A 140868-nucleotide genomic window follows, 5' to 3' on the forward strand; every position below is an offset into this window, starting at 1 on the left:
TTACCCCTCTTCTCCACGTAACTCACTAGGAGCCTTTAAAGGTTGAGAGGAGACATATCCCACAGTTTCCAGCCTGGTAAAAAGATACACTCCTCCACCAGTGTCCTGAAGGGAAAGTTGGGTGAGAAGAGACAAGAAGAGCATGAAAATCATGCAGAGCTTTCTCCAGCTACTGAGTTCTGGGAATGTGTAGAAAGAAAAATAACCAGGATTCTCAAAAGAAAAGCTGACTAGGTGACCCAGGACTTGGAGGAGGTGAAAAAGGACAGTTAAGGAATGGGGAACTGAGAGAGGCCAAGTGATGTTAGCTTGGTTTTAGAAACTAAGGAAATTCCAGAGAAAAGAGTATGGTATAATGGGAGGAAACATTTTTCATCTATATACAGAAAACAGGAGAGATTCAAACAGGACACTTTACCATAGGAATGATACTCCAAGAAAGGGAAGGTGTGGGGGCAGCTAGGTGGCACAGTGAATAAAGCACTGATCCTGGATTCAGGAGGACCTGAGTTCAAATCCGGCCTCAAACACTTGACACTTAGTAGCTGTGTGACCCTGGGCAAGTCACTTAACCCTCATTGCCCTGCCAAAAAAACAAAAACAAAAATAAAACAAGAAAGGAAAGGTGTGCAGATTATAGCTTTGGGGATGGATGGAACTCCTGTGGCACCTTACTAACCCTGCAAATTGGTGTTCATTTGGGGAAAGTGACAGAGCCATGAAAGTAACAGATTTGCCAACCCACCTTCCACCCTGCCCACTTTGCCTGGGACACACCCCAAATGGCCTCTCCCCAACATTTTCCCAATGTAACTTGTACTTCCCTTTCTCCCCCTCCAGAAACTAGGATGCCAATTTAGGGTGAATAAGGAAGTGTTTAATGCTCAAGGGTCAACAGGGAGAGACCATAAGAAACAGGCCCTCTATTTCTCTTGTCTCTGACTTCTGGTGCTATATAACTAAACCCCCATAAATCTATTGACTATGGGAAGTAGAACTGGAATCCTGTTCCTTTTTTATTCCTCCCCTCCTTCTACCTACGCAGGCCAGGCCAGATAAAGTCATTTTTCAGTAGGCAGTTGATATTTTCATACCCCAAAGCTCAAGAGTTTTAAGAAGCATAAAGGAAAGGAATAGATAGGCAAGATGGGGGAGATGTAACTATTTGTGAGTCCATTTGGGATTTTCTTGGCAGAGATATTGGGGTGGTTTGACATTTCTCCAGCTCATTTTACAGATGAGAAACTGAGGCAAACAGGGTTAAGTGACTTGCCTGGAGTCACACTGCCAGTAAGTGTTTGAGGCTGCATTTGAACTCAGGTCTTTTGGACTCCAAATCTGATGCTCCATCCACTGTACCACCTAGCTGCGTGTGTGTGTGTGTGTGTGTGTGTGTGTAGACAAAGCCTCCAATGACTGTATTTGTTGGGACTGTGGGATATTACAGACAATCTAGGGGTGTGGGGTCAGGCTGTCAGTTGCCTTTATAAATATCTGGATAGATCATACCACCTCTCATGCTAGGTGGGGCAGAATAGAGTGGGACAGGGGTCTTGATCTCTTCCAAATAACTTTCATTATATTCTACTTATGAGTAACTGAGAATGACACAAAAAAAAATCCCACCTTCTCTCCTCCTGTCCTGTGCTTTGCTGAAATACAGATTTGGTTGAGGAACGAGGATAGCAGTTGAGGGGATAGAACTGTATATCTGGGTAGCAGATGATTTTGGGGGTTGTTCAGCAGGAATGGGAGGGGTAAGAAGAGGGAGGAGAAATCACTTAAGTTTGATTCCATCTACCTAGACATCATCACTTGGAGAGCAATCCAAAATAGATGATGGAGAGGGTGGAGGCTGTTTAAGAGTTATGTCATCTGCTACTGGGCACAGAGGGTAAAAATCATCATGACCAGGAACTGAAGAGATACCAATGGTTGAGGAAGTAAAGACAGGGATCACAGAAGAGTAGGCTCTGCCCTTGACTCAAACTCTGACATTAGAATATTTGAAATCCATAGCCTCCAGTTCTGTCTTCAATATTCTTTGTTTTTGAAATTAAGAATAAGGATTTCAACTTGTCCACCATTTCCTTGGACTACTGTAGTACCAACCTCTACTTTCACCAATCCTCCAATCTATTCTTCATACTACTGACATGCTAATAGATTGCATACAGATTTGATGTCACTCTTTTGCTCAAAAATTTTCAGTGGCTCCTTATTACTTCCTAAATAAAGTTTAAACTCTTTTTAAAACTTTCAAGGTCCTGCAAATCTACTGCCATCCCACCTTTCTGCCCTTAAACCATAGTACTCTGCATTCTACCAAACCAAACAAGTCTTTGCCCTCTCAACATGAACTGTCTTCTCATCCCTTTGTGCTACCTCCTCCAGGAAGCCAGTGATTGCCATATTGATGTGATATTGTTATGTACCTTTCCCATTGATGTGATATTGTACTGTTGTATTTTAGACAATCAAAAAGGAGCTGAGAAAAGAACCCAGGCTGTATTCTGGTCCTTTCTGTCTACCTCCTAGATAACCTAACTTGATCTAGGGACCTGATTTCTCTTTCCCTTTGAGGGCAGTGGTTCCAACTCAGTGCTCATCTACAACCCCGCCCCACTTCCCATTCTTTTGGTAAGAGGGGGTAGTAGTGGAACAGGAGACTCAAGGAGCTGGAGTTTTGATCTCCTGGAAGACAATCCCACCTAGGATGAGCTGGTCTTAGCCAGTCATCCATAAGCTGCAGGACAGGGGGGAGGGTTATGATGGTTCCCTGGGGAGAGAAGAGATGGGCTCCTTCTTTCTCCTCAGGGATAGGGGAGATAAGCAAGAGCCTGGGTGTAAGTTCATGAGGACTAATTTAGAAGAGGCTGAGGATGGCAAGGGGAAGAGAACAGAATCTGTAAACTGAGAGGCAAATATGTAGGGCTGGAAGGAGAGGGAGTTAAGTCCCCAAATCTCCCAGAGGCACATTCCACTGGCTCATGTCCAAACTATCCACGTGTGACAGGGACAAGGATCACCTGAACAGGGCCTTGTTGTTGGAGGAGGGGAAGAGAGATAGGAGGTAGTTCATGGAAAGGAGTTAGGGAATCCATCTAGAAGGGAGTAGGAGGGATAGGACTAAGGAATAAGACTGTGAACAGTTTGTTTTTTTTTGTTTTTTGGCAATGAGGGTTAAGTGACTTGTCCAGATTCACACAACTAGTAAGTGTCAAGTGTCTAAGGCTGGATTTGAATTCAGGTCCTCCTCAATTCACTGTGCCACTTAGCTGCCCCCCTGTGAATAGATTTTATAAGTGGATGGAACATCAATATGACGTCAGTTTCTATAGGAGGAACGGAACCAAAAATGTTCATGCTCCATAGATATAGCAAGGTAGAATCATAGAGAGAAGCTGGTATAGTAGAGAGAACTGGGAATGAGATCAGTATTGAAACCCTGGCACTATCAGAAACTTAGGATTTTGGTTTTTTGGTTTTTTTATCAACTTAAATGTAAGAGAGGAGGGATTTGATTCTTTTCCCCATCCACTCCAGTTCAGTTGATGTACTCCGAGAATGTGGTCACACATGATAAGGTTTTAATGTGTAAACAAGATGCATCTACTCCTAACCATAAGCACAAAAGGTCCAGGATATAATCAAAAAGTATAAAATAATTTTTCTATAACCCCACAAAAAAACCATGTGAATTAATTTCTTAATCAGCTTCAGAGAACTATAAGGCCTTAGCCCTATGAAGACAATTATACCATATAAGAAACATCTTGTAATTGGCTGAGCCTATATATAAAAGAAATGTCATTGATCAATTGAGGAGTGCTGGCTTAGGAGTGGCTGGAGAGGTGGGAACCTTCTTTCCTCTATCCACCATTGGCAACATAATAACTGCTTAAGCACTGGGAGTCATCCAGAAGGGAGCAGAGATGGGGAGAGTGAGACAGAGAGGAAGCTGCTTCAAGGAACATGAACTCTCACTGTATAAAAGACTCTGATGGACTCAAAAAAGGAACAGACCCTGGCAACCTAGCTGAGCAACTTTTGAAGCAGAGATGGTGAAAACCTAAGGGGAGCTAAGTAAGGATTCTACAAAGAGAGAAGAGGATTTTACAATTTTGCCACATGTGTATTGCATAAAAATGCCTCACTACAGGGGCAGCTAGGTGGCGTGGTGGATAAAGCACCAGCCCTCTATTCAGGAGGACGTGAGTTCAAATCCAGCCTTAGACACTTGACACTTACTAGCTGTATGACCTTGGGCAAGTCAGTTAAATGTCATTGCCCAGAAAAAAAAAAAAGCCTCACTTCCAACTGTCCTCTAAATTTGAACCCACTCATTCCTTGGACATGGTATGTATTTGTGAGAAAATAGGGCTCATATTTTGGGGGGAGAATACTTTGTATCTACTGTTCTTGATATGCTATTTAAATAAATGCCTTTGCTAAGAGCTAATTCAGTCTTCTGGATGATTATTAATCCAGAAGAATTTATGGGGGCTCATGAGCTATTGTGTTAGAAGTAAAGAACCACAGAGTTATATCCAGAACTTCAGGTAGCAGTGACCCTTTGGGGACCCAACCTGCCAATTAAATGTGGGAGATCTGTCCAGAGGGTATATTATATAAATGTAATGGGGCAACTGGTCAATGAGGGCATAATTATGTGCACAGAGCATGCATAATATCTGCCTACTATGAATCTAAAGAGACAAGGTATACCTACTTTTGGAAATTTGTGATGGAGACAGCTATCTTCCCTGATTCAGAGCATGTCTAGGTATCCAGTGACTTTGTCCTATCAGCTTTTTGTGTGGTGATGAAAAGAATTTCACTTGGTATTGTGGAAATTTATTTTGATTTGGGGACCCTACCTTAAGGCTGAGATTAGAAAGCCTTAGGCCCTCAAGGTCTCTTCTGTGTGGGAGGTGCTGGTTCCCCTCCCCCTCTGCTTCAGCTGAGCCAAAAAGCCCCGTGGACTGTACAAGACACCAGGTCAGACAGCTGTGGGGAAAAAGCCCCCAGGTCCCTCCGCCCTGATTGGAGGTATCTGAGAGATCCTGGGCTTGTCCAGACTGGGTTCTGGGGTAGCCTGTGAGGCTCAAGCGCACCCCCCTCCCCACTAGCCGCAGCCCTGGCTGGCGGATTAGCTTGGTCTGTGGGGGCGCAGGAACCCCAAGATTTGAGTGGAGAAAAGAAAGATATATATAGACCTGGGGGTTAGACTCAGGGGGTTTGGACAAGGAGACAGGGAGGCTGACAGGAGGACTGGAGGCTGCTGACGAGATTAGAAAGGTTGGAGAAGACAGAAAGACAGGGCTACAAGGATGCAGGAGAAGACGAAAAGGACTAGGAGCAAAGAAAAGAGAGGCTGAAGGGCAGACTGACGGAGCAGGCAGACAGAAGGTCAGTGAGAAACACAGGGGGTCAGCGGTGGCAGTAAGGAGAGGAAAGTTAGAAGCAGGGGGATTTACAAAGTGAAAGGGGCTCAGAGTTAGAATAAAGGACCTGAGTGTCCTAAGGCAAGAGGCAGCTAAGGCCCTTATTGCATTAAAGAAGGTCCAGGCGCAGCAGGTGGGAAAGAGATGCAGTGGAAAGAGCTGCACTGCAACGCAGTCAGGTTGTACATTTTATTTCCCTGTATTCTTAATTTTAAATAGTATCTCATACATAAACTTTGCTTTGATTATTTAGTTAAGAGACTTCTTAATATTTTGCTTATCAATTTGGGAGTGGGGCGGTGTGGTGGAACTTTATAAACGGCCCATTAAATTAATAGCAGTCAGTCAAATAGTCAAAAGTCCCCAAATTAGTCCTCCAGTCAGATTAGCCCCAAATTAGGCTAGTCATCAAAAATATTTTCACACTATGAGTTGGAACTGAGTATATATACAAAAGGCTCAAACAGATATATAATAGGAGGAATAGCCTTCCATGTAAATTAAACTAGTTTTTCTTTAAAAGGCATTGAGGGGGCAGCTAGGTGGCACAGTGGATAGAGCACTGGCCTGGAGTCAGAAGTACCTGAGTTCAAATTCGGCCTCAGACACTTAACACTTACTAGCTGTATGACCCTAGGCAAGTCACTTAACCCCAATTGCCTCACCGAAAATAAAAAAAAATTAAATTAAATTTTAAAAGGCATTGAGACCTTTCTCAAGCCTAAGTTGGCTAAGAAGACTAAAGGTTCAGATTTTTTTTTTTTTGCAGGGCTATGGAGGTTAAGTGACTTGCCTAGGGTCACACAGCTAGTAAGCGTCAAATGTCTGAGGCTGGATTTGAACTCAGGTCCTCCTAAATCCAGGGCCAGTGCTTTATCCAGGCTCAGATTTTTAATTCAGATTCTTCCATTCCCTGAATACAAAGTAGACACAAGGAGTTCTGGAGATGTGCAGCTAGTGGATCATTATGGGAATGGATAACAGCATGGATAATTCCCTCCATTTCAGTCAACTTAATCAACTTTAAGTGTCCTCGTTGCTCTTCCTTGTTGACTTGTCCATTGGCTATTCCCGGGCTTCTAAAACTTTTTCCATTCACAACCCTTTTTGGTCTGAGAAATTTTTACACGACCCCCAGTATACAGGCATATAAAATAGGTATGCAAATCAAACATTCACTACCAAATTTTATGCAACCCTCACATCCAGTTAGACAATCCTATATGGGATTGAGAACTACAGTTTAAGAAGCTTTGGGCTATGTGAACTTGATTTGAGGAATGTTGATAGTCACCATTTTAAGCTTTACTTTATTCAGAGGTTTTTGTACTTTTTTCTTCCTATATCTTATTAGCAAATATCCCTTTATTAAAGCTAATTGGGGGCAGCTAGGTGGCGCAGTGGATAAAGCACCGGCCCTGGATTCAGGAGTACCTGAGTTCAAATCCGGCCTCAGACACTTGACACTTACTAGCTGTGTGACCCTGGGCAAGTCACTTAACCTCCATAGCCCTGCAAAAAAAAAAAAAAAAAAGAAAGCTAATTGATGGTGAGAAATGACCAATACTGGTTATAAGCATGTTGGAGCATGAATCACTGATAATGGAGGGATCAAACAGAATGGGGTCTTGTTAACCCCTGTTAAAGCTAAAATTCTAGCTAGTCTGTCTAAAATATCTAATGAGTGGTCGCCAATAAATTATAAGCTTTAGCAAGAGTTAGACTTTTAAGCATTTATTAAGGAGAATAAGAATTTGGTAAAGAGAGAAAGGCCTAGATTCCTATCTATAAAGGGAGAGCACATTTCTAGCTCCCTTCTCCACCAGCATCCTCAGGAAAGAGAGTGAGTCAGAGCGCCCGGCTCCCCCTTCTTCCTCCCACCAGCAAACGTCACTTCCTGACGCCAAAGAAAAGACTCCTGGTCTTGCCCTCAAAGAACTTCACTTCATAGTGCAGCTATTTTTCTGGTAAGTCTCCAGCAGGTGGTGTCATTCCAATCATTACACCCCTCAAGGTTATTTCTAGAACCCTGAGGGGAGTTATAGTCAGCCACACTCTGGATACCTGCTAGTCAGAGTATGAATAGGGAGAATGAGCCTAGAATATGTGCCACATCAACACCAACAAACATTTTTTTTTAAATGGGGCAATGGGGGTTAATTGACTTGCCCAGGGTCACACAGCTAGTAAGTGTCAAGTGTCTGAGGCCAGATTTGAACTCAGGTACTCCTGAAGCCAGGGCCGGTGCTTTATCCACTGTGCCACCTAGCTGCCCCCAACCAACAAACATTTTTATCTTTAAACATATCAGGTACAGTGGATAGAATGCTGGGGCTGGAGACAGGAAAACTTATCTTCTTGAGTTCAAATCTGGTTTCCTTATCTGTAAAATGAGCTGGAGAAGGAAATGGCAAACCACTGCAGTATCTTCATCAAGAAAACCCTAAATGGAAAATTGGAACACTAATTTATTGTTGGTGGAATTGTGAACTGATCCAACCATTCTGGAGAGCAATTTGGAACTATGTCCAAAGTGCTATGGGGCTGCGCATACCTCCTGACCCAGTAATACCACTACTAGGTCTGTATCCCAAAGAGATCATAGAAAAGGGAAAAGGACCCACATGTACAGAAATATTTATAGCAGCTCTCTTTGTGGTGGCAAAGAATTGGAAATTGAGGGAATGCCCATCAATTGGGGAATGGCTGAACAAGTTGTGGTATATGAATGTAATGGAATACTATTGTGCTATAAAAAATTATAAGTAGGCAGATTTTTTAAAAATCTAGAAAGATTTAAGTGGACTGATGCTGAATGAAGTGAACAAAACCAGGAGAACATTGTACACAGTACCAGCAACGTTGTGTGATGATCAACTGTGATAGACTTAGCTCTTCTCAGCAATACAATAATCCAAGACAATTTCAAAGGACTCATCATGGAAAATGCTCTCCACATCCAGAAAAAAGAACCATGGAATCTGAATGCAGATTGAACCATACTGTTTCTACTTTCTTTCATTTCTTTGAGGTTTTTCCCTTTTGTTCTGATTCGTCTTTCACAACATGACTAATGCAGAAATATGTTTATTATGATTATACATATATAACCTCTATCAGATTGCTTTCTGTCTTGGGGAGAGAGGAGGAAAGGAGAAAAATTTGTAACTCAAAATCTTATAAAAACAAATGTTGAAAACTATCTTTACATGTAACTGGGAATAAAATACTTTGAAGATTGGGAAAAAAAAAAAGAAAACCCTAAATGGGGTCATGAAGAGTCAGACATGCCTGAAAAAGAACTGAACAACAATAACAAAAATATCAACAAATGCAAATACTTCAATATATAAAGAACAGAAAGAAGATTGTTTATGAAACAGAACTTCAATTATATAGTTTGTTTTAAATGTGTTATCAATTTAATACAATAGTACCTGAGCTGCCCTGCTTGTCTGAGTAAAAGAGGTTTCATTAATGCTCTTTTTTCTTCTCTTCTTTTTGTTTTGCCTCACCCCATTGCAACTATCCCAACAAAAATAAAAGCCTTCCCTTGTAACAAATAAGTGTAGTCAAGAAAAACAAATTCATGTCTGAAAATGTATGTCTCATTCCATGCCTTTTCTCTCAGCTGATGCGGGAACTGTGCTCTGTCCCTTTAAAAAAAAAAAAGTCTTATACTACAATGATATCTACCAGTAAATTTCTGTGTGACCTTAGGCAAGTTACTTAACATCTCTGGAATCCAGTTTGGACCAAAGGATTAGTCTAGAAGGATTAGATTCGAAGGCCCCTTTCAGCTCTAATAATTCTACAATTCAAAGCAGGGGATGTCTGTAGATTTTTATATTATATGAACAGCATCCAAATTATACAGAGAAGATAAGTATATGAACAACTCTGGTTTTCTCCCAGTTGCTGCTTTTCAGGTCTAACTTCAGTGGGGTGGGGTGGGAGGCGGGGGAAGGAAGGTAACTAGGTATATACAGGCACTCTCAATAGCAGCACAAAAGAGAGGGAAATAAAGGCAGTCCCACCTTAAGTGGGGTCTCAGGCAGCATCCCCACACAGATGCTCCATTCCAGTTTTGGTCGCTTTCCCTCAGGTTAGAGAATACTGGCTCTTCCATCTTTTCTGCACTTTTTTGTTGTTTGGCACTTTCTCTACATTCAAATCCCCTCCAACTCTTCCCCTTTCTCCTCAATCCCTAGCCTTCAGGGTTTATTGCTAGGATTGCCAACCTGATTTATGCTTTCATTCCTAGGTTCCTAAATCCTCTTGGGGCTCAGAACCCTGCTTTGGAGTTTAAATTCTGCCTAGATTCTTCCCACAAGGATGCAGGTATAAGGAAAACTCCCAGTTATGCCTGGCTTGTGGGAGATGCCATATAGAGATGCCTAATCAGTGAAGTGATTCAATCTGCCCCTAGGGACCTGGCCAGTCAGACTGGCACCAGACCTCCTATGGAGGAGACAAGAATAAGTTCATGCCAAGCCAGGGGAAAGGGGCCCCTGACATAGCAGCAGGGTATCCCCATTACTTGTGTGTTGCTCTATGAAGCTCTTGGTCCAGAGAAAGAGCTACAAAACTCAAAGACTTCCTAGAACTAGAGACAGATTTGTATTTCCTCACTTGGTAGAGGATATGGCCCAGACTTCAGTGAGAAAAAGGGGAAAATCCAAAGACTGAGAATCACAGAATCAAAACAACAAAGAGACAAAGAGGACCAGAGACAGAAATAAAGCTGAATCAGAGAGAGACCAATGTATAGAAAGCTAGGCTTTCTTCCTAGAAACATCTATCTTTTACCCCAAGGAAGCAGAGCCCAATAAGCCATCTCTCTTTTCCAGGCCAGTGTTCTGAAAGTTGGGAAGTTTTTCCTACTCCTAAATTCCAATTCTTCCCTCTGTAATCCCAGACTATTTCCAGTATGGATGAAGAGTGTCTGCCAGTGTCCATATAAACACACTATAGAGTCTAGAGGATGATGCTTGACTCCCTGATAGACTCTCTGCCTGACTCATTCATTTTTTCCTAGAAAGTCAGTTAGTTACAGGGGCAGCTAGGTGGCACAGTGGATAAAGCACCAGCCCTGGATTCAGGAGGACCCGAGTTCAAATCTGGTCTCAGACCCTTGACACACTAGCTGTGTGACCCTGAACAAGTCACTTAACCCTCATTGCTCCCCCCACCAAAAAAAAAAAAAAAAGTCAGTTACAGGACTCATTAAACTCTGAATGCCTGCCCTGTTCATTTTATAGTGTATGGCTTAAGGGACCCATCCATGGACTCAAAGTTGTCATTTATTTTTCAGGTAGACCAAGGAAGAAGTCCTTTATGGCTGTAGGTTAGACTTTCTGGAGCATAGGTCTTTCCTCTTCCTAGAGCCATGCCACCCAAATTCTGTCTTCCATGTTGCTGCTCCCCGCCAACTGCTTTTGCCCCAGGTAGAAGAACTTCTGCTTATGAGTCTTTTCAGGCCCTTGCCTGAATCTTTATCTCCCCCCACAGCCTGTCCCCCAACAATGAAATCATAGCTCTTCAAAATATGTGCATTACACTAGGCTGGATTCAGCTTAAGGAGAGAGGCTTTTCTAAAGGAATGTGGGAGATCATATTGACCCTAAAAAAATGGCTTCAGCTTGACCAGAGGGGTATGATGATTGAAGAAGACTGCCACCTGGAGGTTCAACCAGGAATTACACATAGATGAATAAACAGGAAACAAATGGAAAAATCTGAAATTAACTTCCCTTCACCCTTTTATGAGTGCAGAGATGAAGGAGACCTGATATTGTTCCATCACTTCCTCTAGGACAGCACAGATGGAAACTCATTTACACCATCTCCTTGTCTCCATGTCCTCACATAACTAATTTCTCCATAAAGATTTACCCAAGCTGCTGGCAACCCTTTCTCTTCCTTGTTTAACATTTCTTTAGTATAACACTTGGACTGTCCATCTGTTAGCCCTCATTCTTCTTATATGACCAGCTTACCTCTTTTTTCAGGTCCTATATTTTCTAGTCTATGTATTGTATAATCATGTTGATCTTAGATTTTGTACCACTCTAATGTTTACTGGTTTCTACTATTTAATTATTTAATTTAATCTCTATGTTTATTACAATATAATAGAAAGTTTAACATGTAAGTTATTATCATCTCTAGACATTAACCTAGGATCTATGAACTTGTGTTTTTTAATTTTTAAACAATGTTTTTCTCCAATTACATGTAAAAACAATTTTGATATTCATTTTTTAAAATTTTGAGCTCCAAATTCTCTCCCTCTGTCCCCTCTTCCCTCACTGAGAAGGAAAGCAATTTGATAGAGGTTATACATGGCACAGTCATGCAAAACACATTTCCATATTCATCATCTTATAAAAGAAAACAGGCCAAAACAAAAAACAAACCAGAAACCAAACCTAAACCCTAGAAAAATTAATTTTTTTTAAAGTATGCATTAATATACATTCAGACTCCATCAGTTCTTTCTCTGGAGGCAAATAAGTTTTTTGGAATTGTCTTGGAATTAGTTTCAGGCCTGTCAGTTACCCTCAATATGGTTTAGCCTGTCTGCTGAGACAGTTTTACCTGTGTGTGGCTGCTGCACATTCTACAGCTTCTTGAAGCCACAGGGATCCTTTAGCCATTTATCAATTGGGGAATGGCTCTTATTTTTATAAATTTGACTCACTTCTCTGTATTTAAGAAATGAGGCCCATTATCAGAGAAACTTGCTGTAAATTATTTTTCATAGTTATGACTGCGTATTTCTCTCCATTCTATTTTCCCCATTTATCCTCTCTCCTTTCATCCTGTTCATCTTCAAAAGTGTTTTGCTTCTGACTAGCCCCTCCCCCAATCCACCCTCCCTTCTATCAGCACCCCACCCCCTCCTTTTCTTATCTCTTCCTTTCTGACTTTCCTGTAGTTTAAGATAGATGTCTATATCCAACCGAACATGTATGTCATTAGCCAATTCTGATAAGAGTAAGGTTCAAGCACCCCTCCCATGTTTCCCATCTTCCCTTCCACTGTAAAAGCTCTTTCCGGGGGCGGCTAGGTGGTGCAGTGGATAAAGCACCAGCCCTGGATTCAGGAGTACCTGTGTTCAAATCCAGCCTCAGACACTTGACACTTACTAGCTGTGTGACCCTGAGCAAGTCACTTAACCCCCATTGTCCCTCAAAAACAAACAAACAAAAAGCTCTTTCATGCTTCTTTTATGAGAGAGAATTTACTTTATTCTATTCCTTTTCTTCCCCCTTTCCAGTGCATTCCTCTTCTTCACCCCTTAAATTTATTGTTTAAGATATCATCCCACCATATTCAACTCATGCTTATGTCTTCTGTCTATGTATATTCCTTCTAACTTCCCTAAGAATGATAAAGTTCTTAGGAGTTACAAGTATCATCTTCCCATATTAGAATGTAAATAGTTCAACTTTGTTGAATCCCTTATCATTTCTTCTTCCTGTTTACCTTTTTAAGCTTCTCTTGAGTTTTGTATTTAAATGTTAAATTTTCTATTCAACTCTGGTCATTTCATTAGGAAAGCTTGCAAGTCTTATATTTCACTAAATATCCATTTTCCCCTAAAGGATTACACTTAGTTTTCCTGGGTAGATTATTCTTGGTTATAATATTAGCCCCTTTGCCCTCTGGAATATCATATTCCAAGCTCTCTGATCATTTAATGTAGAAGCTGCTAAATCTTGTGCAATCCTATGACTTCACAGTATTTGAATTTTTTTTTTTCTGGCTGCTTGCAATATTTTATCCTTGACCTGGGAGCCCTGAAATTTGGTTATAATAATTCTGGGAGTTTTCACTTTGGGATCTTTTCAAGAGATGATCACTTTCTTTTAATTTCTATTTTACTTTCTGGTTAATTTATGATTTTTTGAACTATAGTTCTAGAAAAACAGGCCTTTAAAAAGCCCATTGTCTTTCAAATGAAACTACTTAAGTAGGTCTTTAAACTCAAATCACTCTGGCTTTCACTGAATATTCAATAATAGCCCCCTGTTCCCCTAAGACTCTGTGGCTCATTGTTTTTGTATGTGTGTGTGTGTGTTTTTAAGTCTTTTTTTTTTTTTTTGGTGAGGCAATTGGGGTTAAGTGACTTGCCCAGGGTCACACAGCTAGCAAGTGTTAAGTGTCTGAGGTCAGATTTGAACTCAGGTACTCCTGACTCTAGGGCTGGTGTTTTATCCACTGTGCCACCCAGCTGCCCCTGTGGTTCATTGTTTAAGTTTTGACAGCTTAGAAAGAGTACAAATAGCACTTATTTTCTGTTCTGGCCAGAAACTCTGAGGGTCTTCCCCTCCCAGACTGACATTTTTGTGATAGCATATGGGGCCATCTTTTGTCTCAATTTTTTCCTTGCCTTTAGTCATTGAATGACCATTGCCTCAGACAAACTGAGTCCTGGGAAAGACCTTATTTAGAAAGGCCAAGGTAACCCACTGCACCCTGAACCATCTCTAGTCATCTTGACTTGTCTTGTTACTGGACTTCTATGACTCTGGAGGTGAGAGTGAAGCTAATGACTTTTGTTTGTTTTTGGTTTTTTTCCCTCAGTAAATATTCCTTTATTTAAAGCTAATGACTTTGTGCAGCTCTGCTTCATTTAACTCCAGTTTATGAGCAAGTCAAGACATCACCCTCACGATGGTCCTTTTCAACAATGAAGGGATGAACAACAACAGTACCCTCTAGTTGTAGGATATCAGAGCAGAGTTTCTTGATGATTTCTTGAAAGGTGATATCTAGGCTTTCCCTTTGATCATGGCTTTGAGATAGTCCAATAATTCTTAAATTATCTCTCCTTGATCTATTTTCCAGGTCAATTGTTTTTCCAAAAAGACATTTCACATTTTCTTCTATTTTTTTTCATTCTTTTGATTTTGTTTTATTGTTTCTTGATGTCTCATGGAGTCCTTAGCTTCCACTTGCCCAATTCTAGTTTTTAAGGAATTATTTCTTTGGTGATTTTTTTGTACATCTTTTTCCATTTGGCCTATTTCGTGCCCCCTTGTTCTCCACTCTTGCTATGTGACAGACCTTTCCAGTTGACCTTCTAAGTTGTCTTAGACTGGAAAATTGTTTCACCTCATTCTTTTGTGGGTTCTCCTGGTCCAAAATTCATTTTGAGGCATTATTATTTTAAGTTGTTTCGAGGAGAATTTGGGAAAGCTCAGGTGAGTCCCTGCCTCTTCTCTGCCATCTTAGCTTCACCTCATCTATTTATATTCTTAAAAAACCACTTAAGGGGGCAGCTAGGTGGTGCAATGGATAGAGCACTGGCCCTGGAGTCAGGAGTACCTGAGTTCAAATCCGGCCTCAGACGTTTAACATTTACTAGCTGTGTGACCCTGGGCAAGTCACTTAACCCCAATTGCCTCACCAAAAAAAAAAAAGTATATAAGTATATTTTTAAAACTACTTAAACTCCTGAGCCATAGCTGCCATGTTTGGAACAGAATAAAAGGTGGTTGTGGGGGCAGCTAGGTGGTGCAGTGGATAAAGCACCAGCCCTGGATTCAGGAGTACCTTAGTTCAAATCCAGCCTCAGACACTTGACACTTACTAGCTGTGTGACCCTGGGAAAGTCACTTAACCCTCACTGCCCCATCAAAAAAAAAAAGGTTGCTTTGAGGATTAAATGAAATATTTGTAAAAGCACTTAGCGCAATGCCATGTAAATAGTATGTGCTTAATAAAATGCTTACTCTTGTCCTTTCCTCTCTTCCTGTCCCTAGCTGGGTTATCTGCCTGGTATATGTCTGAGCATGATTTTCCTTTTGCTAGTAATCTAAAGAAGAGAAAATATCAGAAAACAGTCCCTCCAGAAAAATGCCCTAGACAGAGTGGTAGAACCATTTCTACTACTGTGTAGCTTGACTAGAATCCATACTCTTGACTTTTATGACCAATCACCTTTAATACCTATAGTCATAACTCGACAACCAATAATGCTGGAGTCATGGGGATTCATAGCAAGGGCCAACAGCCCACATCCTGCTTCAGGAATGTCCCTTTGTTAGTTTGTCATTTGTTGTTTTGTATTATATCGTACCTAATTAATTGTCCATTACCTGTTTCTGTCTAAATTGCATATATTGATAGACTTAGCTCCAAGGGCTATGAATCTAACTGTATATCACAGACTCATCAAGACAATAGGCATTCTTTATCCGCTTGGCTTCTTTTCCTTTGTGGATAATTAAAATAAACTCTTTTGAGTGATTATGGATCTCATTTAGAAGGTTCTTCAATGTTCCAGGGATTAAAGCAGTTGCTTCAATGAACTAAGCCTAAACTGAAGAGGAGGAAGAGAGGAGGTTGGATTAGATTTGGGAAAAGCCTTTAATGTCCCTAAGCTTGTCCATGAAGCAAAGTTCCATATTTTAAATATCAATATTCTTCCAGTGATACTGTAAGGCTGTATGCCATTGAAGATCACTGTCTCTGAAAAGTTAAAGTTGCAGGTCCATAGTGAGTACCTACCATTGTAGGCTGCAGCACATTATCAGTCAAGAATTGAAGAAGACAAAGGATATCAGAGAGATGTGAATGACAGAAAGGAAATGAGCTAGTCATGTAGTAATGTAGGGGTGGGGGTTGACTGAGTAAATCCATCATCACCCCACACCATTTTAAGTAAATGGTACTTTAAGTGAAAACACTTCTAAATCAATCAATCATAGGTTTTAGACTAAGTGGGAAAAAGTGATAATACACAAAAAGGGTGTTCAGATTGACTGAGGAAACTCTGGAGACCCGACTCATCAGTGGGAGTGGGGGTTGGGATATATGTCTGTGTTTTGTTAATATCAAAGGATTGACAATGCTTCATTGCTACTCATGGATCAACAGTTCTAGAGGAAGGCAAGGAATAAGCTTTTACTTAAATTCATTTTTATGTTTGTTTTCAATTTTGTTAAACTCTCTTTTCAGGTTTTCTATTTTGGAGTTAAATTGAAGTTTTAAAATTTGTTAGTTTTCTGGTGAGGTTTTTTTTTTCAGTTGCATGCATAAATAATTGTTCATAACCTAGTCCCTTCCTACCTTTCCAGTCTTCTTACATGTACTCTTGGAACCAGTAACACTGGACCAGTGATTCTGACTTTTCCACAAATAAGACACTCCATCTCTTGACTCTGGCTGGGTACTCTCTGGCTGTCCCCCATATCTGGAATGCTCTCCCTTCTCCACTCCAACTGCTGACCTCTCTGATTTCTTTTACATCCAACTAAAACCCCACCTCCTACAGAAAGCCTTTCCAAATCTCTCTTAATTTCAGTGCCTTCCCTCTGTTGATCATTTCCTATTTATCCTATATAGAGCTTTCTTTGTATATATCTGTTTGCATGTTGTCGCCCCCATTAGAGTGTAAGTTTCTTGAAGACAGACTCTTGCCTCTTTTTGTATCTCCAGAGCTTAGCACAGTACCTTAATAAATGTTTATTGAACTAAAAATAGCTCTTAGTCTTATAAATTTGATTTAGTTTATCATATATCTTGCAGATTAGATCTTTATTATTTTTGTTTGTGTAAAAATGTTTCAACTCTGCAATCAAAATTGTCCATTTTATGGTCTCTCATCCTCTCTATCCCATTTGATCATCTTCCTTTATCCATGGAACTTGAAAGTATTTTCTTCCTTTATCCTCTACTCAGTTTATGATGTCAAAGATTGGTATATCATGTAAGGTGTTGGTCTATACTTAATTTCTGCCAGAATGATTTTCACTTTTCCCAACAATTTTTTATTAAATAATGAGTCTTTACCCCAGGAGCTTAGGTCTTTGGGTTTATTTAATACTAGGCTACTAGGTACATTTGTTTTCATATGTTGTATAACTTATTTCTTTGATTGACCTCTCTATTTTAAACAAGAACTAAACTGATTTGTAGTATATCTTGAGATGTAATATGCTAAACCCCCTTCCTTTACACTTTTTTCATTATTTCCTTAAATATCCTTGACCTTTTGTTCTTCCAGTTGTATTTTACTTTTATTTTTTCTAGTAATCTTTTGGTAGTTTGACCAATATGACATTGAATTAGCAAATTAATTTAGGTAGTATTGACATTTTTATTATATTGATTTGACCTACCCATGAGCAATTAATATTTTTTTTACTTATTTAGGTCTGATTTTATTTCTGAAAAGCATGTTTTGCAGTCATATTAAAGTAGTTCCTATGTGTGTCTCTGGATAGGTAGACTACCAAGTATTTTATACATTCTGTAGTTATTTTAAGTGCAATCTCACTTATTTATCTCTTCCTGCTGTTTTTTAATTTTTTTGTGTGGGGAGGGGATATAAAGAAATGCTGATGATTTATGTGTATTTATTGTATATCCTGAAACATTGCTTAAGTTATTGTTTCAATTAATTTTAGTTGACTCTAAGTACACTATCATATCATCCACAAAAAGTGATAATTTTGTTTCCACTTTGTCTATACTTATTCCTTCTATTTTTTTTTGTCTTTTCACTATGGCTAGCATTTTTCATATTATATCAAATTGTTGTCATCCCCCTATTTTGTCAGGGGAATTCTTCACATGCTTGGGGTAGACATTCTCCTAACTCACCATGAAGGTAGCTGAAGTAGGTGCTGTGGAGTGCTTAGAGTTTGAGCAGATGTCAAAGATACCTAGTAATCCATTGCATCAAAGGCCAGTCATCCTGATTTTTGTCTTGCCATTGGACTTCAAAGACTCTGGAAGACAGAGTGAGGCTAACAACTTTGCACAACTCTGCCTCACAACTCCAATTCACACACAAGTCAAGCTATCACTCAGAAATGAAGGACAAACAACAGCAACTATATTAAATAATAGTGATGATATTAGACATCCTTTCTTTATCACTGATCTTATTGAAAAGGCCTTTAGTTTACCCCCATTATATATAATATTGATTCTTATTTTATATAGATACTATTTAGCATATTAAAGAATTTAATCTTATGCTTTATAACATTTTTTTAAATGGGAAAGGGTGTCAAATTTTGTCAAAAGATTTTTGATCAGCATCTTTTGATATAATATAATTTTGTTGTTTTATCACTAATATAGTTCATTATAACTATAGTTTATATTCCTAACATAGTTTATATTCTTTTTATATTATTTTCAAATGTATTCATGACTTTTTTATTTTTATGTTTTTGGGTTTTTTTGTGGGGCAATGAGGATTAAGTGTCTTGCTCAGGGTCACACAGCTAGTAAGTGTCAAGTGTCTGAGGCCAAATTTGAACTCAGGTCCTCCTGAATCCAGGGCCAGTGCTTTATCCACTGTGCCACCTAGCTGCCCCTTATATTCTTTTTTTTTTTTTTTTTAGTGAGGCAATTGGGGTTAAGTAATTTGCCTAGGGTCACACAGCTAGTAAGTGTTAAGTGTCTGAGGCCAGATCTGAACCCAGGTCCTCCTGACTCCAGGGCTGGTGCTCCATCCACTGAGCCACCTAGCTGCCCCCCCTTATATTCTTAATAGTAAATAAATCTAGGTTTTCTGGTATAAATCCAACCTGATTGTAATGCACAATTTTTTTGATATATTATTGTAACCTCTTAACTATGACCTTGTATAGGTATTATTATATTACTTTGGAGTTTTTGTTTCACAGTATTTACTGTTCAGGGGTCAGAGCCATTCTTCCTATAATTTTTGGTTAACTAAAAGCTTTCTGCTTATATTAAGCTCATCTGTTCAAGACCTGACTTATGAAATAATAATGTTTACCATTTGAAATTCCTTAGGTAGAAGCCTAAGGGAAGTTGAAAGCTCCACCAAATGATTTAGTTATTACCCTATTTAACTCTATAAGAGAGGGTTTCGCTGATTCTAGTTTTCTTGGTTACTCTAATGATATATAAATCTCCCCTCTTAAAATCAGTCTATTGTCTGTAACCTGACTTAGTTTACCTATACAGTCTTTTAATGAGATTTATCTCCTTACGGGATGTAAAAGACCATAACTCTACTTAACTATATTCAACTTTTATGACATTGAAGGAAACATGGGATTATGATTTTTGTGATATACATGGCCACAGTACACTTGTAATTGATCCCTCTGACTATGAGCCATTGGGAAATTTTGTTATCAATCTGGCCCCTAATCCTCCTTAAATCAACTATACCAACATTCAACAAGATGGATAACATGGAGGATGCATAGATTGATTCAAGTTATTTTAATGCAATCCTTTTGATACCATAACCCAAGTTTTTTTTTGCTTCTATCATTATGGTTTTATTAATATGAAAATGTTGGGCTTTAAAAACCCCCAAAAGGAGGAAATTGTGGGGGAAATGACTTTATTATATTGCTCAAGTGAAATTATTATATTGTTTAGATGCAATTTTATATGATTAAAGTGCACATCCAGAATGTTGCTTGATTCCAGTAACTCTCAGAATGCTAGAGAAGACTACAAGGTGTTTTGGGTTTTCCCTCTTCAGGATCCACCAAAAGATCCTTGTTTTGAGTTACCACACCCAGAATTTGTGATAGATCCACCCAAGCTTGTGTTTTGGGTTTCCTTCTGTTTTGACTTAGTCCAGATTTTATCACATGTTTACAGTTTTCATAGCCATCTTAATTTGCCTTGCTTTCAAGTTGCCTTCTTGGCAACTCTGCTCAATTAATTGTGTTCTTGTGGTTCTTCTTCAGAAACCCTTGTCTAAATGCTACGTAATGTAAACCTTTCAGAGACTGTACAAGAGAGCCACATATCTTTTCTGTCTCTCCTCTAACAAATGATTTATTAAATTTCCTTCTAAAAACTATTTCAGATTTTGGAATTTGTTTTCATGAACAACACATATCATTTGGTGCATATGTTAAGTATTAATATTAATTGTCTATGTTTCCTTTTAGCATAATAGATTCGTTATCTCTAAATCAATCCTATTTTTGCTTTGTCTGAAATCATAATTGTACTCCAGACCGAGCGCCAGTCTCTTCCTTCCTCCTCCCACTAGCCTGCGTCACTTCCAGACGCCAAAGAAAAGACTCCTGGTCTTGCCCTCAAAGACCTTCGCTTCATGGGTGGAACTCTTCTACAGTAAGTCTCCAGCAGGTGGCGTCATTCCAATCGTTACAATACCTCATAAGGTGAATCTGGGGACAAATTTGGCCTTCTCTATGCATGTCTCTTTCTGTTCCCAATGACTAATTTCAAAACATAATCATTTTTCTTTTATTTCTGGTCTGAATTTCTTTAGGCTGTCAGTTCCTTTTTTTTGTCTTCAGGTCTCCATGGCCTAGGTCCTTCTGTTCCTGTTATAGGTACTGATTTATGTGGGCTCGAGAACCTAGCATTCTGGCTTGTAAGTTATCCATTAACTGAGGTCTGACTCCCTTTTTAAATCTAATATCAGAGTTAAAGCTTGGATCTTAGGTTTTTCTGTTAATCCTTTTTTCACCTCCTACATCAACAGGGCATAGAAAGTCTATTAATAAATGAAGATACTTTGAAAACAGGACATGGGAATCAAAAAGTGACATGCACAGAAAAGGCCAAATTTGTCCCCAGATTCACCTTATGACGTGTAAACCCCCAAAACACACCTCAATGGAAAAAGGTATCCTCCTCGGGGGTTGGTTTAGGACCCCAGGAACTCCAAATTAGGATAGGCCCTGCTCTGTACCTCCCTAAGGTGGAGATTATTATAATGAGACTGATAATCAATTAATCCATACTATAAATATAACTATCTTTTCTTTTCCTCATTTGAGAGATAACCTTTCCACTTTTCTGGTTCTCTCCCTGTGATCACTCACTGTATTGCAATAAAACTTGGGAAACTGAGTCATTGAGTCTTGTAATTCTTTTGGGACAACTCACAATCAATTTGACCTTAATTCCATCCCACATAAGAACTACTTTGACCCTCTTTTTGCAATCTTAGATTAATCACTGTGAGGGAAAAATCCATCCTCTTCTCAATAATTCTCAGGAACTCAGCATCGAGGTGACAAAGGCTTTATTTTCTTCTCATGAGAAGGAGGCACCCTAGTGTGCAGCTAGTGGGTGCCCCGAAAGGGGGCTCACAGACCCTGTTTTATACCCTAGTCCCTAACGCGAATGGACCTTCCCCTTTTTCATCACTGGTCGGGGTTACAATCTACGGGCAAAAACTAGCTAATCAGAACGCAGTATTCCCACCCCTCTTCCCTGTATGAGCATAACTCAGGAGTGGACCTTATACTTCCTTATATGGACAGAACTCTGGAGAGGACCTAATTGAGACCAGGGCTCCTTGAACCATGTGACCTTGCTAACCTGAGGGGGAGGAGGGGATCTGAGACCTTTGTCCTACAAACAGGTCAGGGGAGTATGACTGACTGTTATATCCACATTGAGAGGAGACAATTACCCATTTCTCACAATCACAAAGAGACACAAAAGATTAAAAAATACTTTAAAAAATTAATTGATCGCGGCAGCTAGGTGGCGCAGTGGATAGAGCACCAGCCCTGGATTCAGGAGGACCTGAGTTCAAATCTGTCCTCAGACACTTGACACTAACTAGCTGAACTTACAACAACAAGAAGAATTTAGGTAGAACATTTGCATAACAATATCCTCTAGTTAGTCTAGGTTATAGTGGTATCAAATGTAGGGTTGCTGGCCTCCTGTAGACTACAACACTCCCTAGAGAACTAGAACCAGATTACAATGTAATTGGGGAATATTTAACAAAATAAATAAAAATACAATAAAACATTGATAATGTTAATGTGTGATTTACTACATCAACATGAAGCCCACAGGAATCCTTTTGTATGGTGGATTTGTTTCTATTGGAGTTTGATACCAATTATCTTCTTCCAACTCCATGAGCTCCATTCCTTTCACCTGGTTCTGTTTGGCAATATTCTACTTGGCAATATAATCTTTATCATTAATCAATCTAATATTGTCCCCAGGAGCCCCTGAAGTTGAAAGGATTTCTCCAATTTTATGCAAATTTTTCTTATGTTGTTTAGTTGTTTTTCAGTTGTGTACGACACTTTGTGACTCTTTTGGGGGGTTTCTTAGCAAGGATGCTGGAGTGGTTTGCATTTCCATTTCCAGCTCATTTGACAGATGAGGAAACTGAGGCAAACAGGGTTAAATGATTTGCTCAGGGTAACACAGCTAGGAAGCATCTGAGGCCAGATATGAACTGAGGAAGAGGAATCTTCCTGACTCCAGGCCCAGTACTCTATCTACTATACCAGCTAGCTGCCCTGGAGTTAATGATATCTAGCACTTATTTAGTATGGGCCAGGTGTCCCTAGCTATGCTGGCATACTTTGGGGTCTTTGTTGCATTTAGCCTTTCTCCTGAGGGGATGATGTTGGAGAGGAAGAATAGAAGATGACTCTTAGGTTGTCAACCTGATATGGGGGGTGGGTTTAATTGATCAAATTGGTCTTGAGGCATCCCAAAAAATTACAAAACTCAGTGACTCAGTTTCCCAAGTTTTATTGAAAGACTGCTGACCACACGGAGAACACCATGGAGATAGGTGTCTCCAAAAGGGGGAAGAAGAATAGTTATACTTATAGTGAGAAAAAAGTAAATTATCTCTTCATTATCTTTTTTTCTTTTCTGGCAGGGCAATGACTTGCCCAGGGTCACACAGCTAGTGTCAAGTGTCTGAGGCTGGATTTGAACTCAGGTACTCCTGAGTCCAAGGCCAGTGCTTTATCCACGGAACCACCTAGCTGCCAAATCTCCTTATTATCTTAATCTCCACTTTAGGGAGGTTGGGGAGAGTTTATCCTAATTTGGAGTTCCTGGGGGCCTAAACGAATACCTGAGGCAGGTACCTTTTTCTTTGGAGGTGTGTTTTTAGGGTTTACATGTCATAAGGTGAACCTAAGGACATATTTGGCCTTTTCTGTGCATGTTCATAAAAACATGCTTAAACTTGTCAAAGCCAGAGGGTCTCTGTGTTTATGATATCTCTTTACTTAAGGTCTGGTTTCTAAGTGTCTTGTCATCTAGGAATATTAATGGCTATTGATGGTTAATGGTTCCTGGTTACTGTCTGCTGATGGTGAGGGTTGATAGGGACATTGGTTACTGTAAGAACACAAACCTAAGTTCTCTGTTAACCCTTTTAGCTACTATTAATAAGGACTCAAGTGTCAGTTTATCTGTTAACCTCTTTTAGCCTCCTCCATCAAACCTGGGTGACTGAAAGGACAATGACTCAAAATATGTAATTCTTTCCCTTAGAGGCAGGGCCAATGGTAATGCTTACCCTAGGGTGTGCCACCACACCTGGTCCAAAATCTATGCACATCTTTTGCTAAGTGTCTATAATCAATATTGGCCTTTTCTTCCTATGATCTCATAGCACTATCTATACCATTTATTTACCTTCTGTTCTCTTTATTGGTTTTTTGTTGTTGTTGTTGTTTTTTTTTTTTTGCGGGGCAATGGGGGTTAAGTGATTTGCCCAGAGTCACACAGCTAGTAAGTGTCAAGTGTCTGAGGCTGGATTTGAACTCAGGAATTCCTGAATCCAGGGCCGGTGCTTTATCCACTGCGCCACCTAGCTGCTCCCTTGTTCTCTTTATTATTAAATTTTTCTTATACTTGAAAGTGCTAGAAAAATCTATCTATACTTACTGGCTCTATTTCCTTTCCTCTTACTCAGCACCTTTCAATCTGACTTCTTACATTATTATTCAACTGAAACTGCTTTCTCTAAAGTTATCAATAACTTCTTTGTAACGGGTAACAACAGATTCTTCCTTTCCCCCAGCCCAGTTGATGAAATTACAAAATGTAAGGGGTTTTGGAGGGACTTGCCACCTGCATGGGGCGGGCGGGGGTGGGGTGGGGTGGGGTGGGGGACTAGTTCACCCAAAGAATTGGAAGCTCATCACAAATCTTATAAAATAAGAAATTTATTAGGAGAGAGGAAAATATAGCCAGGGTACAGATCACTATGGAAAGCTGTCTCACTGGAGTAAGAGAAGACCTGGTCTTTTGTATCTTTATAAAACAAAGGGGAGTGAAGGGCAAGATAACTGTGAGGGGATCTTTGAATAATAGGATATCAGTAGGCTATGCAGCATCCATCTATATCCTGCATATCATCTTGAAGACCTCGATATTGGTACCAGGGTCTTGCTCTGCCACACCTTATTCCTGAATTGCCAGACGGAGCTGTTTTTCCTTTGGCCTAGGGGGTTGGAATCTTTTGGATTTCTTGGGGTCCCACTACAGGGTCAGTATTACAAGATCCAAATCCACTAGGGTTCTTTTCTCTTCTCACCACCTCCAACATGACTTAGGTTGGTTTTTCCTTAAAAGGTGACAAAGTTAGGCTTGGTCTGGGACTACACCTCTATTCATACGTCTTCATGGTAGCCTCTAGCTCTATTGATAGGGTCAAAGGCCCTTCAGATTTGATAATTATCCTGAAGCTGAGCAAATCACACAACCTGTCCTGTTAACCTGAGGGCTTTCCCTAAAGCCCACAGTGGGGGAGGGGGGAAGGGGTGGGGGTGGAGAAGGAAGGTGAGAAGCTAATTGCTACTGTATCCTTGCTGAATATTCTTTCTATGGCTAAATAAGCCTCCCTACAGGTTGGTAACAGAGATAATGAGGTATTAAAGTCTTAAAATGAAGTTCAAAGAAGTGTCTACTCTCCATTATTCCTGTACAAGGAATGAAAAAACTCCTCAGTAAAGTTTGATGATTAATTGGAGGGCTGCTACCAATTGGTTTGCCAAAGACTCAGTCATACCTCTACTGCCTCTTTACAAAGTAACTCTAGGGAGTTAACCAAGAAAAGGGAACAGCTCTAGAAAAGGATGTGCTTTTTGAGTAAGCTATATAAACACAATTACAAAACATTCTTCATACAAATACAGATCTAAAACTGGAGAAATATTAATTGCTTATGGGTAGGCTGAGACAATATAATAATAATGATAGTACTACCTAAAATAATTTTCTTATTCAGTGCCATATCAATTAAATTACCTAAGAATTAGTTTATAGAGCTAGAAAAAAATAATAAAATTTATCTAGAGGAATAAAAGGTTACAAATATATATATATATATATATGTGTGTGTGTGTGTGTATATATATATATATATATATATCATATCAATCAATGGAATTGAATGATGCTAAGGCCTTAGCTTCTCTATCAAGAGAAGATAAAACACTTGGCCTTGCCAGAGACTTGCTCTCTTGGTTCCAGCTCTTCCTCTTAGGACAGTATAGGTTTGTAGATCATCTGAACTCTCCTTGAGACCATGTGCTATCTCTCTGAGAGACAGGATGGATGATCTTGGGCTTTTCTCTTGCTCCTCTTAACTGCCATGAGGTCAATCCTTTACTGGTAGATCTATAATATTAATGAATAAATGCTTAACTGCCCAAACTGGTATCAATAGCCATAGCAATTCATTATACAACACAGTTGTAGCTTAAAATTTAAAAAAACACTAGTGTCAGGGGGCAGCTAGGTGGCGCAGTGGATAGAACACTGGCCCTGGATTCAGGAGTACCTGAGTTCAAATCTGGCCTCAGACACTTGACACTTTACTGGCTGTGTGACTCTGGGCAAGTCACTTAACCCCCATTGCCCTGCAAAAAACAAAAACAAAAAACACTAGTGTCTGATAAATCCAAAGATAGCAGCTATAGCAACAAAAATTCATCCTTTGAGTTCTTTTGATATGTTGGGAAAACTGGAAAGTAGTCTCACAGAAACTAGGCACAGATTGACATTTCACACTAATATACCAAGATAAGCTTAAAATGGGTACATGATTTTGACATAGATGATATGATAAACATATTAATAGAGGGGACAGGGAAGAGTTTATGACCAAATGCGAAACTACACAAGAAAAAAAAAAGGATAATTCTGATTACTGGATAAATTCTGATAAAATTTAGAAGTTTGTGTACAAACAAAACCAATAAAGCTAAAATGATAAGAAAAGCAGAAAACTGGGAAATAACTTTTGCAGCAAATTTCTATGATAAAGGTCTCATTTCTAAAATATATAAAGAACAGAGTCAAATTTATAAGACCATTCTTCAATTAGTAAAGGGTCAAAGGATATGTATGAATAGGCAGTTTTCAGAAGAATAAATATAGGCTGTCAATAACCATATGAAAAAATGCTCTAAATAAGCTAATAATTAAAGAAACACAATTTAAAAAAAATAAAAGTATTTTGTTATTTTCCAGTTACATGTAAGGATAATTTTCAACATGTGTTTTCATCGGATTTTAAGTTCCAAATTTTTCTCCCACCCTCCCTTCCCTCTTTCCTCCCCAAGATGGAAAGCAATCTGATATAGGTTATATATGTACAATCACATTAAACATTTCTGTATTAGTCATGTTGTAAAAGTAGAATCAGAACAAAAGGGAAAAACCTCAAAAAAGAAGGAAAAAACCCCAGCCCCAAAGTAGAAACAGTATGATTCAATCTGCATTCATAATCCACAATTCTTTTTTTCTGGATGTTGTGAACATTTTCTATCATGAGTTCTTTGGAATTCTTTTGGATTGTTGCACTGCTGAGAAGAGCCAAGTCTATCACAATTGTTCATCACACAATGTTGCTGTTACTGTGTACAATGTTCTCCTGGTTCTGTTCCTTTCGGTCAGCATCAGTTCATGTAAGTTCTTCCAGGTTTCTCTGAAATCCTCCTGCTCACTGTTTCTTACAGCACAATTGTATTCCATTACATTCATATACCACAACTTGTTTAGCCATTCCCTAATTGATGGTCATTCCCTTGATTTCCAATTCTTTGCCACAACAAAGAGAGCTGCTATAAATATTTTTGTACATGTGGGTCCTTTTCCCTCTTCTATGATCTCTTTGGGATACAGACCTAGCAGTGGTACCACTGGGTCAAAGGGTATGAACAGCCCCATAGCCCTTTGGGCATAGTTCTAAATTGTTCTCCAGAATGGTTGGATCAGAAGAAACACAAATTTAGACAACTTTCAGGTACCACCTCATATTTATCAGATTGGAAAAAGAAAATGACAAATTCTGGAGAGGATAAACTGAATTATTCCAACCATTTTGGAAAGCAAACTATGGAACTATGACTCAAAAGCTATTAAACTGTACATAACCTTTGACCCAGTGACACTGTTACTCAGTTTATAACCCAAGGAGGTAAAAAAAAAGATGAAAAGGGCATTCAAAAATACTTGTAGTAGCTTTTTTTTCTTTTTTTTGGGTACTAAAGAATTGGAAACTGAGGGAATCAACTGGGGAAAGATTGAACAAGTTGTAGTAAATGAATGTGATGGAATATTATTGTGCTGTAAGAAATGATAAAGGGATGACATCAGAAAAACCAGAGAAGACTTGAATGGACTTATGCAAAGTAAGATGAACACAACCAGAACAATTTATACAGTAACATTAATATTGTAAAGATAATCAACTCTGGAAGACTGATTAACACATGACCAACCCCAGTTCCAAAAGACTCAAAATAAAACATGCAATCCACCTCCAGAAAGAGAACTGATGGACTCAGACTGCAGATTGAAGTATACTTTCTCTTTCTTTCTCTCTCTCTCTCTTTTTCAGAACATGAATAATGTAGATATTTGTTTGTCTATACATATTTGCAATGGCCCTCACTTATTTACCTGTTTATTTATTTATTCATTCATTTATTTGCTTATTTATCTATTTACTTACTTCATTTACTTATTGATTGATTGATTTGCCCATTTATTTATTTATTTATTTATTGCTTTCTCAGTGGTGCAGGTTTTATGAGAATTTACAACAGAAAGTAAAATTGAATTAAAAAAAAACCCTACAGGCTGTGCAGAATGAGACATGCATTTTTGAACATGGACAATTTAGGGAATTTGTTTTGCCTGACTGTGCATGTTTGTTACAAGGGTTTTGTTTTTCTTCTTCTTTTCAGTGTGGGAGAGGTGAGAGGGAGAGAAAATAAATTCCTGTTAGTTGAAAAACTAAATTAAATTAAAAACAAACAAAAAGAAAAACATATATATGGGCTTTAGCATGGCTAAATGTGAGAAAAATGGGACTGTTCCTGAAAGGTATGCTTAATATCTAATGTGATGACAATTTTGGACATGACCAATATGAGAATTTGTTTTGTCTATCTATCTATGTGTTACACATATATATGTCACAAAGGTTTTGTTTTCTTTTCAGTGTGGTAGAAGTAGGAGGGAGAAAAAATAAATGCTAGTTAGTTGAAAGGCCAACTCAATTAAATAAGTTTAATTAAAAACAAACAAAAAGAAAATCTATGGGTTAATAGCAAAGCTAAACTTGGGAAAGTGGATTGTCTCTCGAAGGTACACTTAATATGAAATGTGATAACGTTTTTTTTCACGTGGCCAATGTGGGAAATTGTTTTTTGCTTGATGATGCGTATTTCTTGCAAGGATTTTTTTCCCTTCCCCTGCTCCCCAGGAGGGGGGGAGAGAAAACAAATGCTTGTAAGTTGAAAAATTAAAAAAACGGAATGTTATATTGGGGTTTTTTGGGGTGTTTTTTTTGCGGGGCAACGGGGGTTAAGTGACTTGCCCAGGGTCACACAGCTAGTAAGTGTCAAGTGTCTGAGGCCGCATTTGAACTCAGGTACTCTTGAATCCAGGGCCGGTGCTTTATCCACTGCGCCCTTGATATATTGGTTCTTTATGAAGAACTGAAGAATATATGTCAGAATCTTAAGAGCTCAACGCCAGATTTTGCAAACAAGTGACTGTGGCAAAGAAAAACCCATGGCATATTAAAGTGTTTTTCTTTCCCCTTATGGACGTAAATGGCTTTAAGGTTTACTGTGTAGGTCAATAAAATCAGTTATTTTGCCGAGTTCCCATTACTTTACACAGTCCTGCAGCTCCAGAATACTCCGGCAGGAGACGTGTTTGATCTGAACCACCTGCCGCCCCTCGCAGCGGAGGAAGAAGCGGCGGTAGAGGCCAGGCCTGACGCGCGGCCTCCGACCAGCGAAGCCGCTGTTGCAGCGGGAGGCCGGGCCGACACGGCGGCTCCGCGAGTGTCTGGAGGTGGGGGCGGAGGCGGCCGCGCGGGAGGAGGAGGAGCTTCGAAGCCAGCGTGACCGGCGGGTGAAGCTCCCCGCCCAGCTCGGCACCTGAAGCGTCGCAGCTTGGCTGCCTATTTTCCGCGCCGCGGTGCCTCCTCCGGTTCTCCACAGCAGCCCCGATGGCCCCGTCCCGACTGCAGCTCGGTCTCCGCACCGCCTATTCGGCGGTCGGCTGTGTGATGGGTCTCTCCGCCTTCCTCGTCTGGACCTTCGTTTTCCCCCAACCCGGGACTGCCGCTATGGGGGGCCTCGCAGGTACCCAGCAGGGCGGGCGGACCGGGGTTGGGGACCCTTACTCGGCCTGAAGCTCTTCGCTCACCCCAGCCCCCGTGCCAAGGCAGGAACCCTCTCCCTCTAGCCCCCGAGAAAGGATGGGGGTCATCTTCCTCCGCTGCTCTGAGGCACCCACGACCCTTGAGGCATCATGGGAGGGCTCATTTGCATACATCTGCATAGCTGCCCTGGCTCGCGCGCTGACCCCGGGGATCTCGCTCTTGCCGGACCTTGTTCCTGCGCTTGCCGGAGCCCGACCCCGCCCTGTGCAGCAGGTCGCTGGCCTTCGCCGCCACACCATCCCACCCCCGCCTCGGTTTTAGGCTTAGTCTTGGGCGAACCCAAGGCCGAAGGGAAGTGGCGAGGTCTCGCACTTCTCACCTACCAAGCCTTTGGGTATCCTGTGCAGATTTTGTCCATCCACCCGTGGGATTGCCCTTCTTCCCTCGGGGCCTAGGGCCGGTGAAGAGGCAGTGACAGGAAACTGTCAAAGTGGGGCCTCTTCTGGGGGTGATGCCACGGGGAGGACGGAATTAAGCAAGTTCTTTCTGATTTAGAAATGCCCACCTGGAGCCCAGGCCCTGCGGGTTGTCAGTTCAGTATTGCTCAAGAGTCTGGTAGGGACCTTTCCAGGGACCAAGGGTAAACATGTTGTCTTCCCTCAGGAACTGGTCAGCTCTGTTGACCTTACTTATTGAGGAGCATCCCTGTGCAGAGAAAAGGGGCAGGGGGGTGGTGTCTTGGTGTGGTAAGGAAATTGGGAGGCCCAACATATCCCCAACCGAAGTTGTGATGTTGGGCTGCTGATTTTATATTGTGTCTGTTTCCTCCTTTGTAAAAGGATTATAGCACCACTCACTTTATCTTACTGGGGGATAAAATAAGATTATCTCTGGTAAGCCACTTTGAACAAAGAAAAAACAAAATGTAAAGGTGCTGTAATAACCTTGATTATGAATGTGAATACTCAGATATTCTGAGAGATCTGAAAGTCAGTCTAATGAAAAATGATCAAAGCTGCAGTTAATTAACCAACATCTATTGTATATCTTGGCTTCTCTCGTGGAATAGGGCCCTCATAAGAGCTTCCATTATCTCCAATGATTCTCATTTTATATGTAAAACCTTTGAGTTCATCTTCTCATTTTATAGATGAAGAAACATAGAGGTCCAATGACTTGAGCAGAGCTCGAACTTGAACCCAGGTCTTAACTTGCAGACTAGGGATCTTGTTGCTGTACCACATGCTTTGGCTGCAGTGAGTAAAGGGAGTGAGAGTGAACCCAGGAGAAGCGTGTGCTTTTTCAGGCAGATCTTTGTTCCTTGTTCATGTCATGACGTGCCATATGCCTTCACAAGAGCAGCCAGCCAGTTTTTAGTCTGCATTTTCCAGCCCCTGGCTCTTTCCTTCTGTCAGTTTACCCAGACTGCCTTTCTATTAATTGTTTTTCTACCATAGATTTGCTCTGAATTTTTCTCCTTTGTCCCTTCAGGGGACATGCAACTTGATGCAAAAGAGTTGCAAAGGAGAATCAACTGTAGGGTGATGAGATCTAAGGGAGGGAGACCAGTCTCTAGCAATAGAGCAAGATTTCTAAGTATATCCAGTCTCATTCCTTTAAAAGGACCTAATGGACAAGGAGCTAAAACCCATTTATGCTGAGAGACAGACCTTAAATTGCTTCTCTAGGCCTTAGATTTTTCATTGGTAAAATGAAGGCATTACACTGGATGATGTCTGAGGTCCATTCGTGTTATATAATTCTAATACCCACACTCTTAAACATCTGCAGAAAAGAGCCTCTGGTTAATACTTTGTGCCCAAGTCAGACGGCAGAAGTGGGGCCCTAGGAAGTGTGCTCTGACTCTCAGGAGATGTCTTGCCTTAATGTTATAGATGTTGACCAGTATATCTAGTGGCCACAACTGGCCATTGGGAGAAGAAGCTGCCTCTTAATAGTATTTGCAGTCCATTATTCCTCTTTGCCTCCTAGATGTTAGAGCCTTAGGGATGTGAGAGTAACCTTTGGGTCATCTTTTGCACAAAAAAAATTATATAGCTAGCTCCTTGACTTGAGATCACATGGCTTCTGACCACAAGATGTCCAGAAGATGCTGAGTCATAGGAGAGCAGCTCCAGCTTTTTTCTGCTCCCTGCCCAGGGTCATATGTCCAGTGGTGCTGGCATGTGAAGTTGTCTGGGCACGATACCAGAGAGCAGTGAGGGAGTCATGCCAGACAGGCATAGTAGCTGAGCTAGGTGGCACTGACCAAAATGGGGACAGCAGGGGTGAAGGTCCAGGGCCCATTTTGGGCAGGCCTACTTCAGATCTCTAGGCGGAAAACACACTGAAGTATGGCTTTGTTTAGAAAGAAAAAAACCCATCGAGTTCTCACTCCAACATAAAGGAAAAAAAAAAGAATAAAAATTTACAAACTGTCCCTTAGATCTAATATATTGAAGTGGGCTTGGCAGCACCACGTGACTCTGGGCCACATCTTTCCCACCACGGGCACTATAGGGGAGTGGTTCTGGAAAAATATGTGCCAAGGTTGTTGCTGGGGTCCTATTTTCATGCCCATGTATACATTTTTTCTTGATGGGTCAGATGAGTCATATGTGTGCTAACTATTGCTTCCCTTTGATCAAATTAATTTTTTTGGCTTGAGGATAATTTGACAGGATTGCCATGTTTTCCCTTGTGCACACAGCTTTTTTTGTATGTATGTATATGCCCATCTGGGCATTTTTACCTATGATGCAGTATGGGCTCCTGTGGAAGTTCCCTTACTTAGGTGAAATGGAGTAGTTTGGGAGGGGGAGATATTGATGGTTATAAGTGGTTTCCATTTCTTTTTTTGCGGGGCAATGGGGGTTAAGTGACTTGCCCAGGGTCACACAGCTAGTAAGTGTCAAGTGTCTGAGGCCAGATTTGAACTCAAGTACTCCTGAATCCAGGGCCATTGCTTTATCCACTGCACCACCTAGCTGCCCCTCCATTTCTTTTTATGTAGACTACTTGCCTCTTTTATACTTCCACACTGCCCTTTTAAGAAATGAGTGTTGGGAAGGCTACAGAGGAGGTGGGTGTACTTTTTTTCCCTCTTTCCTCCTTTTTCATGTGAGTTCATGTCCCACAAACTCCATGGTCAGCATCTCCATCAGTCCCTTACTTAGCAATTTCTAGTTAGAAAAAATGCTGAATCATGGTAGAGCTCTCATGTCCTCCCAGGCTCTCTAGCCTCTGCTGGAAAACTTGAAGTTGTCTATTAGATTCCTCCTTTGGAATCATGTCCTTTGTGAATCCCCTCTGACCACAAACTGGTTATGGGGCAAGAATATCCCTGAAAACAGTGGTCCATTGAAACCTGAATAATGCTGCATAACCATGTTGATGGCATGGTAGAGAAATGCCAGGTCTAAGTCTAGTCTGAGTTTCAGTTATAATAATCTTATAGTTCCTCTAACCTAGCCTCATCTGCATTTAGTATTTCTTGCTGGCAGTAGAGGGGTACTGTGTGGCCTGGGCTACTGACTGGCCTACTGAACTCTACCTCAGTTGTGAAGCTTCCTCTGCTGAAGATACTGAAACTTTGGGAATCTAGTATTTTAAATGGCCTTACTCTGTAGAGGGAATGGGATGACTGCTGAGAGCTTACAGTTGGCTTGCCCTCTTTTCCCATTTTAAAATGATTTCTTATTATAAGCAGACATCAGCAAACATGAACATTTCACTATACAAAGAAAACAAAAATGTGGATTGTATATGAAACTTCTGTTTTGTAAATTTATGTGTGTGTGGTTGTTAGGTATAGTTCCAGTTTAATATGGTAATTTCAACACCATCCTGCTTGTCTCCTCCTGAACTCCTGTTTTCTTTGTTTTTTTTAAATGATTCATTGACTTTTCTTTTTTACCTGTATCACTCCTTTTCCACTACCATCCAACACAAAGGAAAATAAAAGCCCTTTTTTTTTTAACAAATTCACCCATTTTTTCTCTGTGGAAATGCATATCTCATTCTGCACCTCTAGTCCATCCCATCTCTTTCACATTTTCTGGAGTCATAATTAATCTGTCATTGAATCGATCAGAATTCTTAACTTTTTCACAGCTGTTTTTCTTTACAATGTTGTAGTTAAATTGCATAAAATTTTCTTTTGCCATGTTTGATGGCTACAGAACCCTGGGGCCTTAATCACATTCAGAGGATTGTTGCTAAGCAACTGGCACTGACTGGCACAGAATGATCCTGTTGTGTTGGCCTGGTGGCTACTGTCATCTTAGGAGAAAATGCCTCGCCAGGCCCTGAAGGACAGGTTTAGAGAAGGGTGGTAGCAATGTGTATGGTCATGAGTCCATATTTCTTCCCCAAATTCTAATCCTCTAGGGGGTCTCTCTAAGAGTTCCTGTATCAAGTATTGAAGAGGAACCCTGTAAGATGTGTGGCTAAGCTATTCAGATCTGTCTCTTTTACTCTTTGAAAGAGGCAAGGCCGGTGTGGAAATTTAGTGTGAGCTTCCCATGAAATGACCTGTATCTAGTGTGATAGAGCTGAGGAGTGGGCTCTTAAGAGAGAGGGATCAGGGATTTTTGGTTTCTGTCCCACAAGTGTTGTAATGGCCCCTAGTTACTGTGTTAGTAGTTGTCTAAATCTTGGCTATTCTCTATTTGGGAAACAAAACATTGGAGGTACCTGAAGGGAAAGGAACTGGGAAGGACTTAGAAAAGAACTGAAGGAAGGTGTGAAATACCTAGGGGACTGGGGCAGAAAAGGGAGAAGCCTTAGTCACATAAGTTTAGGATCTTCTAATCAGATTAATCTTCAGGGCTTTCCTCTTCTAGAGATAGTGAAGCTAAAGGAACATGTTTCCTGCCACTTCAGGTGGTGGTAGTGGGGTTTGTCTTGGCTGCTGTCTCCCTTAGGGCTAAGTGCATCTGAGTTCTTCAGAGCCAGGCTGACACTGTGCCCCTTCTCCAGGTGTTTTGGCGCTCTGGACTCTGACGACACATGTGATGTACATACAGGATTATTGGCGTACCTGGCTTAAGGGCCTTCGATGCTTCCTCCTCGTGGGCATTTTCTTCTCTACTGTCTCCATCACCGCATTCTGCACCTTCCTTGTCCTGGCCATCACTAGACATCACGGTGAGGGGGTGGAGTCGGGAGGGTATGCAGCTGGAGTGAAATGGGTATAGGGGAGAGGTCAAACAGGAGGAACACTATAAGACCAGACTCAAGACAAGCCATGTGTCAGGCAGCAGGAGTATCTGTGGTACCCATTGACCAGGGTCAGAACTGAATTAACAGAGAATTGACAAGTCTTTCTGGAGCCTAGAGCACATTCCACTTTCCTGAGATGTGGTTGTCCTACTGTATAATAATGCACATTTATGTAGTGCCTTAAGGTCTAGAACACATGGGTTTGTTCCTTTGTTAATGCAATCCAGTGCTAGAAAACAAAGTTTGGGGTAAATATAAGGTAGGGTGACTTAAGAATAAAGAGCTGGCTAGTCTCAGTTCCATCTTTAGAAGCCCTGATCATGTTTACTACTCTGGCCTCTCTTACACTTTGTCCCTCCCTTCTTTGTCTGGACCAGAAAATATTCATCAGATTTGGATCTTCCTGTTAGGTTGGTTCTGAGACATGAAGGGCAGAATACAACGGGATTTGGGGAGGGCTTCTCTCGTATACAATAGCTCCCCTCTCTCTGAATGTTGGCAGACAAGGTAACATTATAGGACAGCCCCCGAAGTCATCGTTGGGTCTCTTATAACCATACTTTCCTTGTTTTCTGCAGGCTTCACAGATCCCACCAGCTACTACCTCTCCTGTGTGTGGAGCTTCATCTCCTTCAAATGGGCCTTTTTGCTCAGTTTATATGCCCACCGATACCGAGCCGACTTTGCTGACATCAGCATCCTTAGTGACTTCTGACCCTGACTACTTAGCCTCCCCAGTGGGGTGGTTCTTAGTGACTGGACTCAACCTCTGAGAAGCAGAGTAGTCCTGTGCTCCTTCTGTTGTGGGGCTCAGAAACTATGGAAGAGGACATGCTGCTGGCAATGGTTGGGAGTGGGGAGGGTCTCCCCGGATACTTTTCCTCATCCTGTGAGCCTTATTTCTTTTTTAAGGTTTCTGGTGGGGGAAGGGCCTTGCCACCCTGCTTCCTGGCCTGTCTAGGGAGGGGACGCTTTGTACTTTTTCATATGGATCTATTTTCTTATCATAAGGTAAGCCTTTTTTAAGTGGGTAATATAGCAACAGGGTTAGGAGAAGGCGGCAGTGGACTTAAACGGTGGCTTAGGAAAACATTGTTATTAGTAGGGCCAGGAGATGGGTGGAAGAAGAGGTATTTAAGGTTGCTTTTAATCTCCCAGCTTTGAAAGAGCTCTCTCCTGTTACTTTCTTTAAGGGCAGGATTGGGCCTGAAGATTTTGTCAAACTTTGGGAGTCCCCGAAAGGAGACTCTTCTCAGCTTTCCCCATTCCCTGTCCCAAAGAAGAGTCCACATTTGACTTTACTCTTTCCCTGTGTCTTGGAGTGGCGAAAAGGGCTGTCTCCCTCCTTTTAGCCTCCCATAGGATTGTCCCCTCTCTAGGGACCCTGGGGTTAGGCAATAATCCTGAAGCCCAGAGCAGTGCTCTCTTGGGAAACCCAAATTGGGTTCAGATGTATTGGCAAATGTTAGGGGCAGATGCCTGTAGAAGAGATTTGTGGAGATGGCAAAATAGTCCAGGCTGGGAGGGATGTTTCTCCTAGGTCAACTACCACGTACACATACCACCTTATATCCTCATCTGTTCCCCATCTGGTCCTACCCAGGCCACTTTCCTGGGGTTGAGGTTGGGGCTGGGGAGGATGCAGTGTTGCTGGAGAGAGAGGAGTCTTTAGACACTGCATTCAGGGGCTAGACCTCTTAGTTGGAGTTCTGCTCCTAGCCTACCACAGGTCCCCTGCTTTCTTTCCCTCCCCTAGAACTTTTATCTTTGTCTCTACTTCTGGACAAAAGATCTGCTTTCTAATGTGACGCCCTGACCCAGGGGCCCTTAACAAGCTCTAAGGGTCTGCTGTTATATTTTTACACTGTACTGGCGTTGTGCATGCTTCTGTTTTTAGCTCTTTCTTTCCCACTCCTCAGACTAGTTCTTGTGCCCACCCCAATCTCAGTCATATTTCCGTGTCACTGGCACTTTAACAGAAATACAACAAACAGCTGCTTTATCACTAAATGGCCTCTGGGTGTCGCTTGTGTGTTAGAAAGCTCCAAAGGGGACTTGAGGATAATACAGAATGAAGTGACTACCGATCTCTGCCATCAAAGGCCAGAGGAATGGGAGTCATGGAGACTGGGGGCTGCCTTACCCTCCTTATCTCCTCATAGGTCCTTTTATGCTGCTGATCTGAGGGATGAGCCAGCAAGGATATTCATGGCCTTGGGCATAAAGTAGCTGGGGAGTACAGTGAATAGAGCATTGGGTCTGGAGTCAGGAAGAACCAAGTTCAAATTCTGCTTCATACATGTCTTGGCCATGTGACCCTGAGCGTTTGTAAAATGAGGATAATAATACCACCTTCCGTCCAAGTCTGTTGTGAGACTGAAATGAGATCATATTTCTGAAGTACTTTGCAAACCTCAAAATGCTATATAAATGCTATTTATTAGTATGGGGATGGGAACAAGTATTTATTAAGCACCTATTATGTCTGTGTGTTAAGTACTTTGCAAATATTATCTTATTTGATCCTCACAACAATCCTGTGGTGTAGGTACTATTATTATACCCATTTCATAGATGAGGAAGCTGGGTCAGAGGTTAAATGACTTGACCAGGGTCACATAGCTAGTCAGTATCTGAGGCTAATTATTACTCAGGTCTTCCTGACTCCAGGCCTAGCACTCTGTTGCCTATATTATATGATAATAACATACATTGTATATATTGTCAACATACTTTATTATAGATTTATCTATTATTAAATTTTAATATATTATTCTTAGGACCAAGGTAGCCTATATTCTAGGCCCCATGGATGTTTGAGAACCTCTTCTCCACCTCTATTCCTCACATTACTGGTGATTGGGCCTGTCATAGTGGCCATTATTTGTTCTTCATTCCCCCAGGTCCAGAAAAGGAGGAAAGAACTAGGGCTTTTCAGCTCTTTGGGTGGAGGAAAGAACAATATGCACCAGAACTAACTTTGTAACTTAGGGCCTCCCCACCCCCTCCGCGCCCCCCCTGCAGTGCCCCACAGGGCCCATGGTGACTGGGAGCATTTTATTTCTCTGCTTAATGCACTGAGCTTCCAAGAGCTACTTACTACCTTATCGGTTTTTTCCTTTGTACTTCAGGCTTGAAAAGCATGTAAGTAATCAGCCCCTCCCTGTTACTGGGCACCCTGTATGTGGAATGTCTGGTCAAACGTGTACAAGACATAGGCGAAACATGAATGTCTCTAGATTATGGAGAATCCACCTTTCTCTGGCACAGCGGACCAAGCGCTGCTTTGGGACTAGAGGTTCTGGTTCAAATTCTGCTCTGCCACTCACTACCTGTATGGTGTTGGGTTTCAGTTTCCTCATCTGGGTGGAAATACCTCTCAGCTGTGGGTCCAGAAGAGCTGATAGGACTCCTTTCAGAAAGATGGGCTGGCACTGGCACCCCCAGACTGGGGGAGAGTGGGAGTGGGAGGGAGGTACTGGTTAAGCAGAGATTGGAACCAACCTGGGCATTTCCAGAAAGGCAAGGATGAATGAAGAACAGAGGCAAGAATTGCCACAACGCCTCCAGATTCTCCTCTTCTATTTCTGCCCTAGGTTTCTACCCCCATGTACATATTTCCACGTGTGAGAACATGCACACTGCCACATTTGCATATTGTGTGCACACGCTTAGACCATTTCACCACTAGGAGGCCCTTGTCTTATGCAGTTTTAAAGCAAATAAACATTTATTCAGATTTTTCTTCTTTCTTTTTTCTTAAACAAAAACATGCACATACACAGGAACTTTGTGTAGGAAACATACATGCGCACACACACAAATACTTCTGGCCCCAAGCTGGGGCTAGGAAGCCCCTGTGCTGATGTCCCCAGGAGCAGCCCTTCTCACTGGCCGCATCTTTACGTCCCCTCCTTTCCTTTAGCTAAGGCAGTTCCGTGTGGGGACAGAGAATGCAAGCCTGAATGGAAGCCTTAAGATGGGAAAGCCAAGGCTCCAAGTTGTGTTGTATCCCAGAGAAGATGAGGGAGTTGGCACCGTCTGCTTGGGGAAGAGGGGCAGCTCGCTCCTCCCCAGGGTACTGAGATGGTTGTCACGGTATACCCTGTCCAGGCACTGAAGATGGGGGGAGGGTGGAGAATTAATCTAACTAGTGACTCTTATCAGATTGTGCTGTATCCTAGTGCCTGGCAAGGGCATCCCTGAAAGCCCAGTACTTCTGGGGTGGGGAGATGACAGGGTATCTAATCATGCACAGGGAGGAGATCCCTGGAGGCCTCACAATGGGCCTGTCTTCTCTCTCAAGCTCAACTTCAAGAAGGATTGAGAGTTCACATTTCCATACAGACCTTGAGGCTGTATGACAAAGGGGCTGGGGCCCCTGGGGTGGAGATAGTGGTTTGGGGTGGGTTGAGACATGGGAGCCAAGGCTTTCCTCCCACTCCAGGGGAGAAGCTCTCCTGTGGGCCAGAGGTCCTAGTAGGCCATGCTCCAGAGGCCTAGAGGAATCTGCTCTTGGAGGAGAGGTCCAGGGCTGGAGCAGTGGCTGAGCACCACTCCCTTCTCTCTTCATTCCTTTCTAGAGACTTTTCCCTGTGCCCCGCCCTAGGGCTTGGGGATCCCCCCAAGTTCTCTGGGGTGACTGTCAAGGGAGGAGCAAGGCTAACAGGCATCAGACTAGGACCCTTCGGATCTGAAACCTCAAGGACTAGATACAGTGGCCATTGGTTAGAAGATGTAGATCTAAAGGGCAGGAGTGGATGGTGGATTGCTTTGCTTTGTCCTGAAGCCTTAGAGATTCATGGGTTCCTCTTCTTCTTCCGTCAGCTGCTCTGAGGGCCTGGTTTGGGAGGGAGAAGAGGCAGAAATTGACTACAGTTGGAGAACTTGAGAGGGAAGGCTGAGGTTGGTGGGAGACCCTGCCATCTCTGGGTTAGGCACTGAGAGAAGAAGGAGAAAAGCTAGCAAAGGTTAGGACTGATAGGGTCTAGGTATACTCAAGAGAGTGAAGAATGGAAGGCTGTGATGGATTCCAAAGTCCAGACCCAAGAGGTTGTTGGGCACAGAGTAGGGGAGTTACCTCTTTTCTGCCAGGATGCCCACTGAGAGTGAGGCCAATGCTGACACTGTCTCCACTTCTTCGGTGTCAGCCATTGCCACTGAGGGCACCCAAGAATCTGGACTGGAGGCCAACCATTGCATCGAACCCCAATACTTACCTGAAATAAGAGACTGAGTAAGATTTGGGATTGATTCAACACAACCCATGGGGCTGGGTGCCTGAGTTCAGCAGAATTGGTCTTTTGGTTCAGAACCTGACAAGTTAGCCCTCAGACCACTCTCCCTTCCCCTTCCACCCCACCTGTGTACCCAGAGAAGAGGTGCAAACCTAAGAAATTACAAAGAAAAGCATGGGCACAGGTCTTGGGGCTGACAGGGCAGCAAAATGCCAATGTGGAGAGGCATGAGGAAGACAAGTGACAATGTGACCTGGGCTGCTGTGCCCAAGGGATTCAGAGGGGCTCCCCCCAGCCCTTCCAGCTCTGTAAGATTAGTGTCCTTGCTCTGCTGCTGAGGCCAAGGAATCATTAAGTAAAACTGTTCAAGATATGTTTTCCTGAAGCCCCTTGTACTGAAACCCTGTCACCCCACCCTCACCCCTTTCTAGGACTCTTCTTAAAACTACAATGGATCAGACTTCAATACCTATAGTACACATTTTGGAAATATGATGGGGAAGCGGATTGGCCCTTAACTCTCCAAATCCATACATTCCATATACTTCTGAAGTCCCAAGAACATTCATATATCAATTTCCAAATCAGGCAAGATCTTGGACCCTTTTAGACAGTTATAGCTGTGGCTAATTGGCTAGGAGTACTTGCCACCAGAGGCATAGGAAAGCCTCTGTTTAGTCGCTATTTGGGGGAATAAGAGTGTGTGGGGGGGTAGTTTTAGGGGAACCCTGTACTGTCTTCCATTTTCTAGTACCTATGGCCCTAGCAATGCCCCCATGCAGTGGGTATGTCCCTGGGCAAGAAGGCTGATTTTATGCCCTCCTGGACCAGCTTAGACGACTGTCCTATCATCCCTTTACTCACTGTGCACCCGGATCACAGCTTCCAGGGATCGAATGGCATTTAGGTTGGGTTTCTGTTTCCAACTCTCTTCAGAGAGGGGATCCACCTATAGGAAATGCACATACCAATCACTTATGGGGCCCAGATACCTTCCCCTCCCCCATAGCTAGGGCCTGGACTGCTATGCTATAAGAACCCATCTTCTCTGCCTCAGTTGGGTGTGGAGAAGTGTCTCACCTTGTTACCCAGCAGGGCAGTCACACAGGCTTCAGAGGCATCGCAGATGGCTGTGAGATCATGGCCACCCTCCAATGCCAAGACCACTGCTCCTCCTGCCAAGCTCATCAGTTGCTGTGTCATGTACCCAAAACCTGGGATAGGAATAGATGGCATGGAAACAACAGAGGCTTCTTTTGCCTCTGTCTCTTCCCTCCACTGCACCTCTGTTCTCTAGGATGTCACCCCGTCTATCCCCAAGGGTCAAGCTGGCTCCCCCAATCTCCTACTGGAAGGGCTGCCAATTGAACCTGGGACACACATCTTTGGGAGAACTTTTTATTGCTGGCTTGTTTTAAGTGCTAGTTTGTGGCCTGAATCCCTAGGGATCTGGGTAGGGCCTAGTGCCTATAGTTCTACCGGATGGATTGATAAGAATAGTTCTGGCCTAAGTGGTCACTAAAATGCTAGGGGTACTTGGCCCTAAAATTTCCCCTAACCTTGATTAAGATAAACTCATCATGCACACAGACACAAGCTGACCAAGATCATATCCCTTTCCCCACTTCCCACTTTACATATTTCAGTCTCAGGATGAACAAAATCTCTTCCCAGTCTAGAAGTCAATCACCCCTTGGGAATTTTCTTACACTTGGCAGAGACATGGTAGCCTCCCAGAGGTGGGGGGTGGCCATCTGCAGCATCAAACCCAGCCGACACCAGGACCAGGTCAGGAGAGAATTCTCGGGCGATGGGCATCACAACTGTTCTGTGGGGGCACATCATATTCTCAGGGGCCATTTGGGGGAGAGTGATCTTGGGGTGCAAAAGAGGACATTACTGGGGCAACAGGCAACCTGGAGCCTCAGAACCTGGTTAAATTTGGCCCTAGTGACCGGGACCATGGGCCCTGAGGAAATCAGGACTAGCACCCATCATCTCTGGACTCAGTATGGAGAAGGCCATAGTTCACACAAATAGATTCTCCCAACTGAGAAAAGCCCAAAGCTTTCCAGGGTTTGTTTTTCCTCCCACTTCCAAATATGTCTCCCTACACTAAGCTCAGCCTATCCTATTCTTAAATATTTTTTTTTAAATTGAGGTGTTCCTGGGGTCTTTTACAATGTGCTAATTAAATCCTCTAATCTTAAATATCTTATACTTCCAATAATCAAGGGCTTATGCACATTTCCTTCACAAAGCCTTTTCTGACTAAGCTTACCCACCTTTAATAGATGGCTCTTAATTTCCATGTGAGGAAACCAAGGGCTGAGAGAGGTCAACAGATTTGCCCAAGATCACAGAACAACTAAGTGTCTGGGGCAGGATCTGAACTTTGGCCTTCCTGACTCCAGGTTCAGCACTCTATCTGCTGGGCCACTTAGCTGTCACTATACAGGGATTGTCCTATAGATGACCAATTGCCTGTTTAACTTGAAATTGCTTGAGGAAGAGGCAAGAGAGAGAGATTTATTTCAACTTATCTTATTTTATCTCCCAAACTCCCTCAGAACTCCTGACACTCTGAAGACTGACCTGAAGGCTGCCAGGTATTCAGGGTCCCCCATGGGTGGATCGAGGCCTCCAGCCCAGGCAACATTGATGTTGAAGCCTTCTCCATTGCCAGCCCCGACCTGCAACACAGGAGGAGAAAGATAAAGTAAATCAAAGTTGTATCAGAGACTCTCAGTGTTGGAAAGCACTTTTGAGAGACTCTCTAGTTTAATCCTCTTATTTTATAGAGAAGAAAACTAAGTTATTGGCAGAACTGAGACTAGAACTCAGGTCCCCTGGTTCTCAGTCTAAGCTTCTGCCAAGCAGTTCATGTTGTACTAGCGACCCTTTTATTTTAATTTTATTTTTTTTAATTTTGGTGGGGCGATGAGGGTTAAGTGACTTGCCCAGGGTCACAAAGCTAGTAAGTGTCAAGTATCTGAGGCCGGATTTGAACTCAGGTCCTCCTGACTCCAGGGCCGGTGCTTTATCCACTGTGCCACCTAGCTGCCCCCTAGAGGCCCTTTTAAGCAAAGGATCGACCACATCAAGAAGGGAACTGTAAACATTGGTGCCATCCTTGACTCCTTACTTTTATGCCTCCTATCCAGTCAGTTGCCAATTTCTATTTCCACCTTACTAACATCTGTTATTAATCTGCCCCCTTTTTTCCTGAAACTACCACTCTTACAGGCTTTCATCACCTCATGCCTGGACTACTGCAATAGCCTGCTGGCCTGTGTCCCTGCCTCAAGTCTCCACATTCCAGCCCATCCTCCAATCAATTATCCAAGTGATCTTCCTAAAATACCTCCCACCATCTGATCAATTGCACTGGCTCCCTGTTACCTTCAGGATCAAACATAAATTCCTCTTTGATCTTTTAAATCCTTTCATAATCTGGTCCCTTCCTATCTTTCCAGTCTTTTAAAATCCTACCCCTGTACTTTGCAGTCTAGTGAGACTGACCTCCCTCCTGTTCTTCATACAAGACACTCCCATCTCCTCACTTGCTGTCCCCGATGCCTGAGACTCTCTCCTTCCTCATCTCCACCTCCCAACTTCCTTGGTTCCCTTTAAGTTTATGTTGAAGTCTCATCTTCTGCGAGAAATGTTATCTAAGTGACTTCTCTCTGATATTTCCAGTGTATCTTGTCTGTATCTTGTTTGCATATTGTCTGGGCCAATAGTCTGAATTCCTTGGGAGCAGGGACTGTTTTTTTGTCTTGTAACCCCAGTGTTTTATCATGGTGCTTGGCACATAGTAGGCACTTAATAAGTGCTTTTTGACATTACCTACTTGGTAAAGACCCAGAAGAGTAAGTAGTAGTTGAGAATGGGGTGTATTTTGCTCTTCTGTTGGCATTACCTTCCTCTATGCCTAGATTTATGATGAATACCCCTGTTCCTGAAGAGTGGTAGATAAATTGAATATCTTTCGTATACTAGGGTAGCAGCTTGTGATTTAAAGAAATCCTGAAGGGATGAAGTGAAGTGTGGTGGCAAGAATATTGGACTTGACATCAAATGATCTGGATTTGAGTCCTGACTCTGCTACTGTGGGATTTGGGGCAAATCATTCCATATATTTGAACTACAGTTTCCTCAAATGTAAAATGAGAATATTGGACTAGAGGATCTCTAAGGTGCTAACATCCTATGGTTCTACATAATTTGTTTTGTGCAACCAACTAAAGTCTGATGATAGAAATAACCACATTTTCATTTGTCAGTTTTTTAATTCTGATTTTTACATATTGAGATTTCTTAAAGTGGAGCATTCCCATATTAAGTTGTGGTAGATGCTATAAGAAACATAGTTATGTTCCTTTCCCTCAAAAAGCTCTCCAAATTAGGGAGCTAACCCAATGACACTTGCTTTAGAGTGATGAAACTGGGGAGGGAGCGGCCCAAGCAGTACAATTAAACATTTGAGGAATTAGAATCAGACAGGAAAGAGGGAATGAAATCCCAGGCACGTTTGAAAAGAGAATGCCTTGGATCCAAAGTGTGGTGTTATATATTCAGTTTCCAATAGTTGCCAACTCATAACTTCCAAACTTTCTCCTACCCCTTTCCCTTCTCTCTCCCCCTTCCTCTCACCAGATGGCCACTCCTCATCCTTTAGTGAAAAAAATAAAGGAATCCACTGTGGCCTCCTACTTTCTTGCTCCAACCTTCATCCTTCCTTGTATCATTCCTCATTCTTTCCTCCTTTGCTCTAGTCTCCATATTACTGATATAGGGCTAGGGTCCTAAGACCCTAATTAGTTGGCAGAGCTGGGACTAGAACTCAAGTCCCCAGAGGAAGCTGACTGCCTACAGGAGGATGAATCATCCTGTATCCACTCCTGGTTGTTAATATTGACAAGCCAATCAATAGATGCAAGGAGGGGTAGGTGCTCCAAAAGTTACCTCATCAACAGCCCCACTGCCTGGAAAGAAGTTGCCATCATCATGTCGATGTAGAGAGATGTAGAGCACGCTGGGGTCCTCATAGAAGGTTTGCTGAGTTCCGTTGCCATGGTGAACATCCTGTTTTTGGTGAGATGAGCATGAATGAGGTGGGGAAGGGCTTAGGAGCCAAATAATGGAATGCAGTAGAGCCTGAGAGAGGGGGGGACTGTGCAACTGGGTCAGTGATTTACATGTGAACATGCCCCTCACTCAAGGACATGTGATTTAAACGGCTTCTAATATACCGATGTGGAGAAGGCACAAAGGCCCAGGTACAGAGACAGGGAAGAAAAGCGGCTGTGGTGATCAGTGGCAGAAGCCTTCTTCTACTTTAAATACTATTCTCACACACTGCACACTGAAAGCAGTTAGCCAATAAAAACCAGCAACATGGAGGCCCTGATGCTGATGACCTCTGCCTGCTTGAGCAAAGCAAGTTACTGTTATGTGAAATATTGTTCGGTGTCGTAGTTAGGATTCTCCCAGGTCATGACCTGGAGAGCTCCTTACCTGAAGCGCTGGAGTCCTACTCTCTCATATCCAAGTCTCTTAGTTGGTGTGTGTCATTAGCAACCTGCCTAGTTGGGTTTGGGGCCCAGCAAAGTAAGTAGCCCTAGGGCAGGTTTCATCAGTCAAAAGGTCTGTTCTGGTCAAAAGGATTAGACCTAGTCGGTTCCTATGGATGGCTGCTGCTAAACCCTTGCCACTGAACCTAGGGTTCAGTCAGTTCTTCTCTAGAAGTATCCTTCATCTCAACTATCCAGGGAGCACCTCTAGTGAAGAAGTCAATACCGAGTTCTGGCTCTGCTACCTAGCAACTAGGTGACCACCTATTCTCTTAGCCTTTTTGAGTCTCACTTTCCTCATCTGTAAAATGAAAAAAGTATTGGTGCTACATACTTCCTGGGGTGGTTATGAACAAAGCCCTTTGAAACCAAAAAACTCTATTCTTAATACCATACCTGCAGGAAGACAAAGGAAAAACATTAGGTGGGCTAAGAATATTACACTAAGAGTTGGGAAACTGGGGTTTTATCACCATGGATTGATCAGTCCTGGGTAATCCTTCGACATCAATCTGACTGTATGTATTGATGTCCCTTCTTTTTATTTTTTATTTATTTTTTATTATTATGTTTTTTTTGCAGGGTAACGGGGGGGGTAAGTGACTTGCCCAGGGTCACACAGCTAGTAAGTGTCAAGTGTCTGAGGCTGGATTTGAACTCAGATACTCCTGAATCCAGGGCCAGTGCTTTATCCACTGCACCACCTAGCTGTCCCCTTGATATCCCTTCTTTTTAAAAAAATCTTTTTCAGTGCTAGAATGAGATCCTAGAAAAGACAGAGTTTAAGTTCTGAGAAGAGAGGATAAAAGACCCATGAAATAGACTTTAGAGGAACAACCCTCTTCATAATGTTGGTGAAAATTCATTGCTACTACTTTTATATACTGTTATACCACCATGGTGGTAGGACTTGGGGTGGTGGTGGTATTCTCATCAGTAGTGGGGGAACTCAGTGAATCACAAGAAAATCTCAAGAAGTAGATAGATTCAGTAATCCAAGACAGGAAAAACAATCCCTCATTGGGCTAAGGTCATGTTAGTTATAAGGGCTTTGCAAATGAGCTGAGGGCTCATTCCTCAAAGAAGAAACAAGAACTCGGTAGAAAACATCAATTGGGGGTGGGAGTGGGGTCAGTTTTGAAATAGGAAGAGATGAAAGACTGTTTCTATCTCTGGGACTGGGGAGGATGGTGTTTCTAGTGAAGGCTGCATGACCACTGGAGAAATTAGACCCAAATGCCTAGTGAATGCAGTAAGAGGAGAAAAAACCAAGTTTCACCAAAGGGTAGAGATCTTCCACACAGGGTGGAGGACAAAAATAGGAAGAGTCCTGCCAGCCAAAGTCCAGGTAACGTGGGGTCCATGATTTAAAAGAAAAAGATCATTATATTTCAATATAATTGATTTTCTTTGCAATCTTAGGTATTTTATTTTATTAATTGAAAAATATTGTTCTGAAAGAGGATCCATGACACAAAAAAGCATAAGAACTCCTGGGTTAGACTTATTGTTATGTTCTGTAAATATGTTCATTTTGATACTTAAAAAGGAATTTTTTTCCCTGTAAGTTTATAAGAAAGGTTTTTACTTTAAAAATCTCCCTTTTTTCACCTAAAGGAAAGGGGCTGAAATAAAGAGATTGGATGCCAGTTGTAGGGGTGTAGTGACAGTGGTTATGGGAAGAATCAACAGGAGTCTGACTACCAAACTGCTTGTTTGCCTCCAGCTTGCTTTAGCCACAACATCTTTGGGGCACAAGCCCAGCTATAGGGAGATGAAGAGCTTTTGTTCTCTTGTGGTTTTTTGGTTTTTTGGGTTTTTTTTGGTGAGGCAATTGGGATTAAGTGACTTGCCCAGGGTCACACAGCTAGTATCAAGTGCCTGAGGCCGGATTTGAACTCAGGTCCTCCTGAATCCAGGGCCCTTGCTCTATCCACTGCACTACCTAGCTGCCCTAGCTTTTGTTCTCTTAAGGCTGGTAGCCAGTAGGCACAGCATAGGGCAGCTGCAGTCAGCTCAGGTTTGGGGCCTCCCCAGGTTCAGGAGCTATGTCCAGAGGGAGGCAGGAGACTTACCCAGTCCACAATGAGGATCTTGCTAACCTTCCCCTGCTGCTGTAGCTGCCGACTTGCGATGGCCACCGAGTTGAAGAAGCAAAACCCCCTGGAGGAGGAAAGTATTCCTACCAGTTTGAGCTCTCTCTGGGCCCCTCCCTCAATGTGGCACATGCATAGTTCACCCATATCTCTTTTCTAGGAAGACAGGGAGAGGGGAACTGGAGACAGGGGTGGCTGGCAAATCCTCCACATGGTAAATCCCATAAGGGGCTTATTTATCTGTAGAGATCGGCCTCTTGCTTCTCTGGGCACTTCCTTACCCTTCCCCCACCAGGCCTCCCAAACCCAGGCCTTACATGGCAGTTGAATGGTCTGCGTGGTGTCCCGGGGGCCGCACTACTGCAAAACCGTTCTGGGGACAAAAGAACATTAGTGTCAGCACTTACCCAACCAGACTTGTGGCTCATGCCTTTCCTAACATCTTTACCCCGGCCTACCTTTCTCTTGTATAGGCTGGGCCTAAAGCCCAGGCTCCTAGTTGCTCTCTGGTGAGAGGTGATGCTTTCTTTGGGCCTGCCCTAATTCGGTCAGGAATGGCCACAGTCTCCCCAGTTTTGCTTTTCTCCCTGTGCTCCACTTATACTTACATCCCCACCATAAACTGTGCTTACTGTGACTTGGCCTGTGTGTTAACACTTCACCATCTATCAATCAATAAGCATTTATTGAGCATTGACTATGTGCCAGGTACTGTAATAAAAAACCGAGACAGGCTTGGCCTTCGTGTGTATGTGTATGTGTGTGTGTGTGTGTGGGGGGGGATGTTACATATTTTGTATAATGATGAATGCTCAAGGTCTTTGGTGCACAGTAAGAAACGGGGTGCATTTTCCAAATTTTATATAGGTGAATTAGGGTTAATATTGTTAAGATTCCTTATATAACCTTCCTTTATTAGGAATTATGGGTTTTAAGAAAGAGAATATAACTTTCAAATTTAGGAATAATCAATCCCTAACTAGTCTGTAGGATGGTAGGCTTAATCATTTATTAACAACACATATGAACCCAGGCCCTTGTTTGGGTTCTGGTGCCCAGCAACATGTCACATACAGAAAAAGGGCATTTAAAGAATTTATAGGATCTTAGAGATGGATAAGACCTTAGAAAGATGACCTAGTCTAGTCCCCCTCATTTTTATAGATGCAAGAACTGAGGCCAAAATTGAAACCTCCCCAGAGAGGGCTGAGTTGTTTACTCAGCTGGTTAATGGCTATATTTTGTATGGTTGAGATAAGGACCCCCTTAGAGACGATGGACTTACCAGTCTACTGTTCTGAGCTCCCCTCTCTAACAAATAATAGGTGTCCTAGGGGTCAAACCTAATCTTGGACCTGCCTGTTCCCTCACCCCACATTTCTACCTGAGTCTTCCTCATAAGTCCATGATAGATTATAGGGCAGCTGCTGGATCTGAATTCCTAGGACACCCTAAGCCTGCTTTCTACCCTTCCCTTGCCCTCTCCTGCTTTCACCTCCTACCTTTAATTCTCGGGCAGCCACCTTGAAGGCAAGGTCAGTTACGCTTCCAGCAGCCCAGCGGGCTGCATTGGAGGAGTGCAGTTCATTCCAGATTGTATCTGTATCCACCTGTAGGAACCAAAGTCATAGCCAATATCACCTAGGGCTCTACAGTTAGTATAAGGGCACCCCACAATGCAGGGATCAAGGCAGGCACTAGTATGGGCAGTGCCCACTCCATGGCAAGAACGCCAGAGGTCAGGGATCTGGGTAGACAATTCTGCCCCTCAGAGCGAAGAAGGTCAGTGCTTTGCACTGCCCAGAGGTTGGACCTGTTGAGGCCCTCAAATCCCAATCTACTTTTTCTTTCCCATCTTTCAGTCACTGGAACTAGTTCCAGATTGGCTGGCATATCCTGCCATGGGCGTCATCCCTGCCTCCCCATTCAGGTAAAGGGACATGGCATTACCTGGGTGGAGCTCAGGGTTTTAGTCAAGTGGGGCGGTTTAAGCCCTAGCTGCTCAGGCCCTTTGGGATGGTCCAAGCTGGAGGGGCCGTCTGCACCACTGTCTTCCACTCAGGGCCCTAGCCTGGGCTGGGAGGCCTCCCTCAACCGAGCCCCAGGGCCATGGTTCCGCTCCCCTCAAAGGCTAGGGAGGGTCCGGAGGGAATGGCAGGGAGGTGGGGAGGGTGGGGTGAGGTGGACCAAGAGAGACAAGGCAGAGAGAGTCAGAAGAAGCTGGAGAGAGAGAGAAAGACAGAGGTAAAGGGAGAAGGGAAAACAGAAGTAACAACAGTTGGAAAAACCAGAAAGTGGCAGGAAATAGGAAGTTTTAAATAGGGTTCTAGCTGCTCCCAAGTGGTCCTACCACCATCTGTAGTGGATTTTATAATTTCATACTCCCAACTCAAGTTACAGCCAAGTCCACTAGGGCATTGAAGCCTCCCACTCCATCCACCCTTGACTGGTACCTCTTTTGCTCTGAGGCAAAGGAGGCTGAGTGGTGGGCCACAGTATGAGACATGGACATCTACCATGGGATAAACCCATAATGGGGGAACAAAGAAGGATCCCTGGGATAAAGGGAAGCCCTGCTCTTTGGAATATAGGACTACTAGCTGTTATCACTGCTTTCCAACCCAGGCCTGAAAGGTCCTACTTGTCTGGGCCTCACAAGTAGCCTGGTAAAGTAGGTCTGATAACCAGTTATACTTCATGGTAGGGACAAGGGGCACATAGAGCCCTTGCAAAAGTCTACTGTCCCAAATCCAGATCCTGGTCCTGCTTCTCAGGCCCACGGCTCGAAATTCACTCAACAACCATTAGTGTGCCTATTATGTGCCAGACAGTGTGCTCGGTGGGACGAAGGATACAAAAGATCCCTGGATCTAACAGGCCTTCTATCCAATGGCAGGGAAGGAGAAGGAGTGGTGAGAGCTGCCCCTCGGAATTTCTGTCTGGCATACAAACTAAGCAGGGAACTTGAGCCCTAGGGAATAGAGAAAGGAAACAGGAGGCTGGCAGAACCGGAACACTACCAGCAGGTACAATGCCCGCTCAGTGGGCTACAAGGCAGCACTTACCCCAACCCCACCACAGGGCAGCATCACAAACATCCTCTGGGCCAGAATCCCTGCAGGGAGAGTGAGTACATAGAGAATTTAATGGGATATGAGTCTTCTCACCCCAACGGCAAAGGGATAGAAGGGATGGGGCAAAGGTGGGGTAGGCATGGGCACAAGCATGGAAGACGACATCAAAGCTGGGGTTACAGGTTGAAGAAGGGTAGTAGAAAGCCAGGGCGAAGGCCAGATCACTGAATAACTGGGGATGTGAGGGTTCAGGGCAGGAGGCAGTACGGAGGGCTAGAGCAGGGAGTGATGAGGGAGTCTGGGCACGCTTTCCTACCTGCAAGCTTTCCATTGTCCAATTTGAGTCGGCTGAGTGGGTTGGTGCCATAAAGCAGCACATGCCGCTCATCATGCACTGACTGTAGCTCCTCCAATGAAGCCTTCCTGCCTCGGAGACACTGGGCAGAGAGAAGCCGTCACAGCCCAGCCGAGCTCCCGTCTGCTGCCACTCTCCCCTCTTCGGCTTACTCCTCATCCTCCATGCTCCTCTTCCTTCCCACCCACCCCCAGCCCCATCCTCATCCCCTCACCTCACACTGGCTCCGTAGCCCCCGTTCCTGTAGCCTTGACCAGATGCTCTGGATTCTGCCCGCATGCTCAGGATGGTTGCTGTTGTCCCCACAGGAGCATTGGTGTTTGAGCATCACTGAATCATATACCAACCCTGCCATGGTGCCAGGCAACAAGACAGTGTTTGTGTGGGAACATCTCCCCACAGAGCTAGAACCATGCTGAACACTCTGTCCACCAATAGACAGCCCAGCACAACCAACTTTGTCTGGTCAAAGCTCAACTTCCCTTTATAGGCCCTACTGTACCCCCACCCCAACATTCTTAAATATGGCCATGTTCATCCTGATATAGCCCTCACAACTAAACCCAGCTGCAACCACTGGTACCCTGATACCCTTCCAGGAAGGCCATATGACCATAGCCCGACACTTCTTTCCACACATGCCCACAACCACCCTTCCATATAACCCAGTGTACCTCAGTCCAAAGCATACACACACATAGTGGTCATACCCAAACACGTTAATTACAGACATACATCAGCCAGGCAAATGAGCATATGTCTATGTGACCAGGCCCTAAATGAAATTAAATGATAGCCTCACAGGATGATCCTCACACTGAATGTCATAATCCTAAGGGAGCTCAGAGATTAGAATCCGAGAATCCTAGAGGGCTATTTGGTGATGGCTCAGGGGATAGAGTACTGGCCCTGGAGTCAGAAAGACCTGAGTCTGGTCTCAGACACTTTTTGAGTGGCCCTGGGAAAGTCACTTAAGCTCTGGGGAAGGAAATGGCAAGCCACTCCAATATCTTTGCCAAGAAAGTCCCATGGACAGCACTGGTATGCTATGGTCCATGGGATCATGAAGAGTCAGACATGACTGAACAACTGAACAACATCCCACAGTTCACAGCAAAATGAGATAACATGTAAAGCAATTTGCAAACCTTCATGTGCTATGTAAATGCTAATCATTTTTATTTATTCATTCATTCATCTATATCCATCCATCCATGCATAGCCTTTTCCCCTGTATATCACTATCACTGCACCAGGGCTTGAGGTGGAATATAGCACTCAAATAGTTTCCTATAGTTTTCCTGATCACTACCCCTGAGGGGGAGCCAACAAAGCAAGGAAGCCAAGAGCTGCTGTGTCCAGTTTTGGATAGTTTTAAATGATTCAGAAGCTGGAGGATGAAATGAAGGCCCTCATAAGGTTAGTGACTATCTCAGGCTCACCACTTACCTACCTTGTGCTTTGAAACCACTTTGTATTTTCTATATTTATTTTGTATTTACAGAACAGCTAGGTGGTGCAGTAGGTAGTGTGCTAGGCCTAGAGTTAGAAAGACTTCTTTCCCTGAGTTCAAATCGAGCCTCAGATTCTTACTAGCTGTGTGACCCTGGGCAAGTCACTTAACTGCTTCAGTTTCCTTATCTGTAAAATGAGCTGGAGAAGGAAATGGTAAAAAACTCCAGTATCTTCGCCAAGAAAGTTCCAAATGGGGCCACAAAATGTAGTAAATGACTGAACAACGACATTTTTTTATACTATATGTCCCCAGGGAAATGTGAGTTCCACAGGACCAATTCTCTTGTACACTTAATAGACACTTAATAAATATCTGTTGAATTGAGCTGACCATCTTGTTTTTCCAACCACATCCTCAATAACTTGGCCCCAGTAAGTCTCTGGAGACATCTGAGACTTGTCTCCAGATAGAGGAAAAATAGGCACAGTAAACAGGTCTGAGAGAAAAGAGCTGCCGTCTGCCCAGGCTTCTTTTCTTCTGGCTTCTTAGGGACCCTTGTCAGGCGAGGAGGGAGAGCAGGTACATGCTTCCTTCTCAGCTCAGCCTGTTGAAATCCTGTTCCTCTCAAGTGCTGATTTCTTGGTGAAGCCACCTCTGACCCCACTCCTCTCTGACCCCTGATGGAAGGGTTCTCTCTAGCTGCAAATCTGTCTTGAAGCACATTCTTTCACTCTATCCATCTGTACTGTTTTACTGATTTCTGTACATAAAGTAGCCCCTTCCCTTCAGGTAGATTTTAAGCTTCTTGATGGTTTTTCACTTTTGTCTTCCCAGTGCCAAGGGCTGTGGACATAATAGGGCCTTAAAAGATACTTTTTTTGTTGAAGTTAAATATACAAGTAGGCTTCAGAGGATGGGGGCGGGGTAGGGGAAGAGAAAGCTTATGTTCTCAAGCTATCTCAAGATGCTCAAGAGAAGAAGGAAGGGAAACCCAGGGGTAGGGAAAGGCTCTGATACACAGTGTCAGAGCTGGAGAGACACATCTTTCTTGGGCATTACCCATGGGACAAACAGGTCCGCAGAATTCGTGTGCAAGGGTGGGTAAAGAGCAAGGGTTCTTAATTTGAGGTCTATTGTTTCTTAAATATTTTGATAACTGTATTTTAGTATGATTATTTTCCTTTGTAACCCTATGTGCATTTTGTGTCATGCATTCAAAAACACTGTTCTGAGAAGGGGGACTGCAGGTTTTACCAGACTGCCAAAGGGATACTGTGTGTGTGCGTGCGCGTGCACACACACACACACACACACACACACACACAAGATTTCCTCCCAATAATCTTTTCCCATAATCTCTGCCCTGGCCCCAATCTCAGTCTTACCAGTTGTATAGGGCAGGGTCCTGGCAGGGGTCTCAGGGCAAGGTAGTACTAAAGCCTGGCTAGGTGGTTCTGAAGTTGGCAAGGAGACAGGGGCAGCTGGGGAGGACTGTGCCCTGGATAGGGGCCGGTGTCCACTTTGGGTGGAGGGCAACAGCAGTGAGTCCCCTGAACTTCCCCTGGGAAGCCGACCCAACAGCCGTTGCTGTTGTTCCCATAGGAATATCTGAAAGAGAAGACAGTTTCTTAAAATTGGATTTCTCATGGCAGAGAGGTAGTGGATACTGGCTCTGTAATCAGGAGGACCTGAGTTCAAATATGACCTCAGGCACTTGACACTTACTAGCTGTGTGACCCTAGGCAAGTCACTTAACCCCAACTGCCACACCAAAAAAACCCTGATCTCTCCGGCCCTAAACACAACCTATCTGCTCCTGCCCGTACACTAGAAGTATTAAACTCAAATAGAAACAGATCCCCGATGGTTACATATTGACTAGAAAACCTCAGATTAACATTATTTATGTTACATTGTATTTTTATTTACCTTGTCAATTATTTTCCAATTCCATTTTAATCTGGTTGGAGCAGGGTATACTTTTGGTCTGACCCTTTGTTCCAGGCCTCATAGGGCAAGAGGATGATAGAACCTGAGCTCGAGGTGATCTAGTCCAACCTCCTTATTTACAGGTGAGGATACTGAGGTGTAAGGACATTCCGTGACTTCATTAAGGTTATACAGGAAGTATCAGAGATAGGATTTGAACGCAGGTCCTCTAACTCCAGAGCTTTCCACCAAACCACCTTAAATGTGGTTTCTCTAGAAGGCCCCACTGGAGGGTTCTACTGCCCACTGCCACTGATTCCCTTGTGGTTTCCCCAACTTCAAAAAGGCCTGGGCTGATCATTGTTATCTCACAAAGACCGAGCTGTTCATACCCCAGAGTCAGGATCCAGTCTGGGCTCTCCAGTGTTCTCAAACTGTGTCCTGGCTCAGATCATAGGGAATGGGCATGAAGATACCCCAGTGTTCTTCACTTGGGGTGAATGTAAATTCAATCTTTGGCCAGTTAGTTTTAGTTAAAATACTGGATCAGTGAAGCCAAGGTCAGAGTTTCACTGCCCACATGGGAAAATCAACTCTGGTTGTGTTCCATGGCCACAGGCTTTCTCCCTACCTCCCGCCAGCTGCCCTAAAAATGTGTGTTGCTGCTCACAAAAGAGACTGGTTGGGAGAATGTGAATGGATTGTCGAGTACATCCATCTAGGCTTCTGGACACAAAACTCAGGCTGCGCCCTCTAGTGGTGCTGAGCTGTAAAAATGATCTCTGTCATATTTTTCTTGTCTGTGTGTGACTCGAATCCAATTATGTTCCATATTGGAGCCCCTGCCCCTGTGGCACAGGTGTGGGGTGAAGCAGGAAAGAAGGATACCCATGCCCTGGAGCTGCGTCCTGTTCTGATGGTCCCAGCTCTTTCCCATTCCCTTCCTATCTTGGCTGGGCTCCTACAAGTCCCCTACTCCTACCCAGAAGCCTCTGTAGGGATGGGAGTCTGGCTGTGGACTCTGTCTACCTGCTGGTGCTGCTGGGAGGAGGAAGGACCGCCAATATCGGGCTTCCCACGGCCGAGGTCCCTGTGCTCTGGGCCTCTGCTGGGTGCCTCATTTGTCTCTAGGTCCTCGGCTGAGGGGATCTGCCGAAGTCGAGGCTTCTCACTTGGTTTTGCTGGCCTCTGGGAAGGAAAGATGCCAAGGGCTGTTAAGTGCTTCTGAAGTCCGGGAAGCAGGAGGAGGATATAAGGTGGGCTGAGTGAATCCGATCTACTTGGCCTGCCACCAGCTCCTAGGAATCTATGTACTTTTCCTCCCTTCCTTCCAAACCTCTTCCTCCCCTTTCACCTCACCTCACAGTAGTCCTAACCTAGCACCCCATCACAGACATACTCCCTAACCTCCAGCCCCCCAACCTCCATCTCTCCCCCCACACACACTTCCCAGCTCACCTTGCTCAGTGTTGAGTGTTGTTTCAGCCAGTCCAGGCGGGGCTGTAGGGAGCCTGGCAGCTGGGGAGAAGTGGTGCTGGGGGGCAGGGGCTCTGAGCGAGTCCGGCTCAGTGGTGTGTGGGGGCCCGACCCTGAAAGCCGTTCACTGGAGAGTAGTGATTGGGCAAAATGGAAGGGCAGTGGCCCAAGCCCGGGCACTACAGAGAATGAGAATGGGGGGGAGAAGGGGAGGGAAGCATGAGGAACATCTCAGAAGCTCCCAGATGCTCTGGGAAGGGAGGCACAGGAGGACATGGTCACTGGGGATATAGGAAGTGGAAGGCTATGGGGCAGAGGGGGGGCCTTATCAAAAAGGTCTGGAGGGGCAGCTGGCAGGACGGGTGTACAAGGATCTTTCTGGAAAGGACCATTCGCTTCTGGCTATATATTCATTAGGTTGTAGGGACCTGTTCTCCTACAGTTTATTCCTTTCCCCACTAATCCCTTCCCCAGGAGCAAGAGGGGGCCTCACCAGTCAGCAGTGGGGGATGAGATATTGAGGGCTCCAGGATGAGGATGGGCTGCAGGTGGGGTGCCAAAGTACCCCCTGCCTCAGGCTCTAGGCCTGGGGGCAGGAAGAGGGGACCATGGGGAGTCCCCAGGACAGGTCCCCGGGGCCCCAAAGCAGGATGAGTTCTTCGGTCACCATCAGCCTGGGAGAGAAGGTGAGCCAAGGGAGGACTGAGTTAGAGGGTAAGAGTCAAGGAGATTGAGATTGGAGATTGGATTGGAGGGAGGGTGAGTAGGAGAAAGACTTAGGTAAAGAAGAGGAGGAAGCGAATGCCAAGGAAGAGCTGGCAAGAGAGTACAGAGGGTTTGGAGTAAGAGGAAGTAGCCTCATCACTTACCCTGGCGGTGGCAGGCAGCCCCAGGGTGATTTCGGGAAGCGCAGACACCGTGGGCAAGGCAAATGGGGCCACTGAGCTTTCCTGGAGTCGGAGGCGCTGGGCTAAGAGCTCCTACCGTAGGGAGCAGGATGGAGGTCACATCACATGGAACTTTTCTTTCTAGGATCTATATCCTCAATTCCCAAGGGGCACCTTGTTGGGTGCACAGGGCTTGCAGGTCCTCCGGTGGCCCTCCCTAGGTCCCCTGAGCATTGCTTTGGCAGCAGTATTTGGTAACGACTGGTATTTACCTCAGAGCCCATGACAGGTAGGGGGCCATGCTCACTGTCATTGGGGGAGCTGCAACCTGAAACCGGTGTGCTGCTACTGCTAGGGGAGGAATCTGGAACGTTGGGAGGAAAGGAAAGAGATGTCCAAGGATGAGGGATGAAGTCTGGTCCTTCTGACCCCTCCATACTTCCTCCAAGAACAGACTTCCCAGTCTGTTCCATCCACCACTCCCTCCCTGGCAAGCCCCAGCCGCAGCCCCAGCTTCAGTGGGGCCTTCATTTGCTTGGTAAAACAGCACTTTCTCTGAAGTGGGGGCTAGAGCAGCCATCATCTCAGTCCTACCCCCCACCTCCAACCCCAGGGAGCCTCTGCCAGGTCCCTGGCCTGCTTTGGAAAGGCCCCCTCCTCTTCCCTAAATCCCCCTCACCCCCAAGGGGCTCAGTGGGGCGCCGACGAAGGCTGGGAGGAGCGCTCTCCTTGCGGAGCAGTGGATTCTTCCTCAGCTCTAAAGACTTCTTGGGCTTATAGCGCAGCTTCAGGTTAGGCTCTGAGACTGTGGAGAGTACGAGAGTCACTCTAGGCTCCATGCCCCCCTCCAATGACCCTCCCTTCTGGGGAAGGACCCATTCCTCCCCTCACATTTCCTTCCCTCTCAGTTCTGTCCTCGTACCCCCTGACCCGAGTGATTTCTCCCATAATTTTCCTTACCCCCAGTTCTCTCCCCAGCTCACCTGTCTTACGCAGGGGAAAGTGTTCTGGAGAGTCACTGAGCAGACTGGGAACTGTGGGCAGGAAACTGTTCAGCACGGTGGGGGGTGTTCCTTCTGTTTCTAGAGACCCCAGGGTTCTGTGGAGAAGATGCTCAAGCTGCTCTAGAATAGCCCGTACCCTGATGTCTAGAGGTATATAACTGCGCAGGGCACTGTGCAGCCTGTCGCATCATCCTCCTGGGTCCCCGGGCTACAGCACCTACTAGTGATTCCTAGGTTCCCAGCACCACACATCAGGAAGTGCAAAACTGATTGGGGGGGGTGGGGTTTGGGGGGTTGGGGGGGGGGTTCTCAGGTAGGCTGAGAGCAACAAGAGGGCAAAGGGAAAGGGGCCTGGCAGGAGGCAGGGGAGGGGAGTGGAGCAGGGGATCACTAGCTCCCAGAAGACAGTCTCTGAGGCAGTTAGGTGGTGCAGTGGATAGAATGCCGGACTTGGAATGAGGAAGACCTGAGTTCAAATCCAGCCTCAGACGCTTACTAGCTATATGATCCTGGGCAAGTCACTTAACCTCTATCTGCCTCAGTTTCCTCACCTCTAAAATGAGGATAATAATAGAACCTATCTCCCACAGTTGTTGCAAAGATCAAATAGTGTAATCGTTGTATGGTGCCTAGCCCAAAGTAAGTGCTATATAAATATTAATTCTTGTTATTCCAGAAGGTCACCAATACGGGGCAGCTAGGTGGCACAGTGGATAGAGCACCGGCCCTGGAGTCAGGAGTACCTGAGTTCAAATCCGGTCTCAGACACTTAACACTTACTACCTATGTGACCCTGGGCAAGTCATTTAACCCTAACTGCCTCACTAAAAACAAAAAAACAAAAAAACAGAAGGTCACCAATCGTCCAGGCAACTTCCTGTGTTCAATGCGTAGGAGTACAGCATTTAGAGCTAGAAGAGAACCCAGATATCATTGAAATCACCTCCCTCATTTGACATATGAGGAAATTGAGGCCCAACAAATAAAAGGAACTCTTCAGGATTGAACATAAGCCCTCTGACCACCAGTGTAGTGTGCTTCCATTCTGTACCATTCAACCCAGACGAGGAAACCAAATTCTAGACAGCTGACTTGCCCAAGGTCACACAGGTAATGAGCAGAACCTGAATTCAAACTTAAGCCCTCAGATCCCAACTTCAGTGCCCTTTTCACTTTCCTCCACAGCCTCTCTGGACAAGAGGGAGCTCAGGTGTCCCCACGCTGACCACTTTGAGGCTCCAGAGGGCAGTACGGTGTCAGGGAAGTCTCTCCCCTTTCCACACCAGACTCTACAGAGCTTAGGGAGATCTTCCTAGAGCAAAGGGATCCTTTGTTCAATCAATCCCAGTGGCTCCCACTTAGTACTTCTAGGATAAAATACAGTCTCCTCTGTTTGACATTTTAAACCCTTCACAACGTGGCTCCAACCTACTTTTCCAGGTATTTCATACATATAGTATTACGTACTCTATGGTCCAGCCAAACAGACCTTGTCCTCGCTAACATTGCATCTCTCATCTCCATACCTTTGCACATGCTGTCTCCCTTGCTTGGAATGCCTTCCCTCTTGTCCTACATGAGGTCTTCTATGATTCTCCCCAGCTACTGGTGCCCCCTACCATCTCACTCCGTATTTCTTTTGTATGTATTTATAAGTGGACATGTTTCCCCTAATGGAATACAAACTGCTGCTTGAGGGCAGGGACTGGTTTTTGTCTTTGTATTTTCATTGCTTAGCCCATGCCTAGCCATGCCACAGGAGCCACTCCTCGAATTCTTGCTGATTAATTAATCAATCAATGGTGTGCTTCTGTGAAGTTATCTAGCACTTTGGAGGCTCTGAAGCTTGGGTCAGGTGGCCAGGCCAATGGGGCATAGGCCATTCCTGACACTGAAGATGTACCTGGACCCATGTGGGTATTAAGGAGGGTTTTAAAGGAGGGGGCTTTGTGGGCAGTGGGCTGCTGCTCTGTGTGTGTGTGTGTGTGTGTGAGGAGGAGGCAGCTGTGTGCTCCTTGTGGGGGGGGGTTAGTGTCAGAGAGGTAGGGGAAGCTTGGGGGGATGGGAGCTGCTCAGTCTGTAGTTTGGGGGTTTTTCAGAAATAGGGAGTTCACGTATATGGGTGGGGGCGAGGGAGGGGAGGGGAGGGGAGGACTCACCTGAAGGGGATGTTGGAATGGGTAGTTCTTTCCAGTGCTGCCTGCTGTTTCTTTAGAATGACTTCGGCCAATTTCTGCTTCACAGCATGGCTGGCCACAGCACCTGGGGGCAGGGGTTGGGGGAAGGGAGGGAGTAAGTGAGTAGGTGGGTGGGCTCCTCAGCACACTCTTTGTCCAGTGCCCAGCCTAGGCCCCCAGCACTAGATGTACCAGGAACTCCCTCCCCATCCCTCAGGCCTTTCTGATCTTCCTCTCTCTTGGAGCCAACAAACACAGCTATACAACACGCACGTGTTTAGAGCCAGATCAACTTCTGTGTGGGGGCTAACGCGGTTACAGAGAGGACCAAAGAATCTCCAACACCCTCTTCTCCACCCTTCATCCCTCACTTCCCACCAAAGAGGCAGACAACTAGCTGTGGTGCTCGCCCCAGGGTGGTTCGGGGCATCTGGGGGGTGAGAACCAAGAAGAGCCCTCCTTCATTTACTTCGTTTGCTCTTGTCCTTGTGGAGAAGTTGCCTCAGTTCTTGCTCTTGATGGCTTCCTGGTGCTTCCCGCACTGGGGTCTCCAGGGAGAGCTGGGGATGGAGTGATGAACAATGAGACTGGGAGAGTAAGGGAGGTAAGGGGCCAAGGGGCTGAGGCTGGAGCCTGGGGAGACATTGGTGAGGGAGACACCTAGGGACTAAGGTGTGGGTGTATGGGGTAGACCTAGGGCTGTAGCTAAGCTCCTGAAAGAGACTTACCTGAATGTGTTCAACCTGTTGGTGCTGCAGACCAGCAAGAAAGAGCTGGTGGTGCAGATGCTGAGAGCGCTGAAGGGTCAGCAGAGTTGGTTCTGATGCAGGCTCCACAGGGGGCCTCTGCCCCACCCGAAGGTCCATGGGCTGGAGCTGAGGGACTGGCAGTGCTGGGCAGAAGGTGGAACTGGCTGAGGACACAAGTTGGAGATACATGGAAGCGCTGCACAAGCTGCCCTAGTCACCTCTCCTGCCCAGCCTACCATGCACCATGACAAAACTGTGGCCCTCCTCACAGTCTGGGAGTTGCTGAGGGAGTCCCCCTGTTTTGGCCCTCAGCCCCATGGTCCCCCTAATCCTTACTTCAGTGGAGGCCGACTTCAGATGGGCTAAATGTGGAGGTTGTGGAGTCCACTATAGACCTATTCAACTCCTCCACCAACATGGTAGGACCCACACTAGCCCTCTTGGACCTCGCTTTCCCCATCCGCTAAATAGAGAAAGCCTTCGTGAGAACAGGCGAATTAGCGGTACCTCCAATTTACAGTTCTTCAGGCTTCTGACCCCTAGGCTATTGGGGGCAATCTTGGCCACAAAAATGAATCATCCAGTTCATTCAGGCCTGTGTGCCCAGTAGCACAGCAGGGACTACAGGCACAGCTGCTTCTTCCTGGAGTGCCCTCCCCACCCACTGCCAGGCCAGCCCCTCCATGTTGCTGGGAACCCTGCCAAGGTCTTGGGTGAAAATGGCTATTTATAGCCAGCTCCCAGAGCAGGTTCCACCGAGCACAGCCGGTCCCTGCAGTCAGAGAAGCTCAGGGTGGGGAGGAGGGAGGGAGGAAATCAGGAAAAGGGAAGAGTTGTAGAGAGTGGAGGGCGGTGCTCATCTTACCTGCTAACACAGAACAGAACTGAAGAAACCTTTCAAAAGAGAGGGCTTCTAACTTTTAAAAAATGTTAAGTTAAAAAATATTTTTTTGGGGAGGGGAACATTTACGATGTATGGGGGGAACTCCCCTATCAAAGCAGGTTGGCACTTTTCTTGGCAACTTTTAATCTTCGAGAAGTGCCTGGGGCATTGGGACATTCAGTGAATCACTCCCAGGTAATTCCTGCTGGGTAGCCAGTGCTCACATCCCACATGCTACACTGCCTCATATCAAGATGGATGACGAACATTTCAAAGCTAAGCTCCCTCAATGCAGGGCACCCAGCAAGAAGCCGTGTTGCCAAGGGCAGATGGAAAGGTGTGGGGCAGTGTGGCACAGTAGGAAGGACCCTAGCTTAAGAGACAGGGGAAAAGCATTCTAATTCTGGAGGTTTTACTAACTAGCCATGTGACCTCAGTGGAATCATTGTACCTCTCTGTACCTCAGCATCCCTAGTTGTAAAATACGAGGGTTGGATTAGATCAGAGGTTCTTAACCTTTTTGGTTGGACTCCTTTGGCAACCTGGAGAAACCTATGTATGTCTTTTCAGATAATAATGCTTTTAAATATTGAAGGAGATGCTAAATTTCAGTTAGAGGATTGTGAAAATAAAAACTTAATCTTTTTTTCCCCCCCTTCCAAATTTATAGATTCTCTGGGTTAACTCCAGGTTAAAGTCCTTTCCAAGCTCTCTGGTACAGTACAAAGACCAATGGAGGGGGGCAGCTAGGTGGCGCAGTGGATAAAGCACCGGCCCTGGATTCAGGAGTACCTGAGTTCAAATCCGGCCTCAGACACTTACTAGCTGTGTGACTCTGGGCAAGTCACTTAATCCATTTTGCCTCAGTTACTCATCTAGTTGGAAAAGGAAATAGCAAACCAGTCCATTCTCATTCTCACTCTCTCTCTCTCTCTCTCTCTCTTTTTCTCTTTAACCACTCCAAGAAAACCAAAAAATAGGGTCACAGAGAGTTGGACACCACTGAAACAACTGAACAACAACAACAAACCTATGTGACTGGGAAAATCTCTTTAGGCCTCATCTGTCAAATTAGGGGGTTGGCCTAGAAAAACTCTAAGGTTCCTGCCAGTTTTAAGTCTATGATCCTATCGTCCCAAGGAAACTAGATGACCGTCCTGTGGGCTTGGGAGTCCGCTTCAGGATAAGCTTCCTAGGTTCCCTAGAGATTAAGTCCTCTCCCCTTACGAGGCCCCCAAATTCACATTTTCCTTAAGTTCTGGGAGCTAGAGGTAACATAAAGATATGTAGATTTTCTCAGGAATCCTACTGATAAGAGAGAAGAGAAAAACTAACTTCTTCTTAGAAATAGTTAAATCCTGACTAAAATCCTCGCTTTTTTTGTGTGGTCATTCTTTGATTCTCCTGTGCTAAGCACAATGCTTGGCTCATAAGTGCTTAACAAATGTTGGTTGGTTTGATTTAACATTGAGTCCAAGGACTTCGACCACACCTAGCCCAGCCTAGAAACTTGGGGCTTGCTATCTCACTACTATCTTTTCACTGCTGACACTTTCTAGCTATGTCATTAACCTTTATGTGCCTCAGTTTCCTCATCTGTAAAATGGGGGTAATAATAAAGGAAGGGTAGTGAAGAGAATAAGTATTTATTAAATGCCTACCATGTGCCAGTATAGCTGTGCTCCTATGGCTGTGCTATGTGCTTTACACATATTATCTCACCTGATAATAATGACAAAATAATAGTAATAGCACCTGTCTCAGTAAGTTGTGAAGCTCAAATGAGTCAATGTGTAGTATATCGTGTTCTTTGCAAACCCCAAAGCACTAACTATATCAATGCAGACTTGGACAAGCTGACACTTGGTTAGAGGGCTGCTCAGGTGGGAGAGTTGCTGTCTAAGAGCCTGGGAGTCCCTCTCACAGGAAACCTGGCATTCACAATCTATCCTTATTACTCTCTTACACAAACTTTCTGCTTCCAGCCACACACGTTCACTCACTCCCCTTCATGTGTCTTTTGGACTTCATGCTTTTGTTCAGGACTGCCCTCTTCACTCTTTACTGTTTATCTCTACTCTATCCATTCTTCAAGGTCCAATTCAAGGCCTCACTCCTCCATCATGTCTTATCAGATCCATAGCACTTACTCTCCGTACCACTTATCTGGCATTTTTCCTATCTTTTCCACTGGTTTCTGAGCTCTTCCCCCTACAGCATCTAAAATGGTGTCATACATATACTAGGAGAGTGGCTTTCCTTGTTACAATTTGTAGTAGGAGTCAGGCTGATATGCACCTTCTTTTGTTTTTCCCTCCCTGCCACTTCAGCACGTCTTGGTCCCTCTCTTTCTCCTACCTCTTCTCTGTGCAGATCTTGTACTCACTCAGTTCTTTCAGAAGATGAACCCCATGTTCTAACCTACCTAACACAGGATGCATTTGAAAGTGGCAAGGATTGGGGGAGTGATGATGGGACACGGACCAAGATTTCAGGTAGGTTGGGGTTGGGTGGGGTGGGGGAAATACGGGAGCATGAGACAAAACTATAGTGGAAAGATCCCTGGACTTGAAGCTAAAGGCCTGAGTTGGAGTCCTAGTCCTACCACTGGAGGCTGGGTGATCTTGGGCAAGTAACCTTTCTGAGCTTCAATTTCTTCATTTATAAAATGGGGATAACAATACTTACTCTTCCTTCTTCACAGGGTTATTGTAAAGATCAAATGAGATCATGTATGTGAAAATGCTTTATTATAAATGTCAGCTAGGTGGCACAGTAGATAGAGCACCAGCCCTGGAGTCAGGAGGACCTGAGTTCAAATCTGACCTCAGACACTTAACACTTACTGGCTGTGTGACCCTAGGCAAGTCACTTAACCCCAATTGCCTCACCAAAAATAAATAAATAAACAAACAAACAAACAAACAAATAAATAAATGTTATATATGTGTGTGCATGTGTCTGTATGCATATATAGATACTCAATAGAGAGTGTGTATGTATATATACATATATATATATACACATACACACATATATATCTATATATCTATTTTTAGTGTGTGTGTGTGTGTGTGTGTGTGTGCATGCTTAATAATATTTGGTTCTAACCCTTCCCCGGGTGTCCTACCAGCAAAAAATGGAATCCTGGGGCTTCAAGGAAATTTGTAGAGCAGGAGGCAGGGAATGGCAAGAAATGGACAAATTGTACCTAACCTCCTACACAAAGACTAAATACATGTTCCTTCCACCAAAGAGCATAGATATTACCCTTCTCCTCACCCCTCCACCCTGTCTCCTTATAAGATAAATACATGTTCCTTCCACCAAAGAGCATAGATATATTACCCTTCTCCTCACCCCTCCACCCTGTCTCCTTATAAGACTCAGCAGAGATAAGAAGAGGACCTGTCTTCTTCCTCCATTTTGAGTTCCCCTGAATTAGGGATGAGATCTAGAATAGTATATGAGAAATGGCTTTATAAACCCTCCTCTTAAGTCTTCTCCATGAAATAAGCCAGCTTTTCTCCCTACTCAACTGAAGCCTAGAATCCCACTCCCACATCTCCCTTCCATTCTCCTTTAAAGGCTTGCTTCTTCTCCTTTTCTTGTCCCTCAGTTTCCTATTCTTCCTGAACCCTGCCTATAGCACTCCCCCAATTCCCCAAGCTTGAGGTCCAACTCTTACCTGTGCCAGGGGGGCTGGGATACTGGGGGCCAGGGCTCACCTGGGTCCCATCTGCAAAGAGAGAAAGATGCAGAGAAGAAAGTAAATTTAAGAAGGGACTGTGCTTTGTCAGGGCAGAATGAAAAAAGAAAGGACCAATACTGGGGGATCTCTGGGGCTTTCTATTAATTTACCCCAGCCTCACATCAGCCTGAGCTTCCACAAACCTGGAGTTTCAGCCATCAAGAGGAGGTACCATGTCCCTTCCTTTCCTCAAATACAGATGTTGGCTGGGGGCATGTTTCGCAGCCCTCTCTCCTACCCATCCAAATGAGTTTCATCAACATAAGATCATCAAATCCAGATCTGGAAAAAACCCACAGGGGTTCTTTTCCTGAGGTTCATGAACTTATTTAAAAAACTATTTTGATAATCCCATCTGGGTATAATTTGTTCCCTTTATAATCCTATATATTTTATATTATACATTTAAAAATACTATTCTGATACCCAAGTCCTTGGCATTGTCACATGGTTCAACATCAGAAACTGGTATGGTTTCATCAGTGGAAATGACCTTAAAGAAGATGCAACCTAAGAGCCATGGGGATTTTCCCTCTGGCTTGCAGCTGAAATCTTCCCTGTGTATCATCTTCCCCATTAGAAGGTGAGGTCCTCCAGAACAGGGTCGGCTTTGCTTTTCTATCTGTGTCCCCAGCACTTTAGAACAGTGCTTTGCACATAGTAATTGCATCATTCATTCATTCTTTCTTCCATAGGCTTCATGAGACTGCCAGAGAGGTCTATGATATACAAAAGGGTTAAGAAACCCTGATCTCACCCAATCCCCTCTTTTTATGGACAAGGAACCAAAGGTGGGCACTGAAACAATCTGCCCAACATTATGCAAAGTAGGAAGTAGCAGAGATGAGATTCAAACCCAGGTCCTTTGACTCCAAATCCAGGGCTCTTTCTGTTAGCCCATTCTGCTTTCTAGCCTGGACCTGTTTGATCTAAAGTTGTTTCATGAACAGACAACTGTCCCATCCTGACAATCCTCTCCCTCCACTCTCTAAATTCTTAGAGTATCCCTTTCCTGAGACAGTAATTGTTCATCAGGGTGAGCAGCCAGAAGAGGTTCCCTCGTGTAGCTTAGAGGGTGCTAGAGGTCTGAGAATAATAACTGCTATTAGTAGAGTGCATGGCACATGCAAAGTGCTTACTTAATAAATGCTTTAGCTAGAGATCCAGAGATCTATCATTCACTCAGACCTGCAGTTTCATTGGCAGAGGAAATGCCCACCAATGCAGGCAATTTCTCAGTCTTGGAGAATAATCCAAAGAGAGTGGCTCAAGGTCACACTCTCAGTATGCATCAGAGATGGAACTAGAACTCAAGTCTTCTTGAATCTTAGGCTGGCTGTCTATCACTATTTTACCTCTCAAGCTAATAGTGATACTTATATTTGCATGATATTTAATCATACAAAGTATTTACTTTGGGGGCAGCTAGGTGGCACAGTGGATAGAGCACAGGCCCTGGATTCAGAAGGACCTGAGTTCAAATCCGGCCTCAGATACTTAACACTTACTAGCTGTGTCACCCTAGGCAAGTCACTTAACCCCAATTGCCTCACACACACACAAAAAGAATACAAAGTATTTAATTCTCTGGATCCTCACAAGGGGGATATTATAAGTATTATTTTCCTCGTTTTACAGATGAGGCAAATGGGGCTCAGCGATGTTAGGTGACTTGCTAAGGTCCCACAGTAAGTAGGTGGCAAAGTCAGATTTAGAGCCCAGATTTAAAGCCTGGTATGCTATGTTTGGAGGATATGGCTGAAGTAAAAATGCTAGTCATAGTGGAGGCTAGAGAACTAGACCCTGAGAAAGCTGGAGATAAGTCAGAGAGTGTGTAAGAGCTAGAAGAAGGGAAGTGAGGTTTAAATGGCAGGGCAGGATAGAACTGGAGCTACTGGGGAGAGGACCCTTGGCCCAGGGCCACCTTTCACTGACCTTGCCATCCCCTCTGAGGAGGCCCATTGCCCTCCCCACCTTCCCTGCTGAAATGATAATCCCTCCCTGGCATGGGTTATTTTTCCTAAGCTATTGGACCCAGCCACTTCATCTTAGTGCCTGGAGTCTACAGGGTCCTCACGTTGGAGCACAGCCCAAAAGTCATTCAGACTTGGCATTTGAGATCTTTTCTAGATAAAGGAGACAAGAGAACGGTAGGGAAGAATGAGGCAGAGGCAAAGGTCTGTGTGCAGGGGAGAGGTGTTGGAAGGGGCCAAAGCCAGTGAAAGAACTTAAGGAAAAGAATGATAAGAACAGCATACCCCAGGCCCCACTTCTAACTGTCATCTTAAATTCAGCCCTGAGGCTGAAGTCTAGGGAAAGGTTATCGAGGAGGGGCACAGAGGATAATTGGAAAGGTACCAGAGGTTCTAAAATTCTTTGACCAGAATGAGTGGATGTTGTAACTTCTTGCCTTCCCCAAAGTAAAATTGCTCAGCTCAAGCGTAGAGAAAGGGCAAGAGAGGTGGGAGAGGTCAACGGAACTTAGGAAAGAGCAAGAAGAAATGGTGCCTAGGTGAACACCCTCAAGCCATCTGAGTGCCACTTAAAGAGGCAGGGGAGATATTGTAAGAAAGCCAACTGGCTAACACTGCTTTGTTTTGGTTTGGCTAGAGAACAGAGAACTCCCTGAGGGCACCTTACTATGTAGGGGGTGGGGAGCTCAGGACATAAGAGGGTATAGAAACACATCTACCCGTTCACTGTCCCCTCTCTCTCATTTTCATTCACTTGTTCAGCCTCCCAAACACACCAAAAGCATTCCTGACTGCTGGGTCTGCTCTTCTCCCTGCCTATTCATCCTTCAAAGCCCAACTCAAGTACCACCTTCTCTTTAAAACCTTCTTTGACCACTTCAGTACAAATTGATCTCTTTTCTTCCTGACTTCCAAGAATCTCAATGACTTCCCATAGAAGCTATGTAGCATGAGTTGGGGCACTTAGCCATGCATTAGTATTGTGTTCTTTTTAATCCACTCCTTTTGTCTCCCTATCTGGATTTTAAGCTTCTCTCAGAGATTGAATTTTACTGCCTCCTAAAGTTCCTGCCACAGTGTAGGGCTAGGGGGCTACCGTTAGCAGATGCCCAATAATTATTTGTTCACACTCCTTCTAGCCCCCTGCTCTAAGATCAGCATAGACCTTTAGAAGTTGGCATTTTCTCTGGCAGTGTGAGTAGATGCCCCTCCCCAGGTGACAGTTCTCCCACTCTGAGATCTACCAAGACCTCCATTTTTCCAAACAAGCTATATCCCCCACTCCCTATCATCTCCCCTCACCCCAGAAAATTAGGTAAATGCCCATGGCTCTCCAAGTTTCTTGAAAGACAAGCCAAATCAAATCGATATCCATCCATAAGGATATCCCTCCATCCTTAGCTCTAGCTCTGTGGAGTACGCTCAGTCACCAATCAGTCTCTCTCAGCTACTCCTCCACTTTGTCCCAGCCCAACCACACCAGGTCAGTGACTGTCTCCAGCTTTGATGCCCTGGAATTCAGCCAGACTTCCCTGAGCTCCTGCTCAAGCCTGACCCTACACATCAGGCAACATGCTTTCTCTCTAGGGAGGAAAAGAATCAATGGCCCTGAACTCTGAAGTGTTTGTTACTGGGTTTGAAAAGGATGTTTTCCGACGACCTGGGTTATAAACAACACTCAAAAAAGCCCTTTGTGCTGGCAACTAGAGCTGCTTTTCTGAAAGCAATTCCTGGTGAAATCATTTGGCCTCCCTGAACGTTGTGCTCAGTTAGGAAGCCTGAAGCCATACTGGCACAGAAAGGGAACCTCGGCAGACACCTCTTTCCCTTTGTCACCTAGGGGAGAAACAAAGGCCTGGAGTGGAAAAACAAGTCATTTAAGGTTTTGAAGTATAAGACAGGACCAGAATATAAACACTGATCCTTAGTCTGGTGGTGAATTGGGGATACCTTGCTCTTTTATCATCTCCAAAGAATTATTGTCACCTGTGGTTGGGAAGAACTGAAACAATGAGCAAAGAAGAGAATAAATGGAAATACCCAGGGGATGAGAAAAATGGAGGTGGTAGGCTGAGAAAAAGGTAGGGCCGAGTAAGGAGTGAAGTATGGCCAACCCAGCTAATCATAGCAACCTGTGGCAGGAGAATCTTCTGTCTCCAAGGATACTTCCTTTTATCTTCCTTTTTCTTTCTTCCTCTTATAGGGTCCCAAAGACGAACCTCAATTCCTCTCTTTGGAGAGCTGGGACCTCAAAGTGTCTAGGTCTTACTGAGGTTGTACCCACTGAAACACCCAACTTACCCCACAATTAATGTACCTACCAACCCCAGCCTCCTTAACCCTTGTCATCATTTTAATCTCCAGTGCCTGATTTGTCATCCAAGTCTCTGCCTTAGCTTTACTCACTCAGCAGTTCAGAAGTGAGGAAGCTATTAGAGAAAAAAAACCACTATACTAACATGAACAGTCAGCCGGGGAGCATCAAGAACTTGCCCGTGCTCTTGGTCTCTATGTGGTCAGCTGGTTTTCTTACAGGCTGTGTTCCACACCAGACATATCACTGACTGCACTCTATGGTGCATATCGGATGAATATCTCAGCTCTTTTCCTATGTCCCAAGCCATCAATCAATCACACCTTCCCTTTTTTCCCCAGCCAACTAGGAGGGAAGGGGGCAGGGAGACCTGGAATCACAGAGGTGCTGCCCCCATAACCAAGGGAGGGGAGAGAAAGCAGACCTAAGAGGCAAGAGTTTTGGCCCTACATCTCTGATTGAATAGCCCTTCCATCCCTCTTGGAACTCATTTTCATTTTTTCATTGGAAGAGGTCTAAGAGGTAAGATTTGGAGCCGGAGGGTACCTTAGGAGCTATCTAGTCCAATCCATCATTTTATAAATGAAGAAACTGAAGCCCAGAGAAATTAAGTGACTTGCCCAAAGTCACATAGATAGTGACAGTATCTTCTGATTTCTAATCCAATAAATATCATACCATACCATGTTGGCTCGTTAATATTTCCCCGCTGGAGCTAGAATAAAAGCAAGAAATCTCAGGCATGAGCTGGTTTCCAGAAGGATTCAGAAATCCTGCCTCCCAGGCCTGTGTGACAGTAATACAGGAAATTAAGGGATAGTCTGTGCTAAGAAAGGGGCTATTCTTCCTGCAATAGGACAAAGGGTGGGAAGAGAGGTGAAGAAACAGATAATAACCTCTAGAAGTCTTTGTCTTTCATGGGGAAGTTTTGTTAATATTTAGGCTGAGGATTTTCACTTTTTGCTGTGCAATCTTCTAAACTCAAAGGGCCAGGAACTGTTAGGGAAACTTCTTATCACTTACAACCCGACCCCTTAAATGGTCATTTGCCAGCTTCTTCTACCACCTGGACCTGTCTGCTACCACTCCACCTGGTTCCATTGCTTTCCATCTTTGCTTCTGTCTCTGTGTGTTCTGCCTGCTTTAGCCCCCCTACTCCAGTCTCTCTTCGTCGCCTCTATTTTATCCTTATTCAATTTCCCCCTCCCCTTCCCAACCTGTTTCATTCTTCTCCCTAACTCTGTTTCCATTTCTCTTCACTATCCTCCACATTCTGTACCCATCTGCTCTCCCTTTTCACCCCTGAACCCTCTACAACTTCTCTCTGTGCACACCACAGTCACCCCAGTGTAGACCCTCATCATCCATCTCCTGAACCACTCAATTTTCCTTATACATGCTACATTCCAGTAAAACTGACCCACTTGCTTTCCTTGTGAATTATATTTCCTGCCTTGGCCAACTGCCGTGGACAAATATATGGCTGAAGGTTGAGAGCAGAGTGAAAATGGGGAATAGAATCTTAGAATTTAGTGCTAAAAGAGGACAGATCTAGACTAACCACTTTATTTTATTTTCTTCTTATTTTTTTCATTTTGCATTAAATTTTATTTTTTCCAGTTGGCAAAAATCTGCCTTCTCTCTCACCATCACTCTCCTCACCCCACACAAATTAAGAAAGAAAAGCAAAACCCATATTGCAAACGTATAGTCAGACAAAACAAATCTTCTCATTGGACATATGAGAAAAACATCTCATTGGGTACTCTGAATCCTTCACCTCTTGGTGAGGAGGTGGGTAGCATGGTTCATCCCTAGTGCTCTGAAATAGTAACCACTTAATTTTAGAGAAGAGTCAAATAAAACTCAGAATATTCAAGTGATTTAAAGGCAAACAGGACATTCTTGCCCATAAAAATAATTTTTTCATTTTTTTTATTCTCAGTATAGTGTCTAATACATACTTGGCAATTAATTAATAAACGTAAGCTTAATTTATGAGGTGAATTAAAGCATATTTGTGGCAAATTAGCTAGATGGCGCAGTAGGGAGAGTGCCAGAACTGGAGGCAGGAAGATTCCTCTCCCTGAGTTCAAATCTGTCCTCAGACACTATTTCTTTGACCCTGGGCCAATCACTTAACCCTGTTTGTCTCAGTTTCCTCATCTGTAAAATGAGCTGGAGAAAGAAATGGCAAACCACTCCAGTATCTTTGCCAAGAAAACCCCAAATGGGGTCATGAAGAATTGGCCATGACTGAAAAAACAACTTTAAAAAGGGACGAAATATAGGAATAGATTTTGAACAATTCAGAACAATTGATGATCAATCAGTCGATTAATAAGCATTTATTAAGCACCTATATGTGCCAAACACTGTGCTAAACACTGAGAATACAAAGACAAAGACCATCCCCGCTCTGGAGGAGCTCACAGTCTAATGGAGGAGACAGTGTGCAAAGATACAAAAAAGACATAGACAGGATAGACTGAAGATAATAAATAGAGGCGAGGCCCTAATTTTCTGCTGAACAAGTAAGCCAGCTTTCAAGGCTCTGGTAGGGTCACGAGACAGTGAAGCAGTGGGAAATACAGGGTTGGGAGTGATACCACTTTTGGCGGTGGTAGGAGGGGGCTGTCAGAGATAGTCCCCATGTCTACCCTGGTTCTACTACATGGAACCTCAAATTAGCACTTTGGGGGTGGGGGTCGGGACTGGTTTATCTATGCCTTCTGACGCTTTCATACTTAGTATGAGGGTTTTTGTGTTAGTCATCAAGGAGAGTCAGCACCTCTGACAGTGGGGCAGAAGAGGGTCCAGGTGGGCTGGCATCCCACACTATAGGGACATTTTTAACCTGTCAGCAGGAGTGAAGCATCTGTAGAGGTTGGGTGTAGAAAGGGATCATGCTAACTGCATCCATGGCAAAAGAGTTGAATCACACTCCTGCCCAGGAGAAGGGTCAGGCTGAGCCAGACTGAGACAAGGCTGGGAAACTGTGGCAGGCAGGTAAGGCAGTAGCTTTCTCCCACTGTGGGTTGTTGTACCCTACCCCGCTATGGGCCAGCCACCTTTGAGGCAGCCGCAAGATAGTTATTTTTAGCCCGTGACACCTGGGTATTTTGCTACCTCAGGATGTCCGGTTTGGAGCCTCTTTCTGGGAATCCCACATTGCCGCTGTTGTAAACAGCCCCACGAGGCCAGCAGTGTCGGCTGGGAGCCTGCCCGGCCTCTTCTTTTTGCTCCCGCTTAGGGTGAGTCAAACAGGAAGTGGCTGTAACCATGACAGTGGGAGAGAGAGCTCCATGGGGGTGGGAGAAAGGCCTCCTTGGCTCCTTGCCCCCTGGCATCAATTAAGCAAGCATTTATCAGTCAACAAGCGTTTATTAAGTGCCTACTATGTGCAAGCCTATGTGTGAGGTGCTGGGGGGTACAACTGTAAAGAAAGAAATAATACTTACTCTTAGAAAACTTATATTCTAACAGGAGAGAGAAGTACATATATAAAAATATGCAGAAGATAGAGAGAACAAATATAACAGTTAAATACTGTGTAGTTTAGGAGGATGACACTAGCAGGTCATGAATGGGGGGAAGCGGGGGAGGGATCAAGAACGCAAATCAATCCTATTGGCAGCAAGTGCTGGGAGCTGCCCAGTCTGCATATGCCAGGGACAGTGAAGCTGCCAAGCTCGAGTCATTGAGCCCTAGGGAAAATCAGGATGCTGTAAAGGCTAAGGTCAGGGACATCAAGGAGATGAAAGCAAGCCAACGATGCGGTCAATCCCAAACACGAAAAACAGGGTCCTTCGAAAGTGGTATTATTATCTCCATTTTACAGATGAGGAAATTGAGGCAAACAAAGGATAAGTGACTTAACTAGAGACACACAGCTAGTAAGAGTCTGAGGCCAGATTTTAATTTCCCTATTTCCTACTGCCTTTGAGCCACAGATTTTCACCCAGTGAGTTGGGGGCCTGGAACAAAGGATAGGAAACACAATGTTACTTTCTATGGGTATTCAGGATGAGAGGCCTTAATCTGGGCTTTTTCCACACGGAGGACTCTGGAGCCACAGCCTTCTGGGAAGTATTCTTGAGATTTCTCTTCTCCAAAATACCCAGAGTTCTTACCCTGACAGAACTTTCCCCAAATGGTTCTGTCCCATAAGCTAGATACCTTTGAGGTCCTTCCCGTTTTTAAAGATCTCCAGGGGGCAGTCCATATTCTCCCCTTCTGGCCACACTACAGCCATGAGCTGGGGTTTGCAGTGATGTCTACTTAAACATGTTTACTATTTTAATCATGTTTTGGGTGCGTGAGTGTCAAAACCTGTCCCTGGTCAAAAGGAAATGAACAAGCCATTTTCAAAGAAGATTTGCAAACTATCAACAACCATTTGAAAGGCTGCTCCAAATCACTAATAATAAGAGATATGCAAATTAAAACAACTCTGAGGTTTCCTTCCCTTCACACCCAGCAAACTGGCAAAGATGATAAAAGATGGAAATAGTCAATGTTGGAGGGGCTGTTGGAAGACAAAACACACTGATACACAGCTGATAGAACTGTGAATTGGTCCATTTTGGAAAATAATCTGGAAATATTCAAGAAAAGTCACTCAACTCTTCAGGCTCTTTGACCCAGAGATCCTACCACTTTGACCAAGGAGGTCAAAGGCAGAAAGGTCTTCTGTATACCAGAATATTCATAGCAACACCTTTTTGTGGTAGGGAAAACAAAACAAAACAAAACAAAACAAAACAAGGCAAAACCACAAAGCAAAACACTGGATGCATCCTCAACCTCATCAATTAGGAAATTGCTGAATAACTGTGGTAGAATGTAATGGGTCATTACTGTGCACAGAAACATGGGAAGATTTGGATTGAAAGGACAGAATGAAATAAACAGAAATTTAAAAAAGGAAAAAAAATAGAGTGATTAGAATAATGTAATTGAAAAGAACAAAAAAATGTTAAACTGAACATTGTGTAACCATAATTAACAAGCTTAACCTTGGAAAAGAGATGAAGAAATGGACCTCCCTCCTCTGAACAGATAGGTGGGGGACTGCTGGTGCAGGCCGGTGCATACAATATCACTATGTGAGGTTGGCTTTGATTAATTCTTTTTCTTTGTTACAAGAGAGGGCTCACTGGGTAGGGGATGGTATGACTGACAATCAAAACAAAACAAAACATTAAAAAATCTGTTTAAAGCTATCTGATATGACTATGATGTAAAAACAAAATTTGAAAACTTGTTTTTTAAAAAAATCTGTTTAAATCTATTCAATATTACTGTGATATAAAAACAAGATAAAATAGAACTTTTAAAAAAATCTGTTTAAAGCTATTTTACTTTTTTATTCCTCTCTTATATCAAGGATATATCCACTCACCTCTACAAGCAGGCCTCAAGTGAGCCAATCTGGAGAATCAATCCTAGGGTTTGAAGTGGAGAGGGTCCTTAGAGATCATCTAGTCAAACTATCTGGCATTTAGGGACCTTATTGTAGAAATGAGGAATCAAGGAGTGGCTTGCCTAGGGTCACAGAATCACAGAGTTGGAAGTGACCTCAAAAGGTACCTTGTGGGGGGCAGCTAGGTGGCGCAGTGGGTAGAGCACCGGCCCTGGAGTCAGGAGGACCTGAGTTCAAATCTGGACTCAGATACTTGACACTGACTAGCTATGTGACCCTGGGCAAGTCACTTAACCCCAATTGCCTTACAAAAGAAAAAAGAAAAAAAGGTACCTTGTGGACTCATATCTGAATAAGAATGGCTCTCTGCAATACCCCAGACCAGTGGTCATCCAGTCTTTGTTTGAAGACTCCTGGGATTTGCAAGGGGGGGGGGGGACACACACCTACTAATTAACAACAGGGTCCATTTTATTTTAGGATGGTTCTAATTGTTGGGAAGATTTTTATTACAATAAGCCTAAGTTATTCCTTATTTTATTTTTTACCTTTCCCATGAGATTGTGAGCTGGCATGCATGATCAGTCACAATCACTCCTTGAAGTTTCTAAATTGTTCTAGGAGACTGTACTTGGGAAGTGGAAGGGGATTAATTGTCACACAGGTTGGTCCCTCTGAGTTCAGTGTTCCTTCCACTACATCACGTTATCTCCTACTTATTGGACTTGCTCCTGCCTGAAGAAGCTTATAGCCTTAGTATATTTTTGAAATCCTTTAAATATGACTTGCTTTGTCTTGGTTTTACAGCTCCTGCAGATCTCCTGATTACTGGGTTTTTGGCTCTATTTTGAACTGCCTGCTTTGCTCTAAGACTTTAGTATTTCTGTCTTCTTGGTATGGGTCTGTCTCCCTAGATTCCGACCATCCTCATTTAGGCCCAGACTCTCCACCTTGCCTTGATGGTGCCTGCTCATAGCCCAAGCTTGCCTGATCCTTCTAGCCTAACTTAGCTCTTCCAGTCCTAATTCCTAGCCCAGCATCCACAGTCCGATGCCTCCCCAACACTGCCTAGAACAAAATCTTCCTACCTCCCAGATTTGTGCCTAAGAACCAACATGTTTCTAGATCTGCTTGGGGGAGGTGCCTCCCACTCCTTGTCTCAAGTCATGAGACAGATGTATCCTGCAGTATACCCTAAGCAGGGGATGCTGGATGGTTGGCAAAGGTAGCCATACAATGGATTTGGAAGTTAGGTACACATCCCAGTTTTGCCATTTTTTACTCCCAGTTCAAACTTGGACAAGTGACTGTACCTCTCTGGGCCCTAGTACCTTATCTGTGCAATTAGGGAGACTACTACTAGTTGACCTCTGACCATCAATAGGGTACCCGGGGCTAGAAACACAGTTCAACAAACATTAGTCACTCCCCACCTACACGCTTCCCACCATACCCATGCCCATTGCACCCCTGACCCCCAACTTCATGGTAGAGGGAAGAGACATTTGTCACTGTAGGAATCTTGCTTCATCCTGGGACCTGGAAGTAGATGGTGATGTCTGAGGCCAAGCGACCTCTCTGGGGACGTGGCTCCCAGGCCCTGTGCCAGTAATGGTGTCACGGAGCAGCAAGAAACAATGAATGCTGGCACTCAAATATAACGGTGGTGTGAATTAGGATGGCTCTTTGTTTCTAGTTAGAAGCCAAAGTACTCCATCTCAAACCACAGCCTGATTTTTTTATTCCTCTGCCTATTGTCCTAAGAGATCGGCCGAAGCTGGACCCAAAATATTCTTCATGTTATCTCTTCCTTTTCCTGAACCATACAGGAGAATACTTCTAGGGGTCCACTGTCAGGCATTCCATCACACCTTACATTACCTTATCGATGGCTAGACTGGGCTACTAACTAGCTTTCCTTCTTCCTTAAGTAGATGATGGCAAACCAATATTCCTAGGATGACAGGTAGCATTTCCACAGGCTTGGTCACTGTTGTTCTCTCCTTCCACTCAGAAAAGGAAAAAAAAAGGAAAAAAAAAAGAGTATAGCTCTCACCACAGGCCACTGAGCAAATAAATTGGCCTCTGGGCTGGTCATTCTCTCATTTGCATATTCCAGTATCTCACATACCTATACAAAGTTCTTCTTGGTGTCTAACTTCAGTAAGGGTTTCTGCTACTGGTAGGGTTTTCCTTTCTCTCTTCTTAGGGAAGTCTCAGGGTTCTCTCATCAGAATTACCTGGTTTGTAAGTTCTTGGGGACTGTATTCCCTAAATCTACATTTACATACCTATGAGCTCAGCAGAGTGCTAGGCATGCAGTAGACACCTAGGATGTCTTCTGACTCTAATAGCTCATGTACTGAGAAATGTTTTATGCTACTTTCAGGGCCTCTGTGCTGGAAATACTCGAGACTGACATCAGCGGCCTCATTTCTCTTCTGTCCCATGTTCATAGCATGTTTGAGCTGGAAGGGTCTCTTTTCGGGGCTGCCAAGGAAAGAGTTCCCGAATTGCTTACAGAGATAGCACTCCAAGTTGAGGCTATTCCATTCCTGGACCTTCCCCAGAATGAGACAGCAGCCAACCTGCTTCCCAGATCCAGGTGGTTGACCCCTGGCTGACTTGGAAGACCCGCTTCATTAGGAAAGGCTGGAGGATTGGGGTGAGAGAAAATTTTGGATCCACAACAAAACTTCTGGCTGCTGACGTACCTGCTTTCCCAAGTCCCTCATGGGTGGAGGAGCCTGGCTTGAGGAACTTGGCCTACTTCTCCCTATGTAGAAAAGCTGAGTGAAATTGTGAGTCGTCCCTTGTCTCTGTCCCCCCTTACTACCCCTAAGTCCTAATCTACAACCACTTCAGTCCAATGTTCCCTTCCAAGGGTAACCTGTTCTGGGTTGCCCCCTAGGAATCTGCTCATCTCTTGACTGGCAAAAGCCAAGAAACTCCCAAGGTTATCCCACATTTCCCTCCAAGTCTAGGTAGGGCAACTTTTCTCCTAAGCAATACTGATAGATAAGCACAGGTGAGGGGTTAATGTTAGAAATCAGATGAGGTTCCTGAGCCCCTTTACATTCTCCAAGGCCTAAAAAGGAGATTCCACACCTTTCTTCAGTCACTCCTTCCTTAGAGGCCCTATCAACTGTGAGATGCAAACAAGTGTTTCCTGAAGTGTAAATTCCCTTCCTTCAAGGACCAGGAGGGGCTTAGGCATCCAGCCCTGGGATGGTGGGGGACAGGGGTAACAAGGCTACTTGTCAGTATCTCCACAGTGACTCACTCCTAGGTCTCAGGGGAAACACAGGGCTGGGGCAAACAAAACTTAATCTCCACCCCCCACCTCCATGCTGCCAGCCTCCACATTTGCTAACTGAAACCCAAGTCGTTCTATTTTTAACTCTCAGGCTCCCCCTTGTCCGGGGCTCTTTCCCCCACCCCCAGTGCTACCAGCCCCGTCATTCTGAGAGCACATTTCCGAATCCGAGACACCCTAGGTAGCTGATGCTAGTGCTTATGAGGTCTAGGCTTAAGGGACCTGAGACTCTTAACAAAACAACAGCCCTGTAACTATACTCCTGAATTCCCCCACCCCAGACTTTCTGAAACTGTAGCCCCTAGCCCACCCCATAACCCCCTAGCATCCTAGGAGTTATCTGGGGTCCCGCACACCAGACGGTCTACCGTAGGGGTGAGAGTCTGGCTTCTGGGAGCGTCAGGAAAAAACAAAGAAAGGCTCTGGAGGGCTGAGTTACCTGGCAGCTAAGATGGGAATAGTATACCTGAACTGCACCAAGCTATAGGCTCCTGTGGACAGGTCTCTGGTTGTTTAATCTTTCTGATAATCTACAACGGTTGATCTCTTTGGGGTCCCTCCTACCCAGTGCAGGGAGTAGGGTAAGAGGAAATGGAACAGGATAGGAAGTCAGGGCAAGCCAGTGAAGCCCAAGGCTTATCTAGGCCCTTTATTATCACTCTAGCCCCCTGCCCTAGAATCTGCCAAGGAGCAAAGGATGGCCCCCAAAGATCAGAGGCACAGGAGATAAGCAAGCACTTGTGCTCTGGGGGGGGTTGCACGGGAGGTCTGAGAGTAGGAACACATTCTTCCAGCCAATCTGATGTGGGAATGAAAGACACAAAGGCTGGGGTTGAGAAGTCAGAAGACAGAGAGAGTGGATGAGAGGATGTTGGAGGTTGGTAACACAGAATGAGCTCCAATCTAACCCTAACAGAAATTATGGTACAAAGCAACTGACCTGTCCAGGGATGGGTATGAGGCCCAAGCAGCAACAGGTTTTCATTTCGCTTATGGAAGCCTTAATTAGACCAGCTACCCCCTGACACTGGTAGGCCCACACAACTTAGCAACCAATGGCTCCACCATTCTCCAAGAAAGAAACAAGAATTGGAACGGACTAGAAGTGTGGTCTGACTCTGGCTCCCATCTACCCTCTCTTCTCTCTGGCCTGGAATCCCTGGGCTAGTTTGGTCTTATCTTTGGCCCTGTCCTATATTTCAGACTATGTTTCTTCTTCCCGACCTAACCCTGGTGTTTAGTTCCAAAGTCTGTCTCTGGTCCTGTCCCTTCTTTCTGGATCTTGAGATTCTCTCTGGTCCTATCTTCTCAATGGTCACGGTGCCTCTCCCTCATCCTGTCCCTCTTCTCTGGTTATTTCCCTTTTAGGCAATATTTCCTGTACAAGATGCTAGGTGAGGGTTTAAACCTTATAGTATCCCAGAAACACTGAAGAGGAAGCAGAAAGAGCCAGGCTGGGCCCCAAGAGAGAGGGACATGGCTCACAGGGACTCTCTGTGGCTTGATTGGAAGAAAGAGAAGGGGGTAGTAGGGAAGTAAGGCTGAAAAGAAAGGCTACCTCCACACCACCATTCAATACACAGTACCTGAGAAGGGAGGCTCATGAAGGATAGGCACTTAGATGCCACGAGGACCAAGCCTTATCTGGTCTCTCCCTTCCTTTTGGCTGACCTGCACCCCTCCTCCTCAGCCCCACGCCTACCTCCCCAGATTTCCTCCTTACACATGAACTAAATCAGTCTCTCAGCCCAACCCTATAGCCTGGCACACGAGGTTTTTGAGCGGGCAGCTCATCTCCTGTACCAGGACATGGTCCCTCATACTCTCCAGCAGCTTCTTGGGATCGAATAAGGAGCACTACTCCATGTATGCCTCAAGTCAGCTCAGCCCATCGGCCAGATGTGGCCTGGGAAGGAGATGTGCAGGCGGATGCCTAACTATACCCCACATAAAAAGACAGAAAACATCAGGCACAGTAGCTCTGAACGAGGAAAAACCATTTGAGCTATGAGTTTCCACAAGGTTCCTGTCGACCAAGTAGGCTCCCCCTGGACTAGGATGAATTAAAAAGCCTCCTGGGTCTGAAGTGGGACTCGAAGTCAGGGCAAAGGAGATGAGACGATGACAGGCCTAGATGGTTGTCCAAAGAGCCCAGCATCAGCATCATCGCCCACCGTGACCAGAGTGTGTGCGCATACATAGATACCTACAATCCCTGCCCAAGCACCAAGCCATGCTGGGTTCTATAGTGCAAAAGGGTATCCATTCTAATTCAGGCTGAGGAACCTTGGGCAAGTCATTGAGTGCTCACAGTCCTTATACTAACTTCCTTAAAGGAAGACAGGACTTTAAATCTGGCCTTACACACTTAGTCTCCACCTCAGTTTCCCCAACTATAAAACGAGGATTATAATAGCTCCCAGACCCCAGGGTGCTTGTGGGGATCAAAGGAGATAATATTTGTAAGGCACTTAGCACAATGCTTGGTACATAGTTGGTGATTTTAAAATGTTTATTCCCTCCTCCACCCCAACCCCATATTCATGTCAATTACTCTTACTTATTAAAGATAGTAGTATTCTCTTCTCAGCCCTGTCACTCGCTACTTGCATAAGCCTGGCTAAATCACTTAATCTCTTTAGGCCTAGGTTTTCTCATCTGTGAAAGAAAGACCTGGATTATATGATCTCTAAGGTCCTTTCCAGCTTGAAAATGTTGAATCCTTGATAACACATCCTTACACTTTGGCATGCATTCTGCAAATAGGCACACACCTGTCCCCTCACATGTCTGCAAATCCCTCAGAGACCGTGCTACATAGCCCAACATATATTCCATGCATGTGCATGGAATTAACACATATAAACACACAAGGATATGTGTTTCACATGTACCATCTCAGCACTCCTCTCATACCAACAAACATATACTTGCATCCGTCTATCTTTATACGAACATATTGACACAACTAACATATTGCTTGCATACACCTACCAACATACACCGGTCTGAATTTATTCTGCCACTTGGCACTGGTCCAAGACCACAAACATTTCATTCTAATGAGGCTCCCTCTACCTCAACTGCTCTAGTCAGAGAAACATACCTGCCCATCTCCTACTTCATTGCACTTTGGAGAAGAACTCAGCAAGGAAAATGGGCTTGGAGCTGGAAACCCTGGTGGTACATTCAGTGCTTCTGACCTCAGCTTAGCAATCAAGATGGGAAGGAGACAAGGAGAGACAGAAAAGGATGGAGGAAGCAGGAACTCAGGTTGCCCGGACTTCCTCCTATCACCTCTTTGTTGGGAAAAGGTGTCCCCATTCTTTGGTGATCTAAGCCCATGTTTTATATTTTCTAGTTTCCCTCAATTTTACCCCTGCAATCCAAGGAAATAGACAAACCTAAAGGCAGGAGTGCCTACCAAACCATGGCTTGCCATTTCTCCCAAATTCCTGCCCTTCCTCTGTCCCTGCCAAACTCATGAATACTCCAATATCTTCTTCTAGGGTTTCCAATATTATATCTGTGACCTGAGGGTTAGGATTTGGTGGGATGTAAAGGTTTTTTGCTCCAATACTTGTTACACTAAGGAATGAGCTGTCTGGGGGCATTTCCCAGTGGCCCAGACCCCTGCATCCCTTTGGAAAAGTTACCACAGAAACAAGGGAAAATATTATAAGGAAGCACAATACCCGGCTAAGTCACCTGCTGACCCAGCTTCCTGCTGTGTTGGCCCTTCCAGTCCCACTGCCTTGGGCCCCCCTCTTCCCTCCTCCCTCTAGCATCAGCCTGGGCCTCCCACTGATGTCCTCCCTCTGCCTGCTTCCTGGGGGGGATGGAGGATGGGCACAGTACCAAGCCAACATCCCCACCCCCTATACCCCTCTAGATCCACATAACAACAGTAGCAATGTCCCTAATATCAAGCCCCCCACCCCTTATCCCCCCTCACAGGAAATCTAAGCTTCCTGTCCCAGAGGAAGTGCCCCATCTAGTGAACAGATTCAATACACACACACCCAGCCATAGGGCCTTGAAGACTGGGCAGATCTCCCCCCAAAGGCCTAACTTTATCTCCTGCTCCTAAACTATCCCATTACATGGCCCCCTCCTCAATCCCCAGTCAAGAATATGACTGAGGCCACGCTAGAGCTGTGGAGAGGGTGAGCAGAAAGGGCACAGGACAGGCTGATCAGGATCTGGGCCTGGGGAGAAGCCAAGGAAGAGAAGGGAAGATGAACACAGGAGGACTGGACTGGGGATGAGAAGGCAGCAATGGTGTAGGAGCTGAGTCCCTGGCCTGGGAGTCAGCAAGTTTTAGTCCTAACCCTGCCACCCTCTGACTGATGGTGTAAGGATGAGTGAGTCCCTTCATCTCCTCAAGTCTCAATTTCCTTATCTGTCAAGTGAAGAGGTTTAACTACTAGATGACCTCTAAGGTGCCTTTTCTAGCTCAAAAATTCCATGATTCTGTTATTGTGAGCAGGCGAGTTGACCCTGGCCTAGCTTCCCTTCCATTCTTCTAGATTCTCTTCTGAGGAATGTTTCTAGGAATGTTCCTGGGCCTTCACTGTGACTGCGCCATGAAGATCATCACTCCTCCCAATTCCTGCTTCCCTAGCACAAGAGATTCCCACTTCCTGGGCTTGCAGTGTAAGAGAGGTTGAATTCCCCAGTCCTGTCCTTCCTGAAGGCCCAAGTCAAGAACAATAGGGTTAAAGAATCCCCATAATAGCACTGAACTAGACACTGGAGTTGAGATTAGCCTGGCTGATTCTAGCCTCCTTTGCATCAAAAGCAATTAGCCCAAGTTTTTCTCCCAGTTTTACTAATGGGGAAATTAAGGCACAAAGTTAAGTGATAGTCACTTAGGAAGGTTAAGAAGGTAGAATTGAAGAAAAGTCTTCCTGACCATCCTTGGCATCCCCATTCAAGGCTTGGTTGCCATAAACAAAATTTTGCTAGTGCCTACTATGTATAACACTATGTGCTATTTCCCCTACCTGACCCCCCTACACACACACACACACACACACACACACACATCACAAAAATTGTAAGCTCCTCAAAGTCAGGGACTATCTTTTGCCTTTCTTTGTATCCTAGCACTTAAAACAGTGCCTGACACATAGTAGGTGCTTAATAAATGCTTATTGACTGACAAAAATATGACACACAGTCAACCCTGAAAATACATGCACACAACCCAATGATGGATTTGTTCACATTCACAGATAATCTTAAACAGTCAATAAAATACCAGACTGAGGAGGCCCATCCTGGGTATATCACTATGGGATAACTCTGACACTGACAGCCCCCATCTGGGGCTAAAGGACAGTGAGAGAATCTCTGTTAGCCAGAATCCTGAATTCCTACTGTGGCCTCACTGGGTGACATCCCATTAGTGCAGTTCTGTTCTGTGCCTTCCTGGGTCAGAAGTAGACAATGTTCCAAGGCCCCCAGTCACTGGGGAGGCTGTGAAGGGGGTGGTGGTAAATCGTATTACATAATAGAAAGGCAGACAGGACAAGGAGACAAAGTGAAGGATATGGGAAGAACTCCAAGACAGGCTGAAGGAGACTAGCTTCAGGGCTGAGGAGGAAAGGTACTAAGTGGTGAGGAATGAGAATCCCTCAGGGGAATCCTGGACCACAATGGAGCTCAGGCTATTTGGGAATCTTGCTGGGAAACTGCAAGAAGAGAGGCTCATCAACTTGCAGAAATCCTAAGAAGGCTCCTAGGTTTATACCACAGGCAGATTTAGGGCTTGAAGATGACTCCCTAAAGAAACCGAATTCCCAGAAGACCCAGGTGCTAGATTCAGTGCCTCACTCCTATCAAATAAATTAAAAGGAAAAGCACAGCATCAAAGTCTCAGACAGATAGGGTAGGGGGGTTGGAATAGACAGTTTCTTGATGGAGAGGGGGAAAGGAGAGGGTGACCACTGAGGCAAGAAGGATGGGCAACAGACGGGCGGGGGATGTGAATTTTGTTGAGGAACGGTTGTGCAGGGGATTATATACTGAATGGAACTCAAGGAAAAAAAAATATATATGAGGAGCTCAGCTGAGTTAGGCCTGAGGAAACTCTCCCATTCCCTTTGCAGACCTTCCCCGCCTGAAAACACTGTGTTCTGGAAGGAAATGCAGCTGTCTGTCTATGGCCCCAGCAGCGGAGCCTCTAGTCTTCTGGTGCAGACTCAACCCCACTCCAACTCCCCCATCCCCCAAATACAACTTGTTATTCTCCACCTGCTTTGCCCCAGAACCTATCAGGGGGTGCCTCCACTTCTCACTTTCTGACGCGGGTCTCTAAACATTAATGAATATGATGGGGGGGGGGGAGGGTTGGGGAAGGCTAAGGGTCTTAAGAAAGCTCTCTCATGCCCTAATTCCTCCGGCTTTCAGCTTCGGGTTCAACTAGATGCTCTCAGAGGTGCCTCTAAAAGTCTATAGCTGTACCCCACATCGCAGGGGGGGGTGTGCCCTGGTCCCAGGGCCAATGGCCTAGGGGGAGATGATGTCTTACTCAGGGAAAGCACCGCAAGACAAATGCCCGGCACGGGTGCACCGCCCGGCCCCCCTACACGGCTCCCTGGACGGGCCTGGCACTCCCTCCGCAGGCTCAGGAGTGGGGGATGTGGGACTCGGGGCAGCAGGGCGCAGGGAAGGCAGCCCGTGGGCCTCCCTCCTCTGGTTTGTTGCTACCCCAGGGGCGGGCCAATGTGGGAGCCCCACGGCCCTAGAACCGGCCCCGACCTGAGCTAGCCCCGCCGTGGGGCCCAGAAGATCCAAGGGCCCCGACCGTGGAGGAGAGGGAGGGAGGAAAGCGCAGCGCCAGCTTTGCGCCCAGCTGCACTGGGGGGCCCGCGGGTTCGGGGTGCGGTGGGGGGCCGGGACCGTGCCAACGCAGGGCAAGGAGGAGGAGGCGGGGACCCGGGGCCGGGCCGGGGCGGGCGATGTACTCACCAGCACCGGGTCTGTGCATCCAGGGGCCGGGGCCCTCAGAGCGGGGGGCTCATGGTGGGAATCGGGGCGGGCACGGGGGGTCGGGGGCGCCGGCCTCACATCCCCCGAGGCACCAAAGGCTGCAGAGAGTCAGCGAGACCGGGAGAGGAAGGGAGGGGGCCGGGAGGGGGAGGGCCCTGGCAGCGGGGCCGTCCGGGTAGGATGACAATGGAAGGAAATGCTTTATCTGAGTCTGAGAGCGGGCCAAGGGGGAGGGGAGGGGAGGAGAAGAGAAGGGAGGAGAGGCGAGGGGAGGAGAGGGGAGGGTGCACACAGCCAGCCCAGCCCCGAGAAGCCCAGCGCAGCCCAGCCCAGCCCAGCGCAGCCCTGCGGAGCCCAGCCCAGCACAGCCCAGCGCCGCGCGGGTCCACACACAACCCAGACACAGGCGCCACACCGAGGCACGAAACAGACATACACAGCTCAGAGACTCGTCGCGCAGAGACACACACACAGCAGAAACGGACAATTCTTACAAAGCCGAGAAGGCATGACACCCAAAGACAGCTGACTAAGACAGCACAAAAATCAGTCCCAGACGACACAAATACACCGAGAGGCAGACGCCCAAACCCACACAGATGTGACACACACAAAAAGAAAGCAGTCCGCGAAAACAGAGGCGCTCAGATGCATACATAAACGCCCAGACTCATATCCACATATATAACATACACACCCATACTTCAATAGGCAGAAATAGATAGACACCTGCAGAGAAAGAGAGAAAAATAGATGCATATATACACATCCAGACACACGGTAATTTACAGGCAGAGTCCCACGGTTGGAATTCCAGTTACACACATAACTTTGCAGGAGAAAAGTTTCAAGATCTGATTTGAATCACTGCCTACCCCTTTGAATCACCCCCCACCCCCTTCCAATCTTCCTGTCTTTGCTAGGGGGAATAGAAGGGAATTGCCTGATCCTATAAAAAGAAAAGGGGGTCACAACAATGTTTATTTTGAAAGTTTTGGATTGTTTTTTTAAAAAAGGAATTTCCCAAGGGATTTCCTTCCCTCCTTCTTTCTCCTTCCTCTCTTCTCATTCCTCCCCCTCCAATTCCAGTTCCCCCCTCCACCCTCCCTGTCCCTATGAGTCAAACTTCAGCAATGTGCCCAGTGTCTCCCAGTGCATTACAGCGGATTGCAGAAATGTTCCCATCTGTGAGTCGGAATGCAGCTGCCTCTAGTCCTCCCTCCCCTAATAAATCTAGGGCAGGGATAGCCTGTTCACAGAAACTCCTAACCCCCTCTCCAGACTGGAAGTGGAGGTCAGAGTCAGGGGTCAGGGGTCAGGAGCTAAGGACCTCCCTGCTATTCTCTGTTGGCCATTGGCTGGGCCCCTCGGTTAAGCCAGAAACGCAGCCACTTCTGGGATAGGGTGTGTCAGCCACTCTCTAATGCAACATTGGCCCCTCCTGTGTGTTGGGGGCCTTAAACTTGAAAGCAGGGAGTGTCCCCCCAACTCTTATCAGGACTAGGAAGCTACACCATCCTCATGAGGAGTACAACCCCTAAGGGGAAACTGAGGTCCAAAAAGAAAGGTGTCTGCTGGGGATATAATTCTTTGGGATGCCCACATTGAAGCCAGAATCTTCCTTAGTCCTAAAAGAGAAGAAATCTGGGTCTAGGATAGGATCGTAATACCGGGAACCTCCATACTGTCCAGAGGTACCCTCCTCCCCCACACACAATTCTCCTTCTTGTTTCCATAGCCATAGCCTAGGGCCAAGACCTCATCATTTTGCACATGGGACTACAGTATCAGAATCCTCCCTCTCAGCCTCCTAAGGACCTGGGGGTTTTAGTGGATAGTGGACTGTGTGCGAAATGAGTCAGCAGGGTGATGAGGTGGCCAAAACAACTAATTCATATCTAGACTACATGAATATGCCCAGAGGGAGAATGTTATTTGGCAGTGTGGTATAGTTGAAAGAGCTATGAACTTGAAGTCAGGAGACCTGAATTCAAATCCCAGTCGGCACTAGTTCTATGACTATGGGCAAATCACAACCTTTTGAGGCTCAGTTTCCTCATCTGCCAAAAGGGAATGTAACTAGGGCTGAACAGGGTATAGGCAAAACTGCCCTTCCTTATGCTAACTGATCATGGATGCTAGCTCAGCACTTGGGTTCTTTGGGAATGACAAAGGCTCTAGCTGCTTCCAACTACATGGGGTTCAGTGCGGAAGGGATCCCCCTTTGAGGCAAAGAAACAATTCCTTCATTGGCCACTGAGTAGGAAGAACCAGTGATTCAGTCAGTAGACCTTTAAAAAGGGAATGACTCTGCCCTTGGCCTCACTTCTCTTCCTCCTAATGAGCATATGAGGAACCTCTTGCTAGAGGGATGGGGGAGGGGCTGGTAGTCTTCCCCTACCCCAGCCTCATGGTGACTGCTTCCATGGATCAGCTAGAATAGTCTTGAGTCTGGGCCCTTGGCTGCTTTCTTCACTTAGTGTTTCCCTTCTGAATGTTGATCTTGAGATGGACATGTCCAGGATTGTATGATTCCATATACCTGATTCATGAGCCAAAATGTAAGCTTAGGTAAATCCATTCCAGGGTTCAAAGGGTGTGTGTGTGTGTGTGTGTGTGTGTGTGTGTGTGTGTGTGTGTAGGGTGTATTGAGCCAGAAAAAGGAGCCTAATTTCTCTCACTAGAGGACTGCTAAGACTGTACCTCATCTAGAGTATGTGCATAGACCCAAAGCTAAGAAGAACCCCTTAATGGTGAAGGGAATAGGTGCGGTAGCCTAGTCCCCGGGGCCCAGCTGTGAGAACTTAGACAAATAGTACTGCATACTGGTGACTGTGAGGAAGGTACATGAGTTGTTGTCCTTAGACCATATCTGTGTACTATATACAACTCTAGGTCCATGTCAAGTCAATTCAACAAACATATATTAAACACCTACAACAAGGCAGACAAAACTGGATCATCTCTAAAGAAGAGTGACCAGAATGTTGAAGGGACTCCAAGCTACTGACTGGAGGATCAATCATTTAAGTCAACATTTATTGAGAGTCTAATTCGTGCTAGGTGAGGTACTGGAGATGCAAAGACAAAAGTAAAATAGTTCCTGCCTCAAAGGAGTTTACAATTTAATGGAAAACAACATGTGTACTTATCACCATCTGCCAAACACACGTATGGTGGATATGCCCAGCACATATAAAGCAGATCCAATACAAAGAAACTTTGGAAGGGAAGGCAACTTGTCTAGCTCTGAGCAGCCTGGGGGAGTTGGAAAGGTCTTATATAGAAGGCACTTGAGCTGAGACTTGAAAGAAACAAGAGGAAGGAGTGCATTCCAGGCATATGAGAGTGAGATGGGGGATTGTGTGTGAAGACAGTAAATGGGCCAGGATGGTGGGACTATCAAGTGTCTCTAGAGAGGTAATGTATGAGAAGACTGCAAAGGTAAGATATGGCTAGGTTGTAAAGAGCTTTAAATACCACAAAAAGCAGTTTATATTTGATCCCAGAAGTAATAAGGAGTCACTGGAGTTTATTGAGCTCTGCGGTGTCAAGATCAGATAAAAATTTTTGGAAAATCACTTAGGTGATTATGTAAAGGTTTGGGGAGGACGATTTGAAGGTAAGAGGTGATGAAAGCCTGAACTAAGGTGGTAGCTATGTGAGTAAAGGGGGGGTATATTTGGGAGAGTTGGCAAGAGATTGAACATGTCAAGTGAGTGAGAGTGAAGAGTTGAGTGTGACACTTAGGATTTGTACCTGGGTTACTGGAAGGATAGTAGTGCCCTTTATAGTAAGAGAGTTCAGAATGTGGGTGGGTTGGTGGAGAATAATAGAGTTCTGTTTTGAATGTGTTGAATTTGACATGTATATGGAACATCAGGTGAGCTATGTGGTGAAGTGGATAGAGTGATGGGCCTGGAGGTAGGAAGACCTAAGTTCAAATCCTGTCTCAGGCATTTACTAACTGTGTGACCTTGGGTAAGTCACTTAACCCTGTTTGCCTCAGTTTACTTATAAAAATTAGCTGGAGAAGGAAATGGCAAACCACTCCAGTATGTTTGCCAAGAAAACCTCAAATGGGGTTATGACGAGTCAGGCATCACTGAACAACAAAAAGATTAGTGAGAGAGTGGGGATAATAGTGGGTGGGAGGAGTAATCAAATAAAAGAAGAGACAGTTGTGTGTTAGTGTGATATAAGTAGGAGAGATGAAGGTGTTGATGGTGAATGGCCTTGTTTTTTTTTTTTTTTGATGAGGCAATTGGGGTTAAGTGACTTGCCCAGGGTCACACAGCTAGTAAGTGTTAAGTGTCTGAGGCTGGATTTGAACTCAGGTACTCCTGACTCCAGGGCCGGCGCTCTATCCACTGAGCCATCTACCTGGGTGAATGGCCTTGTTTTAACTAGATAAGTATCATGTAAGATCCTCAGCTGAGAAGCTGGGAGGAGGGAGTGCTATTGGAGGTTTGAGTTTAAAAGAAAAGGTTTTGGAGTTTCTCATTCCCGAGTCAGAAGGAGGGGGGTGGACAGCTCAACTGGAAGTCCGCCTGCCACTTACCCCCCTTTCAGTTTCCTCCTCTTCTTCTTCACTCCCCTCCCCTTCTTAACCCTCCAGAATCCTGAATGTACGTAGGAGGGTGTGTGTGTGTGTGTGTGTGTGTGTGTGTGTGTGTGTGTGTGTGTGTGTGTGTGTGTGTGTGTTGGAATCAGAAAAAAAAAATCAGCCTAAACTGATCAATACATTTGGAAAATGTGAGAAATGTGTAACACGTGTGGACCTCTCACTCCAGGAAGGGAGACAATCTGGTGGTACAGTGGATTGAGCTTTGGACTTGGAGTCCGGAAGACATAAATTCAGATCCTGCTTCAGACACTTGCTAGCTGTGTGATCCTGGAGGACTTTGTGATCTTCAGCATCTGGAGGACTTGGGACTTCCTATCTGTTTCCCAGGGACCTCCTTGTATCAGTTGATAGTAGTGTCTCCATTGGAAGCCAAGGACACGCTGGACATAGATTTACAGCTCTACCAGGGGCCCAGCAAGGAAGCTACACGGTGATTAAGGGGGACTTTTTGAACATTCTGCATTGGGGAGAAAAGGAATTCTACCCACCTGGAAAGGGGTATATTACTCCTTGGCCATATGTGTTCTCTTAGTTCAAGCCCATTTTCCCTTGTGCTCTGTATGCCCTGATGAAAGTGTGTCACAGACTTCTGAGGGGGAATTCTTTCTATCAGTTGTTCTTACTGAACCATCTTAATAAATACTTGTTCCTAAAAAGCAAAATAAGGCTGGCTGACTAAAATGATTCTCAGTTGACAATCTTGAAAGGAAGAATTCCAGTGAGGACTCATGAGTTCGTCTTAGCACTAGAAGATAGACCCCCCACAGCACCCCACCCCCCTCAAGTTACCCCTAGAACCCTGAGGAGACCTAGTAACCAATATCTGGAGATCTGACTCATTAAGATAAGCTGTATTTGGAATAAGTGGCTCAGAGCATTCACTGCTACAGTAGCAAAAATTTCTGGACTAGTGTCCTCTTCTATACTTCTTTTTTTTTTTATCTGTGCACTTAAAGCATGCTTTCAGATGCTCTTTTTTTTTTTCATCATAGAAGTGGGGTTGGGAGGGGCTTGGTTCCTTCTAGCCAGGATGTGGCATGGAGGTATAGACCTTGGTAAGATAAGGCAAAAAAGCCCAAAGGCTGCAGAACTCAGAAACAAGTTCTCTAAGGTTCTAGTAATAAAAGCCATAATGGTAGATAAAGCAAATTTCCTTGAAAAAAGCTGGCATTTGGTAAATGTTGTATAAACTTAGCATTGCTGTTGTTTGTCCTTCATTTTCAGAGAGCAGTGTAACATCAGGAGGTGGTATCATGACTTGCACTGGATTGGATTGAAGTGAGGGAGGGCTGTGCAAGGTCACGAACATCACTCTCTCCTTCAGAGTCATCTGGGTCCAGTGGCAAGATAGACATCAGGATGACTGGAGAGGGCCTGGGATGTTTGAGGCAAGTGGGGTTAAGTGACTTGCTCAGAGTCTCACAGTTAGTAAGAGTCAAATGTCTGAGGCTGAATTTGAACACACCGTCCACCTGACTTCAGGGCCAGTGCTCTATCCACTGCACCACCTAGCTGTCCCAAACTTAGCATTAACTGAACACAGATTGATTGGGTTCCATTTTGGAGACTCATCAACAATCCTTCATAAGTGGTAGTTTGTCCCTTTTCAGATAAATCTGGGAACATCGGAAATTAACCCCCTCACCACCTCTCTCTTAGATAGATAGATGGATGGATGGATGGATAGATGTAGATAAAGTTAGCTCCCTTCTAAAATATTCAATTCAGTTCACTTGATAGCAACCAAGGGTTAGGTTAATGTTGGCATTAAGAATACATGAGACTCAGACTCCAGGCTAGTAGCAAGGAACAACCTCTCCAGCAATAAAGAAGTTCCTGCAGTGGGAATGGGATTTGGGGGTGTGCTAGAGCCAGCTGGCTATTGAGAGCTGATGATTAAATTTTCACTATGAGCATTTACACCTTCGAAATTGGCAAACTACAAATCAGGGCTTGGTTTATTGGTTTTTTCCTAGATTTAAGGAAGTGATGGGAAAATAATAATAATGCAGATTAAATTTAAAAGTGTGTTTGTGTATATTTTCTTTCCAGAGGGCCAGTTGTTAAATATTTACCAGCATATCCATGGTAGGTTTGGAGTTTTTTAGGTGAAGCCGATAGCAATGGCTCTTTTTGGCCCTGGTCCTCCCTTTTTCCTCTTGCAATCTTACTTGGCTCAGTCCAAGGAAGGTCCTAGAGGTCAAGTAATTCCTCTGCTTGTTCACCGGCTTGGGGAAATGGTCATGGTTTAGAAGATCCTGCATCTGCCCTAGGACTGTGTCTGTTTTCCTGCCTGTTTCTAGTCCACAGGGTTCTGGGAAATGTGGTTCTTGCACTCCTATTAATGCATACATCTTCTTATCCTGAGGGGCAGGAATAAGAGAGATTGGATGAATGGTGCTACCAGTGGGAAAAATAGTGACGTCAGAAGAAGAGCCAGGTCATGATACCCAGAAAAGAGAAAGCTGATAACGCCCATATTCCAAGAGAGGGGAGGGAGAGGTCAGAGGAGGGAAAGATTCCTCTTTCATTTTCATTTAATTTTTAAAAAACAAAACACAGATGATTTTTTTCCAAGGAAAAAAGTGGTAAAAGAGAAAAATCAATCAGTGAAACCAATAAGGACACTGAAAAAAAAATCTGAAAATACATGTTTCTGTGCCCGTGAACCTTCCAGCTCCTCATTTTCATTTTCAACCAAACTGTGATACATGAATATAAAGGAATATTATTGTGACATAAGAAATGATGAACAAAATAAAGTCAGAGAAGCATGGGAAAACATATGACCTGACACCAAGTGAAGTAAGCCCAACAAAGAAAAATATATGACTACAATAATATAAATAAGAAGAACAAAAAATTCACCCAAACTGAATGTTGTATAATTATAGTTGCCCAGTTTGGTCCTAGGGAAAAACGAAGAAATTTCTGAGGTGGGGTAAAATGTATGTGGAATATTATATCTGTCAAACTTTGTTGATGCATTTGGTTTTACTGAACTGCCTCCTCCTCCACCCTCTTTTTAAATTTTTTATTACAATGGCAAGAGAAGGGGTAAGGATATATTCAGAAATGTAAGTGATGCAAAGTCAACATAAAATTTTTAAAAATTTGTAAAGAAAAAAAAAGAGGGATGGAGCAGTTGCTTTCTGAAGGGAGATAGAAAATTGGTTAGAGAGGAGTTGGAAGTATTGCAATATTGTAAAGAGGGCCCAGTTGACATTAGGTAGCAGAAATTTGTAGGGCGCCCAGCAAAATTGGTTTTGTAACTTCCTCCATGTTCAGAAGCATGTGAATAGAAGTTGAGGCAGATGATGGAAGTAATGCCAGGATAGAGTTGTTTGGCAAGGCATGAGGTGATAGGACAAGAGGTCAAGGGCTTAAGGGTAGAAGATAGTATAGAGAGGAACTGGTTCACTAAGGGGTTGAGAAGCTCTGAAAAACTGACTAGAACAAAGAAAACTCAGTGAAAGCATGAGACAACAAGAAATATGAGAACAAAAATTGAAAAAAAATAGAATATAACATATCTACTATATTTTTAAAAAATAACCTTATTTCCCAATAAGTCAAGGAGTGATAATAATCATCAGATTTTCTAAAAACCCACAAAGAAATAAAAAACTTGATCTATTATTAACCAGAAGGCAAAGTGAAAATAGAAAGAATGCAATTGCCTCTTGAAAGAAACCCCAAACTGAAAATATTCAGTAAAGTCACAGCCAAAATCCAGAGCTACTAAAACAAAACACAAAATGCTTCAGTTATAAAGTAGCAAGAACCCACAGTCAGGATCACACAAGATTATGCTTTAGCTATGCATAAGGGAAAGAAAAATTTTATGCTATTTTCCAAAAGATGAAAGAAAAAGACTTGCAACCAAGAACAGCTTATCCTGCAAAACAGAACATAATCCTACAGGTGAAAACAAAAATGGGATTCTAACAGAATAAATTTTCAAGCATTCCTGATGAAAAGACCGGGAGATGAATGAAAATTTTGAATTGTAACCACAGGAGTCAAGAGAAACCTAGAAAAGTAAATAAATGTGAGCAGTCAGAAAGGGGTTGGATGATAATTAAGGGCTTACATTCTGTCAGTCAGAGAAAACAAGTGTTCCTCAGAATTTCAATGATTTTTAAGGGTTAAATAAGAACTTAAGACAAAAACAAGATCTTGATGTGTATTTGTTCTGGTTTGTTGGTTTTAAGAGAAGATGGAAAAGAGAGAGAAAAAGGAATACCTTGGGGAAGAAATAACAAAATGGTAGAACGTTATTTCATATAAATGGAGTTTTTGAGAGGAGTACACATATGGAGGAAGATGTAGGGATAGCAGGTATCTAATGACCTTATTGGAGCTGCATAAAAGAGGGTTGAACATATATGCACTGTCTGGTTTAGGAATGTATTTAACTCAACAGGGAAACAGGGAAAAGGGAAGGAGGCATAAGAGGAAGAATAGACTTGGGGAGCAAAACAAACTTTAGGGACTGATCACAGTGAGGACAGAGTATGACTAACTATAGATCAAAATGTGCTTGGTAAAGAAGGGTGGGAGATAGATGTAGGAACAGACCACTTCAATTATAGATGACTAATGGTGATTAGAATTCTTTTTTTCCCCCATGTCCTTTTTTTTTTTTTTTTTTGGTGAGGCAATTGGGGTTAAGTGACTTGCCCAAGGTCACACAGCTAGTAAGTGTTAAGTGTCTGAGGCCGGATTTGAACTCAGTGCTCTATCCACTGCACCACCTGGCTGCCCCACCATGTCCTTCTTAATAAAAGAGGGAGATGGGAAGAAAAGGAGAAAAAGTACAAGTATGATGAAATGCAATTTACAATTAAAATCATAACAGTGAATACAAATGGGAAGAACTCACCCCAAGATAGAGGAAGAGTAACAGAATAGATTACAAAATAACCCCCCAGATATGTTGCTTATAAAAGACACAATTGAAATGTAAAGATTCAGACAAAGTTAAATCAACAGGCTGGAGCAGAGTATGTTATAATTCAGGTGAATTTTTTAAGAAGTAGGGATATCAAACAAAATAGAAGACAAAGCAACAATAAAAATAGATATAGTTAAAAGAGGGAGATTTCATTATGCTTAAAGGTAATGAAGTAATGATGCAATGAAAGATAATGAAATAATAACAATACTCTGTATGTAAATATATACTACATATACATCTGTATATGTAGTATATATTTATATATGTATATGCCAAATGGCATAGTATCTAAGAACTTAAAGTTAACTTAATTATAAGGGAAAAATAGACAGGAAAACTACAGTAGTTGGGGACCTAAATTTTCCTCCCTTTAAAAATAATAGTTTATTATTTTTCTTTTTCAAGTAACAAGTATTTTCTAAATGAATCCATCCCTACTACTACTACTGCCTCCATCCACCCACCTTACCCCCTTGAGATTATTTTTAAAAATAACCTACAGTGGATAAAGCACTGGCCTTGGATTCAGGAGGACCTGAGTTCAAATCCGGCCTCAGACACTTGACACACTAGCTGTGTGACCCTGGGCAAGTCACTTAACCCTCATTGCCCTGTAAAAAACAAACAAACAAACAACAACAACAACAACAAAACCCCAAACCTAAAAAACAAATCTGTCAATATATATCAACACAATCTGGACACACACATATCAACATTAGCTATGTCTGAAAATACATTTCTCTTTCTTCATTTTAAGTTCATAACCTCTCAGGAGATGAGTGACATATTTCATCTTCATTGTTTTGAAATTGTGCTTACCACTATACTGATCAGAGTTTTAAAGTCTTTTAAAGTTGTTTTTCTCTATAATGTTGTTATTATCATATAAATTGTTCTCTTAGTTCTACTCGCTTCACTCTATAACATTTCATAAAGTTTTTCCCAGTTTCCTCTGAAGTTGTACACTTGATAATTTCTTGTGGTACAACAATAATATATGACAATACACATTTCAGAATTCATTTAGCCATTCACCAATAGGAGGATAGTCCTTTTAGTTTTAATTTTTAGCTACCATGAAAAGAACTGCTATAAAATACTTTTGTACGAATAGATCCCTTTCTTCTTTCTTTGATTTCTTTGAGGAATAGGCCTAGTAACAGGAGAGCTGGCTATGCATAGTTTATTAAATTTGGGGGCATAGTTCCAAATTGTTTTACAGCTCAACCAACAGTGTACTAGAGCGCCATAGCCTCTCCAACATTTGTCATTTTTTTTCTTGTATAATCTTTTTCAGTTTGATAAATATGAGGCAAAACCTCAAAGTTGCTTTAATTTGTATTTCTCTAATTATTTGTGGTTTAGAGATTTTTTGCATATGGTTGTTAATAGCTTGCATTTCTTCCTTTGAAAACTGCCTGTTCATATCCTTTGACTATCTATTAGAGAATGGCTCTTATTTTTATAAATTTGAGTAAATTTCTTACATAGCTGGGAAATAAGACCTTGTTGCAAATATCTTTTCCTGGTTATCTATTTTCTTTCTAATTTTTAGTACATTAGATATGTTTATGCAAAACCTTTTTAATTTTATAAAATCAAAATTGTTTATTGTATCTTATGCGATCTTGATCACTTATTTAGTCATGAACTCTTTCCCAATGCATTAATCTGAAAGGTAATTTCTTCTTTGCTCCTCTAATTTATTTATGATATGACATTTTATATCTAGGTCATGTATTCCTTTGGAGCTTATTTTGGTGTGTGTAATGAGGTGTTGGTCTGAAACTAACTTCTGCCAGCCTGCAGTTTTTGTTAAATAGTGAGTCTTTCCCCTAGTAAGTGGGGTCTTTGGGTTTATCAAACACTATGTTACTGTGTTTGCTTCTCTATGTTGTGTACCTAATCTGTTTTTTAAAAATCAGTAACAAATCCTTTAATAATTACTGCTTTGTTGTGTATTTTGAGATGTGGTATTGATAGATCTTCTTCCATCCCACTTTCCTCTCCCCCTTCCCATAATTTCTCTTGATATTCTTGAGCTTTTGTTCTTCCATAAGATTTCATTATTTTTTCCCAACTTTATATAAATAATGCATTAAGAGGGACATCATTGCTATCAAAAATTTAAGGAAGCCCAACCCCCTCGTTGACAGAGGAGGAAACTGAAGCCCAAAGATGTCATGGAATCCTAGCTTTAGAGATGGAGGGAACCTCAGAGGCTGTGCAGCACCCCTGCATGGGTCTAACTACATGGCTTGTAAGGCCTAGATCTAGGATCCTTAAAAGTTGGGTAACACCAAAGAAAACTTCTATTCTAGATCTGATTCTGGCCAACAAAGTTATTGCTGAGGGAGAAACAATTGGAACCCCCATAAAACATGGCTAGTCCATCTTAGAGCTAGTGATTAAGAAAGAAAGCCTGCCAGAATGGGCAGATGAGAACAAAATTGTGTCAACGGCCACGGAGGTAGCTGAAGCAAGTGCTATGGAGTACTTCAAGCTTGGTCAGACTTCAAAGAACACCAGAGTCATTCACTGCATCCTGGGCCATTGTCAGTCATATGGACTTTTGTCTTGCCATGGACTTCCATGACTCGGCTGATGACTTTGTGCAACTCTGCCTCACTTAAATCCAATTCGTGCATAAATCTAAATATCACCCTGAAGTGTCATAGGTCCTCTTCAAAGTGAAGGATGAACAACAAATTTAAGGATTGAATGGAGAAAAGGAGAGGCTTCATGGCAAAGTTGGCTTCTGAGCTGACCTTGAAAAAAAAGAATAAGGCATTGGGAAAGATGTATGATATACGACCATTGCTGGGTGTTGTTATAAAAAAAAAAGTAAGAATAGAGGATTAGATTATAGGAGCTGACAACTAGAAGAAATTGGAAGTGGGGCATTAAGGGGAAAGTCAATATGTGCGTTTAAGTTGCCTAATATAAGGGCAGAGATGTCCAGGACAATTCATCCGACAGCTCACAAAAGTCTGTGAGATGTAATGACTACTCTAATATAAAGGAAAACAATGATAGAAGATATTAGAACTCAGATCAATTCAATGACTAATGGTGTTGACTTATATAATGATAGAATATATTTCCTTTCTCTTGGTAGAGAGATTGTGAACTAAAGGTGTGAATTGAGGCATATTCTGACAGATAAAAAAAAAGAGTGGTCCAGAGAAAATCTTGCAGTTCCTTATCAGCAAAGAGGCTGATGGGAAAGTGTGGTTCAATAAGAAGATGTTGCAGTTATCATAGAGGAAGCCAAGAAGTTTTGAGCCCAGAGGAGAGGACAGAGTTCTAGAGGATGTACAGATGCCATTAGCACCAGTAGCCAACCAATCACAAGGGAAGGTCATTGCTACCAAAACTAAATATAATTATGAGCTAGGAAAAAAAAACTGAAGATAGGGTGGCTGGTTTAGAGGCCTGGACAATATTTCAGGAAAATACTTAATGAGGACCTAAATTGAAGTGTTGTTAGTATGAGTGAAGATAAGAGGAGAAATTGGAAAAAAAGATATTAAATTGAAAAAAGATATTAACAAGATAGCATTGACATAACTGAGCAATTGATTGGAGGTGGGGCATAAAGGAGATAAGAGTCAAAGATAGCTCCAAAGTTTCAAGACTGGGTGGTTGGAAGAAAATAGGAATGTTAGTACAAAGGCTAGGTATTTTGGGGGAGGTAACAAATTCCATTTTGGATATGTTGAATCTGAAGTAGCAATAAGCTGAAGTTCCTATAGAAATGGAGATTTCCAGCAGACAGTGGGAAATGTGAGACTGGATCTTCCAGGAGAATGGAAGTGGATATATAAAATTATAATCACCCACTTAGGGCTAATCATTGAAACCAGAGGAGTAGATAAGATTTCCAAGGGAGAGAATAGAAAGATAGAAGATAAGAAGATTGAAGATTGAGCCTTGGCGTGTGTGTGTGTGTGTGTGTGTGTGTGTGTGTGTGTGTGTAGGGGGGGGTGTCATTCACACTTGGGGGCAGGGAGGGAGGAGAAAAATGAACCAGGAAAAGAGATTATACAGGAGAAGCAGGAGAAAGGATGGTCATGAAAGCTATGAGAGGAGAGCATATCAAGGAGAGAATAATTAACAATTTCAAATACTGTAGAAAGGTAAAAGAGGATGAAGGAGGAAAAGTTTTTGGAACAAGGAATTAAACAGTTATTGTTGACCTGAAAACAGTTTCATTGGAGTGGTAGAGCTAGAAATCAGATTGCAAGGGTGGGAGATGACCTCTGAGGTCTCTTCCAACTCTGAGATTCCATAATTTTGTCACCCACACAACAGCCAGAAGCATCTTCAAAGAATCACAAAATTCTAAAATTAGACTGAAGATTAGAAATAACTTAGTCTCAGGGGGAGGCTAGGTGGTGCAGTGGATAAAGCACTGGCCCTGGATTCAGGAGTACCTGAGTTCAAATCCGGCCTCAGACACTTGACACTTAACTAGCTGTGTGACCCTGGGCAAGTCACTTAACCCCCATTGCCCCGCAAAAAACAAAAAACAAAAAAGAAAAAAAAAAGAAAAAAAGAAATAACTTAGTCTCAACCCAAGATGGAGAAGGAAGAGTCCAGAAATGTGGTACCCTAACCAACTCTCCCCCACAATTCAGTTGATAAGAGTCACAGGATATAATCATAGGTGATAATGTATTAATAAGACATTAATTCCCTATTATCCCTTTACCAAGTATGAGCCCTCCCCCTCTTATTGAACCAGAGGAGCAATTTAATTGGAAGAATAATAACTGATTGTCCCCTCACTCCCTTTAAAAACAGATTCTAATCAGTTTGAGTTAGTCAGAGCAGGAATCAGCAGTTCAGGACTGGGGAAGCAGAAATTGGGAGGATATTTTTCTTTTTCCCTAATAGAAATGGAGTCTAGCATCAGGGATTCTCACCCAGAAGGAGAGACTCCATCCTAAAGTCAGAAAGTCAGTTCAAGGTACAGACAGGCATGAATATAAAAAGTCCTCATGGAGCATGGTCACTGGCAATAGTAGAGAGAAGCTACAGACTCATGAGAGTCACTGTGCTCTGTTAGGGGCAGACCCTGAGAGCCTAGCTGATCAGTCTGCCCAGCAGAGATGCTGTGCCCTGAGTGGGGAGCTTTGTAAGGATTCCACAGAAGAGAAATGACTTTGAAGATTGGTGGTACTAGAGAAATGAATAGCCTGAGTCACATGGCAACATGTATGCCTCACTACCATTGTAGTCTAAGGTTGTTCCTCCCTTCCCACAGATACTGTATATATTAGTGAAAGATGGACCCCAGGTTTATGGAAGGAATGGTTTGTGGCCACTGTTCTTGCTATGCCATCTTAGTAAATACTTTTGTTATGCTCTAATTATGTTTACTATCTGACTGTTCATGGTACTAGAAGCCCTACCGCATAGACTACTATCCTAGCCTCTGGGAGCAGTGGCTATCCTCTGGAATTCCAACCCTTGGCACAAGTACAAATTGGGGGATTATCCCAGGGGGGCTGCTACAAATAAAAATGGTGAAACAACCTAAGTTAATTTACATATTTAGTGCTATACCAGTCCAACTACCAAGGGAATGCTTTATAGAGCTAGGCAAAAATAATAATAACATTCATTTTGAGAAACAAAAAGCCTAGAATATCAAGGGAAATAAGGAAACAAAGTAGGACTGAAGGGGCAATATCACTTCCAGATGTCAAATTATACTATAAAGCCACAAGTTATTTGGTAATGATTGAAAAACAAAAAAGTTGTTCAGTACAAAGTAAAAAAAAAATCAATACTTGAACTCAATGACTGAGTGCTTGATAAACCCAAGAACATAAATTATTTGGGGAAGAACTGCCTATTTGATAAGAAATGCTGGGCATACTGCACAGAAATTATCTTTAGACTAATAGCTTACATCATAAAGCACAGTAAGATCAAAGTGGATATGTAACCTGAATATTATGGCTCATATAATAAAAAAAAATTTAGAAGAGAATCAGATCTTTCACAGCTATGGTCAAGGGAGTACATTTTTAAACAAACAAAAAATAGAGATATTGGTAAATGATAAAAAACAAATACTTTCATTTACTTGTAATTTAAAACATTTTGCACTAACAAAATCAATGCAACTAAGTTGACAAGTGGCTGATGGGGAAATTCTGTGCATTAAATCTCTCTGCAAGGAGGCTGAGATTCAAGATATATAGGAAATCACATTATTTAAGTACAAGAGACATTCCCCAATGGATGAGTAATGAGACAAATTGTAAACTATTAACAAATCCTTCAAATCCTTAATAAAAATGCAAATCAAAACATCTCCAAAGTTTTACCTTACACACAGAAAAAGATGATGAAATATAAGAAATTATATTTGAGGGGTTGTGGAAAGACAAACACATAAATATACTGTTGGAGCTGTGGGAGGAAACATTATTCAGTAGAAAGATCATCAGATGATGGAATATTATTGTGCTATAAGAAATGATAAGCAGGATGATTTCAGAAAGGTCTGGAAAGACTTGTATTAACTGATGTATAGTGAAGTGAGCAGAACCAGGAGAACGTTGTACATAATGACAGCAATATTGTTCAGTGAAGAACTGTGAATGACTCAGCAATACAATGATCCAAGACAATCCCAAAGGACTAATGATAAAGCATACTATCCACCTCCAAAGAAAGAATTGATATTGACTGAACACAGACTGAAACATGCTATTTTTCACTTTCTTTCATTTTTCTTTTATTCAAGTTTTCTTATACAAAATGACTAATATGGTAATGTTTTATATAACTGCACATGTATAACCTATACATGCTTACTGCTCATGGAGGAGGGGGTGGATTGGAAGGAGGAATAAAATTTGGAATCCAAAATTTTAAATAAACATGTTTGTCAGACGAAGAGGCAATAATTGGAAGATGATGGAGGAAAGGCAGTGAGTTCTCAAACTCACGACACAATCACTCCAAAAAACATCCAAATGATGCCACAGGACAATTCCTGGAGCAGCAAAATCCACAGAAGAATGTGCTGAGATCATTTTCCAACCAAGGACGGCTTGGAAGGTGGGAAGGAGGGAGCTGCTGTGCTGAGATAGGAGTGGAACCCAACTCCATAGTCACGCTGACACAGATCCAGTCTCAGGAAGGCCTTGTCAGAGAAAGAGACCCCCAGAGCCTCTGAATCAGCTGCAGTGCCAGTGTCATCTGGACCTAAACTCACAGTCTGGTGAGAGGGATGAGCTCTTGGCAGGGGGGAGATTGCAGGGGTCTCTGCTGGTGCTGAGGTGGAACTTGGGTTTTTCACTCCTGCTAAAAATGTTCGTCATTTAAAAAAAAAGAAAGAAAGAGCACCAGATTTGCATAGAACCTTGGTTCAAATCCCGGCTTAACCATTTACTATCAGTGTGACTTTAAGAAAGACACTTAAACTCCCTGTACTTTAGTTTTCTCTAAAATGAGGAGACTGGACTATATGACATTATAGATCCTTTCTAGCTCTAAGTCTATGATGATACTATGAATTAGCTCAAAAATTTGGAATTATGCTAAAAAATGTCCATACCCATTGACCTAGAAGTTTTACTAGATACAAAGTAGATCCTCATCAGTTATTGAATGACTATAAAAATTTTGGCATGTGAATGTGATAGAATATTATCTTGCCATAAGAAAGTATGAATATGAATTCAGAACTATATCTGAAGACTTAGGTGAATTAATACAAAGTGAAATTGAGAAAATACTGCAATAAACTGAACACTGAATAATTATAATGACCAATTTTGTCCTTAGAGAAGAAATGAGATAATGTACCTCCTTTCCATCTTGGAAGACTTAGGGGACTATGAGTAGGGAACATTCAGATTAATTACTGTTTTGGTTAGTTTTACTGAATAGATTTTCTTGTTTTTCCCCCCTTTTGTTACAAGGGATGGCTCTCTGAGTAAAAGAGGATGGAGGGATATATTTGGAAATGAATTTGATGTAAAAACAAGAAAGAGCAATGTATGTTTTTTAAAAGATAAGAAAAAAGAGAGGGAAAAAACCCCAGTCTCTATTTACATGAGAAAACAGGCCCATAGAGGCTAATTGACTTGCCAAAAGATATGCATTTAGTTAACAGTAAAAACATGCCAGGTTTTCTGACTTCTAATTGAAGGGTCTTTATAACACATTAAATTGAGTTTTCCTTTTGATCGTTTTTCAATTGCTCTTTAACCCAAATTCAAACTCTAACTTTCAAGGCTACTCTACCACCTGGTTTCCTGGTAATCTCCCATGATTCTCAAGCTTGATTTTCTGTGCCATCTATGCCATAGAACATGGAGAGATTTCTGGTTCAAGATGGTACCCGAACAGAAGGCTCTCCCATGACTCATCCATCAAAAACCTAAAAATTGTACCAGGCAAGATAACGATCAAGAAATCCACTGACTTCTTCCACCCCAGAACTACATGAAAAGTCAACCAGAAGTCCATGAGAAATAGGAAAGGGGAAGCCAGTAAAGCTAGCTTGAGTGCAAACAAAGTATAATGAAACCAGAGATCACCAAGAGACATTTTTAGAGTTCCACAAAACCTATACAGACATATATCTACATGTACACAACACATATATGTATATACATGGACGCAGATATATTTAAATATTGTGCTTATAGATTTAGACTTACGGCCAAGAATGACTTACACTACCAAGCTGAGTATAATCCTACAGAGAAAAAAAATGGATCTTTTTTTTTTAATTAATTTTTTTTTTTTTTTGGTGAGGCAATTGGGGTTAAGTGATTTGCCTAGGGTCACACAGCTAGTAAGTTGTCAAGTGTCTGAGGTTGGATTTGAACTCAGGTTCTCCTGACTCCAGGGCCAGTGCTCTATCTACTGCGCCACCTAGCTGCCCCTAAAAAAAATGGATCTTTAATGAAATAGAGGGTTTTTAAGTCTTCCTGATGAAAATACCAGAACTAAGTAGGAACTTTGAAATACAAATGCAAGAGTCTAGAGAAACCTTAAAAGGTAAATTTATCTAAACACTAGTAAGGAGCCATGGGATGATGTAATGCTAACATTCTCCTCTTATTAGGGGAGAAGAATCAAGTGTCCCTTCAGAACTTTAATGTCTTTGGAGGTTATTGAGAAAGTAAAAAACCAACCAACCAACCAAACAAACAAACCCCAGACGTCCTAGGTGGATGGGGATTGGTTCTGTTTTGAGGGTCTTAAGAGGGGAAAGAGAGGAGAGGGTAAATGGATGAATACACTAGCATAGAAAGGAGGTGGCAAAAAAGGGTGGAACTTGCTACTTCTTAAAATTGGATTGTGTGAGAAGAAAATTAAAAACACAGAGGAAGGAGTAGAAGGAGTGGCTATCAAATGAACCTCATTCTGAACCTTAGTCTGAATCAAAGGAGAGTTAAATAAAGATACAACACATAAACATGAAGATTTTGGTGTAGAAATAAACTCAACAGGGAAATCCTCAGGGATAGAGAAGGAAGTGGTCAGGAGGAAGGACAATACTAGGGAGGAAATAATTATAAGCAAAACAAACTCCTAATCCTGCAATGAGGACTAAAAGGGGAAAAATAAGAAAACATAAAGAATTGGAAATTAAGGCAAACTCAATTGGGGAATGGTTGAATAAGTTGTGGTATATGAATATGATGGAATATTATTGTGCCATAAAAATTATGAAAGGAATTATTTCAAAGCATGCCCAGAAGCAAGGACAGATGAAGAATGAAGAAAACAGAACCAGGAGAGCAATTTATACAATGACAACAACATTTTAAAGAAAACTCTGAAAGACTTAAGAACCTGAAGCTAAGCAAGGTTCAAATACTTCTCCAGAGGACCTATGATGAGACATGGCAACCACCTCCTGAAAGACAGATTATGGACTCAGGGTGAAGAAAAAGATGTACATTTTTTTTTTGCCATGGCCACTGTTCATATTAATTTTGTTTGATTATGCTTATTTGTGACAAGTGTTTTTCTCTCTCCATTTTTTAATAGGGAAAGGATTTGAGGCAGAAGAGGATTTAACAAAGGCAATGCCAAGAAAAGAAGGGCATTGAAAAAATAATTTAATTACCAAAAGGGAACAAAAGAATATTCAAGAAGGAAGCACAGACAACCAGAAGAATTCTGAAAGCAATGTGTGGAATTTATTATGTACTTTTTAAAAAGTGAGATGAGACTCAGGGGTGAAATAAAAACAATTTTTAAGTATTTTAGGGGCTGTCACATGGATTGGACTCCTTTTTTGGTCCCACAGGGCAGAACTAGGAACAATGGTAGAAGATAAAAAGAAGCAAATTTAGGCTTACTGTTGGGGGAAAATTTTTAACAATTAGAATTGTCCAAAAGAGAGATAAGGAAAATACTGAGTCAGACAATGGATGACCAGTTGGGTATGTTATAGGAATCCTTTCATGCTTTAGATGGATTAGATAGACACTGGGGAACCTTTCAATTTTGAAGTCCTTTGATTCTGTAATTCCCTATCCTTGAATTTGGTAAGAAAACTTAATTTGGAGTTAGTGGGTCTAGGCATAAATACTGATTCTGATACTTTCTCATCTGTAAAATGAAGAGTTGGATTTGATGTTCTCTAAGGTTCCTCCTATCTAATGGGAAGCAGCTCGGTGTAGTGGAGTAAGGTTATCTGTGTTAAGATCCAGGCTTTCATACTTACTAGCAGTGTGACTACATATGTGACATCTAATCCCTGGAGCTTCAGTTAAATCACCTGTAATATGAGGATAAGAAGGTATTCTACATACTCTCATACTTTCCCCATCCCTGTCTTTCTGAATCTGGTTGCTAAAGTACAGACCCTATTCCCCATCCCAGATGGTCCACTCCCTCATTTTTTTCCTGTAAACCCTATGACTGTCTGAAATGTCTCACTCCAGATCTACCCATCTCTTCTTTTTTTTTTTCTACCCACCTCTTCTACTGTGCTTTCTGTAATACCTACTCAATAGTTAACAAACTCACTTTCATCTTAAACCATTTCCTTTCTCACTCCTTCCATATTCTATCATTTAATGAGACCTGGATCCCTTCTGATAACACTGTGTCCCTGGCCACCCTTTCCAGTCACTGGTTACACTTTCCTCCCTAAAATGGTGGAGAAGAAGGTATACTTCTTGCTGCTCATTGCACTTCTAGACTCTGACTTTACCAACATCACTCAGCAACATCTTCCCCCTCATCTCATATCAGTCAGATGCCTTCCATCATTGCCTCCTTCAACCCTGCCTCTCATTAAAAGGGGATGCTTCTCCTTGCCTTGGACCTCTTCATGCACCCCTGATCCTATCAGATCAAGTCTTGACTAGATTTCTCTATCACCCTGACTCTCTAATTTTCAATCTCTCCTTATCTACTGGCTCCTTCCTTCTTGATTATAAATATGCCCGTGTCTCCTGCATCCTTAAAAAAACACACTTGCTTGATACGCCCACCTCAGATAGTTACTATATTATATCTCCCATCTCTTTCTTGGCCAAACTCCTTGAAAAAGATATCCATTGCTCCCACTTTCTTTCCTCTCTCTTGATTTTAAACTCACTGCAACCTGGCTTTTGATCTCATCATTCACTTGAAACTGATTTCTCCAGTCATTAGTGATTTCTTTTTGTTTGTTTGTTTTGTTTTGTTTTAGTGAGGCAATTGGGGTTAAGTGACTTGCTCAGGGTCACACAGCTAGTAAGTGTTAAGTGTCTGAGACTGGATTTGAACTCAGGTCCTCCTGATTCCAGGGCCGGTGCTCTATCCACTGCGCCATCTAGCTGCCCCCATCAGTAATTTCTAATTGAAAATCTGATGGGTTTTTCTTAATCCTCATCTTTCTTTATCTCTCTGCAGCCTTTGATACTGTTGATTACCCTCTTTTCCTAGATACTCTTTCCTCTCTGTTTTTATGAAACTGTTTTCTCTTGGTTCTCCTGTATTTTCTGAATTGTCTTTGCTAGATTTTCATCCAGGGTATGCCCAGTAACTGTGGGCATCTCCCAAAGCTCTGTCTTGGGCTTAGGTTATCTTTAGCTCTCATAGGTTCAGTGATCATCTCTATGCAGATGATTCCCAGATCTATATATCCAGACCAAGTTTCTTGAGCTCCAAATATTACATAGGCATTCCAAACTCAACATATCTATAGTGGGACTCATTACTCTTCTCCCCAAATCTAATTCTCATTTTCTCTCTCTCTCTCTCTGGGACAATGAGGGTTAAGTGACTTGCCCAGGGTCACACAGCTAGTAAGTGTCAAGTTTCTGAGGCTGGATTTGAACTCAGGTACTCCTGAATCCAGGGCCGGTGCTTTATCCACTGTGCCACCTAGCTGCCCCACTACCTGCCTTTTTGAACTGGATATTTTGTAGACATCATAAACTCAAGAAGTCCAAAATTGAACTCTTTATCTTCTCCAACTCCTCATTCTCCCCTCTTCTACTTTCCTACTACTATTATTAAGGGAATCACCATCCTCCTAGTCATTCAGACTCAAACCCTAAATTTCATCCAGCTTTTTTGTACTCACCCCATGTATCCAATTCATATCATCTCTCATATATGCCCCTTTCTCTTTATTCAACATCCACTACCCTGGGATAAGCTCTTATCATTTTATACCTGGACTATTGCAATAGATTGCTCATTGGTCTCCTGGCTTCAGGTCTCTTCCCACTCCAATCCATTATTCATTCAGTTGCCAAAGAGATTTTCACATACCCTTCCCCTGCTTCTACTCAGTAATGGTTCCCTATTTTGTTCCCACCTCTCTGCCCTTCCCTGGATTCTCTGGGAACAAATATAAAATACCTTTGGCATTTAAAACCCTATATAATCTGACCTCATCTTATCTTTCTAGTCTTCTTACACTTTACTCTCTACCCCCATCTGTACCATGTATTCTAAGATTCAGTGACATCTCTAAACTCCTGAATTTTCATTAGCTGTTACCCATCACTCGTAAAATATTCTCATGCTTTCCTTCCTTACCTTGATCTACTAGATTTCCTGGCTTCCTTCAAATCTCAGCTCATGTCCTACCTACTTCAGATGGCTTTCCTGGTCCCTCTATTGCTAAGTAATTTCCCTCTGAGATTACTGTTCAAGGAGGACTAGCACCTCTGGTGTGGGGGCTTTTTGAGCCCTTTTCAGGGCTGCCCCTCCACCTTTGGTGTCCACCTGTTACCTAACTCTCACCTGTGGCTCCAAGAAGTTCTAGCATGTACAGAGGCCACGACCTGGTAAAACCATCTCAGCAGATGGGCTAAATAAACCAGGTTGAAGGTGGGGGCAGCTAGGTGGCATAGTGGATAAAGCACTGGCCCTGGATTCAGGAGGACCTGAGTTCAAATCCGACCTCAGACACTTGATACTTACTAGCTGTGAGACCCTAGGCAAGTCACTTAACCCTCATTGCCCCGGCAAAAAACAAACAAAAAACAAACCCAAACAAACAAACAAACCAGGATGAAGGTAACTGAATGGCCTCAAATCTGTCAATGGGTTAGGAAGATGTTTACCCCTAGCATGTAAAGACTTTCCCTGCACAAAGGGCAGATAAGAACAATATGTGTTCCAATGGCCATGAAGGTGGCTGAAGCAAACACTGTGGAGTGTTTAGAGCTTGGCCAGACCTTGAAGACACTAAGGTCATCCACTGCATCCCTGGACATCTCCAGTCATCTTTACTTTTGTCTTTCTCCTGGACTTCAATAACTCTGGAAGAAAGAGTGAGGCTGACATCTTTGTGCAACTCAGCTTCACTTAAAACCAATTCACACTCAAGTCAAGATATCACTCTGAGATATCATTGTTCCTCCTCAGAAATGATGGACAAATGGGTAGTTAGGTGGTGCAGTGGATAGAGCACTGGCCCTGGATTCAGGAGGACCTGAGTTCAAATCTGGCCTCAGACATTTGACACTTTCTAGCTGTGTGACCCGGGGCCAGTCAGTTAACCCTCATTGCCCCACAAAAAAAATGATGGACAAACAACAACAATCTTTATCTTCTTTGTATGTCCATAGTTGTTTGCAGGTTGTCTCCCTCATTAGAATATGAGCTCCTTGAGGAGTCCTTGAGGACTGTGTTTTTACCTTTCTTCCTAGTCCACCACTGTGCCTGGCACATAGTGAGTACTTAATAAATGCTTGTTGACTGATGTTGACTGACATAAATATGAGTTATCCTGCCATTTCCTGCCTTTCTTTACATGTGATATCCTCCATGTCTCTAAAACAAATCATTCCCCCTTTTCAAGGTGCCAGTTTCAGAGGCAAATTTCAACGTGATTTAAGTGTAACAGGGTTTGGATTGGCATAGATCCCACAGAACATGTGCTGATTTGCCCTGGCTGGTTCCCATGGGCCACATGTGCTGGCTCAGTACTAATGGATTTAGGTGCTTTGAGATGGTGAAGCAATTCCCTTATTAGTCCCTTGGTCCTGTGAAAAGGAGTATCTGAATGAAGAGAATCAGTCATTAAGCCAAGAGTGACTGACTCAGTGGATGTTAAACAGAATGACTTCACTCTCTAATTTGATTGCTTTCTCCCTATCTTCCATTGGTGTCTTCTCTTGGAGTTTCTCCCTGGAGGGGTGGGAGATGGGCTGGCACCAGTAGAAATGGCAAAAAACTTGCATTTATCAGCTGGAGTAGGAGTTCAGCTCAGTGAATTGAGCCTGGGTTGCCTTTTTTCCTTGGTGTTTCCTTCCCTGAGCCAAGGTAACTGCATAGCAGTCTCAAGGTGGATGTGTCCAGTCTTGTGAGTTCTAAAGGGCAGAGCTCCTGAGCACAGTTCAGTTGGAACTTACCAGAAGCAGGGGAAAATTTCTGTATTGGAGAAAGTGACCACTAGCCAATGGTTGAAGTAAATTGCCCCAAAGATTCTTTCCAATTCTATGATGATTTTCAGGTGTCTTCTGAATCCCTGACTAATTCTCTCTAGCTGGAAGTAATCCCCTGCCCCCTTTCCAAATCCTTCATGCTTCTCTGACCTTTTCTATGCCCTTAGCCCATTTTAGTATGTATTCCTCACAGGGTGGTACATTTCTGGGTCCACTCTCCTGAACCCCACTCACACCAGCAAGTTTTAAGTGTAACACAAAGGATTGGAGGCCAATGAATTTCTTATACTTTCACTCATGAGCCCATACTAATTTGCTTCCCCTGTTGATTATCAGTTTATTATCAATGAGTATCAATTATCAATTGATTTTGGTTAGTCAACAAGACTTAATTAGCTCTTTTAAAATATTTTTACTTATCTGTTTGTTATATTTTGAGTTCTGAGTTGTCTCCCTCTCTCAACTTCACTTCAGAGAAGGTTAACATTTGAGATATGTGTATGTGGATCCATACAATATATACTTCCAAATATCAGTTCTTCCTCTGGAGGTAGATAGCATTTTCCTTCATAAGTCCTTTGTAGTTGGTTTGAGTGATCATATTACTAAGAATAGCTTAGACATTCACAGCTGCTCTTTGAACAATATTGCTGTTACAATATATTTCATGCAAGTCTTTCCATGTTTTTATAAAACCAACCTGCTAATCATTTCTTACAGCACAGTAGTATCCTATCACAATCGCATACCACAACTTATTCAGCTATTTCCCAATTGATGGGCATCCCCTCAATTTTCAATTCTTTGCCTCCACAAAGACAGCTGCTATGAATATTTTAGAACATAAAGGTTCTTTTCATTTTTCCCTGATCACATTGAGAAACAGACTTAAGTGGTATTGTTGAGTCATATAATTTGTTTTATAACTCTTTGGGCTCTTTTATAACTCTTTATAAGTCTTTTAACTTGAAAAGGCTATAAGCCAAGACTAAAGTGGAGGGAAAGTTGGTGTGCAACTTTTTTTTCACAGATGTACTCAACTCAGACTCTGAGGTTGAGATGCAACAGAATATGGATCGATTTTCCACTGCTTGTGCTAATTTTGGTCAGACAATTAACACTAAGAAAACAGAGGTTCTCCATCAGCCAGCACTACATGAATCCATACCTATAACCATCAAAAATAAGATATGAGTTACCAGTCTTTGCCATATGTACACTAAGTTTAAGCTCACTTTCCCTGGGATTTTGGGAAGTGTGTTCCCAGTTTGGGGGATTTAAAAAAATACCAACTGTTCATACTACACTGTCTTAGTAAATGGCTATTTTAAAAAGTTGATTAAGAAAGAAGAAAACAAATCATTAGCATTAAAAATGAGAAGGGTGAATACACCACTAATGAAGTTGAAATAAAGCAATTGTTAGGAGTCATTCTGTACAATTGTATGCCAATAAATTTAATAATCTAAGTGAAATGGAGGAATACTTACAAATATATAAACTGCCCAGATTAACAGAAGAGGAAAATAGAATATCTAAATAAACCCATTTTGGGGTTTTGTTTTTTGCAGGGCAATGGGGGTTAAGTGACTTGCCCAGGGTCACCCAGATAGTAAGTGTCAAGTGTCTGAGGCTGGATTTGAACTCAGGTCCTTCTGAATCCAGGGCCAGTGCTCTATCCACTGCACCACCTAGCTGTCCCTCCTCTCTTATATTTTAAAGAGCATCTTCAAGGCAGAGACAAAATGGCAAAGTGGCAGGAAGAAGCCCAACAAGCTCCCTACCCTCCACCTCCCCATTCCCCCAAATCCTCCCCAAATAGATCTTGAAAATGTACCAGATCTAAGAAATTCAAGAAAAATCCACAACGAATCATTTTCCAGCCTAGGTTAGCATAGGGATATAGATAAAGAGGTCCATGAAAAGAAAGGCAAGGGTCTGGCTAGCACTCCATAGTCAGAGAGAGGGTGTGCATCAGAGTAAGAGGGGGTTCTATTTTTTATTTTAATTTTTTTTGCAAAAAACATTTATTTTATTTTTTCCAGTTACATGTAAGGGTAGTTTTCAACATTCATTTTCGTAAGATTTAGAGTTCCAAATTTTTCTCCCTCCCTCCCTTTCCTCCCCCCTCCACAAGACAACAACCAGGTTATATATGTACAATCCACACATGCTCTTTTTATCAGTTCTTTCTATGGGTGTGGTTAATATGCTTCATCATCAGTCCCTTGGGATTGTCTTAGATGATTGCATTGCTGAGAGTAGTTAAGTCATTCACAATTGCTCATTGAACAATACTGCTGTCACTATGCACAACGTTCTCCTAGTTCTTCTCACTTCACTGTACATCAGTTCACGAGTCTTTCTAAGTTTTTCTGGGATCATCCTGTTTGTCATTTCCTATAGCACAAGTCCATTCCACTACAATCATATACCACCACTTCTTCAGTCATTCCTCAATTGATGGACATTCCCTTGATTCTTAATTCTTAGCCACCACAAAGAGTTGCTATAAATATTTTTTGTACAATTTTCCCCCTTTTCTCTTTTTCATGATTACTATTGTTAACTGCTTCCCTTCCATCCTATTCCCTTCCCCATGATATTTATTCTATTATCCATCTTCTTTCATCCTATCCTTCTTCAAAAGGGATTTGCTTCAGTCTGTCCCCTCCCCCAATCTGCCTTTCTTTCTTTTGCCCCTCTCTCTTTAGCCCCTTCCCCTCCTATTTTCCTGAAGGATTAGAGAGATTACTTCACCCAAATGAGTGTGTATGTTATTCATGAGAGGGGGTTCTAAATGCACTTCCCCTTCTGCCTCCAATTCTGCTGCCGACTCATACTGGTAATTAAGTGGCACTTGTTTGTCACTTACTACCCAACCCGCACTCCCATGAGCAAGTCTGTGGTTCACGAGTGTCTTATTGCATTCTGTTCCCAAGCTTGAATCACTGGGACTGGGCTAAGTTGAGTCTGACCTAGAAAAATACTTATGAGCTGTAATTGTCCATCACTGGTATTGAATCACAATATAAATTGCTACATTTTAGCCAGTTCGGGCTTTGAAGAAAAAAAATAAATTAATAATGATGCAGTTTGCAATTTAGACTTAAGTCTGCTAAATGCAATTTTATTAAATTTAGTATTAATCTATATCCAAGCCATTTTACCTGGGTGGGCAGGAGGTAGAAGAGGGGGAGGGAGAGACACAGAGAGAGACAGAGATAGAGAGACAGAGACAGAGAGATAGACAGAAAGAGACAGAGACACAGAGACACACACAGAGGGAGAAATAGAGACAGAGACAAAGAGACAGAAAGAGAGACACAGAGACACATACACACACAGAGGGAGAAACAGACACACACACACACAGAGCTGTCCAAAGTGGCATAATCCATCATGCCCTCCAATATGACTCTTTGCCCCAAGAAGATTTCAGGTAACATTTATAGGAATCTTGAACAAGGAAAAGATCATAATATGTTAAAATACAGTTTTACATTAGCATTTTAGTACTACTCAGCTCTTTCCTGGACCACCTTCCCATGATCAATATTTTAACTTTGAATTTCAAAAGAAAAAAGAAAGATTCTGTCATGATGGTGGCACAATGGTTCCTATCACTCCAGGTGGAGAGACAGTGATCTTATCTAGACAAGAGTTAAATCTGGTCACTCCATTTCTAAGGAAGGCCCTAGCTTTTGCTGTTCCCACTTTGCTAAAAGGAAAGATCTAGAAAGGATTTTAGGCTGGAGAAATATTATTTTTTAATATTTCTAAAAAGACTAAGAGGAGGTTTTAAAGATATGCTTCTACAATGGACATACAAATGAAGGTGGAAGGCAGGCATAGAACTACAATACTATTGATAATTAGGGAAGGTACATTTTGTATGGTGGCTATGAAAACAAAAAGCATAGAGCTACACTTCAGTTACAAATATGAAGTAAGGAACCTACAGAAAACTCGGTGACAGCTGGAATTATGGACAAAACCATTCTACTTGGAAAGGTAAAGGATTAAGGGCATGGAGACCATAACAGCCTGAAATAAGAACATCATCATTTGGACAAAGTTGGAAAAGCAGAACTATTTTTTGTGATAAGTGTGACCTGGATGAACTCATGAATGAGAATTGAAGTTGGTATGTAAGAGTCTGAAGTCCAAGAATGGAACCTTGGGAAAAGAAGATGGAACCAAGGATGGATGTTGCCCCAAAGGCTAGAAGAATAACCTTATTATCAATCACTTATGAATTTATTCCTCCAAGACTTATAGAACCTTTCACAAAAGTGATAGTGGAAATTGAGAATGTGGAATGGACTGCAGTCCTGGACAGGGAACACAAGTGATTATTATATTTTAGTCATTCTATGACTATGAGAGATGTTTGAGAGAAATACCTTTCTAGTCTTTGAAAGGGATGGGACTTGGAGGATTGAGTGATAAAGACTACTGATATCTGGGATATATCAGAGTATCCTTAAAGTCTTAAAATAAAGCTGTTGCTGTCAATAGGAAGGTGGATGCCACAACTCGGTGGAGCATGCTCACGTATGTCCAGCTCTACCAATCAATGCTGCCACTGCTGCTACTGCTACTGCTAACTTCTCAATAGTCCAGGCAATTCTCTAAGACTTTAAGTTTCAGATAAGGTGCAGACCTGAATTGATAAATGGAGTTTCTGTACCTGGAAATTCTCTATATTAATAAAATCACAGATTCAGCCTTTTCCTAATAATAATAATAAATAGTTAATGTTTATATAGCTCTTTAAGGTTTGCAAGGTTTATCTCATTTGATTCTCACTACTACTTTGTGAGGTGGATGCTAGTATTATCCTTATTTTACAAATAAGAAAACTGAGGCTTAGAGAGGATGTGACTTTCAGGGTAACACAGGTCATAAGTATCAGATTTGAGCCCAGTTTTTCCTGATTCCAATTCCAGTATTCTATCATGCAATGTTACTTTCTATTGCTAGAGAGTCAATGTTAATTGGAACCAATTCTAGCCTATTCAAAACACTACCAGAATACTGTAAGCAATAAGCTTGGACTCAGTACCTGCACACCACCTATGAAACCTGTACGGAAGCCTATGACAGAGGCAAGTGTTGGCAGTGAACATCATGAGGTCAATGGCTGTTCAAACTCAGAAGGAGATCTTGAGAAATCTGATTTTGGTGACTCTCCAGTATCAGAAGACTGGAAGGATTGGTTGAGACAGAAGCTCAGTAACAGCACAGGCATGTTCCTTCTGCAGGAGTGGAATGTAGGCAGTACCTGACGAGCTGCCGACAAGATCTAGATTACCAACCCTTGGCGGTTCCAGGAATCATCTATAATGTTTCCTGTATTTGGGATAGAATACCTCAAAACCCATCTAAAAAAACCCCAAACTGTTGGTCCATGGCATCAAAAATGAGGGGGAGAGCTGACACCCTTGGTGAGGTGAGAAGTGAGCAGTTGTGCTTAGGGGAGGATATCAGTAGCTTCAGCAGCACCAGCAAGTCAGGTCTTGTTAGCCACCACAACAAGGTGGGGAGGCAGGGCCTACCGCCTCTCCAGCCACATCCTCTTTACCTAAGTGGCTTCAACCATGCCTTCACGGAGCAGCTGCAGAGCCATCACCTTGGAAAGAAAGGAGAAGCACAGCTACAATGGTATTAGGAGAAAGGGGCTGTGGCCCATCTACTCCTGCCATAACATTCTCATCAAAATGGCTCTAACCTCAGTGTTTATGGAGAATGAGAAGAGGAGACTGAGACTCTGCTATTGGGACCATATGGACTGAGCTAAGCATAAGTCAGACAGAGCAACTGCTGAGCCTGTCTGTCATCAAAGAGTCTGGTGATTTTTACACTCACAAACCATATTCTCTTCCTCATTTCTCTCCCTTCTTATTCTCTCTAGGAGAGATGAATCTGCTGTCTATCAGTCTTTGTTTATAACTGTTCAGAATATAACCATTAGGAACATGAGGGGGCTTGGATCTAAACTGAAAAGATATTTATTGATTCCTGCTTTTTAACTTCTAGTCTTTGTTTTTTTTCTTTTTTAGTAAGGCAATGGGGGGTTAAGTGACTTGCCCAGGGTCACACAGCTAGTAAGTGTCAAGTGTCTGAGGCTGGATTTGAACTCAGGTACTCCTGACTCCAGGGCCGGTGCTTTATCCACTATGCCACCTAGCTGCCCCAAAGCATTCTAGTCTTTGTTTTTTTTCTTTGCTTTTTAACTTCTAAAACATAGAGAAAAACCAAGAGAGTCTGGATCAAAGAAACCCAGGCACAACTAAACATTCTAGAAGTCCCTGTGAAGGAGGGAAGAACTGAAGTTAAGTAAATCTTTTTTTTTTAAGTTAATTAAATCTAAAACTTAAGTCATTTTTGGTCCCTTTGCTCTCCTGGAAGCTAAAGAAGCTCATTCCCCTGAAAAGAAATGGGGAAGGGGGCAGCTAGGTGGCACAGTGGATAAAGCACCGACCCTGGATTCAGGAGTACCTGAGTTCAAATCCGGCCTCAGACACTTGATATTTACTAGCTGTGTGACGCTGGGCAAGTCACTTAACCCCCAAAGCCCTACAAAAAAAAAGAAAAAGAAAAAGAAAAAGAAAAAAAAAGAAAAAAGAAATGGGGAAGAGGGTGTTGACTAAAGAGAAAGCCAGAGCTAAAGGGAGGAGTTGGGAATGAGTGGCACTTCCAACCCAAGGGTGGGGGCCAACAAAGGGGGAGTAAATAGTTCTTTTCATTGACTTTTACTGGTAGAACAAATACTCTCCTCTATCCCACCCCTACCTCCACCCCTCTACACACTGCTAGAAACACATAAATCAACCATTAGAAAGTGTTAGATGTGGGAGCTTACCTTGGTTTTTTTTTTGTTTGGTTATTTATTTTTTCTCTGCTTTGGGAGCCTGAATATTGTTTTGATTCTTCCTGATTCTTTTAAGCAGAGTGCTCCAGAATTATTACTACAAACATTGGAGGTGACTTCACTACAAAAAAATAAATGTTTTTGTTTTTCCTTTTTTATATTCTTTATGTCATTTCATTTTTTCTTTGCTTGGTATTTTATTTTCTATCCTTTTCACTAAGATTTTCATTTTGATTTTGTTTTGGATTCAGGTTCTATTTTTTGTTTTGCAATTTTAAAAAATTGCATTAAGTTGCCTAGCCTTTTGGAGTATACATTTAACCCTTACCATTTCACTGAATGAATATTGAATTATGAAAGCCTCTTTTTAATGGAGCTAATTCTGAAATAAAATATTATTTAGTTGCCTGTTGGTGTGCAAACAAAAGGTTACCATCATTGGCTGGCATGTTGTAGGTATTTCATAACTGCTTGTTAATTGCTAATACTTTGCATATCTACTATACTAGAATTTTCCATGTTACTTATTTAAAGCATTGTTTTATTTCATTATCATAGTATACTTTTACATGGCTAATTTATTTTCATTCTGTCATTGATCAAATATATTATGATCAATATTTTGAAAACATGAGAGTTGCATGTGAAATGTATTACCATTTAATGGGCACTAAGATACATAGAGGACTACTGGTATTTGTAGTAGATCCTGAATATGAAGTTGAGGATATTATTAGAGAAGTATTGAAAGATACAGCATAGTATTCAGGTAATCTGTGGAATAATTTATAGTTGAATAAAACCAAGAGAATCCATTAATGATGTATTTTGTAAATTACCAGACCCATTTAACCACTCAAAAATCTCTGATAAAATCTAGGTAGTGGACAGTACTTGGGAATAAGTTTGCTAATCCTCCATCCAAGAATGAGGAGTTCTTTAAGAAATTTTTAGCTTTATGATTAAAGGAGGCAACTTAGCAATAATTGAGCAAAAGACCGAGATTGCACGAGAAGCTTCATGCGTAGAAGGAGCTGAAGCAAGGTTCTTGCCATCAGAAACAGATATCTGATCTCTGGGTGAAGCTGATTCCATACTCTCTTTGTTAGGAGCAAAAGTTTTATCTTTGCATAAAGAGAGGGCTAGATCCCCTAATTTCTACAGAAATGTAGGGAAAGAAGTTACTCTGAACCCAGAGTGTGCCCTCAAACAGAAGAAGCATGGTACCATAGAAAGAACAATGGCTCTGGAGCCAAAAGTACCAGGTTCAATTCTCACCTTTGTTGCTGACTATCTGTGTGACCTCAGGCAAGTCACTTAACCTTGAAGGATCTTAATTTCCTCATCTCAGTGAAGAAGATGGACTCTAAGGTACCCTCTAGCTGTAAATCTGTCATCCTGTTGGAGTGTGAGGAGGAAATTGTCTAGTGAGAGCCTGGTCCTTATGAACATGTGTAGTAGGCTAGCTGATACCACTCTAGATTTGGGAACATGTGTAGGTATTCTGTAACTGTTTACTGGTTTGTTAACCAAGTGCTAAAGAGCAGGATTTGGGGTTAGTTGCTGAGCCAGAACTAGGTCTATATTCAAAAGGCACTGACTGACCAAAATGAGCTCTTTTTCTCCCTCTTGGCTATCTTCAATGAGGAGGCAAGGACTGTTTTAAGTCTCTCTGAATAGGGAAAGAGAACTCAAACCAATAGCCTACTCTTCCCACCTGGGTTCACATGAATTCATGAGCACATGCTCCTGGTGTTGCTTCTGTAGCTGTCGTACTTAGTTTTTCCTGCCTTAGATGATGAATACTGGAGACTGAATGGACTGGACTCCAACACTGTGAAATTTGAAAGGTTGTAAGAGTGTCAATATGTCTAGGCACAAAAATCCATGCCAGATTTTGCAGCTATCTAAACCTGTCTGGACTTCCAGCATAGACCCTAGAAGCCACCAGGCTCAGTACAGTAATATATTTACCCAATATTCAAGACACTGGGTCCTAAAAATAAGGGAATAACTCTGTACATCAGGTAGAGCTCATTTGGAAGTAAACTTGGTGGAGAGAATGGTTCATAGTCACTGCTTTAAGTTTGAACCCCACTGTCTTCAGGGACTGAGATGCTATATGGGAGATCCCACTCCTGGTTTAGAGGGAAATGCTTATCTTTTTGTTCTGGCTACATCTCAGTAAATATCTCTTCGTAAAAGCTAACTGATGTAAATTAAAAAAATAATACTGGGGCACTCATTGCTGGTCAGGATACTGGTGAGGATGCTTTAGAATGCTAAGCAATTAGCATTACAGAGATATCTAAGCTTCTCAGTAAATACCCTATATCCCTGAGGGGAAGTTGAGATAAAGACCCCTTGGAACTCATAAGGGTTACACTATTATTCTGTGATCTTAATGTATCTATTCTACCTGTACGTGTAGACCACTGTACCCAAGGTAATGCTGAATGAATGAATGAATGAATGAATGAATGAATGAATGAATGAATGAATGAACAAATGAATGAATGGATAGGTGGATGGATGGAAAAGCATTTAAGTGCCTACCATATGCAAAGCATGGTGTTAAGCACTGGGGATAAAAATAGAAAAGCAACAGTCTGTTCTTCTAGATCTCATGTTCCAAAGGCAGAGAAAATGCATGTAAGAGATTTCAGCTGCAGGTCAAATGGAAAGGTTTCATAGTCCTTATGGTACAGTGACAAAACAGGTGTTAATATATCTTCTTTATACTCATTTTTTACTAATGAAGTCATATCCACTTTTTAAAAATAACTTTTTATTGCTGAAAAATGCAAATCAAAATAACCCATAGGTTTTATTTTATACCCTGAAAATTGGCAAAGATGACACAAATGGCAATAGTCACTAATGGAAAGGTTGTAGAATAATTGACACACTAATGCATTGTCAATGGAGTTGTGAAATGATACAACCATTTTGGAAAGTAATTTTGGGGAAAAGTGACTAAAAGCTCCATATCCTTTTAGTCATTTACTAGGTTTATACCCCAAGGAAGCCATCAGTAAGAAGAAAGTCTCATATACACCACAATATTTGTAGCAGAACTTTTTGAGATAGCCAAAATTTGGAAACAAAGTAGATGCCCATCAGTTGGGGAATGGCTAAATAAATCATGGTACATTAATGAAATGAAATATTCTTGTGCTATAAGAAATGATGAATGTGATGAATACAGAGAAGCATGGAAAGATCTATATGAACTAATTCACAATGAACTAAGCAGAGCCCAGAAAACAATATGCACAATAATTACAACAATGTCAATGGAAAGAACAACCACATACAAAACGTGAATGGGGGGCTGGTAGTGACTAGGTGGTGCAGTGGATAAAGCACCAGCCCTAGATTCAGGAGTTCAAATCTGTCCTCAGACACTTGACACTTACTAGCTGTGTGAACCCTGGGCAAATCACTTAACCCTCATTACCCCACAAAAAAAAGTGAATGGAACAAAATTACAAAGATCAAACTGGACTTGGGTGAAGAAAAATGAGAGGACACCCCTAAGCCATCCCTTAATGGAGGTAAAAGATCCACAACTGTTAAACATTGCATGTTTTAGGACTTTCAATGTATTCATCAGTTGTGCTGGGGATTTTTTCTTTTTCTTTCTTTTTAAAAATACTATTTGTTATATTGAATGGTTCTCTGGGAAGGGTGGGGGGTGCTGGGGATAATTATGATCATGTAAAGAGAAGGTATTTCTCTATTTTGTGTTTTCAGTTGTGTTAGTATATAACTATAATATGTTCTGATTATTTTTTCTTTTTTTGTGATTTCACCTCTTTATTTGCTCTTTTATGAATTTGATTTTCTGGCCTATTTTTAATCAGATTAAGAGATTATCAACTTCATTATTCTTTTCAAAGAACCAGCTTTTAGTTTTATTTATCATTTCTATGATTTCTTTTTATTTCCAATTTATCTATTTCTCCTCTGGTTTTTAGTATCTCCTCATTTGTGTTTATTTTAAGTTTGTTTATTTGTTGGCTTTTTAGTTTTTTTAAATGCATATTCAATTTATTAATCTTTTCTTTTTATATTTTGCTAATGTATGTTTGTAGGGATATGATTTTTTTTTGCTTTCAAATTGTTTGAACTGAATCCCAGGAATTTTAGCATGTGGTTTCATTCATTATAATTTTCTTTAATATAATTATTAATTATTTCTATAATTTGTTCTTTGACTCATTCATTATTTAGGATTTTACTGTTAAGTCTCCATTTGGGTCTCTGTCTTTTGTTTGTGGTTCCTGAACTAAAGACTATTTTTATTACATTATGGTCTGTAAAGGATGTAATGTAATAGTAAATATTTCTGTCTTTTTACATTTGCTTGTAATATCTCTGTGCTGTAACATATGGTTGATTTTTGTAAAAGTTCAATGTGATGCCGAAAAATATATATTTTTGCACTTCCTTTTAGAAGATATCATGTCTTTTAGTTCTAGTTTTTCTAGTGATTTGTTCAATTCCATATTTCCTTTTTTGTTTGTCTTTCTGTTAGACATTCAAAGCTGAGAGAGGAGTGTCAAAGTCTCCTGGAATTATTATATTACTATCTATGTCTCCTTGTAGCTCTGTTAATGTTTCCTATATGAATTTGGTTGCTAAGGCATTTGGAGAATATGAGTTAATATTGGTTTCTTGTCTATGATCCCTTTCAGCATAATATAGTTTTCTTTATGCCTTTTTTTTGAGTGTTTGTTTTTGCTTTGTTGGATAGCATGATTGTAATTCCTTCTTTTTTGGATTCACTTGAGGAGTAGTGAGGTTTTTTTTTTCCCAATCCCTCAGTTTTATTTTGTGTATATCTTTGGGTTTTTTTTTAAAATGCATTTCTTGTAAGCAACAGAGTATAAGGCTTTGTTATCTAAGCTGTCACTCTGTTTTTTGTATTATTTAATCCATTCACACTTAAAGTTATGAGAATTATATTTATATTTTCCTCTATGTGTCTCTAATTTTTTTTGTTATGATCCCCCTTCCATTGTAAACACAATACTATGTCTCTTCAGTTATTTTAGTTTAAAGTGTTTTAAGGTGGCCCTTTTCCCACTGGTTCTCTTCTCACCCCCGTTCCCTACCCCATTTGTTATCCTTTGGAGTTTTGCTTATTAATTCCTTTTTATTTCTTGCTTTCACATAATTAATTCTAACTCCCTTTTTATTCTCTCAATCAAGTAGGTTTACCCCTTCTTCTCCTCCCCTTAAACTAGTCCTATTCAATATTTTAAAATTTTGCCTCCTTTCCAGTTCTCTCACTCTCTTGATTACCTATCTTCTCTTTTTGTCTACTGTAAACCCTCATTCTCTGATTCAGTCTCTATTATATTCATATATATACATATACATATATACATGTGTATGTATATTATATATATATATATATATAATTATCAAGTACTCTCTATTCTCTGTATTCTTCATAGAATCTATGTTTTTTGAGGTATACATTTTGGACTTTGCATTCTAGGCAGTTTCTGCCACTGTTTTGTAGAGCTTGCTTTGAAGACTCCCCCTTTCCATTGTGCCTCATTCCTAGAATAATGTTAATTCTTGCTGGTAATAGAGAGGACATCGCTCCATGATAGTGAATTACACTCCTTCTGATTACCTTCTTTTCCCATTTGCCTCAAGATATCCTCCCTGGGTCCATGCTTTCTCACTCCCCCTAGATGCCACTTGCTCCTAGGCATTTCAATTCCCTGCTTCCTAGGTAGGATAAGAAGCCTTTTCAAGCATCAAATCCCCCAGAACACACCTAACAATATGTACCCATCTCTCTGCTCTCTTCACCCTTAGGAAATTAATCAGTGGAAACCCCTCCCACTACCAAAACAAGCTCGCTCTCTCTCTCTCTCTCTCTCTCTCTCTCTCTCTCTCTCTCTCTCTCTCTCTCTTTTGGTGAGGCAATTGGGGTTAAGTGACTTGCCCAGGGTCACACAGCTAGTAAGTGTCAAGTGACTGATGTCGGATTTGAACTCAGGTCCTCCTGACTCTAGGGCTGGTGCTTTATCCACTGCGCCACCTAGCTGCCCCCCTCCCTCTTTTTCTGTCCCTTTTTTAACCCTTCCTCTCTCTTCTTCCTTCATTTCCCTGCAGGCTTTTTTCTCAGTCACCTTCCTTTTTTGCTAGCCACTGATTTGAACCAAGTATATCACACACTCCTCCCTTTCAAGTATGCTCCAATTTTGTAGTGTAGTCCCACAAAAATCATTGATTCACCTGTAGGCAGGGTGTTGTAAGGTTCTGTCATCAATGCTGTAGATATGCTTCTCCTTTGATACTTCCACCTGACTTTTGTCTTCATCCTGTTTCCTTGTGTACATTTAGAAAGAAGATTCTTACTGGTTTCTCTTCAGGCTCTCTGTTACTGTTGCTGCCCTTGGCTGCTGCATTTGTTACCTTACCTACATTTCTGTTGTCTGGAGTGTTTGAGTAGGAAATAATTTCTTCAGTTTTGGTTTTCTTTATAAGAATGTTTAGAACATCTCTTTATTATTGAATATCTCTTTTTTTCACTTCTGGTTAAGCTCAGATTTGTAGGATATGCCACTTTGGGCTGTATCTTGAGTTTCATTACTCTTTATAACACATTGTTTCATTCTCTCCTGTGTTTTCTGGTATGTGTAGAATAGTCTTGTGTTTGAATTTTCCTTTCCTTCATTATCTGAAGGTCTTTTTCCTGTTTGCTTGCAGAACTTGTTTCTGAATTGAATGTTAAATTTAACCACTATGTGTCTTAGAATTTGTAGCTTTGTTTTTTTTTCTTCTGGCGGTGATTTATGAAGTCTTTATATTAGTATTTCATTTTCTGTGTTCAGAAGTTCTGAACAGTTTTCTTATATTATTATTATTTTTTTTTTGCAGGGCAATGGGGGTTAAGTGACTTGCCCTGGATCACACAGCTAGTAAGTGTCGAGTGTCTGAGGCCAGATTTGAACTCAGGTACTCCTGAATCCAGGGCCGGTGCTTTATCTACTGCTCCACCTAGCTGCCCCCTCTTATATTATTTTTTGCATTACATTGTTCAGGTTTTTTGACTTGTTATGTTCTAGGTGATCTAAAAACCTCTATACATCCTGTCTTTAAGATCAGTATGTTTTGCTTGGATAGAGAGCATATTTTATTTTAATGTTATTTATTTTTGTTTTTCTTCTTATAGATTGTCTTTCACTTCTGTGTATTTCCAATTTATTTTTCTCTCTTTTGTTTCTTAAATAAGACTTGACATCACAGATTCAAATTTTCTATTCTGTCAATTATTTTAGCTGCACAGGCCATTATCACTCCACTCTCATAATTCTCATTTTTCTTTTAAACCACAACCAGTATGGTGTTATTCTATATTCTCTTTTCTATGTCTCATGAAGTGTTGGATCATTTTCCTTTGTTTTATAGTGTTTATTCATAGATGCCTGAACTCTTTTACTAGCTCTGGAGTTCACATTTCCTTTCGCTGTTAATACTTTCCCCTGATGATAGATCTGTTTGTGTTCAGAGTCTTTGAGTTTTCTTCTTTCTGAGAGCTTTGGCAATTTCTGTGCTTTTAATCTCTTATTTTCCTCTACTGTTCACTTTCTGACCCCTTTGTCTCTGATCATGGTTTCCTTAGGGGTTGGATCTCAATCCTTCTCAGCCTCTTCCTACACTGGGCAATTTGCTATTCTCCACCTTAGGTCTTTGTCCCAACTGACTTTAGGAAGGATGGGGCTGGACCCAGCTAGATGCTGGTCTCTTTCCTTCAGGCTTAGTGGAGTGTGTCACAGTCCCAATCCCCCTTCTCCTACAGGGTGTCCTATCCTGTTCCCTCTGTTCTTCAGTTCCTTGCCCCAGCAGTTCAAAGTAATACCCACTCTGGTCCTATTGCAACTCTGGGTTGAATTTCTATTTGCAGTTTGGGTCACTGAGGCTGGGAGTGGGGTTATATTAGGGTGTGGGATTCAGCTCTATTCTAGCGCAGACACATGCCCTTCCCCATTCCTCCTGTTCCTCTACTCTCCTGCAGAAATCTTTTGCAGCGGGGCAGCTAGGTGGCGCAGTGGATAAAGCATCGGCCTTGGATTCAGGAGTACCTGAGTTCAAATCCAGCCTCAGACACTTGACACTTACTAGCTGTGTGACCCTGGGCAAGTCACTTAACCCCCATTGCCCCGCCAAAAAAAAAAAAAAAAAAAGAAATATTTTGCAGCACAAAATTCTGCCATAGTGCTGGCCACCAAAGCCCCAGCAAAATTCTGTAGCCTGAAGCCCAGATCTCTGTGGCACTGGAAAAAAGGAGAGAGTACTGGGGTTGGGTTTTGTTGGAAGCCCATGGGTAGAATCCTTGAGTTGACTAGTGCAGCCTCACTGCTGGTAGCATGGTGAATAATAGGGGAGGGGTCCTGAGTTAGTTCAAGGCAAGCATCAGTTCATGGCTTTTTTGAACCTTCTTTTTGGTTCTAGGTGTCCTAGACCATGGAGACAAATAAAATGGCTTTATCTTTGGCATACAATTTCTCAAACCTCTGGAGAGATTTGAGAAGCCAGGGAAAGTAGGGATAAGAGAAAATGGTTATTCTTCTATCTTGTTGGTCATGTAATGTGGAACAATTTCATATCCTCTTTTGATGATGAACCATGTGAAAGTGCCAAGGACTTTGGTAGGAAGAACTGGATAGTGGCCCCCTTATTCAGAGTGATTGCTCCCCTCAAAGATGGCTGTGGGTCTTTGAATAGAGTCAGGGTTAGTGTCAGGGTGGGGCACTGCTATACCTGAGGCGTTCTTGGGTTCAGGATTCTGGACTGTCTCCACTGCAGTCAGAGTAGAGGTGGGAGAGGTGATGGCAGTGGTTGCCAGACAAATGCTGCTTCCCATCTCTCCCTCAGCATGCCATACTGCTCCAGCAAGCTCCTATCAACTCATGCCACAAATCTGGGGAACATCTTTGGAACCTGTTTGCATTGACTTTACATTTCTAGAAGGAGATAACAAGAACATAGGTTGTCATATCTTAGATGTGACTCTTCATTTCACAAGATATGTAACTTGGCATGGTCAATTGGTAAGCATGGTAACCAGGGTGGCCAAAGTGTGTGGGAGAAGTGTTTCTCAGTTTATGAATCCACTGCCAGAATCCATTCTGATCAAGGCAGATTCTTTGAAAGCCAACTACTCAAGGAGATATTAGTTTTGGCAGGTATAACCCACACTAACTAACCCATAGCCTGAACATGTCAACAATACATTGATAAACGTGTTAGGAACACTGATACCAGAACAGAAATCTCAGTAGAGTTAATATACAGCATTTCCAGTACATGTATATAACTCTACTAGGAATACAGGATTTAAACCATACTTGCTGATGTAAGAGTACTTACCACATCTGCAATCTGTAGGTCTCAGTTTCAGAAGAAGGAGAAGATGTGAATACTCACCAACAGCATATCTTTCCACAGAGACAGAATTTGAAAGAAGTCTACACCTTGTCAAGACTTCAGTTCATAAGAGCAATGTCAGAAACAAACTATGGGGTGGCAGCTAGGTGGCACAGTAGATAAAGCACTGGCCTGGATTCAGAAGGACCTGAGTTAAAATCTGGCCTCAGACACTTGACACTTACTAGCTGTGTGACCTTGGGCAAGTCACTTAACCCTCATTGCCCTTCAGAAAGAAAGAAAGAAAGAAAAAGAAAGAAAGAAAGAAAGAAAGAAAGAAAGAAAGAAAGAAAGAAAGAAAGAAAGAAAGAAAGAAAGAAAAGAAACAAGTGATGGAAAATTTCAGCCCAGCTATTGTCAATAGGAAAATTAGTTAGACTCTCTAATGAGAAGGAAAGAAAAGATGGACATTTAGTTCAGTAGGCTTTGAGTAAAAGAGGTAGTTAACCAGTTATACAAAGACTATATAAACTAAATACTGGCTCAGAAATGAATTTTCCAGTGAAGAGGACACTTTGTATTGTAACTGAAGAACCTTGCCTCAAACTCGGGAAAACCCTAATTCAGACATGGGGAGAGCTAACTCAGAGTTAGAGAATTCACTAACTCAAAGGCAGCAACTTTCTGGCCTAGAACTTCAGCTGTAAAAACTCCTACAGTACAGAGACAGTTCTGTAAGAAGAGCAAGGAAGTGTTCACAGCCATCCTAGACCCTCAACAAGTTTAGCTTTAGGAATTTAATCTATAGATCTAAAGATGTTGATGAGCCCATGACATCAATCAGCTCAGTCAGAGCCATCTGATCTGAGACCAGACTTATTTACTATGTCACAGGTGAAACTAGGGAATTGCTTACACGTGCAGCCAGATGATAATACCAATATTTCCCCATACAATGTATGCTTGGCATCTATATTGATTGATGTACATGTTAATTATTGCATGTTCTAAGTTATGCTTCTGTTTTTTTACTTTGCTTTTTCTGTTTGTATGTCTAATAGTGTCTTTCCAGCTTTTTGCATATTACTCACATTATTTTAATCTGTAGTACAGCTATACTGACCTACTTGCTGCTCTGAACATGACATTCCAATTTTCTAGCTGTGTCTTTGCACTGGCTGCCCCTTTGCTCTGAATGCATTCCATCCTCACCTCTACCTCTTGCAATAACTGTTTTTATTTAAGACTTAGTTCAAGAGTCATCTATTATATGAAGCCTTTTCTCATCTCCTCACCCCTGCTCACCCTGACCCTATCTGCTAGTAGATTTTCTCCCAAAACTTCCTTGTTTAACATCCTGTTATAAGAATAACTCATTTCAAGTCTAGAGGGTAATATGATGACCCACAATGTCCACTTGATTCTCTCCTCTTTATGTTTAGGGAGTATAGTTTAAATGCAAGCTCTGAGTTCATTCATCATCCTTCTGAGTCCCCAATAAAGAACATTCCTAACACCTAGGCAGAAGTTAGGCTCTATGCCTTACCTAACATTTATATCTCTCTTGTTAACTCCTGGCTTCTGCGTGGTTAAGGCAAAATATGGTTTTCTGGAAATATTTGGTAACAAAATAGCAGATTATATTAGTGTTTGTGGATAGACAGGCACTGGGTAAAGAGAAGAATTTTTTTTGGGGGGGATTTCCCTCAGCTTGGATCCTCCACATCATGGTGCTTGGAGAGCCAATAATTCTCTTTAACATCTTCCTTCTCTGCCACAATGCAGTCCTCTTATTTTTAATGGTTTTTTTTTTTTTGCAGGGCAATGAGGGTTAAGTGACTTGCCCAGGGTCACACAGCTAGTAAGTGTCAAGTGGCTGAGGCTGAATTTGAACTCAGGTCCTCCCCAATCCAGGGCCGGTGCTTTATCCACTGCGCCATCTAGCTGCCCCAGTCCTCTTATTTTTAAAGACAGTTATGTACAATTTGGCTTCTTTTTTTAAAAGGAAGATGTTGGGGGCAGCTAGATGGCGCAGTGGATAGAGCACCGGCCCTGGAGTCAGGAGTACCTGAGTTCAAATTTGGCCTCAGACACTTAACACTTACTAGCTATGTGACCCTGGGCAAGTCACTTAACCCCAATTGCCTCACTAAAAAAAAAAACAAAAAACCCACACACAAAATAAAAGGAAGATGTTCACCAATTATATCCTATGCACATTAAAACTATTTAAGCCTTTGGAATGAACTATAGTAGTTTGCCCCAGTGCATGTAGATTAGTCATCAGACTCATCAGGCAAATGCAAGCAGGTTTATCTATTTAGAGCTTACTGTCATCTGCACCATATTATTCTGGGCTGACCAATGAAATAGATGTCTGCTGGACAAATAATTTATTTCTTTTCTATACATTTTTACAGATATTGACAATTCTCTATCTCTAAAATAAAAAATACTTTTAACTAATGCAACATTTATAATGCAGTCAACAAGGGAATCCTCTCCATGGTGATCGTTAAGCATAGCAGAGGGACCACTTTTCAGGGATTTTAGTGTGGAGATTTCTTTTTGGTAGGATTTGCATATATGGCTCCTGATGTATCTTCTACCTCTGAGGTTCTATGAATCTACACCTTCCAACATACAGAGCTCCCATAATTCTAATGTCAAAAAGAATCTCTTGCTATTCCACAGCAATAATGCAAAAATGGCACTTGTCATCCCTGTGTGAAGGTTATTTTATTAGCTCTTTTTTTCCCCAGAAGGCATCCCATAGAGCCAATTGGTTTTCTCTAAAGGAACATTTATTTTTGGATCAGATTTTCTGGCTGTACCTCATCATCATCAAATTTTTGTTTTTTCTTTTCTTTACTTGTAGAACTAGCAAATGAGTTCAGTTTAGTTTTATTCCTCACAAATTCTTTCTGTCTGTCTTCACAGCCATCATAGTTACCAGTAGTGTCCTTTGTCAGACAGGTTTTTTTTTTTTAATGGAGATGTTCAATGTTCCTCAAGGTAAACAACCCCCTTCTCTCCCCCTTATCACTGTCAATTTCAAAATTCTTACTCCTCTGGGATTTTCCCAGGGCAACATTAATATCTTTCCTCATCTGGGTGAGGTGGGTTTTCTGGAAGTCTTCTTGGGTTAGAACCTCACTGGTGCTTACTGCAGCAGTCTTGGCCTTCCACTCCTCCACTAGCACATCCTTTAGCTTCTCAGATATTTCCTATTATTCTTTTTAAAATGCTAGCTTTTTTTTTCTTTTGGTGAGGCAATCAGAGTTAAGTGACTTGCCCAGGGTCACACAGCTAGTAAGTGTCAGGTGTCTGAGGCTGGATTATGAACTTATGTCCTCCTGAATCCAGGGCCAGTGTTTTATCCACTTTACCACCTATCTGCCCCTTCCTATTATTCTTCATCAGAGAAATGGTGCACCTGGATCCACTCACCATTTTCATCATCATCATCCTCACCAAGGCTCACCCTTCCTTCACCAATTGGGGGAAGTCAACCAGATGTGTTAGATAACAGTGCCCAGCCTGGACCAAGAACATCACCAATTCAGCTGTTTCTTTACAGGGTTTATTTGGTTGTAATTTCAAATTATCCACATTGGACTAGGAGTGATTTTACTGCTTCATGTACTTTGTTGATGTAGGTGGTGGGGTGATGCTTGATCAGGTTCTGCAACTACAGCAGATTGCTGGGCAGCTTGTTGTTGTTTCTTCCTGACATGGCCGTTGCCAGGGAGGTCTGTCCTCATCACTCTCATACCTAAATCAGCTCTTCACCAAGTGGGATCCAAAGCTTCACTTCCTGCAGTCCTCTTTTTAATCAGCAAAACTGTATTAAGAATGTCATGCTTGCTCCAGCTTCTAGAATCCAGGTGCTCAGAATTTCTTCCCAAAGTTCCAACATAGAGTCTTCCCTTTATATAAATTTCTTAGGGTGTGAATGAGTCTCTAACACAATGGCTTTGATTGATTTAAGAAGGTATATGGGCTCTGTTCATGCTCAGTTCTGATTGTTTGATTCTAACAAAAAGTTTTCTCACTTAGTCAAGGCATCAGAGTCAAAAATGGAGTGGTTTCAACATGGTTTCAGCCCCACCCTTACACTTGCATTTATCTGTATATAATAAGCACATACTTATAAATTTACATGTTATCTCCATCATGAGAATGTAAATTCCTTAAGAACAAGGGCTGCTTCACTTTTGTATTTATGTTCCCAGCACTTGCCACATAATAAGTGCTTAATAAATGTTTATTGATAGATTGACTAATGAAGTATGCTAACATCCATCTGCATATTTTATTGCTATTTGTTTATTTGCACATATATAAGTGCTTATGCACATTTGTTATTATATAATCCTATTGATTTTGTTATTGTTAGCTTTATGGTTTTAATTTACTTATGTACTATTATGATATGTGCATATAATATGTATTGCATGTAATTTGGACATTGAAAACCTATCAACCATTGCTTGGCACTGTGTCATGTCTACTGCATGTCATTGTTTGTTTTAAGTTCAATTTACTTCATACTTAGTTTCAAATTTCATTCTTAGTAAAAAAAAATCACCTAGCAACAGAAATAATTCAAAACATTTTTTTAAACCAGTACCAAATTCTTTGGACAATTACAGCTATGTAGTATAGTTTGAGAACTGACTCTATTCTTTCCCACTTTTTCCATTGTTTCCCTTGAGATGATTAAACCTTTATTCTTCCATATGAATTTGAGCATTATTTTTCTAGCTTTAAGGAATACTACTTAGGTAGTTTTATTGGTATGTCATTGAATAAGTAAATTAATTTAGGTAGTATTATCATTTTTATTTTCTTGGAATGGCATGAGAAAGTAAATTTTTCCATCGTCATTATCATCTTCATTTCTTTATTTCTATAAAGAAAGCATTATAGGGCAGCTAGGTGGAACAGTGATAAAGCACCAGTCCTGGATTCAGGAGGACCTGAATTCAAATTTGGCCTCAGACACTTGATACTTACTAGCTGTGTGATCTTGGGCAAGTCACTTAACCCTCATTGCCCTGCAAAAAATAAAAGGCATTATAGTTGCATTCAAATAGTGCCTGTATATATCTTGGTAGATAAATTCACATTTTTTTTTTTTTGTTTTTCAGTCATGTTTGACTCTTTGTGACTCCATTTGGGGTTTTCTTGGCAAGATATTGGAGTGATTTGCTATTCCCTTCTCCAGCCCATCCTATAGATGGGTAAACTGAGGCAAACAGGGTTAAGTGATTTGTCCAGTAAGTATCTGAGGCCAGATTTGAGCGCATGAAGATGAATCTTTCTGATTCCAGGTCTGGTATTCTATCTACTGCACCACCTCATTGCCCTGTAGAAAACACATTTTATACCTTCTTTAGTTGTTTTAAAATTATTTTCTTTTTTTTTTCAGCTTGATTTTGTTGGTAACATACATAAATGATGATTGTTTCTACAGGGCAATGAGGTGGTGCTTCTCCTATAAGTCACAACTATAGAAATAGAGAACAAGTAAAAGACCCCATCCCATTCACTGGGGCCTGGGCTACATGGCACATCACATCAGTGAGGCACGAAGTAGCCTCAGTAGTTAGCATATCATGACAACTATTTTCAGCTCCCTGTAAACTGCCAGATGCCTTTTGTCTTCCTTGCTGGCAATGTATACAAACTCGTTGTAAGAGGAACTGGTGTAGTGAAGAACTCTGGCCCCCTTCCTCTCCATCACTAGGGAGGAAATAGCTTTCACTTCTCTTGGGACCTGGTATTGTTTGGTGGTAACTACGCTGGAAGGCTTGGGCAACTTCAAGGGTTTCCATTTGGCCCTCCCCACCATAGCTGGCATAGAGAATGCTGTAAGCACCTATACTTGTACCAACTCCTATGGGCACCTTCCCTCAGGTGTCTGCCCTATGAACCCCCTCGCCCCCAAGAAACTGGGGTGACTTGATGGACTCTATTGGAGTTCCCTAGTATGATAGCACCCTGGCTACTGGTGTCCGGTGGCCCCTTATATTCACACGGAGGGGGGAGCTTTAGGGGGAGTCTTAGATGTGGGTGGTGCTGGGAGCTCTTATATCCTGAGTGCTGGATGTCATGGTACAGTTATCCTAGCATGCCCATTGGTTGGCAATTTATTATTTCCACATAAACCCCTGCTTTAGGAGCCATGCACAAAGTTTCCTTGTGAAGATGGTGTTTGCACTTAGCAGGATAGTGTTGGTACCTAGCAAGTATTATGCCTCATCTTACCATTTCCAGAGTGCTTATTTGCACTGAGTTGCTTTTGCTTGAATAGCAACTACTGCCCTGATCTCACTCTAATTTCACCAATTGATCTAACTATGCCTATAGTGTAGAGTGTTGGGAAGGCCCCTAGCTAAGGCCTGATGACATTCTTCTGGGGTTCTGCCTAGAAGGCAGCATACATTTGCCATTGATGTAAGCTGGGCAGAGGTAGAAATGGATTGGGGAGGGAGGTGTCTGGAATAGATGCAGTCTTCTAAACCCATATCTTTTAGGAATTTTACGTTTATCTCCCCCTAATCCCTCACCTTACAGATCCTGTCAGAGAACTGTGTGCAGTGGGGACTCATCTTTCTAAGGCCAGTTATATGCGACTTTATTTTGGCTATCTCAAATGGAGAAAGGACAGTCCCCAACTGTGGCCTCTAAGTAAATTTAACCAACTTTGCACATGTTAACTCTCTTATAAGTCTCTCAAGTTGATTGAACTCTGTTGCAATTGGTTTTATTAGAACATGATTTACTAGAACAATTGTTCTAGTGACTCATCAGGTCATTGTTAAACTCCTGGAGTCTTCCAAAATTCCTCAGTGGTGAGAACCCATCTACTGTCTGACCCCTCTAAAGCAGGCAATCACATGATAGTAATAGGATAACCCTATTGCTTAGAAAGCTTATGAGGCTTTCTTACCACCCATCATAATTCCCAATTCTCATCCTCACTTCTGGTCCCATTTTCTTCCCTGATATATAGCTCTATTCTTTAACACATTTCCCAGAAAAATGCCAGGGTCAGACTGTTCTTCCCATTTCCTACTTCCCACTTTCACCCTAAGCACTGCCCTTTCTATTTGTGCTACTAGTCACTCTTTTACCTTCCAGGCACAGCCAATAAAAACCAAGATCTCTGCTTCTAGGAGCTGAATTTGGTGGGGTTTATTTTCATTTTCCTTATGCTGTCTATCCAACTTTTCTGAATTGTTAATAATAACCAGAGATACTTCCTCTTGGTACTATCTTTAACTTCCCTTTGTACCCAGTGACCTAATGCTTTGGGATCAGTGAGAGCCCTCTTCTTCTCCCATTGAGAAGTTTTGCCTGTGGTAGTCATAGGGTCTCATACTGTTAGATTGGACCACCCTTTCACCCAAGGCTCAGTTTCTTTTGACTTGCCTTTCCACAGTTCAAACACCAACACCATAAACTCATTATAACCCATTCCTTCTAACCATTTCCAATTGTCATGTCCTGACACAGGTTGGTCTGCTGGTTCAGGTTTGGGTTTGGAATGAAATGAGAGACTCATAGCCATCTAATAGTTAATGAAATAATAAGAGAAGGATATCAAACAAGGACATAGTCCTGGTTTAGATAAATGCAAGCCCCATCATCTCCCCACAGAAACACATATGGACAGAAGGACATCTTGACTTAAATGGTTGTAGACTAGTCATCAAGTCTGATGGATACTAGCTCACTGTGGATTAACTTTTTTATTCCCTACATGACCTGGAAGCCTTATCAGTGGCTCAAATCTCAGGCCCCTGTACCAATCAAATCTCAAGGACAATTTCTTCGATTTTAAGGGGATATCTAACAGTCTATATGGCAGGGCCCTAGGAGAAATTAGCCCAACCTACCAAGCAGGGGTTTGTAGGTAGACATTGCTCCTACCACAGAAGTACTAGTGTCCTGCCTTGGCTTTTCCTCCAGCATTTTGGGGGAGCTGCAGCAATGGATGTGGAAGGAGATTAAAATGATGAAAGAAGATAACTTGGGTTAGAGAGATAGATTCCCTATGAACTAAAGAAAGGACTTTGTCTCCATCTCATCCATACACTCTAATGCACATCTGAAGGGATCTGCGTATGTAATTCACTCTCTGGGGTTACAGCTGTTAAAATTTGAGTGGAGAAATTTTCCCTCCTTAGTCTCAGACCAGAGGGGATTATAACTCCCTAAGAGGACAAGGGGGAGAGTGAACTATGGGGGCTGGAAGCAGCTGGTAATTTTCTCCTCCCTTCTTGGGTCCAAAGCCAAAGTTTTAGCAAAACAGGAAGAGGTGGTTTAGCAGCAGGGAAAGTAGGAGTGTTCCCCCTCCCCCCTCCTCTCACCAGTCTTGGGGCTGGAGTGGGGGTGAGAAATCCATTAGAGACCAACTTGCTCTAGAGGTGTCATCTTTTAGATGTAAAGAAGGGTGAGTCATACGTGAAGCCCATCTGAGATGTCCCTGTGAGCAGTATGAAAAGAGACACAGAGTTTGAATTTGGAGTCAGAGGACCTGAGCTTGAAGTTTAGCTCCATCACTTATTAACCTTGTCACCTTGAGTAAGCCACTTCCCCTGTTTTCTCATTTGCAAAAGGAGGGAATTGGATTAGGTGATCACCAAGTTCCTTCCTAGCTACAATCCTAACAGCAGCCACATGGAATGTGTTGTGTACCCTCACTTCCTTCACTACCCTGCCGACATTCTTCTCAGGTTATCACCACTGTAGCTTTTCTTACCTCATCTTGGTGTAAGGCTTAGAGAAGCATTTAATTGTTCCTAAGTCAAAATTATCCAGTAAAACTGAGAGCCAGACATCCTGATTATTGACTCAAGCCAAGCTTTATTCCCTTCTTTTTGTAGCTGGCTTCCCATCTGCTTCAACGATACTAAGTCAGAGACTAGACGAAGGAAGACAGCTGATTTTCTTATAGGAAGAATGATTAAAGAGCCACCCTGTTTTTCCCTTTGGGGGTAGGCCAAGGTGTTTTCAAGAAGTGAGACGTTGGAAGATTTCTGTTTCCCATGGGACATATAGGAGGATGAGGATGGAGATGCATGTTGGGATCAATTCTGAGCCTGTCCTAGGATAGCACCTCTGGGGATAGCCAAGCCCATCTTCATTCTCCCTCTGACCATGCCTCCCTAGGCAAAGGGAAATAAAGAAATGAGGGGATGAACCAGAAACTGTACTTTACATTGCCTGTCAAAGACCATTATGTCTGTCCATAAGGGATCCATGTCTGGTGCCATCAATGACTCTCCATTAGATAGTATCATTTGGAATGTTCTCTGATGAGTCCAGCAGCATCCATCTCAGCCTGGGAGGTGAGATGGAGATATGGGGGGGTGGGGGGGGGAGGGAAGAGCGGAGCCTAATCTAAAAGACTCTTTTTCTCTATGTGGGCTAGATACCTGAATTCTTAGGGACATCTTGCACAAATGGAGCCAACTCACATGGAATCTACACAATAGTATAGATAGGAAAACTGAGGGACAGAGTATGGCTGGATGAGAAGAAGGCACAGTCAGCTCACAAACCTGGGAAACTTGCTCTACTCCCCTTCAATCCACCAACACACCTGGTGCTGAGCTGAGTTGGGCTGAGAACTGATGAAATCTCATTTCCTTTCTTGCCAGGTGTACCTAACCTCTGCCCCTCCCCCACCCACCTCCTCCGTCCAAACTATCCCCCCTCCCCTCCCCCCAGCCAAGAAAATGTGCTATACTCAGATGGAGGCTTAGATTAAAGGAGAAATAAAGATGAAAGCAGGTAGCCAATCAGTTCTAATGTTTCTCCTTTGTAGCAAGATGGTTAAGACTCTAATGATGAAGGATTAATAATCATGGAGTGGGTGGTTTGTTTGCTTGTTTTGTTTTGTAGGGAGAGGCGGAGGGGAGAGAGTAAACGCTCACTTTAGGGATCATCTGCCCTGTTTACCCCAAATGAGATTTCTACTTCTTTTCCCTCCTTTCCCACATGCTCTCCCCCTGCAAGCTTGTGACAGTCTGGAGGTGACACAAAAGGTAAGAAAGACAGAGGAAGGACAGGGGCAGGATAGTAAAGGGAGAAGGGACAGTCCCAGTCCAGAGGTGGGTGAGGAGAAAGAATGCATTAAATGCTCCACGATAGGTCTCTGATGTAGTTGTGTCCTGGACACTAGGCTGTAGGTTCTTCAAAGTAACAGGGGAGACATGAACTGGCTGCTTAATCTCCTCACTCACTGTTACCCATATTCCCTTTCAGAACTCTTTCTTGTGTCCTAACTCAGTCATCAAAATAGAACGCACACAAGGCAAGCACTCACATGGTGACCAGAAGAAGGGATACAAGAACACTCTCAAGGTCCCTCTTGGGGGCAGCTAGGTGGTGTAGTGGATAAAGCACCGGCCCTGGATTCAGAAGGACCTGAGCTCAAATCTGGCCTTAGACACTTGACACTTACTAACTGTGTGACCCTGGGCAAGTCACTTAACCCTCATAGCCCTACCAAAAAAAAAAGGCCCTCTTAAGAACTTTGGAATTGATTGCATGGCATGGGAGACATTGGCACAGGACCTCCCAGCATGGTGTGCCCTCATCAGAGAAGGTGCTATGCTCTATGAGCAAAGCAGGACTGAAGAAGCTCAAAAGAAATGTGAACTGTGCAAATTTAGAGAATCCACCCCAAGCTTGTATTGATCTGATCGGCCACAGTCAACACACTGTAACTTGTTTCTAACATAGTAATGTCATTTTGGTTGTTTTCGAGAACAAAGTAATCAAAATAAACGGATGTCTATTTATAGTATAGTTTCCATATAATTTACCTATTATTCATTTATTGAAAACTACCTCAACCTTCTGACTCCTGTCCTTACTATGGCTCCCCAGCCCCTTCTCCATTGCCTATCCTGTATCCATCCCTTCCCCCAGGCCCTCAAGCTGTTGCCCCTTATGCCCATCACCCTTAGAGTCTGCCTGTTCGTACCCAGAAGCTCCTCAGGCCCTCCCCTCCACACCTCAATTCTCCACATACGTCCCACTCACTCCTTTGCTCCAAGTCCAGTGGGGCTCCATTTTGGCCTCTGCTTTCACAACTCTTAGCCCTTTAGGGATGCATGAAGTGTAGATCCTCAGTTTAGGGATTGAGCTTTGCAAGAAAGCACTGGGCTCTTTCTCCTCCCCTTGGAGAGTGGGCAGGGGAAACGTTTTTGGCACAGAGGGGCTTCTGTCTCATTTAGAATCAGGAAGCTGTACCTCCCCTCTCAGAATAGAGGTAGGAAGGCCCTGTCCCTTTTCCACTTCTTCCACCCCTTTTCTTTTCCTAGACAGCCTAATCCTTAGAAACCTCTCCTCTCTTCCACTCCTATTCTTAAATCTCAACTCTGTTCCCTTTTCCTCCAAAGGATACATGAAAGTTACTTCTCTCTCCTTACTTCTCACCTCTTTTTTTTTTTTTAGAATAGTAGGGTTTTCTACTTTTTCTGCTCCCTGATCCCCAGCTCCCATCCCCCAAGAATGATGAGTTTGGAAGTTCTAACATGGGGAGGGGCTTACTGGAGAGAGGCCATGGGCGGGTGGGGTTCTGGCAAGGAGAGCGGCTGGAAACCTGTGGGGGTGGAGGTGGGAGAGCACTGTGGTTTGGGTTATCTGATGTAAGGAGCCACGTGTTCAGCCTCTAGTGCTTGGGGGAGGGAGGTAAAAGACACGAGAGACAGAGAAAGACAAAAGGATGGTGTGAATGACAAAGAAGTGAAAGAGAGATGATGAAACCTAAACCTGAGGCAATGAAAGTCTCATTGAGACAGATGGAGGGGACAATGGAGTATGTGTCTATGGATTCTGAGTCCGCGTCTCCCTGTACCTGTGCTTCCTCTCCCCTCCGTGACCCGAAATCACAATCTTTCCACCCCTCTCTCCTCAATTCTTTTGGAGAATCCTCAGCTCCCATGGTGGAAATTGGGACTAAGGGGTCGAGACAGTATCAGGACCCTTTCCTCATAGCTCTCCTCCTTGCCTTAAAAAACCTTATGCCTTACCCTTCTTGCTAACCTCATTGCCTATAGCCAGGAACACGTTGGTCTTCTAGGATGATAGAGTCTCACATGGGGAGGGGAAAGAGAGACTGTCAACCCTTTCAGACCCCCCCCCCCCAATTTTTTTTTACAGTTCAAGAAGACTTCTCACTCTGGACCCTGGTACAGGAGAAGGCTGGCAGTGCCTGGGGTCTGTGTAGGCATGTGGTATAATCTTGTCCCAGAATCAGAGCAGTTGGGAGACAGTTGGGTGTTTCTAATCTCGGTTGGGGAGTTGAGGGGATGGGGAAAGCTTTGCAAGGGGAGATAATGAGACAAGGAACCTAGCCTGGAGGAGGGTACCTGGGGATAAAGTTGTGCTTTTGCTGCCCCCTCACCCTTCATTTGGCCTTTGGACATATACGAATCTCTCCTGGGACTCTCTTCCCCTCTGGATGCATATGAGAAATGATTTGGGAGAGGAAATGGACTTGAATGAACAAGGCCTAAAGTGAAGGCCAATTTCTGGAGAATTCAGAGCAAGTTATAGTTAGAAGGATACTGGATGAGGGGGCTGCTAGGTGGCGCAGTGGATAAAGCACCGGCCCTGGATTCAGGAGTACCTGAGTTCAAATCCGGCCTCAGACACTTGACACTTACTAGCTGTGTGACCCTGGGCAAGTCACTTAACCCCCATTGCCCTGCAAAAAAAAAAAAAAAAAGAAGAAGAAGAAGGATACTGGATGAATAGATGGGAAGCAGAGAGAGTAATTGAGTTGAATGTATCCTTATATTTCCTATAACACTTTGCACTTAGTGTAGGTAGCAACAACAGTAATAGTAATAATAATAATTGCTGTTTTGTGCTTTAAGGTTTGCACAGCACTTTACATATTTCGTTATTCATTGAACGAGGGAATGTTAGCCTCCAAATTATTCTCCAAGGCAAATGGCTTTTAGGAGTCACTGAATTTATGAATGAATACAGACATTTCTTTCCTACCAAAGTTCATCACTCCAAACCTTTCCTGAAAAAAGAGCAGTGTACTGAGACCCCTTTCTGGGGTGGGGTCCCTATCAGAGAGGAAGTGTGTCTGTCTGGCTTTCCCCCAAAAGAGATTTCTCTTATCATTCAGTCCCAGGGATTCTCCCCTTCTCCACCCCACCCATCTCCTGCGACAAGCTCCCCTTTAGGGCTTCTTTTCGAGTCTCTGCATTTTTCTGGAAATATAGTTAGAGGAAACTGGAAGGGGAAAAGAACTATGCCATAGAGGAAATAGGATGTTACCTCCGGCATCCTGTACCCCGCAAATGTAAGTTCGCATGTTCACAGTGCCTGTGAGGCTGGGAAACCTTAGCTCCCCAAACCAAGGTTCATATATCTAGTATCTTTAAATATAGGAGCAACCACTTCCCTCATTGGGGACAGAGATGCCCCACTGGGATGTATTATCCCCTTCTTGTATCTTTTCTGAAGACCTGGAGGGGAGGGCAGGTAGAGAGTGTGAATTAGGGAACTAGTGGAGGAGTGGGTAGGGGCAGTGGCTCAGACCCAAGACCTAGACCATTTCCTTGGTATGGAAAAGTATACCAAGACACTGTCCTCCATCAGTCTTTTCAACAGTTTTGTTCAAGGCTCAACTCAGGCCAATCCGATGTTCCAGGATACAGATTGGAGCAAGATGAAATGCCTGTAAAGCATCTAAGATTTAACAAAAAAGAAGTTTACTTAACAATGACATGGAAAGAATATTCAACAAGGATGCAGCAAGGTTCAATCAAGTTCCAGTTTCCACATTTTCCATGGTAGAGAACCTTGTCAGAGGTGCATAGCCTAAAGGAACTGGCTTTTGTTTTTCTTTTTTTTTGGTGTTTTTCTTTTTTTTTTTTGGTGAGGCAATTGGGGTTAAGTGACTTGCCCAGGGTTACACAGCTAGTAAGTGTTAAGTGTCTGAGGCCGGATTTGAACTCATGTCCTCCTGACTCCAGGGCCAGTGCTCTATATCCACTGCACCACCTAGCTACCCCAGGACCTGGCTTTTGTGCTTGAGTGACCAGCATACTGTGTCAGTGGTTCAAACCTTGGTCTCTTGGATCAGTGAAGTCTTGAAGGTGGTTTTGTTATCTTTAAAAAAAAAATTATTTTGTTTTTACATAATGCTGTATCCCTTTCCCAAGCCCCTTCCAGAAAGATAAATAAGAAAAAGGAACAAAAAAGAACTCAGCAAAACTAATCAATGTATATTTTTTAAAATCCCAAATATTCTATGCAACATTTTACACATGTTTTACACCTCTAAAAAGAATCAGTGGGAAGTGTCTTCTCACATCCCTT

The 140868-nt window shown here is 42.8% G+C and overlaps 2 protein-coding genes across 3 annotated transcripts; one reads left to right on the plus strand and one right to left on the minus strand.

Annotated features, from left to right (window-relative positions):
* Positions 1-29583: 29583 nt before the first annotated feature.
* SLC48A1 (solute carrier family 48 member 1) lies at positions 29584-37578 on the plus strand. Its single transcript, XM_043968603.1, has 3 exons — positions 29584-29836; positions 34837-35004; positions 35658-37578. The coding sequence occupies exons 1-3, from the start codon at positions 29701-29703 to the stop codon at positions 35792-35794; spliced, it is 441 nt and encodes a 146-aa protein (XP_043824538.1). The 5' UTR covers positions 29584-29700; the 3' UTR covers positions 35795-37578.
* A 950-nt stretch (positions 37579-38528) lies between these two features.
* Positions 38529-86020, minus strand: HDAC7 (histone deacetylase 7). 2 transcript variants are annotated; one of them, XM_043966626.1, is made up of 26 exons: positions 85733-86020; positions 65667-65717; positions 61075-61259; positions 60816-60906; positions 60329-60431; positions 58149-58264; positions 57845-57970; positions 57438-57529; positions 57148-57258; positions 56772-56952; positions 56261-56457; positions 55832-55990; positions 54259-54481; positions 51632-51765; positions 51379-51499; positions 51054-51103; positions 49491-49598; positions 48306-48361; positions 47968-48055; positions 45285-45404; positions 42912-43009; positions 42026-42144; positions 41397-41530; positions 41181-41265; positions 40160-40298; positions 38529-39919 (listed from the first exon to the last, which is right to left on the minus strand). In XM_043966626.1, the coding sequence occupies exons 1-26, from the start codon at positions 85749-85751 to the stop codon at positions 39871-39873; spliced, it is 2955 nt and encodes a 984-aa protein (XP_043822561.1). In that variant the 5' UTR covers positions 85752-86020; the 3' UTR covers positions 38529-39870. The 2 variants fall into 2 exon arrangements, with proteins under 2 accessions (XP_043822561.1, XP_043822562.1); XM_043966627.1 differs by lacking the exon at positions 57845-57970.
* Between the last annotated feature and the right edge of the window lie 54848 nt (positions 86021-140868).

The sequence above is a fragment of the Dromiciops gliroides genome, chromosome 5, assembly GCF_019393635.1.
Source record: "Dromiciops gliroides isolate mDroGli1 chromosome 5, mDroGli1.pri, whole genome shotgun sequence".
NCBI lineage: Eukaryota > Metazoa > Chordata > Mammalia > Microbiotheria > Microbiotheriidae > Dromiciops > Dromiciops gliroides.

What these genes read in the sequence shown, in the direction of transcription:
- SLC48A1 (XM_043968603.1), top strand. Translation starts at nt 29,701, where the DNA reads ATGGCCCCGTCCCGACTGCAGCTCGGTCTCCGCACCGCCTATTCGGCG. An exon ending in CGCTATGGGGGGCCTCGCAG is followed by an intron (nt 29,837 to 34,836) that starts GTACCCAGCAGG and finishes CCCCTTCTCCAG; the next exon opens with GTGTTTTGGCGCTCTGGACT. An exon ending in GGCCATCACTAGACATCACG is followed by an intron (nt 35,005 to 35,657) that starts GTGAGGGGGTGG and finishes TGTTTTCTGCAG; the next exon opens with GCTTCACAGATCCCACCAGC.
- HDAC7 (XM_043966626.1), bottom strand. An exon ending in GGCTGCCTGCCACCGCCAGG is followed by an intron (nt 56,953 to 57,147) that starts GTAAGTGATGAG and finishes CTTCTCTCCCAG; the next exon opens with GCTGATGGTGACCGAAGAAC. An exon ending in GCAGACCATTCAACTGCCAT is followed by an intron (nt 48,056 to 48,305) that starts GTAAGGCCTGGG and finishes TTCCTCCTCCAG; the next exon opens with GGGGTTTTGCTTCTTCAACT.